Genomic DNA, 121,916 nt, shown 5'->3' with positions numbered 1-121,916 from the left:
ATAAAACAATTAAAAAGTTTTTAAATAGTTTTCAAAAAGTTTTGAAAAAGTTTTTTAAAAAGTTTTTTTAAAGTTTAAAAGAAAGTTTAAAAAAGTTTTACTGCTTTCATTTCTTTATTTGGTGACACGTAGGCACCTTAGACCATGTTAAAAGTCAAAGAAAAGATTAAAAAGAGTTTTAAAAGAGTTTAAAAAAAGTTTAAAAAGTTTTTAAAAGTTTAAAAAAAGTTTAAGAAAGGTTTTTTTAAAAAAGCTTTTAAAAAAGCTTAAAAAAAAAGCTTTTTTTAAAAAAAAAAAAAAAAGGAAGAAAGCGTGGTGACTGCTCAGGACTGCGCCGACGGCCGGTTAAAGTCACACCCGCGGTTCCCGGGACCGGGTCGGCGGGGCGGGGCGGGGCGGGGCGGGGCGGGAGCGGGAGGGCGGGGGGGGGGCCCGTCCCGTCCCGTCCCGTCCCGTCCCGTCCCGTCCCGCCGCCGCCCCCGCCCGCAGCGCGGCCGCCCCCGCCGCCTCCCTCCCCCCGCGGCGACTCCGATCCCGGCTCCGCCGCTCCCGCTCCGCCTCCGCTCCGCACTTTGCGTCTCTCCCGCCGCCGCCGCCGCCGCTCTCAGTCAGCGCCGGGGCCGCGGCGCGCAGTGTCCCCGGAGCCGGGCGCGGGGCGCAGCGGCCGCCCTCCCGCCCAGCCGCTGCCGCCGCCGTCCCCCCCCCCGCCCCGTCCCCCCCCCCTGCATGGCGGCCGCCGCGCAGCCCTAACCGGGCCCCCGGGGGCGCCGGGACCGGGTCGGTGCGGGGGGGGTGGCGGAGGGCCGTTGGCCGGAGGCGGTGCCCGCGGCTCTCCCGCCGCGGCAGCATGGCGCGGGGCGGCGGGAGGCTGGAGGCCGCCGCCGCCGCCTCCACCACCGCCCGGGGCCGCCGCCCGCCGCGGGGCCGGGGACCGCTCGGCCTCCTCTGCCTGGCGCTGCTCTGCGGGCTGGGCAACGCCGAGGCGGAGTTCTCCATCCTGGACGAGGCGCAGGTCCTGGCCACCCAGATGAGGAAACTGGCGACCGAGGAGCTGGGGGTCGTCACCATGCAGGTACGGCCCGGCCCGCCGCGCGCCTCGCCTGGTTTTCCCTCCCTCTTCCCCTCCCTCCTTCCCTCCTCCACACGCTCTTCCCGATTCCTGTTTTGCCCTTTCTTTCTCCATTCCTTCCTTTCTTCCCTCACGCCCCGGGGGGGTCTTTTCTTCTTTGCAAACTTTCCCTCCGCCTTTGAGCGGCCCCGCTCCCCTCAGCCCCGGCCCCGCTCCCCTCAGCCCCGGCCCCGGCGCGGGCTCTGCTAAGAGCGAGGGGGGGACGGCGGCACGGAGAAACTCCGTTTTATTTATAATTTCTGCTCGTTTCTATTGTGTTAAATTCCCTCCCCCCCCCCCCCCCCCCCCGCCTAAACCCGGTTTTCGCAGAGGGGTCCGAGCCCGGCCCCGCCGGGGCGGCTGTGGGGCTGGCGGCCGGGTGCTGACCTCCCCCCCCCCACCTCCCCGCCCGAGCATCCCGCTGCCAGCTGGCGGGCGGCTGCCAGGAGAAAAACGCTCGGATCGGGGGGAAAAAAGCAATTCTTCCCGGGCCGAGCGTGCGTTTGGGCGAGTTTATTCAGGTGCTGTAATTCCTGTGGGGGGTCTGGGTGAAGGTGGTGGTGGTGGTGGAGGAGGTGGTGGCATCTCAGCCTTCGAGGCGGCGGTTTAGCGGGGTGATCCGTGTAGGGACTGGTCGGACTGGTGGGGTGTGCTGGTACCTGCGTTCCAGCTATCGGCCACGGACCCTCCCTCGGGGGGGGAGAAAAAAAGTGAAATCGGATCCCAAGCGGCTTTCAGGGGAAGGTATGGTCAGTAGCAAATGCAGTTTTAAAAGGCTCCCAAATTGAAAAGGAGACACTTTCATGGGATCAGCAGGGGTCTCTACCCAAATGGCCTTTTATCTTCTCTAAACTGGCCTCATTCTCTCACCTCTGAAACATCATTGTGTTGGCCGCCCTCCTAGGGCTGCGTTTTGTCCGGGAAAACACTGAGCTGTCTCTTGTCCCTGATGCTAAGAAGACGTGGATTTAAATGACTTCACTTAACAAGGTAGATTATTGATGTACTGAATTCAAGGAAGCCGCTTTTTTTTTTTTTTTTTTTTTCCCCCCTGTGCTGTACATACACATGTATGTGTGTATTTCCCCTCAAAAGCTACGAGCATAATCCTGGAAATGGTGGAGTCCCTGGTTAATGCAAATTAAGTCAGTGGAATTGTGCTGCTAAATCTATTTCTGGTGTTTAAAAAAAAAAAAAACAAACTAATGCGATCATTTCAACACATACTGTTGTTAAAAAGGCAACTCGTGAAAATATACGTGGTTACCTTCCTGTGATACACCAGCTAACTGTAGGATGAGCCGGGTTTTCTTTCCAAGAATTGCACTGATGATATGAACTGGGGACCAGTCTGCATGCAAATAACATTAAAGCTGCGTTTGCTATTGGATATTTAAGGCCCCAAAGTAATTTAATGCGGTGAAACTGGTAGTTAAACCCTTTTCATACTGAGCTCTATTTTTATATGCTTAATATTTTGGCTGTCTTAACTCCCATCAAGCTAATGTGCAGCCTGTCCTTTGCTCTCCCCTGTAACATTATTACAGCTGTTTAAGATTAAAAACCGGTGGGAACAAACCTCCCCTGATTTTCGAAGCTTCTTTGCTGACCTTCTCCAGTAGAACAAAAAATGTTATGACATGTGTCACTGCAAGCCCGTGCTTCTCACTCGATTTTAGGGCAGAAATTTCCTAAGCCCGCTCAGGCGGGGCTGGGCGTAGCTGGCACAGAATCACCCTTTTTCTCCACTTGTGCGGGGTTGTTGGCGAGCGGCGGGCTGCCGGCACAGCAGGGATGCTCGGGGTGATGCAAACAGGTGCTGTGGCGGGGCCGTGCCCAGGCAGAAAGGAGGAGTGGGGGCTTTTGGAAGAAGAGTGAGAGTGCTTTTGGGCTTTAACTGGGTAGAAATCCAGGGGTGTTGTCCTGGGTTTAGAGGGCGACGCGGAGGCAGGCCCCAAATCAGGACCTGGGGAGAGGAAGTTGCGGTAGCGAGAAGAAGGATTAATGTCCAACCATTTGGGAGCTGCGGTTTTATTTTAGTTTCATAAATTGTAGGGGAGGAAGCGGCGGGATTTAATGCTTCCTTTCACGCTCTCTTCATGCTTTGGTCCTTGCCAGTTGTGGGTCCCACGTCTGCACATCCTGGTGATAGGCAGGAGGTGGTGTCACCAGCCGCCGGAGCGGGACGTAACTGTGGGAGAGGGCTTTGGAGGAAGGGTAGGTCTGAGCTGGAGGTGGGCAGGAAGCATCCAATGAGTGAAGGAGCAGGTGGAAATGCTTAAATAGAGTGAGGGTGAGAGGTTGGTTTGGGTGTGTTTTGAGTCTGGAAAAAGAGGAAATTGTAGACAGAGCCTCCATAAATGCAGGAAGGGAGGATGAGGTGGAGCCTCCAGAGCGGTCACTAGAGGAGCAAGTGGAAGAGGTAAGAGGAGAACCACGAAATTTCTGAGCCTTAAATGCTTGCGTAATGAATACAGAAGTTGTGAGAGAGAAAATAAATCAGATGTCTGCTGGAGCAGCCATCGGTGCTATAAACAAGATCCGTCTCCTCCGTACAGTACCTACTTCCTGCGATACATTCTTCTTCTACCAGCATTTCATGTAATTAGTCCAACAGCAATAACGACTTAGTGTGTTTATTGAAATTACATTATTTTGCATTGTTGAGAGGAGTGAGGTGCATGTACGACTGCATTGTGATACAGGCTGAAGCTACAGGAAGAATGAGGATGAGGGAGATTTGTGATGCCAGCATCAGTCTGACGGTTGTTTTTGGCACTCACACCACTGCTTTCTATTTATAGACACTTGCATGAGTGCAGGATCTGACTATTACCTTTAAGTAACGCTTTGTTTTCTCGCCCATGTAAGCGCTCTGATTTTTGTATATAAATTTATTCCTTGGATGGTGCTGCATAGAGCAGCTGAGGATAACGTAATGTAGGTGACAACTCGTGAGATGCATCAGTCGCTGAATGTATTGGACAGCAGTTTAACAGTTTCTTATTTAAGTTCCAAATTAAAATATACACATTTATATCCTGCAAAGTATTTGCTTAGTGAGAACACATGTTGGGCACTGCAGTGCAGAAGGAGGCGCGGGTTCCTGGGTGTCTGTGTGTTACTGTCCTGGGTGTTAATTCTCCAGGAGTGGTTAAATGTGGGAAGTTCAATTGCTTGACTTCTGTGTTGCACTGATTAATTGTTGTTCTGTTCTACCAAAACCATAGTTCATGATGCTGTATCTTAATAGTGCATCTATTTCCTTTTATGCATCAGGAGATGGGGTGGTGCGTACGTGCGCGTGCTGGCGCATCTTTTTTCCCTGAGCAATAGAGGTGATCTGTTCATGGTTCTCCCCAAAGTTCGTTAGTGCTTCTTCCTGATTAACCAGAAACAGCCACACCATGATCTCTTACTCTTCCCTCTCCTTCCTGTTGGATGGAGGCCGCTGTACTGTGACAGCAGTGGGAAGAAAAGCCGCTGGTTTGGGGGGGATGCTGTGCCCACAGCAGGACACAGATACTGTACCTACACTCACCTGAAACCATTATCTTCTTTTTTTGTTAGCTGGAGTGCATGTTGACAGTGGCCGTGTCGTTACAGGGAGCAGTTTTTGGCAGCAGGCTGCATCCTTGGAAGACAGCGTGCAATCACATCTCTGCTTGCCAGCCTGAGCAGCCCTATTACTTGTCATTACTCAGTAGACTACGTCTTAAATAGCCCAACGTCATAATTTGCAGAGGGCTGGAGCTTGGTGAACGAGCAGCTCGCGTGAGAGTCCTGTAACATATTCTCCTGGACAGAGCTGGCACTCAGCAGTAATTAAAAGCTAAGTGCTCCTTTATACTAATACTATAACGAAATTGGGGGTTGTGGCATGACCTGGTCTGCTGCTGGAGTTTCACCATCCCTGTTACCTGGCTTGTCTGACCCTGGCTTCTCAGACCTGGTTGAAATTACGGAGTAGGTTGTTGGTTGAAACAACTGGAATTCTTTATTTGGGAGGTGAAGGCAGGAATAGAATAGATCAGAACTTTTCTGAGCGTTTTGTTTGGTTTTGGCAAGCTTTATCCCTCTAAATCTGCACGGGGCATCCAAGGTGAGGACTATTTTTTGATAGTGTGGGGCAAGGTAACATCTCCACCTCCAAAACAGGGATATAATACTTGCAGTGAGAGTTGAAAGGATTAAGCAATGCTTTGAAGATAAAAAGCGTTGTTAAGTGCTTCTATAACTTTCAAAATGCATGTTGATGTTTCTAGCCAGATAGTAAGAAAAGTTATAGGCCCAGAGGGCCTTGAGTATTTTTGAAGGCAGCTCTGCTATCTTAATCCTTTACACTTACTCTGTGAAGGAAGCACAGCCTTTTCTCATTGTCTGTTACTGATCTTGGTGGTTGGAAGAAAAAACAAATACATTTTTAATCTGAAAACAGCAGTTTGCTGGTCATTTTTTTCCTGGTGTGTTTTTTTTTTTTTTCTTTTGATATTAATACTTGCTCAGGTGATTTAGTGATGTGTAAAATAACAAACAGCATAGTACAAGCTTTTTCAGGTTGATTGGCAAGCCTGTTATTTATTTTACTAATAAGTTGTCTGGCCATATGTTTTTCAAGAAGAACAGATTGTGTGCAGACCAGAATGACATGGAGATGCGGAGATGTCAGGGGGTTTATATGGGGAGGATGCCCTGACACCATTGTTCTGAAAAATCCACATCCTTTGAGCTTTCTGGGTGATGGCAAAGAGTTACAGTCACCAAAACTGTCCATTTATTTAATCTCTTTGAAAATGAACACTGACAGAATACAATATTTTTTTTTTCTAATGGGATGGTCTTCTGGCTGATGACAGTGGATTTACGACTTAGAAGAGATAAATTCCATTTTGAGCTGCGCTGCAGACCAGTGGAAATGCCAGATCCGTGGTTCTCCATCTCTGAAATCAGGGGTTTCACACATTTGCCCACTTCTTTCTATGGGTATTTACAAATAAGTCTGTCGGTGACTGCGAGCTACTTGTGCAGCTTTACAGCACCACAAGTCTTCCAGCACTGGGTCTGAAACTTGGACTTCTGTGGACCCCCAACTAAATGACAGCACGGAAAACTGCTTTGCTTTTTTTTTTTCTTTTTATTTTCAGGTTGTTTCCAGCTTATAAAGTGGAAATACAATAGAATAATGTAAGGAAGGCTGATAAATATTTGACTATATATATAGTTTTTAATTATTATTTGGCAGTAGTGCTCACTTTAGTAATAATTACAGAGTAGAAACCAGTGGAGTAAAACCTCATCTGTTTTACATGATTATGCCTTGGTTTGAATCCAGCTACAGCAGCCTTTTTCAAGGCACTCTGAAAGCCCAAGACTGCAGCAGTTTTTCATCCTGTTCCACACAGATTCTTTTTTTTTTTTTTCCAGCATGAAACATTTCAAAAAGATAGAGAGAGGTCCTGGTGGAAGGGCAGTGAAAATGGCTGCATGTGGGAGACCGAATCTGAATTTTTAATTAGGCTTTGAGTTGTGTCTTCAAAGTGTCGGGACATCGTTAGTGATGTAAGTCTTGTTGCATTAGCGAAGACTGACATTTCACTTCAAACGGGGAGAATGCAGCTGTCCTGTGCAGATAAAAGTTGCCGAGTGTGGTGCAGCAAGGTGGGTTGGTAGATAATTAGCTGTCCCCTGCACTGCTGTGACGAAGGACCCTGCCAGTCGTGGTGGGGACCGGAGGGGTTATTAGCAGCAAGAGATCCAAGTACGCTGTGAAGTGATTGGGAATCTCTCAGCTGTGGCAGGGCTGATAACACGTATGGTAAGAAGGCGCAGAAGTAAATACAGCGTGTGTTAGCCCACTTTTTTCTTGGCTTAATGCAGCGAAGGAGGAATAGTTAGTGCCTGACGATCTGAACGTAGCAGAGAAGCTGCTCTGCTGCTGGTAGCTTGGCCAGGCACTGGTGAGAAAAAATCCAATGCTTATTGTCAAATAACACGGAGTGCTTCACCTCCTCTCAGACAGAAAGGCAAGATATGTTTGAGAATGGAAGGAAATGTGAAGTAGTAAAAGATTTTGGTGTGTGTTTGCTGGTTATTCTTTTATGACTGTGGATTAAAGGAAATATTAAGTATTAACAGATTTTTTTTTTTGTTCAACAATTACTGTTTTCTGTTCTTCAATTATTGGTGAAAAATTGGTAAAGAAATGATTGGAGCCTTGGAGCCTTGTCAATTCAGTACCCCATGTGTGGAAGTGCCCAGCTATAAGGAAGAACCCCAAATTTCTCCATTTCCTTTGTCAGGGCACCCCATAGATGGAAGTGCCCAGGGCTGGGGTATAGGGCTACCTCAGTGCGAGCCCCGCTCTCTGGAGCCTGGTCATGGCAATGCTTCGTGGAGCAGAGCTTATGGGGGCTTTGTGGGGGACTTCAGTAAGGGTTGGATAATGTCCCAGGAATGATTTATTTGTATGAAAAGGAAAATATTAACTGTTGTGGTTTTTTTCTTTTTTCCCGTACATGGATAATATACCTTAAAAAATGAAATTTAAGTAACTTACTTGATGTATCAGCCTTTGTTTTGTATGTCAAAACTTCTGCTGAGGTTTTGACTAATAGCTGTACTACCTCTTCTTGTATAGTAGTAGGCTTAATGCAGAATAAAGTGTGTAAAGTACGGAGGCACTACATTCTGCAGTCATCGTTTTCCTGTAGTTTATTGTTGTTCAGTAACATGTAGTGGTAATGAAATCTGAAAGGATATCCTTCTGCTCGCTTTCCCATGGAAAACAGAGTTTAATAACACTGATACTTACCCAGGGTCTGTTGTGAAGACATGCCTTTTCTAATATAAAATAGAGTGCATGCTAAGTCATTGCCTGAATCTTGTGATATGTATGTTCTTCCCTGGTACAGATTTCTGTGTGATACTAATTTAGCAGAGAAAGTCTTGAGTTGACTTTTGAAATAATCATGGTGCCACAAGTCACTAATACTCATTTCCAATCCCATGAAAAGTTTTAATGGAGTCACTTTTATCAGTTGCCTGTAAGGTTTCCATAGAGTCTCCCAAGTGATTTTGCAAAAGTATATTTGCACAATTCCAATCATTAGTAAAAACAAACTATTATGTCTCCCTTTACCAGCTTCTCAGCCAGACGCGGCTGATAAAACCAGCTTTTCACCAGTGCTGTTTCCCTTGGAGCGCAGGGTTTTGCTCAACTTTGACTATGTGATTTGAAGCTGTGACCACTCTACCAGTAGAGCAGAAAAGCCCTAACACCTTTCTGAGAAAAGCTGTAATTTTACTTCCAGCATTTCTGTGGAGCTGTCTAGCCAGTGCTTTCTGCCCGGTTTTGGCCATTTTTTGCACATGCTCCTGCAATGCAGTAGGAATTTTTGGCTATACTTATGATCGTCACAGGTGGGAATGAGGCCAGGGAAAAAGGCTTTAAAATAGACACATCTGGAAGTTGCCATAAAGGTTTCTAGAAGCTGGAATTCCTTAAGCAGAATTTCCTGTGCATTCACCCTGGTAGGGTTATGAAAGTATTTTCGTGCCATTTTTTGTGGATTTCAGACCAGATTGCGTGTGAAGGTAAGTTCAGCTTCATGGTGATGATATGATGATACCACACCAAAGGGCTGAGGTGCTCCCGCGACCTCCCTGTCTCTGGTTCAGTCCCTGCTTCTCGCTTTCAGCAAAGGAAGCATTAGAAATATTTCCTCTTGGGCTGTACTTCTACCTCAGAAGTAATACCGAACAAAACCTGGGGAGGTGTTTGTGGTGATGGGGTGGAGAGGAGAAGGGACAGACTCCCCAAAATAGCTATAGTGGGAGCCTGTTTGCCTGAAGCAAGTCCAGGCTCTGAGCCAAGGCTGGAAAGGGCTCACCAGCCCTTGGGAAGATCACACAGAGAGCCAGGAAGGCTCTTTGCCTTTTATTTGTTGGAAATTAAAGGAACTCCAAATTGTGTGTGTCAGGAGCGTAAGATTTTATCATAGTAGACTTTCCTTCTGTGTGAGGGTAGCATGTGATACTAAAGTGAATGGCAAGTTAGCAAAATACCTTGGTGTTAACCAAATAAGCAGCAATCTTCACCAGTTCTTTCCCAGAAGCCATGTTAGCACAAGGAAGATCACCTGGGTCATCCCTGCATGCCTGTGATCGTTTCTTCTCCTTCCCCCTTACCGCATGATGGTGGATGGGTGTGAAAACCAGTCGAATAGTGCTATAGCCACAGGGAGAGGTGTTCAGTAGCGTTCGGGTGACAGCGTGGCCAGTGGTGACGGCAGAGCTGTTCCTGGCCAGGGACCTTTCCAGGTCTGCTGCATATCATGCCATGGTGTGGGATGGTTCAGCTCGCTGAGGCATCATCCCAAACCCAGCTGCTGCTTTGGGAGCAGGAGAAAGCCCAACTCTTCGCCAGAGACCGGTTGTGTTTGCCTCGCACTAGTACTATTTTGCTGTGAAACAGCAAGGAAGAGAAAAACCAGTCGTGTGGTGCTTTTCAGGGTGAAGTAGATGCTGAGGTGTTGTATGTGTTGGCAGACCTCAGGTGAGGCGCGCTTTTTGGGAATCCTCTACAACAGCAGCCTTGGTATGGCCCCAGAGGTGTGCGCTTTGTGGGGGCAAAATTAAGTTTGCCTGATGTGTTTTCTTTCAGTGGTAGCCTATCCTTTGCAAATCAACACATGGCCAAATGCTGATGGAAGATTGTGGAAGAAAGAAGAAAGTAATTTTCATGGTATTTTTATTGTTTTGTTCATGGTCAGTGAACTAGCGCGGTATTTTCCCTTTTTTTTTCTGATACAGAAGTGATACGGGATTTCTGACTTTTGATTTTGGAGATGTAAACGCCATTTGGAAGAAAAGAAAGAAGCAGGATCTCTCACTGTTGAAAGGATTGTGAAATGGAGGAGGAAAGGCCACTTCAACTCAGTGGATCCTAAATTGCAGTTCAGTATTTTGTTAGCGGTGGAGGCTGAAGCGGGTGAGTGATCGGCAGGTTCAGCTTCCAGCTGACAATGGCCGGCACGGACAAGCCCTCATGGACTGGTGTATTTGAGAGAGGCCAAACCAACATTTTAGAGACAGAATTTTTGTGTTGTATGGAAAGCATACGAAGGATAAAAGGATTTTTAACTTGAGGATAATGCATTTAGCTATTTTAACAATGAAAGGCTATTTAATTTAAATATGCTACAACTGCTGTCTAGGTAGTTAGACTTCCTCAGGCATATTGTTTGCTCAAAGAAACGTGTTTAATGTGAATTTCTTAGTTGTCTTTCATTTCTTTTGCCAGTGGCTATCCAGGACTGCCAGATGTGATGTGGGATTTATTCCCTTGGTCTGGCTTGGTGGAGTTCAGCTACAGAAAACATTTACAGGGAAAACTGCTCTTTCTGGTGCAGGCAGGAAGACAGGAATAAGTACTGAGGATGGCTCATTTGTCATATTATCCAGCAGTGGTCAGGCGTCTGCTTTTAAACTGTAAATTTCAAAGTCTTTGATCTGTTAGATTAAAATTAGAAAATGTTATTCCTGGATACACAGTCTCTTGAGTCTTGTAGGAGGTCATGATTTTTTTAAAAAGAAAAAAAAGGAAAAAATTTAATATTCAAATACATTGCAGGAGGAGGATGAAAATTATAAACTTTTCAAACTTTTTAAGCTTTAGATTAGTTTCACCAATGTCAAGGTCACAAATACAAAGCTGGCGTCGCTTAAGTAGCCTACCTTCTGTTGTGAGTTACTGCTCAGTAGTGTAGTTTGGGGAAAAATGAAGTCTATTTTTCATTTTTTATTTTTGACTGAAATGAAACGATCAGTTTAAATTATAGCATTCTCGCTCTTCCTTTTGAATTCTGTGGCTGTTGGATTTTATGTAGCCCTGGATGATTTTGGTAGCTGCTCTGAGGGGTATCTTGATGGTCTTGAAGTTGTTAAAATCAGTTAGCTGAAGATCCAGCTGTTCTTGGCGGAGGTGGCCGTGCTGTGCTGAGCTTGCTGCTGGGACTGCGGGATTTTACTCCAAAAGTTGTGTTCAGTTTTTAATATTTTAGATACTGATGTACTGATGATACTGTATTTCCATTAAAACTACTGGATGCAAAGCCAAAATTAAAATAGTACCAACATTGCCATAATAGTAGATAACCAGCTTAATGGAAATGACTAGTCATTTATTTCTGTTTGGTAAGAAATTGAATCTAATGAATTTTAAAATACTGATTCACTGTGATGTCATACAAATGTAGTTTTGCCTCCCCTTCATATTTATATATCTATTCAGTTGTTGACTGTAAGTCTAGAAATACATTTAAAAAAATAACGTTCTGGTAATTGCAACCTCAGGCTTTCAAACGCTGCTTTTTCATACGTATCCAAGAATAGAAAGTCAGCCTCCAAAAATAAATTAAACCCAACATACATTGCCATGGTTTTCAGTGCTTGAAATGGAGGATTTCTCTTTGAGGAGCAGAGGTGGAGCAGCTATTTTGAGAAGGGAAGAAGACTTGGAGTCAGGACAAAATGAATGCAGAGCTGCTATGTGAAGGCTCGTTTGAAAAGTAAGACCTGCTGAGTGTGCTCTCGGCTTAGAGTGTGTCGCCTGGATGATTTATTAGAGCCTGAAAATTCATGCTAAGGGGGAAGAGAAAAAAGCTTCTAGAAAGGGATAATACGTCATTAAAAATTTTTAGTAGAGAAATGCATTGTTTTGGGATTCTTTGGACATATAATGAAAGCTGTTGCCCCCTCTGAGCCAAGTTAGATGAGAGCTGCTTTGCTAGATGTGCATATAGTGTAGGTCAGGCTTATTCCATCCAGATTCTTACCTGTTTTTTGTTAAACCACATCTTGGTGCAGCTTTGATTAAAAAAAAATGTTACTGTGCGTTCAAGGCCTTTGACCCCAGACCTTGACTCCTTGGGAAGCACAGGGGATTCACACGAAGTTCATGGTCTTCAGGCTGTCTTGTGCAGAGTGAATCTGCAGGTGAGCTGGGTTTCTGCTGCCTTCCAGCATCTCGCCACCATTTCCTGAGCTCTGATTTGCTTGTTTTCTGTCTCTTTTGCTGTTCCCTGTCTCCTTGCTTTCCAGTACCACCAGCATGCTGGAAGCAATTTCCCTGCCAGTCAGCACCAGACAAGCACTTAGCTCTCCTCCGCACGAGGTTGCGTGGGGCTGAGGTGGTTGGTTTGCAGCTCTGGGATGGCAGATGGACACACCTCTCCGATCAGCACAAGAAGTAACACGATTGTAACAGATCCCCTGAAATTTTGCGCTTGGTGGAAGGTAGCCCTGAGGCAGGGAGCTGGATGAATGTCTAGGGCTGCCAATGTGTAGACCTGAAGATCTGCAGAACACTGTCTGCATGACAAAACCCAGCGGTTTTGCAACCATCCGCTTTTCCTCTGTGTCCACAACCAGGAGCTGGACTGGGTTTTTGCCACTGCTGCTAGGAGATGCCATTTCATTTTAATACTGAAAACAGATTCACACCCTTTTTGAGATTCTTGCTCTGAAATAAGGTTAGAGCCAGTATTAGGTTCAGGCCCTAAGTCTGATTGCCTGCATGTCCAAAAATATATTTAAAATATTAAAACCTTACTATAGCAAGTCCATGGGCCAGCAGTGTGGCTAGCTGCAAATCCTGCAAAGGCCGGTATGTGAAGCTGGCGTACAGTCATAGCCACGCTGGTGAAGATTGTCAACTTGTGGCCTTGCTTTGATGCAGAAAGAAAAATGACAGATTCTTTCTTTTTGTCTTTTGGTGGACAGAAAATAACTTGCTTTATCACAGGGCTGGCAGGAATTTATATCTGCCTGACTTGGTTGTTCAAAAACTCGGGAGGTGCTGGGCCCCTGTGGGCAAAGGAAAGGGAGAAAAAAGATGTAGAAAGGGGTGTAATGGAGAAATTGGATGAAGTGGCTGTTTACTGCTTTGGTTTTGAGAGCAGAAGCAAACACTCAGGAATGGCAGCTCACTGGTTTATCCTGACACCACGATGGAAGAGCAGGAACTGATTGAACTCTTTTGTTTCCAGGGAGGAGATGCTGCTGTCCTCTGAGCATCATGTTTGGTGCAGGTACACTGTCAGGGCTGGAACTGTCCTTCCTGTTTTATCCCTGACCGATGCTGAATGCAGAGCGGTCATGGTCTGAGGTGCCTACGTGTTGCCAAATAAAGCAATGAAAGCATTAAAACATACAAAGTACACCTTGGGCTGTCATTGCAGGTACCAGACCTATTTGAGTATTACTGCAGAGGAGTTGTGAAGCATTCCCAGCTACTCATTTTAAACCCTGGTTTTCTAGTAATAGACTTAAAAATCTTATTGTGCAGTTGAGTTAGTGACTGAGTCTTCACTTTATAATCTCTTTATAAAAATGTATGCACATTAACAGGACTTATTTAATAGACACACTGCCTAGATGAAAGGGCGCTTTGTGGAAGGAGGCTTTTGTGCGTTTCTGGATCTCTCAGCAATTCCTGCGGAGCTTCCCAAGTCTGGCTGACACCGAGCGGCAGAGGAAAAGACCTTCTCGCTTTCAGCTTGAATGGAGAATAATGGGGAGCGAGATGGGAGTGGGGGAGGGAACCCCGCTCCCCGGCGCGGGGGCGATTGGTATGGGCACTCACCAGCCGAGCATTTAACACGTTTAGTTCTTCCTACCCCCAGCTGGGGCTTTGCATTTGCAATGAGCTCTGTGCTACCCTGGCAGCACAAGTGGGTCTGAGTCAACAATAGCAGCCTCCCAGCCCGGTGAAATTGAGACAACTTTTCTCAGCCCAGGTAGTCCCTTTATTTCTGGTTCAGTCCACAGGTCAGGTTTGTCTGTAATGGCCACTGACCAGAACAGCATTTTATTTATTTATTTATTTTTAAATTGAGATCTGATGTTATCTTTCATCCTCTGTTTAATCTCTCAGCTGGATTTTTTTTTTTTTTTTTTTTTGGTCTGTGGTTCACCACAGATTCTTGGCGAGAAAAAGGTTTTCTTCCTCAAAAAATAAGGCTGCAGGGTCATGGATATGTTCAGTTTGACCTGGCAAGCATCTTCATGAGAACAAGAATCTAGCAGACAACTGATTAAGTTTCCACTAGCAAAAAGAACTAAACTCCAACCAAAAAAAATCCTGATGTTCTCTGATAAAGACATCTCCTTGGGCAGCTGCTGCTAATTCCCATGCTGTGTGGTGTTACAAGCAGAGAGTGCTTCACCTTAGTCCCATTGCAAGGACCCCAGGAAATGCATTTCAGTTTGGAAACATCTGAGTGAAGATTCACAAAGGATGTAATTAAAAAAAAAAAGGGATGTGGGGTGGAAGTGCTGCACACTTTTAATTAGGGTGGTAAAGCTGGACAGATGTGCTTGGGGTCCTTTGGAGCGGGGTTTCTAATCTGGTCAGGTGGTCTGTCCCTGGTGGAGAAGGTGGGTGTACTCTGTGTATTGAGTTATCTCTGGCTAGTTGCTGTGCAAGTGTTGCTCCTGTATTTCTGTGAAACCAGCCAGATGAGGAAAAGCTGGGGGCTGCTGGTGATTGGGTACCTCCAGACAGATGTGTATTGATAGCGGTAACTCCTGCTTCTTGTCTTGGACCCTAGCTGCCTGTCCTCATCCGATTCCTTGTATTTGCTGATGGTTTTTCAGGCGCAGTCACAGCTGGAGACTCCATCATGTCAAGAAAGAGCAAAAATAGGTCAGTCTCTGGCTTGAGATGAGTGTCTGCAGGTTCCCCCAAAGGGTAAAGCAGAGGTTGTGCGGTAGCTGAGAGTGAAAGCTGAGGACTGGGTTACACCTTCAAAGAGATTTGAAGGTGTTAAATTGGAAAATGTTGCAAGAGGAGCAAGTGTGGCCAAAGTTACAGTGAATCAGGGGTGAAAGGCCATGGGCTGGGCTCTCTCCGTGTTCCTGTATGACTTGAAAGCACTTCTTGTCTCAGGATAAACCAAGATATTATCCATTGATGTCATTGCTGTGATTGAGAATTGCGTCTTAAGAATTGAAAAAAGCTTTTTGTAACAAATCACTCAACACCTTTTTGCCAGCAGCCCCAGCAAAAGCATGTAGCATTTCTGTGTATAAAACCAAAATTAACAACCAGCCTGTTAGTTTTTGGATGAAGACATGATCCCTTTCTAGGTGTACTTCTAAACTGATGCATTTCAGGTGCCACTCACTTTCCTTGATCTCTTCTTGCCAAAGAAAAGATCTCACAGAAGTGATAGCAAGCTCCAAAACCCTTGATTTTAATTCCTCCTCTAAGATGAGGCGATCTGTCTTTCCATGTTAGTCCCCCATTTATGAAGTGTTTAACAAAGTGCACTATGTGGGTATGTGTGGAACCTTATGGTATCTGTTTATCTCTCCCTCTTTTTTCATAAAAACAGAAGAAAATCTGGTAAAGGACTAAGGCATCCCTAAGTCATTCAGTGATTTTTTTTTTTTTTTTAAATTACCTTTATTTGCCACCCATCTTAAGGATAAAAGCTTTCTAGTTCATGAGCTTTCCCATATTTTTTAGTGTTGAGTGCCGGCCTTGCTTCATTAGATGGAATGAACCAGGAATTTCTAAGAGTGTGTGGTTGTATTGGGTGAATTTAAAAAAGAAACAAGGAGTTGTGTCCTGCAGGGTTCAGAAACTGGAGATGGCAGCACTGGTTGCTGGAATCAGAAATTAGCCATTTCTCCAATAATGTGGAAATACATAAATTGATAATTTTCTACCATAGAGTGTCCCCGCTCCAAATTTCTCCTAATTACAGGTCTTCAAAACCATGCCATTGTTAAAATGATCGGTCAGATTGTGATTCATTTAATAAATAACTGTTTGTTGTAAAGTGGTGCAAAAGCTTTATATTCAGAACTTGTGGGAATTAAGTAATTTCTGATTTAATATTGTCGGGACCTTCATCATGAGCACAGAGCAGGGAGTTTCGAGCAATCGCCCGAAATTGTTATTGTTAGCGTGTTGCATGTGGGCTCATGATAAATGTTCATGTTGTTAACATCTTGCTAGGTTCAGATGAATGAACAAAAATACATGCTGCATCACTGCAAATCTCACCTTGCACTGGCCCTTCCATGTGTGTGGGCTTGTTGCACAAATGTGCTGTTACCTGTAACCTCAAGCAGCTGGTTGAAATTTGTCATGTTTGTGAATTTGGTGTCTTTTCATAAGGTTTTTTTGTGGCTTTACCAGTCAAGTGCAGCTCTCTTGTAATAATGAAATTCAGCAAGCTTTGAACGGTTTTTGCAAAAGCAGGAGGTAATTGAGATTGTTAATTTTTAAAAGGAGGTATTTGGAATAGATAAAGCACTTGAAACTTCTGTGGTTTGACAGCAGTCCCCTATATAATTACCTAATGCTTTTTTTCTCTCCTCTAGGGAGACCTTAGAGCGGTCTCCCAGTACTTAAAGGGGCTACAGGAAAGCTGGGGAGGGACTCTTGATCAGGGGGGTAGGGATAGGATGAGGGGTAACGGGTTTAAACTAACAGAGGCAGATTTAAATTAGGTCTAAGGAAGAAATTGTTCCCTGTGAGGGTGGTGAGGCCCTGGCACAGGTTGCCCAGAGAAGCTGTGGCTGCCCCCTCCCTGGAAAGGTTCAAGGCCAGGTTGGACGGGGCTTTGGGCAACCTGGGCTAGTGGAAGGTGTCCTTGCCTGGGACAGGGAGGTGGGAACTGGATGGGCTTTAAGGTCCTTTTCAACCCAAACCATGCTGTGAGTCTGTCCTGCTTGCTTAGTGAAATACTTAGAGAAACACACACAGTGCATGTTGTACTGTGAACTATAAAAAGCATACACATTCTGAAAGCCAGAGATTTTTTTTTTTTCCAAATATTTCATTAATTTCATTGCATATTTGCTGCAGGTTTTGTGTTCTTCACATTTGATCTTCAGTTTCTTTAGGGAAGAGTTAGTTGAACATTGAATTGAAAATCAGGTTCCTAGTTTGTCAGATGAAGATTTCTCATGAAGAATAATATTTTTTTATAGCTGCTACATATGTTGCAGACTGGCATAACATGTGGGGTTTTTTATTAGAAAAAACCCCACTATTATTGTTATTACTATTTTATTTTTGGTGACTAAAAACTGAAACAGGAAATGACCTGAGACACAGTTTCCATGACACCCTCTCACTTGAATCCAGTTTTCAAGAAGATGAAAAGCCAAAGCAGTCTTTTGATAGTGAGCGGCTAATTGGGTGGCTGATAGAGGCAGGTTTTTCTGTGTGAAAAAAATAAAGGAGAAAAGGAGTGGAACAGCTGTGTTTCAGTACATATGTGTAATTCCAGATAAAACTCTCCCAGGACAAGGAAATACAGTAATGCCTTGGTGAAAGGACAATTAAGAATCTTTGAAAGGAGAAATGTGGCTTTTTGGGGGAAAGCTCGTATTTAAAATAAAAATCTACGGGAACAAATGCATTAAGAAACAATGGATTTGTAAAATCAGAACAGAACCCCTTGCTCTGTGCAAAATGTGGTTTGGTTTTTGTTTCTGTCTAGGCAAATCCCAAGAAAATGGCAACGTGCTCAGGTTTTTTTTGCAGTTTCCTTTGCTCAGTATGTTCCTACCCAGAAAGATGTGTGGTTAGAGCAGCGTGCAGCCAGGTCTGCTTTCTGCTGTTCATCTGAGCTCATCTGAGGGCAGTTCATGGACTGCCTCACTTTTGATCATTGCTTGTGCTCCTCCTCTAATAGTGTGTGTTTAAAAATGTCACCGTGCAAAAGTAAAATGTAGAATTTTGTCATTTTGGAATATAAGTTTAAATCTGAGAAGTCTCTTCTGCTGATAATGGGGATGCTGCTCAGGGTGTTACTGTACATGTAATCCCTCAGTGAACAATAACCTTCCAAGACATGGCAAAGGTGATAAATATTTGAAATAGAGTGAAATACTTAGCACAAGGACTTTTTTTGATAAATGGTTCAAATCGCAGGTAATAAAGCAGATTAAATGCTAGATATTCAGACAATTTTTTAAATCAAGTTTATTTTACTTTCTGTGACTTGACACAATATGAAGTGAGTGCAGGTTCCCTGTATCCGTATAACTGGATAGAAAAAGAGAGTACAGATCATACAGTCCTGCCGTGTTCATTTTTCCCTCTGCCATCCCACTTAGTTTGGGAACTCCAGATGTCTGAACAAATTATTTCTCCTCCAAAAATGGGTATTTTAAATTGATAGACTTTATGAACCTGTTACTAATTGGTGTCTGGCATCTATTTTTGATTTGAGGGACAAGTCCTGAAGGAATCCTGATGAGTTGTAGAGCGAGATGTGACTGATGAAGGTGCAGTTTCTGAGTGAAGTGGTAGCATTTGCTTCTGCTACAGTATCTGTAGGTGTTACAGTGCTGTTGTATTTTGTATCTCTTAAAACATAGGCAGTGCTCTATAGTTGATGACTTCTTGTTTATAAACTGTTCATAAAATTGTCTTATTGAGAAACTAGGTTTTAAAAATTATTGTTTTAATTACATGAAAATAGAAGGTGCGAAGGACATCTTAACTTTCAATCATATTGAATACAGTTTCAGATTCGCTCCAAGGAAGTAGGGAGCAAGTAGCTTTGAGTTGTGGATTCAGACCCAGGCTGTGGTTAGATGCGTTGGCAGATGACAACGGCACGTCCAACCTCGTGGCTGGCTGCTGCGCAAGGAGGACGTCCTCTGGATACACACTCCTGCCATATCAGGCCTAGGGTTGCAGAGCAAGCTCATGAGAACCTGCTTTATTTTCAGTGAGGATCTGTCAAACTGACTCATCCTACAGCCTAGTGGCTTAATTCTAATAGCAAACCATGTATTCAGGAGGGTTACAAAAGCGGTTGAGCTGGTCCTGCCCACTGAGAGGAGGGGATCTTGCTTGCTCCTCCACTGCTGCCAGGCCCGTGGTCCATCCCTTGGACTCTCTGAGCTGCCTGCACCCACCCGTGCAGTAAAACATCACTCCTTTCCCCCACCATGAGGTTAGCCTGGGCTTTCATGAGCAGATGAATGGATTTTCATGGCTTGCTTCTTCTTTAGTAATGTTTTTCTGTCCAGATGGAGAAGATAATTGCCTCAGATAACATGTTTCTTGCCGCTGTGCGTGGGTTACCATTGTTTTCCCGTGAAGTTCTGAATACCTGGAAGGGAAAGTTGTTGTAGGAAAAGTTTGAGGTCACTGCTGTCTTGGGACCTTGTGTGCTCTCCATGGCCATCCAGTACCATGGTGATCCTGGAAGTGTTTCCAGCCGGTTAGTGCTATTTCCATGCATTGTTTTCTCCTTCTGGACCTTTTATGCAGAATATGCCATCTAGGTTGGCACAGCTCAAACTAAGTGAAATAGCCTGGATTTTATCTCTTGAATATCAAAGCAAGCCTTTTTTTGAGTGCAGGAGATTAGGATCTCCCCAATGAAAGATATGTAAGCCAACAGTTGCTAGTCTTTCACAAAGACTTCGGTGGTTTGTGAACCTAAAAATCTGCTACATCGTCGGTAAACAACCAACGGGAGATGGTCTGGAGGAATTTGGCACAGCTCTAGCTGATTGATGCAAGACCTTTTCACTACCCCATCATGCGCTCGTAATTTCTGCAATGGTAAGGAAAGGGCTGCTTCAACATAAATAAATAAACCCCTCTAAAACCAGCTTGACTGCTAATGTTGGGCAGCTCCTCTGCCTTCTCATACGAAGATCTTATTAGGCAAGAGCTGCAGTCCTGCTGCCAGTTTTCCTCTGCAGACTAAGCCTGGGGGACTGCTCGTTAGCTCCCTGCCTGCCTGCCAGAGAGGAGCATGTAAAATTAATACACGAAGAAAGGGCCGTGGTCTGACACTGCGGGAATGCAGGTGGGCTGGAGCGATGTGCCGGAATTAAACTAACGTGCTAATCGGGCTCCTTGCAGGAGGCTGGCTGCTCTGTGCAATTTCAGTATTTTCTGGTATTATAATCCCAGTGGGTTTTCACCAACCCTTTCCAGCTCTCTCCACTGATAGAGCCTTTAATATTGTGGTTTATGTGAGAATTTTGGTGAGAATTTTGAGAAATAGGTGTTCCCGGCCTTCAGAAATTGGAAAATATTTCTTTATTTATGAACAGTGTGGGATTTGCTGCTACTCGTTGGTGACGGTGCAGTGTCAAAGAGTGTCCTTTCCCAAGAACAGTGTCTGCAGCTGGCAAAAATTTCTGTGCACTTTGAAATTTTGAAATCCAGTCTCGTGCTTGTGCTGTCAGTGTGGAGCTTTCTTACGGCACTCCTTTGTTTTTCTCTAAAGGCTGAAATTTTAGTATTGATCCCAGAGTATATATTCAACTATTTTTCTCAGAAAACAGTCGTTACATGTGCACTGGGAGAGGCTGAAAGAAAATAAAGTCGATCTGCTGGTGCACGTGAGAGGCAGAGGGTAGCGTGTTCCCATGCTGCTGTGACAGTCCTATGGGTCCTGCCACCCCAGGGATCATCCCTCTTTCCCTGTCCCTTTTTTGTAACAAATCTGTTTTATCTGAGATTACATGAAATCAACCTGAAAATGAAAAATAGTAACGTTCCAGAAGCAGCAATTTAATTAGCATTTTGAAATTCAGTGCTAAAGAAAACAAGTATTTCATATAGATACAGTTGCCAGAGCCCTGCTAAAATGTATTTATTCTCATGAGTAGTTTATGGAAAATGTTTAGCAGGCAGGAAATAGCGAATCTTTTTTGCACCTTTTTTAATGTTTATCTTCAGAACAGGTGGAACAATAGCTGCTTAATAAGGGTGTTTGTCTTAAATGCAGGTATTCAGTAGGCTATAGAACAAATACAGTGGAGACTAAGCAAAACGAAGTTTAGCTACAGGGAAGAGAAAGTTGAGAGACAAAATGGGAACCCAGGTCTCATTTTCACTAGTACTGGTCTACATCACTGTAATGGTGTAAGTGTCTCGAGGTGGTTGATAATGCTCTTTATTTACATTGGGTCTTGTATGCTTCTGGTGAAGCACAATGCAATGAGTAAATGAGCATTAGGCTTAAAAACCGCCTGACGGACTTGATCAGCTGTACCACTTGGTAAGTATTGTTTTTAGCAGTCATCTTCCTTGCAATGTGCTGTCTGTATTTCTGCATGTCCAGCTGCATTATGCTGGTTTCTGGAAGTCAGATTCCACCATGCCACTCCTCTTGCATGCCAGCTCCTCTTCATGTAGCAAATTTGGGGTGGAACCTAGCACTTTCCACAACACTGGCAGCTCAGTGATAGTTACTGAGTGATTGCTACTGAACACAGAGTGGTCCGTTCTGTGTGGAACACTTGACATCCCTCAGGCACTAACAATGTCGGTACACGCCATGTGCATTTGGTGGTGCAGCTGTAGAACTTGGGAGGTTTCTTCCTTGGCTGTTTGCCCCATCTCTCTGCTGAGGTTTGCCTCGTGTTAGTGCAACTATTTGTGGGGCTGTAGTATAAACTGGATCCTTGAAATGAATCCCCGGGGTTGCAGGGGTTCAGCATGGCCCCAGCCAACAGTGGTGCCGGCATAGCAGAAGGGCTGAGGTGGATATTCCTTAAGGCAGATTTGCTGCTTATGCCCGCATATGTATAACTACACCCTTTGAGGTAAAGAATAATTGTGTTTTAAAACTTGCCAGTTTTAAAGACAGGTGATCATTGTATGCCAGTCTCAAGGAATTTGTCCTTCAGAGCCCCATTCTCATTTGTTTTGGTATGGAAAGTGCGTTGCCAAGAGGTGCCTCCTTGCCTTGCCGCTGCTGGAGCAGCTACCTGAGCTGCTGGGATTGAACTTTAGCAATCGTCATTGAGTGGGACTCATTCGATGAGAGTGAAACGTGTGTGCTGACAACCCAGATGTAAAATTGTTGTTTAATTATCTGCGTTCCCCAAACACGAATTGGAAGGTTTGCTTATTAGCATGTAATACACAGAGATGTAAAAAGACCCTTAAGCCTGATAGCGGAGATTCTTTGTGCCCAATCCTTGGGTTTCTAAAAAGTGGTTCTTAGATCTGATGGTGTTTCGATTGACTCTGGTCTGCAGAGGTAAAGGAGAACCTTTTGATACTTCAAGGGGGCTTATAAGAAAGATAGGGACAAACTATTTAGTAGGGGCTGTTGCGATAGGACAAGGGGTAATGGTTTAAATTAAAAGAGGATAGATTTAGACTAGATAAAAGAAAGAAATTGTTCCCTGTGAGGGTGGTGGGGCCCTGGCACAGGTTGCCCAGAGAAGCTGTGGCTGCCCCCTCCCTGGAAGGGTTCAAGGCCAGGTTGGATGGGGCTTTGGGCAACCTGGGCTAGTGGAAGGTGTCCCTGCCTGGGGCAGGGGGGTGGGACTGGATGGGCTTTAAGGTCTCTTCCAACCCAAATCTTTCTACGATTCTATGATAACATTGTGGAAACCCAACCAGGGCTTGGGGTCAGTTCTGGTTAGTGCTGACCTTAAAAGAGGCAGGTTCTTTCAAAAGAGAGAGCTTCCACCCATCAAATATTTCTGTAGCTGAAAGCTATGTTACAAGCAGCTGGGAGATTTTCTTCAAACTTGTGTGTATTGCAAAAGCCTACCATGCCCGAGGTTAGTGCATGCCTTCTCTCCTCAGAGAGATGGAGTAAATCCTCAGAACACTTACTTTGTTTTTTAAACCAATATATATGTTTACATTAGGGCTTTGTCTGCAGTTGAATCTTGCAGGGTTGGGGTTTTTTTGTTGTTGTTTTGTTTGGTTTGGGGTTTTGTTTGTTTTCCTCCATACATCTTTCGGGTCTGTTTTGGTGCTTGAACAGGACATGCCAAACTTGTGAAGTAAAACCAACTTTGCAAGTTGTAAACTTAAAATGGCATGGACACTGCAGAAACTACTCGTCTTATTTTGTCCACTTTTTCAACAAGGATCACATTGAAAACTAATTCAGGAACCTTCTTTTCCCCCAGTTTCTTCTACACTTTATGCATTTGATAGCTTTATTGTATGAGTCTCCTACTCTTTTTTGGTTATTTGGTTTAAGTGAGAGGAGCACTGATATTTCCCCTATAAAATAACAGGTTAGAGTAGGGGGCAGGCGTTACAGCTGAAATTACCTTTTTCGTTATCCAGATTAAAGATGACTGCATCTCTTTGCAAATAAAAAAAACCCCTAAAGATACAATAGGTCATTCACATTATGGCTTCTTTTTTCATTGCTTTGCAGGGGCTGCATTTTGTACAAGCAAAACTAAACCAGAAACTTCCCTGGTAACTTTTGGGGGGCTGAACAAGGAGGGGTGTGTAGAGTGATGTGGTAAAAGGTTAGAGAGCCTAGGGGAAAGGCACATGTTTAATTTTGGTTTGGAAAAAAGAGTCTCTGAATTGTTAGCACTCCAGAATCAAGTAACTGAACCTTCCAAAACCCTGTAGAGCTGACAAACCAAACCAAGACACCATCTGGAACTGATTCTCTGCTTCGTTCTCTGTATTGCTAGGGTAATGAAATAAAAGAATTCCAACTCCCTGTAATTGTTAAATTTTATCATGCAAATGCGTTCTAGACTTCGAAAAGGAGTAAAGGTTTTGCTCTGATTTTCATTCTTTGAAGAAAACCGCTGTGTCCTTGCTGCTTTGGTTGAATAGAGGAGCAGCTTGCAGCAAGACATCAGCTTTTCAAATCACTTTTATATGAATAATAGCTCGGGGTTGTGAATAGGTGGAAATTGGATGCAAATATATGAAAAAATATTGAATTAACATAAGGAACTAGCGATTGCTCTTTATCAACTAGAATACCTCCCTAACCTGTTTTAAAGTTCAGTAATTATCATTCATCTTCAGATGATAGGCTGGGATATGTCTTGGCTGTCTGCTGCACGTTTGGGGAGGATTTGGTTAGCATTCCACTTTTCTGTAGTTTGATGCGAAGGTCACCACCTCGTAATGCTTAACATGTGGGACAGAGCGCATACTGCAGCACGTTTTCTGTCCGGATAATGTATGTTTTCATTAGATAGTGCTCATACTGGAAACTTCAGTTTGTGGATGCGGGTGGAAGCACAGCGGAGGAGGGACAGGCGGGAGCCAAGTCTGGCACGTGGGGGCGAGGGAAGCTGGAAAGCCAGGGACATCACCTGGAAATGTGGAAGACACAGATGTGAATTGGTGGCATTTGCTTTGTACTTAGTGATATTGTTATAATTGCCACATCATAATTTTTACTTTAAAAAAAATATATAGTGTGAAAGTCTGTAAATCCTCCATCGTAAGATACAACTGCTTCATATTGCCACCTATTATTCATTCATTTGCAAGTGTAGGGAGAAACAGGAGCACACCATACTGTTTAAATCCCTGATTTAATGTGTTATGAGACACTAGAGAAAGGACTTTGCCTTGCGTGGAAATAGGGTTTTCAGAATTTTCAGATTTTTCTTCTTAAGAAATTCAATATTCTTTGACTTCTTCCTAACCCTGAAATTCATGCCATTACTTTGTCTTACTGTGCTTTATGATGGACATAATTTTTTGGAATCTTTTGAACTTCTGTATTCCCTGATGCTTTTGATTTTGTAACCTTAGCCTTGTGTTTGTATCCTTGTTATATCTAAGAGTGAAAAGACGTAGAAAGATTTAAAGTCAGGCTGGGGAGGTGAGACAGAAGTGTTAAGCTGTTTTCAGTGTAGGTCTGTCAGTTCCCAGTGTCTCTGTGTAGCAAAAACTGTATTGTGAAAACACATGTTTAAATTGAGCCACGGAAAGCTTTTGGAAATTCAAATGCAGATTTCATGTTAAAACACGAAGGTAAAGTTAATTTGCGAGTATCAGCAATTTATGGATTTATTACAGTTAAAATTTATTCATTAATTTTAAGATAAATTATCAGTATCAGCATAATGAAAAATTTCCTGTCCAATAGATCTTTTTTTTTCCCCCACTTTCTGACTGTCAAATACTGATACCAGTGTAGTAGTAACAGTGTTTAACAACAGGAATATTTATTCCCTGAGTAGCATTAATCTACTTCAATTCTGCCTACATTCAAAGTAGCATTAATGCCTTTATTTCTCTGTGGTGTCTGAACTCGCTAATCCTGATACCAAAGTGGATTATGGTGTCATTTCTGCGTGTTCAGACGGACGTGCAACACATAGATAATTGCACAGAAAAGCAAAAGAAAGGGAATTTATTTAGGTTGCCGAGCTGGAGGTGGTCTCTATATAGCTTTAAATCCTTAATTCAATTTCAGGTTTGCCAGTCAGTCCTGTTGGGCTCGTGCGCCGAATGAGGCTCAGCACGCTTGTGGCCTCTCTTTGTGCACAGTTTTAACATCGGGAGCTGTGCTTCCACCAGAGTAATGTTTTGATGCCTGTTCAGCACAATTCATCATGTATTCATAAAGAGCCGAATTATTATATAATCCTTTAAAAAAAATACAGGTTTTAATAAAATGCTGTTTGTTCTAATGCGGCAGCATGTAGCAAGTGTAGGCTTTTCATTGACATCTTATATTTATGAATTTGATAGAATTTAACAAATGAAAGCTTGGGTGATTTACTGAAAATGAAATAAAAACTACTTTGAGGAAGAAGCTGATATTAAACATTCTAATTTGAAAATCCCTCTGACTGATAAATATTTTATGTGCACTGAAGCATCCTCAAAAATTAAATATGAATGAGTGGTAGGAAACCTTGCAGTACTATGAAACATTGAGATTTTATAATTTCAAGTGCAAATGTCTGCCTAGGGATTCTTGATTATTTTTAATGATGACACTGTACACATGATCAGCATGAGTGCCTCTTAAATAAGAGAGTTCATATAAATAGTATCTTCTGAAGGAAATCACAGCAGAGATTTATTTTGAGTAAATGAGCAGCCTTTTCTCCAGAGGTTCAAAAATATTTTATTTAGACAAAGTTAAACATGAATTGAGATTAAAAAAAGGTCAAATAATTCTCTTCTATTATGAAACAGAAATTGCTTTAATTGTGTTCATTTACCAGGAGCAGTGGAGCTTGCTTCATAGTTTGTAAATGTTTTGTGAAAAAGCAGCTTGTAATAATATTTACAGAAGCAATGAAAAATAGTAATTGCCTCTGTCATTGTTTTAATTTTAACAATGTGCGCATGAGTCCTTTTTGATCTTTTTAATAGGTACAACTCAACTGGCAATGACATCACGCCATAAAAGGAATTAATACTACCATTATAAATTTCCTGTGCTTTTTTTTTTTTTTAAAGGTTGTTTCCCTGCAGTTTAAATTCCTTCTTTACGGTGGGAATCTGCTCCCAAATTGACTTGTCTGCTCTGTTCCTCCTGTCCTCGCAGTATTGTGCTGTGTTGACCATAAATAACAAGATTGTGTGGATGTGCAGGATCCCAGGGCTGTGCTTGTAGGTTTGTAGCAATTATCTTGTGTGTCTTCTGCCTGCTTTTTAGGTTGTAAAACATAAATTGGATGCCAGTCAATTTCGGATTTTCATTCTGTCCTCTACAGCCAGGATTGTGCAGGTCTCAGTCCAGTCTGCTCCCACCTCCTCTGGGCTTAGAAGGTTGAATCAGGGTAAAACAACTCAAAATAGAGGAAAACCTAATGCTATCTTCAAAAAAGATCTAGGCTGTTTTTAAACATCTTGAAAACTGTTTTCTTTTTCCATTATTTTTGTATCTTTAGTGATGGGCGTGTGAAGGTTCCTTCCAGTTTAGGCCCTTTAACTGTGCTTTTTCATCTCGATTGCCAAAACCAGTGAGCTCTAAGTGCAGCAGGTTATTGAGCAGAATCCCTTTGGATGGTGGATGGTTATTTCCATGTTTTGTCAACTGATTAAGTGTAATATTAAGCATACTTGCCTGCAGAGCGTTGGCATGGGGCAGCGTGGTGGTGGTGGGAAGGGATGCGAGAGGCCCCTGTGCAGCATCTTCTGGAGCCTCTTCGGCTCTTCTGTCCCCCAGAGTTGTGTCACACCACTGTGCTGACACCTGGGTGGGTCCACAGTAAGCTGATTAAATCCTCTGTTGTCACGTTTGTTTTTTAATAAACTGCGGAAGTGGATACATATTCAGTTAAAGGATTCCAAGTTTTCTTAGAAAAAGAACATGCTTGCTTCTCTTTTGGTAACCTCTTAAAAAAAGAACCAGCCAAAAAAACCCTGCAAACCCTTTGCAACCTGCAGTATTCTTGCTCCTTTTCTCAGCGTGTTCACAAAGGAGTTGAACTTTAGAAATTCATAAGAGTATTTTCAAAGGGCCGAAAGGGCACAGTTATTGTATATTGTCATACCTTTAAGGTTAGAGGATGAACTCAGGAAATGGAGAACGGGTGATGCTACTCTATCTACAGCATGTATGTCTGCAAACTCAAGTATAAATTAGAAGAATTAGTCTTTACACATCTTCTTTTAAAATAATTATATCTCTTTTCAGTGAGTGGAAAGGAATCACACTGAGAAATAAGTGGTTTATTTACCTTCAATACCTATATAATATTTTTGTTCAGTGTTGTGTGCATGTATTTGGTGCTCTGATCATATGATCAACCTTCATTATTATATAGTGAATGTATTTTGCAAAGGATTTTTAAAAACCACAACTTACAGAAACTCATAGTGGAGCAGGTCTGCTGTAGCTATAGCTGGAGCTGGAAGTAATGCGTTTTTCTCTTGAAAACTCCAGGATAAACAGTGGGAGATCTGGGACAGCCCCAGCAGAAAACTCCTCCTGCAGTGACTCTGAGGATATATGGCTTTAATGTGAAACCACAGGCATCTGACCACATGGCAAAGAGTATTCCATACGTTGGAATAGCTGCAAAAAGATACTCCACTGACTAAGGAAGAGGTGCTTATGTGGAAACTAAACAAATCCTGCATTGTAATCTGAAGTGTCATCTTCAGACAGGTGACATGCCTTTAGAGACTTGGAGGGGAGGATTCTTACCAATTTCAACTGTTGATTTGTAGCATCCATTTTCAAACACAGAAATCATTCAGATGTTGTTCATCTCAGTATTGTTAATCAGCAGCTCATCAGAAGAGTACATACTCTGATTTTTAAATAGAGGTTCAGTCTAATTTCTTGCTACTTAGTGTTTGAAAGAAAAATATATGATAATTTCAGCAAAACTAATTTTTTAGAAGGCTGAAATAATTTTTCGTTAGGAAATACTGTAGGCTCTTCTACATTATGAATTACTATTTTCACGGTGTGTATTTATTATATTTAAGATGATAAATACTGGTTTGCCAATATTCAAATATTTAGAGCAAAAGATTAGAAATTGTTTTGTGTTTCGATTTTTTTCATAAGCCTTTTATGCTACTTAGTTGTCTTATGTTGAAGTACAAATAATGCTGAAGTTGCTGTTGTGGCAAGAGAAACAAGCAGAGCTGATGTTGCTTTTATATTTTGAAACCCTAGTTAAATAATGGCTCCCTGAATGGCAGCATTTGTCAGGGAGTCTTGGAGACCAATATAGTATCTACAAAAATTTGTACTTAAATGTCAAATCATGGACTCTGTTTAACTGAAATAATTGCGTATACCTGAATAGCCCCCGCCTGAACACTGTTAATGTTAAATGAACTTGAACTGTCTAGTGTTCATTGGGTGATATGTGGGATGTCTATCTGGGGGAGACCCAGTATAGACATGGAAAAGGGAGGTATGCCAGAGAGCCATCTTTTTTTATTAGGAAGATTTTCTTTGTAAAATCAAAGTAAGACTGCTAAAAAGTGAAGTATGAAAAAGCTTTTTTGCTTGGTGCAAAGCACACCTCAGTCTGCGGCAGGTCCCTCTGGCCCGAGCCCTCTCTGTCTCAGCAGCTGCCTTGGTTGAACCATCCCATCTTCTGGGACCTGCAGTCAAGGACCCTGGAGCCCCACCCTTGGCTTCCAGCCTCTCCAGTTTGTAAATGAATGAGGGTGCAAGATAAAGAACTCTTCTTTGCAAAACATCTGATAATTTTTTGCTCCCAAAGGCTGGATGTAGAAATTCTCCTGGGATGGCTTGGCAGGAGTGCTACAGAAAACACTGAGGCAAGTTTTGCTCTTCTTCAGCGCTCATTAAATCTGGAGCTTTCTCTCCATTTTCTGGGTTGGAATCTACTCTGCTCTTGATTAACACTGGAGGTTTTGTTTGAGTTCTGGTTGTTGGGTTTTTTTTCTCCTCCCCTCTCTTTCGTGTAAATGATGTCTTGCTATTTTGCTTGCTTTTTTTTCTTTTTTAATTAGAAGAATAAATGCTTGCATTCATGCACAAATTGCTTTGAAGTGCTGTAGGAATTCAATTCATGAGCTTCCCCTTAATCTCAATCTTTACTTTTTTTTTTTTACAAACCGATAACATCTAATGGCTCTGCTCTTTCCAGAAGATTACATTTGTTTTCTGTGGGTTGCTTTACCTCCTTCTGTGTCCCGACATAAGTTAAACACGAGGAAGAACAGTTAATCGGCCAGCTCCCATTGAACGTTCCTGTGAGGTTTTGTTTCACGGAGATGTGACTCATGCTGGACCACAGCGCTATGAAGGCATGAGGGAAAATTAGTCCTAGGGGCTAATTGACCTCTGTTTGGCAGGATCCAGCTGCAGGTGGGTTGGTGGATGCCATGGACCAGCTCTGCTCCTGTGGCTGGTAGGTAGGACAACCTACTACAGAGTGTAAGGGTTATCATTGACCTTGGATGAGCACCAGCAATTCACTTGGCAAAGTGGTTTAGCCTTTTCTTCTAGACATTATCTTCTTTGCTTTACTGACCTAGCAATTATTTACTACGTTGCATCTGTATGTTATGTTTTGGGGTCCAGGATACAGTGTTTACTTCTGTTGTAGGTGTGTTTAATCTTGTTGGTAGCATCAGGTGGTTTTCTGGCTCACGAAACATAATGGGGAGAAGTTGTCAGATAATTAGTCCCTTAGTGTGCTTGTTCCCTGAGCTCATTCCACCCCTGTTTTGGAAGTAAGAGGAGAAACACCCTATTGCCATGCTGGTTGATGGGTAATTCTCTTTTCATTAGCACCAAAGTATAGTGAAATATTGTTTCCTAAAGCTCAGGGAGCCTACCAGGGGATTTCAATTTCAAGGTCAGAAAGAGTGCAAATTAGACCAACTCTTCTCTGCTTTTGTAAACATCTGGTGATTGACTCACGGTTTTAGTGTGGGGGTCAGAGCTCTGGGACTGGCACTGTGTCCTCAGAGAATCGGAGAGTGGCTGAGGTGGGACAGGACCTCCTGAGGTCCTCTTGCCCTGCTTGGCTGGGACAACTGTCGTGTTGGGTTTGGATACCCCTGAGGATGGGTCTCCACAAACTCCTGAGCAGCTCTTCCAGGAGCACGCGGCGTTCCCTGACACACCAGCATGCAAGCGTAGGGAGAGCTTTGCATGTGTAACGCGTGCCGCTACGAGAGCCTGTTCCTGCCTGAGCGCCCCGGCTGCCACTGCCTGGGATTCCATTTCCACTTACCACTCGTAGGCAAATGCAGATCCTTTCCCCGTCCGTACTCCTTTGACTCCCACAGCCTCTGCATAAACCAGGTTTCGTTTGAGAAGTGGTTTGGGAGGCTGCAGGTGGGATATAGCCCCAGTACATGCAGCAATTATTTCTTTCTAACCCATAAAATATGCTGAGGTTAAACTGGAAGATTTTTTTTTTTAAAATATGTATGCCATCCTGTAAATCTCTGTCAAGAGCTCAATCTTTCTAGCCATAGCACCTATCCAGGCCAGCGCGTCAACACCAGCTGTGTGAAAACGGGGAAATGAGATAACCCGTGCGACTCGACAGCAGGAGGTATCACCCTCTGCGGGCTGCGCTGCTCCAGGCCCCGCGCCTCCGTCGGGTGTGCAGGTCTCAAAGCGCTTGGGTGGGTTTGGTGAGGTCTTTCACCCAAGAGTTGGTGTGGCTGAACCCACCTCTGCACAGGCAGCATGAGAGGGTCAAGTTTAAGTCAATTTTAAGTCCTGGGTCAATTTGAAATGTAACAGTTAGTTATTTTCAAATAACTTTACATTCAGGTTGGAGAGAATTATTAAGGTAATAATTGATGCAAAGTGTTTGTCATCTTGAGTTAATTTAACTTCTTTTAAAATTTGAGAAATTAAACGTCCTAAGAATTTAGGAGTGTAAAGAATTGGTCCTGCTTCCTTCCGCTCAAAAAAGGAAGGGTGTGGGTTATATCAAAGAACAACAAAGCAAATGAGGTATGTAAACAGGTGATCTTAAAACTCCTACTTATTAATACAAATAATATTATCATATAAGAGTACTCTTGTACTTTTTTATTACAGACACTGACTCATACAGGGAGGTGCTTAGGTATAGTCAGTCTCTTTCACGTTGATACTCATCTGTTATTTTTCTCATGAAAAAAGCGTTTGTGCCTTGTGTGGAAACACCTGAGAACTGACTGCAGTGTGTGTTAAAGTTTAAAACTTTTGTGTCTTCCTGAGAGCAGGCGATATTAGACAGTTATTGTTAAGCGCTGCAGCAGCAGTTGCAGGGGAAGGTTGTTATCATGATATTTATCGTGTGTATGTTGATGGTTCCTGCTGAGAGATCCTGAAAAATGATACTCTTGGACATTTAAAGAAAACAGTTCTGTAATGACGTTAGGATCAGCCCATTCATTTTATGCACAGAAGTTTAGTGTTGTGATTTATGATCTATAAATTCCTATGTTTAAGCTTGTCGTGCTTGGATTTTTTTTCTGATGTGAGTAGATCTCTTTAATACTTCCCTCCAGCCTTATTGTTCCTGTTCTGCAGTGTTTCTCCACACAAAACTCCACAGCTTCTGCCTTGATTGTGTTAAACAGATCAGGAAACAAAATCACGTGCTCTCAGTGTGTGTCTGTATGTCACTTTGTTTTTTGGGTTTTTTTTGACTTTGCTGTAAAATTACACAGTCGTAGCTGGAATGTTACATAAGTTGAACTGTGTTTCTTCTGCATGCTTGCTGTATATTGAATTCATGACCAAATTGGACAAGCACAGTAATTATACTAAAATAATATCAAGCTCTTTTGGCCAAAGAATTGCATCTGTGTATTGGTCTGCTGCTTAAATGTTTCCCCATTTTTAGTTAGTCATTTTGACATGAGCTTGAAAACAAACCAGAAAAATGAAACCCAGGGTTCTCCCAATAGAATCAAGTTTCAGGTCGATTTTGCTCCTGATAAATGCTCAAATTTATGTTCTCTTTAAAGGGAAGAGGACCAACAAAATGCAGGAAGTTGAAAAATGTCCAGTAATCAAAAAGTTTTCAACCTGAAAAAAAACATATAAATATTTTAAGTTTTACATCCCAGAGGGTGGAATGAGGAATAAGTGTAGGGAGGAAAAATCCAATCCTATTGAGAAGACCATCTGCTTTATATTTTAAGGTTGGGTAGCATAACTTCCCTTTTTCTGAAATACTGCCATATACACTGCCATGAGTATAACCTTAGTCAAGTTACATTGGCTAAATGAATAATCTTTTTAACATGTGGAACTAATTTTCTTAGGGTATTTTCCCCTCTCACTCCTTTTTCCTCCCTCTTCTCTGGTCCCTTGAAAAAGAAGACAAAAAAATCTGCCGGTTCTTGATTGCGTTTTTGGCAGTTACTCAGTTTTCCATAGTTTTCTATCCTTGCAAATGCCTGAAGTTTCCCAAGGAAACACGTTTATAAGAGCTGTGCTCTAGTTTGACTGTTTTCAAGCAATGTCGTACCTACTTCCCATCTCCCCTTCTGAATACGAGTCCTGAAACGATCCCAAAGGCTTTTACCTCCCACAGGCTAATAATAGTAGATGAACTATAAATGCTAACTGTGATGCTTTCTACCATCAAAATGAAGATCAAACCTGAATACCAGTTCTTCTTTTGTCCTCTGTGTTGCACAAAATGTTTTGCTCCAGTGCTGGCTGCAGACTGGGGAGCAGAGATGCGATGGGCCAGCTCAGCACGTGGCAGAAGATAACAGTAGCTTGTTGTGTAAATAGTGAATTGATAAGCAGTCTTAACTGAGATAAAAATTGGGAAGAGAGATGATGTCTTCCTGCTTAAAACCTTCTCAAATATTGGGGAATGTGAAGGTGTGTGTATGAGCACGCAGAGATACATGTCTGCAAACTCACACGCACTTGCATCTTGAGCGTCAGCAGGTTCTGTGTTCACTTTGCTTATGGAAAAGCTGTCTGGTAGTCTCGGCTTTTTCTCACAATTGATTTTTTTTTTTTTTTTCCCCACTAATTCCTCCTCATTTCAGGTAATCTTGTGTAAATTTTATAGCAAAACAAGCAAAATCATTTAAATGAACCTGCCAAAGGAGTCTTTCAAGTAATGATGTGGTTTAAAAACACTCCAGCAACGTAGATAACTGAGCACAGACCAGCTTTGCCCATTAGTGGCATAGAGAACTTCTCTGAGCAAAATGTAGATGGTAGGGGATGAACTGGGCCAGGACAGCAGAATCACAAGCTGTATGAGTCTGTATTTCCTCATTTTTTAATTGAAGGTGCTGCTGGTAGTGCCTGGTCTTCGAGGGGAGGCTGCCTACGCTCTGACCCCCACGGAAGCGCCGACCTGAGCTCAGGTTGAGAGCTCTGCATCACGTTTCTCTTTGTCTACCTGTCTGATAAAGATGTCTGTTGCTGCTTGATGAATAATGTAATGAAAAAAGCATTAATTAGTTAAATCCTTCCTGAAAACCTGTTATTTTCTGAAACTCCCTGAAAGAGAAAGGTATTTGCAGTGTGATGTTGGGATATTCCTTTTAGACGTGTAGCCGCCACGTGCGTCCCTGGGCTGAGCCGGGTCTGCAGTACTGGGCTGATGCCATCATTGCTCTCATCCGACTGGGCTCGCCTTTCGCTGTGTTTTCCTCCAATTTACTTTAGCTTCTTATATGTATATTGTAAATTCTTAGAGAAAAACACAAAGCATGTCCTTGATCTCTTGGGAACCCACTATTTAATGTTTCTCGGTTTTAGAAAATGGTAACAAAACATAACGTGATACGGCTTCAGACGTTGCAAAAATAAACTCCAGACAGAAGCCACAGGTTTCCCTCAAAACAATCTCACTTGGTGAGTTTCATCAGAAAGAGGATTTGTTATATATTTGTTTGCTCACCACTTTTTAAAACATTAACCTTTAAAATAAGAAACAGACCCTGGTTAGTAGCTGGTTGAAGTTTAAAAAGTATTGCAGCCCTGCTGAGCTAATACTGCATATATTTGACACATGTCCATTTTGCTACTGCTATTTTGTATACTTTTTTAATATTGTTGGGTTTTTTCATCCTGTCATTATCCAAATACGACAGGCAACAGCAGTCCTAAATCTGCTGAAAGATTTTTTTTTTTATCTTTTTTTAAAATGGCTTGTAGAATAGATGGTAAACCAGCTTCAGTGTATTTACAGCTCAGTGGATATTTTAGTAATCCTGTATTTGTTTTTCCTGATTCACTTTGTCTCTAAAATTGTTATTTTTGTCGGTAGGGAGATGGATTCGTATCTTGTCTGGCAAATAAAGTGATGTGCAAATGGTTGACTGCTCTGCAGAACAGTTGACGCTTGTACTTGGTTGGGGACCTTGGAGGTTTGGGGGTGGTGGCTTTTGTTTATTTTGATGCAGTGCTGGCAGTCAAACTGGGGGCTTTTGAAGTATTTTCTCACTGCAGTGCATTGCTGCTGAGTTCATTTTAATCTCAAGGAACTGAGGGAACAAGCCAGTTAATATTTTACTTTTTATGCTAAGCTTGGTTTAGAGTCATCTCCCAGATTTAAAACTGAGTTGCCTTTGGCTTCAAATTATGAATAAAAGTCTCCTAAGCCTTGTTTTGGCACAACACAAAGCTAAACCCGAGCTACCCCTTATCTCTGGCTTGGTGGGAAACCTGACTCCATCCTACCCGGAGTCGCAGGTTTGGGTGCTGTGCCCATTCATCACTGTCAGACCCACCTGTAGGAGGCATTGGATGGTGGTAGCCCAAATCTTCCCTGTCCTGGCCCCAAGGACCCCTGCCCTTGGATCCTCTCATCACTTCAGATTTATCTCGTTTATCAAATATTTATCCTGTTGTTCAAAGCTAAAAATGAGGCAGGCTGGTGGCACTGAGAAGCACTTGGTTGTGGTTAAAGTCATTAAAGGATATACCTAGATAGCACAGAAAAATATTTTCTAGGAAGTTGCAAGTGCTTTGTCCCAGACGGGTAATTAAAGAACTTAGGAAACCAAGAGTCTCTGAAGTGTTGAAAAATGTGTGTTTGTAAAACAAACCCCAGATTTCTCGGGACTCCATCCCGGCTGTGGCCATCCTCAGCAGGCTCGTAGGGATACATCACTTGGCTCTCCTGAAGCCTGCGTGTCCTGGAGCTGTCCTGGATCACCAGAAATCCCGCAGTGGTCCCTGCAGATACCGTGATTTTTCTCTTTCTAGGCTTCTGTTTGTGTAGCTAAATGCAAGCACTGCGTTCAGTAAGGGAAGGAGAGGATTAAGAGCATGAGTGATGTGCCGAGCGTCGTGCTGCAGGATTCAGGTGTTGCCAGAGGTGTGGGGGCCCCGGGGATGGCATAGGGCTTTGTGCTCAGCCCCTGCCTGCCCCATGGAGTTTAAATGTGAGTATAAAGCAGCAGGTGATAGATACAACCAGCCAGGCAAGTGTCATTTCTCTCTGAGCATCTCCAATGTTTGAGTCATTTGAAAAGAGAATTACAGCTTCACTGACTTTCCAATTTAGACATAGCTAAATCTGGAATTAATGTCATTTCTGCCGTTTGCTTTTGGAACAAAGTATGGAAAATGCAGACACTTCAAAACTTCTAACTTTGAAGAAGTTTTTGAGTTTTGTTTACTTCTTAGTGTTGTGTTTAAAACTGATGCTTTGGGGCAGAAATAGCTGAAGTGAATGAAGCCAGGTTTGCTGGGTGAGCTGTGGCAGCACAAAGGAAAAGTTGTAACAAAATGCTGGTTTCTAAACCGAATCTTGAAATTTAATTCAGGGTTTCGATTGGAAAAAAAAGTTGCTTTTGTTTCCTTATTTATTTATTTAAAGTCAAAAAGCTTTGTGGAAATCTGCTTGATGAAACCAAGCTGTTGGAGTAGTTGAAGCGCGCTGTGTGTGTGCAGGTGTGCGTGAGCATGACTGTGAAGCAACTGTTCTCAGCCCAGTATTGAAGAGAAGTGGTGGACAGCATAGAACATGTTTTGCCCTCTGCCGTGTGCAGCAAGAATAAAGCTGTTGTCTTTTTAAAAGATTTTTAAAGATTTGAGAATTCCTGAGAAAATTAATCTTTTTCACACAGTTGACCAATGTTCAGCAAGAACCTGAATATTTATAAAGATTATGACAAACTGCCAATAGCAAAAAGAGAAAAATGAAATAAAACGTTGTTTCAGGGCTTGAGGCGGGGTGTGATGAGGAGGTGTTGGGAGCGGTGGCGGGGATGCAGGTAGCCCCGTGTCTGGCCGAGAGGCTGGATGCTGAACCAGCGCAGCGGTTGCAGCCTTTGTGCGTCGTGAGAGTGAGTGGTGATGGGTTATGGCAAATAATCCTGGGTGAGCATCTCATTAAACATGTGTGTAATTGTTCCTCTTGGAGTGAACTTAGCCTGCTTCCATCTGCTAAACAGATTCAATTAAACAGTGAGGGGTGAGAAGAATAAGGTACAGATGCTAACGCGCTGGGTAAACTACGATGGGCAAGTTCTCCTCAATATTTAGACTATTTTTGTAAGTTTGTGGAGCTGACTTACTCTTGGGTCTGTGAAGTTCCCTTAACTTTGTTTGGAGGTTGCCACTTAGCTCTGTTTTTCTACTTCAGGTTAGATCACTTCTTAAGTTAGTGAAAGTAGCTTAAGTACAACAGGGAGATTTTTTTGGCTTTGGGTGAAATTCTGCCTAGGTTATTCTTGGAATAGGGAGCAGATATCCCAAGTAGTGGGACTGAACCCTGGTAGGGGCTGAGCAGGTAACTTGTAGCCCTGGGGAGCTCAGTGTGTAACGGCGCGTGTTTTCCTGGGTGGCTTCTCAATCCTTATTTAGTTTTTCTTGTTGGTTTAGGCTCATTGTCTGTGATGGCAGTTTGACTAACAGGCTCCTGCTACCCTCTCTCTGACAGGCACAGTGCTTTTAATTAAAAAAATAGAAGATACCATAATGTTATAGAGAACTTGGTTAAATTATAAATCTACCAAAAATAGGTTAAAAACCTAGACCAGTGGCCAAATAAATTCCTGCTGGCACTGTGACTCTCATATAACCATGTATAATGTTCTCTGGCATAATTTTGAAAGTTCATAAACATGGGTACGTGTTGAAGGGGTGGAGGAAGGGGTCAGCTTTGTGTTAAGGACAGAAAGCTCCATTCTCGGTAGCTGACAGTCTGTTTCCTCCTTGCTCCTTTTGATGTCTGGAGACTAAATGCTGCATGGAGAGAAAAATTCAATTCATTTAAAACATTTTGCATCAAAATGACATGCTTTAATGTATTTTCTTCTGATGTTTAAATTATCTTTTCATCTCATGAGGGGAAAAAAAAAAAAAAGCCAACATGTTTGTAGTTAAAGTACCCAAGCAGAACTTTAAACAAAGGTCTGGAAAAAGAGGAAGTCTCAATGTACGGGCAGTTTTTAAGAGTAGATGCCTTTTTTTTTTTTTTTTTTCTAACTCCCCACCCCCCCCTTCTTGGATCTCTCAGACTTGTAAGCCAAGGCAATTTATTGCTGCCCTTCCAAATGCTTCTTTAGAATTAAGAGTTCAAATTTTTGAAATTCCTGAAGCACTCAGGAGGGAGTGGGATAAGGGAAAGTGATGATCATAAGTGGAGCAGAGCACACCAAAGGGTTTTCCAGGCTAGATTTGCCAGTTATAGCTGCATATAGCCTTACTGGGAGGAAGTCAGTGAAACCTGCATCAAGAAAATTCTTGGCGTCATGGACCAATGATTACACTGGACTCAGATGAAATTTAAACTTCTTTAGTAGTTGCAGTTGTTATTGCTAATAATATGGAGAGCTGACTCTGGCTTATTGTGTTGCTGTAAACATGAGTCAGTAATTTCACAACTATCACGTCAAGGGAGGGACTCAACAGGGTCTTTACGAACCACTGTCTTTTGCCAGATGTGGCCATACCTACAGATTTATTGTCGTTTGACTTGACGCTGGTAGATGTAGAATCCACTCTGTCAGTGAAATCCCAGCTCCCTTGGAGGCTGGTAGAGGAAAAAACCCGTTGACTTATTTTTTAATTTTTTTTTATGTCTCCTCCACAATCTGGGAAGGAGTTCACCCTCTGCATTCTTTCTGCTTCTATCACTGATTTTTGGTATATTTGAAGTCGTAAAATGGATTTCCCGGTAGTTCACACTTTCCTACATGATGTGCAGAAGCTCCAGTAAACGTCACACTGGGTGCAATGTTAAAATTCCCTCTTGGACCTCCTGTTCCCCTGGAGCAGCCAGTGCAGCTCCTTTACGACTCAGATGGGCTCCTCATGCAGTTCTTTCTGTCGCAGGCGCTAACAGCATCTCCCAGGTTTGGACTGTGTTTTTGTAAAAAGCGCAGTGTGTTGCAAATACCCATGCCTGCAAGGAAGTTTCAGCATTTGAATAAGGATCTGCTTGGAAAATTACTTCAGCTTCTGTATTGGATGTCTTGCTTTTGTAGAGGATATTTGATAGATAGTGGGAAACTGGCCACTTATTTTTTTTATGAAACCTGCAAACCCTTGCTGCCCTTTGGTTACCCCCAAGCTTGCATGGGTTGGCACACACCTGAGCAGGAGGACAGGAGAAAGTCAGAAGATCCTTCATAAAGTAATGGACATTTTTTTTTTTCTGTTTTCCAATGTATAATGACCTAAGTAACCTTCACATATTACTATTGTGTTTATTGATAATGAATAAGCAACACTATTCCTGTTTTGTTCTCTCAAATCTGCATTACGCAGCCACTGCATATTGCTATTAAGGCAGATAACAAAGGAATATTTTAGGGACATTTGTAGGTTTTCCAGTGAGGATGGCCTCACTCTCCCGAAGGGGAAAACTGCCTTGGAAATGAGAAATCTTGGAAGGGAAACATGGGTATACCAGGCAGACTTTTCGGGAGTGCCATCAGTGTAACCCCAAATCCTTCCAATCTTATTTTTCAGTCTGGAAGCAGAATATTAACAAGATGTTGAGTGTTTTTTCCTCCATGTAGCCACTGTAAATAAACAGGGATGACAGTGTGGCTGTCACCTGTGGAGCCACTCACGTCCCTCTGGGAACAGATGGGAAGCTTTCCCAGAGGAGGACACAGCTCTCACTTCTATCTATTGATCCATCCTTTTTTTTTTTTTTTTGCCATTAGGGAGCTCAGTCTGGTTGTGTTCAAAAGTGGGCCTCATTTTTCTCTTTTGCAGATACCAAGTATGTCTAAATTGGGCTCACAGCCTCTCATGTGTTAGCTGGAAACGACATGTACTTTTAAAAATAGTTATGTCAGGTTAAATGTTTAGCACTAGAGAACGGTCGTTGTTTGCACCGCAGTAGCTTTCTAATGTGAAACACCTTTTTTAGCACCTTATGTCAGTTTAATAAATTAACAGCTGTTTTGAAAAAAACCTGTTGTGTCTTTGCCTTCAAAAACAAATGCAGCTTCTTCATGCGGATCCACAAGCAGGTATAGGGAGACATTATTTCCCTTGAGTAAGACCCCCTGGCATTAGAGACTCCCCAGGTGAAACAGGCCTTTTCTGACACCCGTTTCCTCCCCCATGCACCTTTTGGAGCTGCTTTAATGTGATGTTTATGATGAAACCTCTCTCACGCATCCTTTCTGATTTTTCTTGCAGAGGATATTCAACTCCTTCGTGTACACAGAGAAAATATCGAATGGAGAAAGTGAAGTTCAACAGGTGAGTCCAAAAGCCCCTTCCCACCCCCTGCTGCCGGCTGGCAGCGTTACAGAGGTGGAGTCAGCTAGAAATTACACTTCTGCCTGGATTTATTGTGGCCACTTCCCTAGCATCCAGCACATCAGATAACAATGAATGGAATATAAATGGAGATGGGGGTATATGGGCTGATTATGTATTTGAGAGTTTTGCATTGCCATGAAAAGGCTTTCCATCTGCTTTGTGTGCGTCCCTCCCTTCGAAACAAAAGAGCAGAGGCAGAGCTGGGGCCCTCGTGTAGTATCTCACATTAATTGACTGGTTTTCATGTTGGAAGTGTCTCTTTTAAAATTGTTTTAATTCAAAGCAAAACCACTAACTGTTTATGAATGCGGAAATGGTATTGATTGCTTTGTGTAAATATGGGACAGCTACAGCCTCATGCATAACAGTTGTGGCTGAGAGGTTTCTGTGATTTTTGTGGGGGCTTTTTTTACAGAAACACATTTGAACATTTAACTCTTCAATTTAACGTTGAGGTGATACATCTCAACACATGGGCTGTTTGCATTTTAATACAGTCCTACATTTGGAAGATTAATTTTGGATCAATTTTAAAACAGATCAAATAGATCGTGTTTTCTTCTTTAAGAAATGAGGGTACCAATTCTGTATGCTCACAACTGCACCTTCGTGCTAAACTGATGAGTTTTGGTAGAAGAGGCAGCCACTGCCCTGCATGGCTTGCCTGGGCATCCGAACAAAGAACTGCCTTTTCCTTCCAGTTTAAGCATGGACTCACTTGCGCAACCTTCAGCGAGTAACCTGACCTTCCTAGACCCCTATCAAACCAGTTTTAATGTTCAGTAAACACAAAAGTGCCTTAGAGTGGGGCTTTCCCTGGGGAAAAGGGAATAGCTCTTCAGCCCTGCAGCTAGCCTGGTTTGTGCATGAGCTGCTGTCGCTGGTTTCCAAGAGTGTATCAGTACACTGCATGCTCGTGTGCATTAAAACTGGTCATGTAATATAAACAAATTAACACTCTTAAATTATGTTTAGTGTAAATAGTAAAACTCCCAGACTTTTCTTTCCCAAGGAAAAAGTCAAAGCAGTGCTGGATCAAATGGGATTGTGAATCCCTGCAGACTGTATTTAAACTTTTGGAGAGTTTTCATTGGAGAGCAGGGCTCAGCTCCTTTTCTATTTCTGAAGAAATATGGTGGCTTTTGATGGGATTATAGTTAACGTAGGAATTAAATTAATTTGCAGAAAGTGGAATAGTTCAGGAAAAGTTCCACTGACAGTGGATTTCTCTTAAACCAAAACCAAGTCTTCGGCGTAGAAGCTTTGTCCCATACTGCCATTAAATTGAAGTGTGTAACAACGTTAACAGAAAAATTTGATAAATATAAGAGCATGTGAATAATGATCTAGGATTTAAATGAGACTTTTAGATTGACATCATACAAATTTTAAGATGTATCTCTTGTGCGTGTTATCGTAAGGATGACAAGGTTTGTGTTTAGAAAAAAACCATCAAAGTTCACCTTTGATACTGCTTGTGTCTGTGTTAGATGTTTGTTTGATGGGATACAGATATGTGTGGGAAACAACAGAAGAAAACAGAGCAATGCATTAATCCTAGTAAACTACCCTAATTCTGGTATTAACAATTTCTTGACCCTGCAGATAATAGTGTCTCAACTGTAGTAATAGATGTTAGGCTTTACAGGAGGTTTTTCCTAGTTCTGGTTAGGTAGAAGACATTTGATGCAAGTTTTTCTTGAAGCTTGATCATTTTATGGTCTGTACTGCATGTTCTATTTGGTTGTAGAACATTTCTGATTCTCAAGCATCACAGCTGAGATCATCACCTATAATACAAAAAATACGGGGAGGGGTAAATAAGCCAGGAGGATGTTCCCTCTTCTGGTTTCAATCCCACTGCCTGACTTTGTTATGCCACCTTTCCCACTTCGCTTCTCAAGTGAATTGTGCAGAAAACCTTCCATGCCTTTAATAATTATTCTTATTCTCTCCTGGGTTTGTTTGGTTTCTGCTCCCCCCCCCCCCCCCGCCCCCATTTTTTTCTTCTTTTTTTATTAAGCGGTCACCAGCGTGAATGTCATGACATGGGGGCAGCAGATGTGCCGCTAATGTTGTATTAGAACCCTTCAGTTATTTTTTAATCTCCTCTCTTCCAAGTAAGCCCCCAAATTATTTTTCTTTTTTGACAACCTCTAACTGGAGAACACATAATTAAGAAGAGGTTATATGGAACCAAGTATAACGACATCCTATTCTCTTCATATAAGTGGTACCTTTTTTCCCCTGGAGGTCCAGATACATGTGGCTGTGTGTTTGAGTAGTTCATTTTGTATTGCTGTTATGAATTTATACGATTTTGATGTGTGTTCCTATTACTAATTTGGCCATACATTTATTTTTTTGGTTGATGTATCAGTGAAATATTGTAAATTAAAAAAAAAAAAAAGATGCCCGAATTATGATCCCATAGAAGAAATTTGCTGCTTGAAAGATGTTATGCAGTTGGTGATGCTGGATCATTGGTTTACGTGGTGCTAAAGGTCAGATGTGCACGAACGGGGATGGTTCAGGGGTGTGGGCAGGAGATGCGTGCCATGCTCGGCGTGATGCTGGAGCCCACTGTCCACTCCCGGGAGGCTTCAGCTTCCCTGTGAACGTGCACAGGTGGGTGCTTGCCTGCAAAGGGACCATGAAAGGGTAATTGTCGCCCGACTTTAAAAGCTTAAATCTGAAACCATCCCAACATCTTAAAAGAAGGGTTTGCTGGCTTTCACGTCGCCAGCATGACTTTTTTTCTTGAGGATTTCTGGGTGGTCTGCACACTGCAAAAGGGCCATGTGGGCTAGATTATACGTATCAGATGGCTTTTGAAAGCCAAAAGTGTTTTTGGGAAACCAAGAAACTGGATTAAAACTTCTTTGAAGTCTCCACTATCGATTCTCCACTTAGGAAAAGACGCTGCTTGTTTCCCAGCCACAGATGTACGTATTCACCCTAAGTAGATATAAATAACTGTCTAAACACTGTAGGTAGTGTGATGAATTCGGAGCTGTCAGAGGAGAAAAACGAGGCCCCGGTGAAGCGTAATTACTGTGGTTAAAAGCTCAACAGTGAAGTGGATAGAAGAATAATTGAGCACTTCTGTTTCATTAATAACCAGGTCTTTTAGCCCTAATGAATCACAAGCAATATAACTGGAGTTTTATGAGTAAGAGTAGTACATCGAATGGGATCGTCTTGAGCAAATGCAAACAAATGTAAGCAAATTAAATCCCCTGTCGCTCATTCCTGGTTTTGTCATTCATTAACATTTTCTTAACAACTGATACCCAAAGGCAATTAATTACTGTTCTATGTCAGCTGGGATTTTTTTCTGACAGACCACTGAATTGTTGTGGGGGGTGTCCTTTTCTTTTTTATACCAAACTGTGTAAATAATGACTTTCAGTTTGTTGAGAAAGTGAAAAACTACAGCTGTTGGCCTTCAGGCCTAACTATTTAATACGCTTGGCTTTCTTCATGCCACACAAGGAGTGGTTTACCTTTTGACGTTAAACTGCTTACTCTTTTAAGGTCTACAGTTAGAGAATTACTATTGTATGTAACAGATAAAACCTTTTTTTGCTTTGAATAGATTATTAAAAATTGGATGGCTGTTGCCAAAAGTAACTTGGATTCCTTTCCTGTAAGTTACTTCAATATCAGAGAACTTGCATACAATATGAAAATTTAGTGGTGTGAACTAGTGATCTAAATAAAGTGGAAGATGATTAGTTTTATTAGGGGGAAATCTAATTTAGCTGTTTCAAGGAAGTCAGCGTGTGTTCAGCGACCTGCCAGACATCTGGTTTCTGCGGTACAGGGAATATAAAACTGGGCTCCAAGGAGGAGAGAGGACGGTGACACAGACTTGAGCAGGAGCATATTTACCAGCTTCATTCAGAAAAGTCTTGATACCCTGAACTCTGGCAGAGAAGTTGGAGCAGAGCAGCAACAGCATCTCTGTGGACAGAAATTCATAATAATTTCTTCTATTTCTGTCTGTCCATGCATCCTGGGGAAAGAAGCAGTAGCAAATAAAGTAATTAAATTAGTTGGGATCAACTGTAAATATGCATATGTCAGCTGAAAATCACCTTGCTGGAATATCCCTGGGAATATTAATTTCTGTTTAAAGGCTGGGAAGGACAGGGACAGAGGGAGGTTTTAATTTAGAATAAGCAGATGCACAAGCGATAAGATATGTCTGTTGTCGTTAGATTTTTACTTGTTGAACGTATCCTTCTCTCCATGTAACTCCTGTGTTTAGAGCTAGAAGACTGTCATTCCTTTTCCTTCTAGCTCCTTCAGAGCGTAATTATCAGCCATAAAAATAGCAATAATAGCCTAGAGAATCACTTTTGTATAAATCTGCTAGGAGCTGGTAAGAAACCGAAGGAAGTTTAGTTGGGAGGTTCAGGAACAGAATTGTGAGACAAACCACTGTTTTTTACAGGTATGCAATTTTATTTCTAGTAGAACCAGATTACCAGTCATATTTTTTTTGAGAAATGGTATATAGAAAAATAAATCCCCCAAAGCTGAAATCTTTAATGATTTGGGATTGAGTAAATTGTGTCTGCCACAAAAATGTCTTTTGCAGTAATACAAAGCATTCTTCTTGCAATACAATATGTTTTTAATTCAGAAATGCTTATATTTCAGAGTTATAAAAGCTGAGACTTGAAGATTTTAAGGGTCTTTTCCAGCCTAAATGATTCTGTGACTCTAAATCAAATGGTTAAAGGAAAATTAGAAATCAAATGATAATCTGAAGTGAAACTTCTGTGGTTGTTTTATTTAAACTTTGCTACATGAATATCTACACGTATTTGTTGTCAATCTGATAGAGAACTTTTTGTGTGAATTTGGGGACTACAAACTGAAAGATCCACTGATCAGAGTTTTGCTTTGCATTGCTCTTCTATTCCTGGTGGACAAAAATGATTTCATATATTGATTTTGCTGTCACACTTGGGTAAGTTCAGTGAAGTGTGTGTTATTCGTTGGAGATAGAACAATTAGAAATCTTGCGTGAGTGGGATACAGCTGCTGAGGAATTTTCACCCTGGCAGGACACTCATTTTTTGAGATACTTTTAAATATATAGCACCATTTACAGACAACATCAGCTTTAGTTCTGAAAATATGGTGAAGGATGGAAGTTGTGCCTTCTAAATTGAATCGGACACAGGCACTCACTGAATTTGGGACAGCTCTCTTTAAAGAGCAAGTAGCCGTTTCGCAAACTCGGGTGACTTTGTAGCACATGTAGAGGAATAGACTAAGGCAAATAAAAGTCCCAGGTGGTATTAATATTATGGATTTCTTTCACTGCATCCTTGTGTGTTGGGCTGCTGTCATCTTCTGGTTTCTGGAGGACTTCCACACAGCCCATGTGAAACTTGTTAGATAATGCACCACTTTTTCTAAGCCTACTTCAGAGCCAGACCTCTCTTGGTTTGGTTTTTGGCTTTTTGCTTCTTCTGTTACCAACTGCCAGGTGGTAGGATTACATTCAGAGCCATAGCTATTCCTTGTTTCTCCTTGTTTCTCTTTGCCATCTGAGTTGTATTCTATTAGTTGTGGGGTTTTTAATAAGCTGTGGGAAGGGACACAGCTATCTCTACCATGTTTTGCTCTCTACATGTTCCTTGCCAAGGACAGCATCACATCAGACACCAGCCACGCACAAGATGTTCTCTGTTCTTTCAGGAAATGTATTTGTAATAAAAATAATTAATATGTGAGTTTAAGGAGCTTCTTTGCAGTCTCACTAATGAAAGGACTCCTCATCATCTGATTTAGTTTACTTATTTTTTACCAAGATGGCATGTCTTTCTAAAATTAAGCTATGCCTCAGCCTGGAAGGACAGGCTTGCTGCAGGGACAGTGCTGGTGAAGGACGTGGGCCATCAACAGCCTGCCTGGCTTTACAGCACCGGTACTGGTGAGACAGATGAACGCATTTGCTGCCTCTGTCACCGAAGTAGAAAAATGCATCTCCCTCACTGTTCTCCGTCGTGGCAGGAGGAAGGATGCTTTTGGCCACTGTCGCGTGTCAGCGGTCGGTGCCCATGGCTGACAGCTTTGACAGTCGCACCGATCCAGCGCCAGACTCCTGCAAAACCAGCACAGCAGCCTCAGAGAAACCAAACATTGTTCTCCTGGGCAACGTAGTCAAAACAGGGTCCTGATGTGCCTGCCTCAGGTGTTTTGTAGAAGTGGTAAGAGCAAGCTCTGCACTTGCCATAAGCGCTTTCCTCTTGGCCGGCGAGGTGCAGCGTGGTAAGACCTGGCATGTCAGTGTGCTGCGCTTTAGGTGAGGCTGGGTTTTTTTTGTTTGTTTGTTTTTGGACTGGGCAATGAGCTTTTGAACTCTTGAGAAAAGAGGGAGCAGGTTTTGTAAACAGTAACTGATGAGACTGTTTGGGGCTCCTCATTTAGAACTGCTGTTCATCCCTTCCAAGGTGGAGGAGACATCGCAGCACTACCTGGTAGCGATGTAAGCGTGGATTAAAGGACAGCCACTGCAACCCCTGATCTTTCAGTTTGTGACTTGTCCCATGTCACTCAAAGCATGGCAGCTGGCAACAGGCATGGTTTGAATTTCCAGAGGAAATATATCAGTGTGCTGAAAAACCCTAGATTGTGCTGTTGAGCATGACATCTTCCTGGCTATGAAAAGTGATATGCTCACAAGATGTTGAATTTTATGATGATTAATTGTAGCTTTGTGATTAAAGGCGATGCATACTGTGTTGAATGTATTTTCAGAATAACTTTCAGGCACTGTGGCCCTTTCTCTAGTTTTTGTTGTGCACCATGTTTGACATCTCCTTCCTTTGACTGAACCTTGGGAAGCTTTGCTGAAATTACTAGCTGGTGGAAAGCCTCAGATAAGTCCCGATTCTTTAAAGAAGTGCACATTGGAAAGTAGTTTCCTGCATCCTGATTGCATGCTCAAGAGTGTATTTTCAGTGTCATCCAGAGGAGTAGGAATGGTTTGAATCTGTTAAAGCAGAGGTGTGGGAAGAAGCTGGTGGCAATTCTATGATCCTTTCTCGGGCCATGTCCCTGCTGACCTCTGTGTTCTTCTGGGTTTGTACAGAAGCAGTGGTTTCTTCAAGAGCCAAGCAGGTTAGGAATAAATATGTTTAAAATTTTCTAGAATAAGAATCTGTGGATGCACAGTAGTATTAAGCTGTGATACAGGGGAAGGAGTGCCTGGTGGATGTTGAAGAAAGGTACTTTTGTTCCAGGTTCTTCTGGTTCACAGAGGGGATTTAACAATAAAAATACTAACTAAACTCTTGAATGTGTAAGCAATAATTTTTGAGGAGCCCGGCAGTGTTAAATCCCCATGGGTGAGTCCATTATGGCATCCGTGCCTGTCAACCTCATTGATACATATTTTATACACAGTCTTGAAAACATTAAAAATACCTTGGCTTTTAAGATACAGCCAGAAATAAAACCTAACCTTGGAGCTCTGCTTTCCCTCAGTGCTCCCTGAAAAGGGAAGACTTCAGAGCTGTGGAGCTTTGAGGGGAACGAAGCTTTTAAAAAAAAAAAAAAAAAGCTCGAGGGAGCTATGCAAATGAGGAAAATGTCTCTGGGAAAATTAGAGAACCTCACTGATGTTGTGATGAAAGGTTGTCAGTGGAGATGGTGACAATTGAAGTGCATTACCCATGGGTGCTGCGGTAATAGAAACAGGTGTTACCGTCCAACCTGTCTGCAAACTGAAATGCTTTGGCTGCATGCCAGCTGTCAAAAAAAATACATTAAAAAAATCGAGCTAATGGCTGCATTGTTTGGAGCGAGCACTCATTTCTTATTATTCAGTTCCTTAAAATTAAGGAGGAAATACAGAAATCTGAAAAAAAGATGAGGAATTCTGAGCAAGGCTTCCCCCAGCCTTTCTTTTTAAAATGAGGTGAAGAGCACTTTGAGAATTGACCCAAGAATAATAGCATTTTATGTCAATCTCAGGGTATCCAGATCTATTTTAGTCTCCATTAAAATAGGGGATTTTGAGCATTTCTGTGGGAGCAGGAAATGCCTGTCATACTTGGTACCTACCCAAGGGTATACCTGAGCATGGGATGTCAGCTACTGCCCCTTTTATGTGCCTGATTCAGGACACAGTTTTCCATTTTGCCTTAAAAATGTTTTAAACAATTATGTTAGGATGGTTTCATAGTTCGGTGCTCTGTCCTTTTGTTATTTGTTATCTCTTTCTTTCAGTACCTTTGAGGTTTCGTAACCAGTGTGGTGTGGGTCTTGCATCCATCAGTATGCAACGGCTATTCAGCTCTAGGCAGGTGAAAAAAAGCAGGGTGTGTGTTGGAAAAATAGTGATCTTTTGGTTAAAGATTTGGGGTTTTTTTTATTTAGAAAAATGAGAAGCTGATTTAAGCCTGCAGCTTTTATTCTGACAGGCTCTAGCAACGGAGTGCATCACTTTGCAAACTGAATGATGTTTCTGAGCTAATGATGTGAGTGTGCATGCATGCATGGGCACGCAAGGCATAGATGAGGAGCTAGGAAGTATGTATTATTTTTTGCTGTTGTTTTAATCACTGAGAGCTGGAATGCCTGTTCACTGTCATGGATTTTTGTGCTCCAGTGAAGTCCAACTATGGAATTAAAATTAAGTTAGTTTTGTTAGGCTTTATCTGGGTTATACTTCTCAATTTGATGAATTAGAACCATTTGGTTCTAGTAATTTTTCAGCTGATTGGAGTGTTACCCATAGTTTCTTAACATGGTTTATTCATTGTAATCAATTTTCAATGGAAAATTGCTTTTGGATCATCTTGCCATTGGTGACTGTTTTGAGTTAGCTGTTTTTAAAGTGGTTTTGATTGTTGGGAGTATTCTCTTGCTATCAGAGGGCAGTATTTTTAGGGTTCTTCAGATTAGACAAACCCAGTTCTCCCAACTGTGCTTATGTCTGTGGGCAGGGCCGGGTCTGGGAGGTGTAGCTCTGCAAGGCTTCAGGTCCCTTGTTGCTGACATGCACTTGACTCTCTGCCCTGTGTTGGATCCCATTTAATAAAAGTAATGTAATGACTTTGAGCCTTTCAGAGGTTTTTTCAATGCGACATTCGGTTTAGGTACTAAGCATTTGCTTTTTATCAGATTCGGAGGTATAGGCTCTTCTGAAAAAAAGATTTGTCAGATATCCAGACCCTGCGCTGCAGGGTAGAATTCAAAGGTTGTAGGGTGCTTTTCTTATTCAACCTGGAAGGTGAAAACTCATCAACACCGAAACCTCATCTTGTACAGCATTCGTTTATCAGAGAAAAGCAGTGATTCCAAACAAGAGTCCTTTGTTCTGATGCTCAGTGTTAGTTTTGTTACTGCTAATGATGGTCGTGTGGTGCTTTTTTCAGCAAACTTAAGCTCTCTTCCCTTTTTGTGATTTCAGGTAGGGGAAACCAAGAAGGAAGCGTATAGATTCAACTATCTGATTTACATAGTGCTTAAGCACAGGTATTTCATTTGCCCAGACTGAAAGAGGAACTTTGTAACCATAAAACTTAAATGCTTTGATTTAGGAAATTTGGCTTTTGTATGTTTGAGACTGTTCAGGAGAATACACTTCTCAAGGAAACATTTGAAGAGTACAGTTGGACAAAAAGAAAGTTTACTGGAAAATAAAAAAGGAACTACTCAGCAGGTTATGATCTAACAACTGGGAGCAATTTAATAGTGTTGGATGCCTAACATGGAGGAGACCGTTAGTGGTCCTCTGGTGCCTTGGCAATAAATCATTCTACAAAACTAATTAGGTATAATTCTGCAAGTCATTTGAGCAAGGTCCTATTAAAACCTGTGCTCCTAGGAGACCTGTCGTTGAGCTGCAGCATTTGCTGGGAACAATGCAGGCAAAGGCAATGCTGTTATCAGTGTGGGCCTTGTTATTCGCATAATGAAGTAAATCATGATGAAATGTCCTGTTAATAATAGTTAGGAAAGACATTTGTCAGTCCAGGGGATCTGGAACAACCCACTGTGTTTCTCGGCGCACAAATGTAGTGGCACCATTAAATCATCCCCATAGAGTTTGGAGTGTACAGGCAGCAGGAGAGATGAGTGTTACAAACTAATGAGCTAACTTTAGCTCTGAAGAAAGTTTGCAGAAATGCAGTATTTCTGAGTATTCAACACTGCAGTATATTGCTTAGAGATTATTCTCTTTCATTTAGGATGCATTTGGCTGATGATTATGTGTAATAGATATGTTGGCATGAAAAGGATACTGGATGTGCTGGAGCGAATTTTGTACGTGCCTACTCTGTTTCATTAATTTCTGCCTTTGAATGAAAGGCCAGAAGCAAAAGCCTCCGTAAATTTCTTGTAAAACCTGATGCTTCCTAGTAACTGTGTTTACCGTCATGTTTGCTCAAATAACAGCCGCAAATTTTTCCCTTCCAATTTTCCCCTGCAAAGTCATTAGTCATGCTCGTTGTGAAGTGCCTAATGAACGAGACACAAGCGAGCTCCTATCCGACAGCACAGGAGCTTCCATAGGCCTGTGATGTGTCCCAGCAGGCTCTACCCTTGCTAACACCGTGTGCCTTGGGACTGCTTTGAATCTGCCTGGCACGGCGAGGGCACGGGGCTCTGCCTGCTCAAGGCACGGGCACGACCATGCCCTCGAATCGCTCACCAGCAAGCCCTGATGCAGAGCTCAGATGTATTTGTTTGCAAAAATTTGTTGACTTGATTTTTTTTTTTTTTTAAAGAAACATTTAAAGAGAAGGGCTGAAGTACCCAAATTGCTATTTCTAAAATTAGGCACTTTAATTTTTTTTAAAGGCCTGAGAATTGCTGGGGGGGGGGGGTGTGACAGTCTGTTTTCACTTTCTGAAAGGAGAGAAATACGATCATCTGCTCTTACAAGCAATAGTCTAACCTCTAAACCTTGTCCTGATTTATAGGTGGCTGCCTTCTAACAACAAAAGGCTTGTGGAAGAATTTCACCTGTGCAAGACAGTTGTCATTATTTTCATTCTGTTATAATATAATGTCAATTACAGATTTTTTCATTTTGTTATTTGAAGTCTGTAGTTAAGCTGTTGTAGCTTATGACTAGCCACAGCGATCTGCTGGATCGATAAAGAAAATCATTTGGAAGATGCTCAGCTAAGAGCCTGTGGTGTGTCCCTCCCCGCCCCACCCCCCACCCCCGGAAAGCAGTGGGTGATACAAAGAAAAAAGCAAGAACTGAGATGGCTTATTTTGCCCAAATCACACTGAGAACTACATGAAAGGAGCTGTGAAATACTTCTGTGCAGACCCACCTGACTGAGGAGGCTGCTGCTGAACAGAGAAATAGGCATGGCAGTATTTGGGGTTGCCTGGATCCTGAGCTTGTTTTTTTGCCTAGACTGCTTTCTGTGGCCAATATTATTAATTACTTGGCTTCACAGTGCTTAAGCCAACAAAATAGAAGTACAGTGAGCAAAGCAGACAACTGTTATCTTTAACACATGCAGTTTTTACTGTCCGTTCAAGTTTGTTAATAAGAAACATGGTAATACAGAGACACTGGCTTAATTTTCATCTTTCTTCTTACTCTTCCAGTTGGCAAAAAAAATTCGAGAGAAGTTTAACCGTTACTTGGATGTTGTGAATCGTAACAAGCAAGTAGTGGAAGCATCGTATACTGCTCATCTCACATCGCCCTTGACTGCGATCCAAGACTGCTGTACAATTCCACCGTCTATGATGGAGTAAGTATTAAATACTGAATTACTCACGCTGTCATTTAATATGTGAAGAAAAAAGTGAAATGTGAAAGTTTTTAATTGCAAAATAACCTGTATTTTCTGCCACTCTTGATAACTCTGAGAAATGGGGGAAAACAGTACTCCAAGGGTGCTCTTTATCTTGTCCTCTTATTCTATGTTTCTACTACGTACATATTTAATGAGGAGCTCTAAACAAGGACTGGGACTCAGCTCCAATGGACTGTAAAATGAAACAAAATGGAAAAAAGTTTGTTCAACTCTTAATTGCATAGAATGGTCTTTTATACAGAATGAGTCTGTCCATATCCAAGATACCGTTTTTGCAGCAAGGCACTGCTTACCCTGAATAACTCTTCTGAAGCTAGTCATGGGACTTCTGGTTTGCCTTTTTTTTTCCTTTGAAGTGCAGTAACCAAAATCACGAGTTGGTCAGTACATCACATGCTAAAATTACTGCTTTACAGTTTAATCAAGTTGACGTGCTGCTGTTCGATACACAGAGAGATTTACAGAAATTGAGTATATTGCTTGGAAACCGAATTTGTTCATTTTCCATTTCTTTTGGAGAGTTTTGAATAGTCTAAAGGCAGTTGGTTGTCTTTAATCTTGTACTATGCTGCATATTTGCAGAAACTTCTTTGGGTTTCCTAATTGTAGGAAGGTGTGATAGAAAATCTGATTTTTTCAATAACAGTGTAATAATTTATTTTAAACAATGAACATTTAAAGCTTTTACTTCCATATGCACTAGATAAGACAAGATTAACTTTCTCTGCTTGTTATAAATTACAAACCTTGATTACAGAGTATATTTTCATTGTTTATAACTCAGTCTGATTTAAAAACATTTTAGAGAGGAAGGTAATTTGGATAATCAATATTAAAAGCATTTTCTGCAATCTAACTTCATAAGACAGCTCTTCGCTTAATGACAACATGCTTTCATGTTTTCTTAAGCGTGATATTAACCTTTGCTTCTCATAGAATCACAGCAAGGTTTGGGGAGGAAAGCACCTTAAAGATCATCTAGTCCACCCCCCCTGCCCCGGGCAGGGACGCCTTCCACTAGCCCAGGTTACCCAAAGCCCCGTCCAACCTGGCCTTGAACCCTTCCAGGGAGGGGGCAGCCACAGCTTCTCTGGGCAACCTGTGCCAGGGCCTCACCACCCTCACAGGGAACAATTTCTTCCTTAGACCTAATTTAAATCTGCCTCTGTTAGTTTAAACCCGTTACCCCTCGTCCTATCCCTACCCCCCTGATCAAGAGTCCTCCCCCCTTTCCTGTAGCCCCTTTAAGTCCTGGGAGGCCGCTCTAAGGTCTCCCTGGAGCCTTCTCTTCTCCAGCTGAACCCCCCAACTCTCTCAGCCTGTCCTCACAGGGGGGTGCTCCAGCCCCCCGAGCATCTTCGTGGCCTCCTCTGGCCCCGCTCGAGCAGGTCCGTGTCCTTCTGCTGTTGGTGCCCCCAGAGCTGGACCCAGCACTGCAGGGGGGTCTCCTGAGAGTGGAGCAGAGGGGGAGAATCCCCCCCCTCGCCCTGCTGCCCACGCTGCTCTGGGTGCAGCCCAGCACATGGGTGGCTTTCTGGGCTGCCAGCGCACGTTGCTGGTTCACAGTCAGTTTTCCACCCCCCAACCCAGGTCCTTCTCCTTGGGGCTGCTCTCCATCCCCTCCTCGCCCAGCCTGGATTTGTGCTTGGGATTGCCCCGACCCATGGGCAGGACCTTGCCCTTGGCCTTGTTGAACTCCATGAGGTTTTCCCGTCCCACCTCTCCAGCCTGCCCAGGTCCCCTGGATGGATCCTTCCCTCCCTCCCCTCCATCACACCACACAGCTCGGTGTCATTAGCAGAGTTGCTTATGTAAGGACAAACAAACTTACATGAGGATTTAAAATATTCACTACATTCAAATATGTGGTATGAATCTGTGGCTGGAGAGAAACGCCACTTGCTGGTTTTGTGTTTGTTTTGATTGGCATGGAAGTAAGAAAGCCTCAAGTGACTCCAAGAAAGCCTCAGGTGACTCCAAAGAAACGGGTACCCTGTTGTTGGGTTGTGTGTAAATTTGGTGGTCACAGTGCAGTTCCTGCTGGACAAAGTGTCTGTGTAAAATGCTGGCATATCTGGTGCCAAATAGCTAGGCTGTCGGCAGCGGTAGTAGAAAGGTCAAGAATTAGTTGAGAATGAAAACCTTTCTGCCCTCTGATCTCTCCGTGCAGGAACTGCCAGCCAGCAGTAACACCTTCCAAGCAAGGGGTGACAAGAAGGACGAATGAGGAGGTTTATTGTCAGTAATGCATAATTTTTCATTAAAACATAAAAAGAGAGAGGTCTGCTTTTAATCTAGAAACTTTCATGAATTTTTTTTCACTTTGTCCTCCAAATTACTTAGCTTGGAAGTCCTTTAGAAATTTCTTTATCCTTGGTGGACTTGCATAAGGATCCTTCACAGTAAGTGTTTCAAAAAATGAACTGGAGGTCACAGCTGGCAAAGCAGCGAGGTGAATATTCTATTTGCAGAGCTCCTCATTCAGGCTCTACAATAGGATTCTTGTTATTTAGTTACTTGGATTGATAATACTAAATCTGCTTAAGTAGTTACCAGACCAGTCTGTTGGTCTGCAGGATCTTCCAGACAACACTTCAGCAAGACCTGGTCGAGTGTGTATGATTGAGAATGGTGGCTTATCAGGAATACCCCTACTGCCATCTTTAGGAAATTGTCTGTGAGACTTACAAAGAAAGAATGTAAAAACATGTTTTCCTTCTGAAACTTAACTTCCCAGTTGTTAGCGCTGTGCTTTCATCACCTGATTTGTCTAAACACTTCTGCCATCGTTTCAGTTGTCGTTTCTTGTCCTGCCTTTCCTACATGCTGCTCTTCCTTTCATTTTCCTTCTTTGTGGCATCTTCCTTCAGGGAGATTCCCCATTTCGGTGAAAATGTCAAGGGGAAAAAAGCTAATGTTGATATCCAAGGTGATGTTATTAGGTCTTGTGTTTGACACAAGCCTGCTAAAAGGGAAAGTAAAATGGTTCACATGGGCACAAGGTGGTTGTTCCTGAAAAGCCAGGCTGGTACCAAACACTGTTCCCCTGTTGAGCATCAGCTACCTCAAATCTGTCATCATCTCCCTGCCGCTCCAGAAAAGAGATGAATTTTTAATATAAGTCTCAAAATGAGATAACCTTCTTTTTAAGCAGAAACTTTCAATTGAAATTAAAGGATTACGTGCTCATCAGGATCCCCCTTGGGCACTTCTAGGCCTGGTTAAAAGTGGGGAAACAGCCAGTGGGGTGAGTTCTTTGCAGGCAGATTTATCTGAAATCACCAATAGCTTTTTTTTTTTTTGGTCCAAAGAGATACATAAACTGAGATTTTTGACAGACAATACTAAAAACTAAGATACCAACCTTAGCGGTTAGATTTTGGAGAACTGGAACACATGTATAAGTGTTTGAATGTGGATTTAGGAATTATTTTTAAAACACAGACACAGTATCTCCCACCTGGATATTGTCATCATATTTTGAAGGCTATTGATTTACTTGAGTTCTTCTACCTTTAATTTTTGGACTAACTTGTTCCTGCTATGAGGAGGCCTGCGCTTGTAAGAAGTTGTTAGATGTGCCATTGCTGTTGACAGCTTATCCTTGATGTTTAAAAGATGTGTGTTTAGTGTTGGGCAGAGGAGTACTGGTGTTAGAGCAACAATAATTATAATAGTTTGGTTTAGAGAATTTATTAGCTGCTGTTATAGAAGAGGTCACACTGAAAAAGACACAGATTTGTCGGTGCTGTTTGCTGTTTTCAGGAGAAACTTGGCTTTAGATTGTACCTTGAAGATGTGTGTGTCCTTAGGGCTATGGTTTTTCCTTCAGGAGGGTTGTGAAATATTTGTGTTACAACTGCTAAACTGTGTATTCTTTTTCTTGGTGTAGGGAGGTGTTCTGTTGCGTGGCCTCTTTACTTGAGTAAACAGTTGGTGCAGGAACAGTGTCAGAAGCATGTTATCTTCAGGGTGTATTTTTAAGGTAGATTTGAAGGCCTGTCCCACAATATTTAAGGCTGTTTATTACATGGTGTTCAGTCTCTAAACACATGGTGACATTTGAAAATCTGGGGACACTTCATGCTGTCAGGTGATTCTTCCATCAGCCTTTCACACTGTGGTCTAGCTTATTGACATTGTGTTGGGAATGCAGCAAGTTTGGATTGGTTTTGGGAAAATTAGTTGGCAAGGTGATGAACTATTGTGTAGAAAAGCTGGTTGTTTTTTTTTTTCCCCCGAGTTTTTTTGATGGCTTTGTATCTTTAGTTTATATTTGTTGTTACCATTAACAAAATTAGCCATGTGTGGTCTTGTGTTTGCTTGTATTTGTCTGGGCATTGGCTTCAGACAGTTTGCCCTGTTGTTTGAGATATATAGTGAGAATGCCACACCTGGTGACTACAAATAAATGATACAAAATAGGACTAACAAAGCGCAAACTGGGATATAAAATGAACTTGGCATTTAAATTGTTCATTTAGTCAAGTAGTAAGATATGACAGGGAAAGCAATATTTATTTTATTGCCATTACGTGGTGTTGGCTTTTACAGTGAAGAGCCCAAATGAGTAAGTTTCCATGACTGTGATTCCAGTCCATAGTGACTAGTTTTGAACTAAAATTAACAGCCTGACTGTGCTTTTGGTTACTATACTGTACCCAACATATACCGGCCTAACTAGTGTAAGTACTAGCAGTCACATATTTGTTCTTCCCACCAAGGTAGCTTTGTGCAATGGAACCACCTTGTTTTGGAAAGTGGTAAAAATAAATAAGTAAATTAGAATATGCAAAACCAACTTGATGAAGCAGTGCAGTTGGTGGCTATTGAGTGGTTTTGGCAAGAGACTTTTCCATAGGCCTTAATTCAATAAACATTTAATCATATGCTTATGCTCATCTGGTTTACCAAAGTGTTTAAACATGTGCTTGTGTAAATGGAAATTAATCATACGCTTAAGTATATATGCAAGTACAGCTAAGCAGAGTTGGACTGCTAAATCGGAGCAGGGGCTGTGTGTTTTTCTTCAGTTGTTGCTGTTCCTTTCTTCAAATATACCAGTTGGTATTTTCAGTTCTACTGAATCAAGGTTTGGGAATGAAAAAACCATGATGGCAATGCAGGGAGAGCGCAACCAGAGAGCATAGCTTTCAGACAAGCTCAGAGGTACAAAGATCTGGTATCTGGGCTATATTTGTGTCCGTGGGGTTGGAGCCTGGAGACTTGCTCCTTTTCCCAGGGCTGTGTGATGCGTTGGGGAAATGCCCATAGCAGTTGAGAAAAGGCATTGCTCCAACCAGAGTTAATGTGGATAAAGTGCTCCGGGCTCTTAGCAAAATGGATGGATAAGCTGATGGGAGATAAGGAAAATGGATGTCAAGTGACATGCATCTTCTAATCCTTGAAGAAATCCCTGCTGGAAAAACAAGGCTTTGTGTTTCCTGACTAATAAAGGCTGCTGAAGAAGCCATGAGAAACAGGTTTCATGCTGTCTCCAGACATTCCCTATCATGATTGAATTGGGTGGTTATTTACAAGACAATGTTTTAATTCAAGTATCTTCCTTCTTAAGAGAGGATAGATACCTTTGTGTACAAGGTGGTGTCTCCTGTTTGTCGTGCCTGAGATGCTTTGTTCCCGAGAAAGCCCTCGGTAGATCTTTAGGGAGTCTTGGAACTTTAACAGCCTGATGTGTGGGGGGTGTAGATGGGGCTGTAGCAGAGTATCAGCAAGAGGGTAGGTGAAAGAATTAACAGTGTTTATTTATCAGAAGTACTGAGCACCTGCAGCTTCCCTGCACCTTCAGTGGGAACTTATAGGATATGTGTCAGTTGTGAAAAGTGTCTAAATAGTGACTTAAACTAGTTTTGGGAAGCAGGTTTGGAAGCGTTAGCTTTGTGTGGAGTTGTAACTTTGCAGGTCTGCATGGTCTGACTTGTGAGTGACAACTGAAATAGCTTTCTTCATAAAGATGGTGTCGGACTGGATGGCAATGTAGATCAAATAGGTGTTTTGTATTGAATATTTGCAGATGAAAGAAAATCAAACTCTTTCTGCACAAAAGAGTAAGTCTGATGTGTGTAATGTTTTCATCACCCACCTGGTGTACAAAATGCCTTTTTCAGGAGAAGCTGTGATTGATGCTAGCTGGCTCTTGTATGAGACTTTCAGAAGTAGTTTTATACAGTTCCCGTTTTGCCAGGTAAGTTAAAGTTATGTTCACACGATAAGTACACATGAAGACGCAGTTGCAAGTATGTGCTTTACAAAACTGATGCACTCCAGAGGTTTTCTTGACATAACAAAGCCCTGCACATCTGCAGCAAGATTACCTTCCAAAAAATAGAGGCTATAACTTCTTATTTGTGAGGAAACACGCAGCTACCCGTGCAGCTTTTCCAACAAAAAAACAGAGACGGTGCTTTTAAAGGGAGACAAAAAATCTTCCCTAACCCAGTCTAGATCCTTCTCCTCTCCTGCCCACTTTTAAGACCCATCATGCTCTGATATGCAACAGCATTTCATGTCCTTGGGTGTCTGTGAGAGAGGGCGGGAAACAGCTTCCTTGAGTTGCCTGTGACTGGGACCTGAGCGGAGAGAGAGCGCAGAGTTGCAGTGCCGGGAAGCTGCCTCTCATGCTGCCTTGCTGCCGAGAGGGGTGGCATGGCCAACCATGGTCCCCCAATAGCCCTGCACCTGCAAACGGACATGAACATACACGTGTGCTGGTGGAAACATCTCCCTTTCTCTTTGGTCCTACCCTGGGGGACAGAAATGAATGTCACCGGTGGTTTTTATGCGAAGTTGTCACGCATCTCCAAAAAACATGTTTAGAGACAGATTGCCATTCATTAATGCTCTTGCTTCTGCTGCTAACATACATGTTTCAAGATGGCTGGAAATCTATTTTTGTTGTTTAACTATGCTGATAAGAGCTTAGGGAATGCATTTATCTAAATTTGTGAAAGGAAACGGAATGGAGAAATATTTGTTGGTAAAACATACTACTTGGCAGTGTTGCGTTACAAACATTAATAGAGCTGTTTGAATAAGTGAGTTTACAAACCTATTTTTGAAAATCATTTACTCCCTGACTGTGATATCGCCTTCAGTAGTGGCCTGTTTTTTTCTTTTTTAAACAGATGGTTAAATATTTGCTAATGCAGTTCAATTTTATCACAGCTCTTTCTGTGTTTATCTTTCCTCTCTGGAGCAGTTAAGTGGAAGATAACGGGAATCCCATTCAGTTCCTTCAGTTGCTGCAATATCTGAAGAGCTGCACTTCCAAAGGAGAAGTGGGTGGGCCACACTAAATGAAATTTAAGATCTATTTGCTGTTCTTGCAAAGTCTCAGACTACAGTAATGCCTGAGGGTTTCTAGAAAATATAGGGAGTGTGCATAGTGCTAGTCTTGGCATGAACTTGTTTTGTCCATAAACTGTAGCAGGTATTTAGGAAATTGCTCTCTTGGACTGTTGCTTTTACTTTGTAAATGTGGCTGAGCTCCTTGTGAAAAAGTGGTTTTTGGAATAGTTTGTGTTACTGAGTTGCAGTCCTCCTTCCAATAATACGCTTTCTTTACATCTGAGAGCAAGTATACTTTTTTCCAAGCAGTAATTGAAATAATGGGAACAATTTCTATGCCTTGCCAGAAGAAACTGGTTAACTGAATCATCAGTAGCTTCTTTTTGTTTAATTTATTCATAAAAACACTGTTTTTCAACATTCTGTTTAGATGCAATGGGAACCATATATTTAAGTCTTTATTTAAGTATGTAAAATATAAGTTAAAATCTTGCCTTACAATCTAGAAAGCAGGTCTAGTTGTGAATTTCAAAGGAAATGCTGAATTTTCAATGAACTTATATAATTTCATTTGCATACTAAAATCAGTTTTAAATTTGTGTGAATGGAAAGGGAGGGAAAGAAATGAGTCTTAAAACAATGAGAACCCCTCAGTAGCTGCTCAAGTGTCATTTTTATATGCAGCTCCCTCATTTTTCCCTAAAATGAAACTGTACAAAAGAGGTTGATTTACACTGTAAATTCAGGCCGAACAAAATCCAATTGGAACTCACTTGAGCACTGTTTTGATGTAAGATTCAAAGCTTCTGCAAATTTATTTTATCTTCTACACTTGCTGATCTCCTGCTTGTAAATCCTGTTGAAGGAGAATAAAAATGAGTGCAGCCTGATGGGAATTTAACGTCTGAAGTTCAAAGCAGTTTGCACATCAGAGCAAATGTCAATCAAATGAACATCTTGCAAGCCAGGCAGGGAGCGCGTTTTTCCATGGGGAAGAGATCAAAGTGGGAGTCGCAGCTCTGTTTGCTCCCTCGGGATGCAGTTTCGATCAGTTGTTCATTAAAGTGAATCCAGAAGGACGGGCTTTTTAGAGGGAGGCAGGGAAAGGGGGATGGGGTGAGGGGGCCTGTCTTCAAACTGAATTTCAGCCAATGCCTTTTGCTCTCGTTTAAGTAAGTACAAAACCTAATTACAGCTAAATACAGGTTTTGTTGTGTTTTTCTGGTAAGGATTTTGGAGGACTTCCTAAGTGTTGGCTGATGTGTTACCACCTAGAACATTCTGGGCCAAATCTCAGAGGAGACCTCGGTCAGCCATCGCTGTTATCGTCCTCACAGTCTTGCTGCTGGCAAAAGTGGGAGACACTGGTAAAACTTACATCTCCTTTGTGCAGAGAAAGGGTGGTGATCAATGCTTGTCTGCAAATCTTAGAATATTAAAGTTTTTGGTTTAACTTCTTCCAATGCAAGTGATGAGAAGATTTGTATGGTTTGAAACTTGTGTGGAAAACATGCAAAGTACAAATACATTGTAGGAAAGGTAAAACCAGTAGCTACAGCCAAGAATATAAGAATTTACTGTAAATGCCATATGGCAGTGTTGAGGCTTTAGTTTTAATTGATGCTTTAATGGTGAAGATTGCCAAATAGATTAATAGCATATTCTTAGTTGAAACAACTTAGAGGCACCCAAAAGAAGCACATGGAAAATTCTCCAGTGTAATTAAAATGATCTCAAATACTGCAGTATAAATTTGCCACAGTACTGCCTTTGCCCACTTTCTGGTCTTGGTTTTCTGAGGACATACATTTGCGACAGGAGCTGGTCTCTTCTCAAGGTCCTTGTATCACGGAACCAGTCACACTTTAAAAATACACTCCATTGCAAAGTGCAAAAAGCCAGTTTTAAGGCAAACTGCACCTGAAAAGAGATTTGAAGTAGATAACCCACATAGCTCAGTCTGGAGCAGTCCTTGCTCTAGGATGACAAATCTGTCTGAGGGCTGGGCTTTAATTTACGGGGTTTAAAACAACTCTTCTTCTGCATATTTTATTCATATCAGTTTCCCATTAACTGTATCCTCTTTTTGCTACTTGTGTGCTGTAGCAAGAGAAAAGAGGGGTGAGCTGGGCTGCAGTAATTTTTTGCTTTCCTTTTACAGCTCTGCTGCAGATTATTTAGGCATCTATGTCTTCCTTTTCCTGATGGGTAACGTAATACTTGCTTGCTGAGAAAAGCTGAGGGACTTTGTTGATTTTTTGCATTGAAGTTCTTCGACATGCTCCAGTAAAGATTGCGAAGTAAACAGGGTGTTTATAGCTGAAGCACTGATCCCCTTGGCTGGTACGATCAGTTTGGGGCTGCAGAAGTGCCTGTGGCAGGGCAGTTGAGGATGATAACTTTATTTTTGCCTTCCTAGAAGGCACGCTAGAATTGGACCTGGTGTTCATCTGCTTGAAACCCCATGTTAATATCTGTCATGACTGAGACACCTGAAACTCAGTTTGGCAGCTTTGTGTGTACAAAGAAGTGATGTAGCAATACACTCAACATTTTGAATCAAGATACAACTTCTCTGCTGGGTAATTTAAAGCAAGTAGTTTGGGTGGCGTCAGAACTGCATGTCAGGATGCACATGTCACTTTGAGTGAGTGTGAGCAGTGACTTGGCATAAAATAAAACCAAAGCAGAGGAAGATTCCAGATAATTTTGAATGAAACCCCAGCATTTACTGCCCATGTTCTGAGACATGAATAATGTTAGTTGCTAACAAGGTATCCTGTTGCAATCACTAATAGATTTTGATGGGAGCGCTGGGACAATTAGCTAACATCCTGAAAAGTCATTATTTTTCCCTAAGAGTTTGTTCTTTAGTATTCCTCGGAAATATTTCTTTAGCATGGAGATGTTTAATTTGCAGTCTCTAGCTCTTCTCCATCTGGTTTTGCCCAAAGATAAACATGCTTTTTTTGAAACTGGTCCTTTATCAATCAGTCCTAGTCTTGAGATTCTTTAGCCGACAAAACCCAACATTTTTGCTTGCTTGGTAGGAGCTGTAATTTTTTGAAGTTTTTACATTTTAATGGAGATCGGAAAAGCCTTGATCTGACAACTACATCCCTGTGAAATGACAAGTCTTTTTCTCAATGGAGAGGACTTCGGGGAGTTTTCAGAGACCAGGTTACCAATAATTTCAATAAGCAGCTCCTGGCTGAGTGGATGAGCCCATGCAGAGCTCCATGCCATCACGGTCCGGCTACTTTCGGTGTCTGACATAGCTTACAACCTCATGGTAGCAGTGTCCAATCAAGAGGACAGGAGACCTTTCTATCTGTCTGCCCATTCATTCGTTTTTCTCTTTCTGTTCCTCACTGTGAAGAACAAGGATAATGCAGAAGATCACCAAAAGCTCTTTGCCCCTATCGGAGTCTTGAATCAAAACACCATCACTGATGGAGTGCTGTTGATTATGCTGTTTTGGATAAAATACCAAAAGCACCGAACATCTGCGTCCAATAAGGAACCCACAGTACTTTTTGTAGAGCAAGGAATTTAGCTGCCTGTTCTTGTTCCCGCTGTATGTAGCATTATTCACTTTGCTCATCACTGAGTGGTTTCGATGTGTTGAGCAGCTGCTGCAATTAAAAATGTTTCACTAGTGATGAGCAAGTTCTTAATTGCATGTGTTAGGTGGGGACAGAGGAGGGCAAGTGAAGTTAAACGTTTGTGTTTATGTAGGGCAACCTGATTATGTCAAAAGACTGAGGTATGTAAAGTATTTGTAAAGAGATGAGAGAGACAATTTGTGCACAGGCTGCTCTGGGACTCCCTGACACACAAACTTGCACTCTCCACATACATTTGTACCTATATGGTAGAAGGTTTACAACTTAAAAATATGGTTTTTCCCCCAGTGTTCATATATGCATATAAAAGTATTGACCAAAATGGACAGAGCTGTGTTTAAACTGCATTTATTCCACATATTTTTTAAAGTGTGTGGAGGGCAGTTAATTATTTCCAATATATATTTCCTAGACCCCAAGTCTAGGTTTGAGAAGGGATCAGAAAATGGTGGTGTCTCAGTTACTCTTAACTGTTCACTGGTAGTCTCATTCATCTCCTTTAAGAATAACGCAGTTTAAGATGTGTGTAGGGTTTATGGATATACATTAAACTAATTTTAAAGCATGCCAGTTTAAGGAGACCTTGTTTTTATTGATATTTGTATGTGGCAGTGAAGATATTAAAATTAAGTGGCTAGTAATCAATAATGCTGACTTTTTGCATATTCAAAAATTCAGTTTGATTAGAGCTTCTTCAAATAGAGCCTCTGGTCTGATGAGCTCTAGCTATGTAAAATGAGACTTCTTGTGACTCTACAAGAATCAAAATTTAATCTGATGTTAAGACCAAAGAAGTCAGTGTCTGAGGTTTTGTTATGCATTTGCATAAAAGACTATTTTACTTATTTGCAATTCAGAAAATCATTAAGGAGTTTAATAGTAAGGTCTCTGGAAATTACTTCTATACTTGAAGGACAAATTTCTAAGCTTGTGAGAAGCCTATGCTGTACTCTTCACTCATAACAGAAGTTAAACCTCTGCTTTAAACAAACAAAAAAAAAAAAATCAGCCCAACCTTAAATATGGTTATACTGACATGAATCATGAAGAAAAGGCAAACGCATGGCCTGGGTATGGAACAGCAGTGCTGCTCGCAGTGAACTCCAGAGCTCCTCTCTGGAGCATTTGTCTGCTTTTCTAATGCTAAAATTTTCTGAAAGTGGATCCAGTCACCTACAGAGGTGATGATCTTAAGCCTACTAACAAAAATTTTTCTTTTTCTTAGTTAGTTTTCACTTCTAAGTCATAAAAGGTTTTCCTGCGTCCGGTGTGTGTGGACCCCATAAACTGAGAGATGGGGCTCTCAGAAAATCCTGTATCTGACTGACTTGGGGCTGCTGCGGCTGTGTCCCTGTAGAATGAAATTATTTTGAATTGGGCTGAAAGAAAATACACTGGATTAGGAGAGTTTTAGTTTGCTTAAAAATACTTGCTTCCTGTGGTCAGAACTTGAAATTTCCTTGCAGTAACCAATTCCATCTGTCTGTGGTTTTTGTTTCTGCTAATTGTTGTTTTAAGGAGATGATTTAGAAGTTCATTGTTTTATTGTCTGTTTGTGTCTACAAACCCCAGCCCTTACAGCAAGCATTCTGTAAGGACAGAACCAGAAAATCAGTGTCTTTCCATTCTTACTGGGCACCATATTTGTTGAAGGAGATGGAACTTTCTGGATTTCAATTTCTTAATTAAAATCTTCAACAATGCTTGTTTTTCATACCACTTCTTGCAATATTTTGGGTCTCCTCTATGTGATAGCATATATGTGTGGGTGTGTTGGTATGTGTACATACACATGTGTGTATGAAAAAATGTAACCTCAGTTTAAGCAATTAAGTGCAGTTGACAATACACAACTAAATAAAGAACCTTAAGCACAAATATAATGTGCATGGAGCTAAATGGAAAGCATTAGCATGGCACTGAGTGAGTGGTCTATAGATGTAAGGCAGTGCTTGATGTGCCATTAATACTAAGTAAGTTGCTCAGTATCTTTTGATGTAGCTGTTTTTTGTGTAAGTTGCTGGTTTAGTCTTGACAGTATTGAACACACGCCTACTCTGCCTGGTTTCTCTCCAAGACTCATTTCCTATCAGCCTTCATGTCAGACAGGCTAGTTAAGGCTCTTCGTCCAGAACAGGGCGTTATGCAGACCTCGCTTGCAGTCTGTTGTAATTTCTTAGGAATAGGGTGATGGTAGAAAAATTCTTTGATAGGAAATAGATAGGTTTTTGAAGTACTAGGATAATCACACTATCATAAGTCAAATGTAATCAAAATGTTCAAGGTGACAAAAATGTTAGCAAATAAAATTGGCCTATGTAAATGAAACAAAACTGCATTTAAGTCCTTGAAAGCTTCAGAAGTGTTTCTAGTTATTTATAATCCTTTAAAACCCTTTTTATTTAAATTTTAAGACATTGGTTTAATTATATGTTTTCATCATTCAAACTGTGCATTAGAATACTTTTTGCATTAGAATTGTGAATGTATTTGAATTATTCCTAACCAAAATGTAACAGTACTTCACACTGTCAAGTTCCTTCCACTATTTGGAATGTAAATCCTCAAGTTTTGGTACAGAAAACAGGTTTACAATTGCTCTATTAGATCTTTCTCATAAAGACATAAAGAGGAAATCCTCTTCATGCAAGGCACTTGGAATAAATTTTTTAAAAGTGAAAGATGAAATAATAGTACTGGTGAAAGAGTCTGTAGCAAGAAAAAGGTTGATTCAACAGCAGGAGGAAACACTTCCTGATGGCATTCCTGGATGCTACACACATTTCCCAAGCTGGAACCTCTACTGTTTAAAACACTCTCTTATGATCCTCTCTTTCAAGGAATGCTGTGGAGGAAAATGGAATATATCATTGTAGAAAGCAGATGCAATCCAGCTGTGATGAGCTTATCCCCCTTAGTTTTCAGTTTCGTAGTTTTTCCTGGACGCTTAAAATATGTATAATGTTGGAGTTTCCAAAATGATTACTCTTCACTGAAATTTCAAAAATATGCGTTTCCATTGTAAATGCTCTGTAGGTTTAATACATAATGTTAGGTTGCTCATCCTGTGTTGTCATTTCAGATTTGATGGAAATTTTAACACCAATGTTTCTAGAACTATTAGCTGTGATAGACTGTCTACCACTGTCAACAGCAGAGCCTTCAATCCTGGACGTGACTTAAATTCTGGTAAGTAGTATAGTTTTGGGCTTTTTTTTCTTCCTGTTGTAGGTTGTTTTTTTTTTCCCATTAGACTTGAACATTTCCTTGGCTTAGAGAATTAGCATTGATTGCCATAGCAACAAGCTTTTATTTCTCCTTGAAACTGTCACACTGCTCTTAATTTGAGATTTCATGATTGAAAGATGATACCTAAAGTAATGCCCTTAGTCTAAGTACTTTATAAAAATGTCATGAAGATTTTATTCCAGCCTACCATGGATAATTTTGTTGTGGTTTATGCACTTTTTATTTCTTCTTTTTTTTTTTCTCAAGACACTTTCCTTCCTAGGCCTGTCTGCTTTGGCATCAGTAGTGTCAGCTGCTGAAGGGGCCATGCAAAGAAGTTTCTCTGATCTTCTTAGCTGAGTTCAGCTAATGTGAGGCTGTGTTTGCAGCGATATGCAAAAACTACAAAATATAAGGACATCCTAAAATATTTCCTTTCTTTGTCTTGTCAGGGCATTTCCATCTTGACAGTCAGTGCATTTGCTTGACACACTTAAAGAGCTAGAAATATGCTTAGAACCAAAATACATATGACTTATCCCTGAAAAAGTCAGCTTTTGGTCCTCCAGTGCAGCAATGCTTTTCTTTTTTTGCATCCTAGTCAACTTGAATTAATACATGGATTTCAGGGTTTTTTTAGTCATAGTTTTGTCCAGCTGTTCCATCTTACGTTTCAACTTTTTATGATGCCTTAGTGTTGTCAACTAGAGGCATTAGGATTTCATTTAGCATAAGTTTTGGGGTTTTTTGTTTGTTGAATTTTTTAAATTTTTTTTGACACGTGAAGCAAACTTGAGAGAATATTTTTGTAATTTTAATTTTCATGTGTCTTTTGGAATAAAATTAACTTGACTGATGAAGTGGCAGACCTGCCCATTCCACCCTCACCATGCGCAGAGCATTTGCATATCTTAAAACAAATAGTTGAAAGTATCCCACATTTCTCTCTAGCCTCTCTTACTGTGTCCGTTCTTACAGCTTTGCTTTCTGGATTTCTAATGAAATCTAAAAAAAAGAAGTAAAAACCAAAAGCAAGACGAACAGTCCCTGTAGGTTCCTTTTCATCCCATCCACAGTATACCACATCTTGAATGCAGGTGCTGGCCAGACAAGCTAATTTCCTGACATACATCTCATCACCATAATTTGTATAGTGTTTTCCATCCTAAGGATAGGCAGTCTTTGTTCACTTACTATGATTTGCTGGGCTTTGTTTTACTCATAAGCTATCTCTTTATTAAAAAAAACCAACCAAGCAAACAACTTACTCTTTTTAAAATAATGTTTAAAACCATATGCTGCTCTTGATTAATCGAAATAATTTTTGCAAGCGAGTTTTCAGGCACTGTTATAAAAGCAAAGCATTGAATGAATCACTTGACGTTTTTTATTTAAGTAAAAAACCCATTCTTTTTCTACTGCAGAAGATGGATGTAAAAAAAAGCATTAAAGAAATATTCCTTCTTCTTGAGTGGTGGAAAACAAACAAGCTATAGTTTCCCCTAAACATTTTTTAAATTTCTGGTTTAAATTCTCACAGAAACAAAGTGAGTGCATGTTCCAAGCTTCTTGCTGTCCTGACTTGACAGTAAGACTTGAATGCCGCCTCTTCCCTTGCCTCCAGCTTGAAAGCTTCCTGATGAAAGGAGTATCTTCAAAAAATGGCATTGGCAGCAAAGGGCAGCAGAAGAGAAGAGGGAATTGGAGTGATAGAAAGAACAGGGAAGTGCTTCAGGGTTTATTGACAGCAGACTCTCCTCTGGCTTTCCTGTTAGCAGCTCTCAGAAACACAGCCTTTTGGGGGGAGGTTTTTTTATTAGTGAGAAAATGCCTGTAAGAGAGAAATGGAATGGAAAGACTGGGTTGATGCAGAAAAATGAGATGGAAACAGGTTTATTTGAGAAACAAAAGTTGATAGTGGATACACACCTAGTGAAATAAGTTAAGTTTTCTGTAGGCAAGCTACAAGGAATACCCTTAGTCCTCGCCTCCTTGTGCGAAGGTGTTTGAAAGAAATTCTGTGAGATGATGGTTCCCATCTTCCCTTCCCTGGTCCTCAGCTGAGAACATCTAAACCACGTAAGCTCCACCACCCCGGCTGCAGAACAGGAGATTGCTGTGGCTTCAGGGCAGGGTTGCTGCCAGGAGGGTCAAGCAGAGTAGTGCTGGTGCGGAGCTGGACATTGCCCATGTCCAAAGCGGTGTCCCTGTATCACTGCACAAGTATTTGGGTTTTGGAATAAGCTGGCTGTGGGAAGGCTTAGGGACAGGAGGCTGGCTGTTTGTTTTGCGGGTGCAGGGTATTGTGTTGGTGGTATCTGTAACACTTGCTTATGTAGACGTGGGCCATGACCTGTTGTGCCAAAAAAGCAGTTTCTGCCCAAAGGAATTCATGGTCTAAGACAATAGTTGTCTTGAGACAGACTGGGGATATAAACAGACCAGGAAGCAGTTTTGGCCAGAAGGACAGAGCATCCTTACAGCTGTGAAGATGACTGTCAGGTTAGAAATGGTTTTTAGAAGTACTTAGTGTCATTTGTCTCTTGAAACTTATTTTTTTATTTCTGCAGTGACCTATTTCTGTGAAACCACATACCTTAAAGGATACACTTAGGACAGAGCGCTTTGCACAGAAGCTGTTTCTCAATAAATCTACGTGTGTGTATTCATTACTCTAAAACTGCCTTTGAAAGAGGATAAAGATCAAACAAGAAAAAAGTTCCTCTGATCTCATATTTCTCTTACTTCTCTTCTAAGTGTCCTCGTGTAGACCTAGTGAGGAATATCTGTTGTGCTTTCAATTCAGACTCTACCTTAGCCTGAATTTTTTTTCTGCACTAAAATGCCTGAGAGTTGTTGGTACACCTGGGTATTTTGATCATGTTTTTTGTCTCCTGCCTTGCTTTGCTTGTTTACACTTAATGGGAAGCCACGGCTTCCCAAAAATCGTGTCATATTGTCTTTCCTACTGGAAGAAGTGTGTTGGAGTGGACCCCAAGCACATCAGCCTCCTAGATAAAGGGTTTGAAAGCCCTCTGCTCCTCCAGCCCAGAAGCAGGAGCTCCCATACTCTTGTCTAATTTGCCCACAGTTTCCAAAACCAGCCTGGCCTGTCCCTCAACCAGGTTGTCTTCCCGAGTGGGTTGATCATTTAATTCTTAATGTAAAAAAAAAAAAAAAAAAAAATCTCATGAGTATCTCTCTTTTCCCGCATGAGTTTTGCAGTTTAAATAATCCAGCCTTTAAAAAGCTCTCAGCAAAACATAAATTTAAACTTTGCTCTGTTCAGCCTTGATCTCAATTCTTTAAATGTTAATCTTGGCCCGCTCTGCGCACCGCATAAGAAAGTGGGATCAGAGTGGCGAAGTTGTAGGTGTTGGAAGGGAATGGAATTTGCACCGCAGACTCCGGGCAAGCCACAGGAGCTGAGCCTGGAAGAGCCCTTGGTGCAGACAACAACCTCAGCTTCTAGTCTGAACATTGTGTTAAGAAGGGTAAGTGTAGCTCATGAAACTTTCAAAAATAAAGAATTTTTTTTGCAGTGTTCTATTGAATTTTCATAATATGAAGAGAAAATAAACATTAATCTTGGGGAAGGAAGGAAGAAGAAAGAAACAGATGTACTTCTCTTTTCTCAACCCTTTTGCCACTAATACTGCGCAATAATACTTTTGCCACTTTTTTCCTTGATACTAGGTGACTTTTTTAATGTCTTGAAAAGGTTTTATCTTGGCTTCAGTTTTCCATTTGGATTACTTTTAGCCATTACTACAAAACAGATAAGGAGAGACTCTACTCTTCAGATGGAATCACGGGCTTTGGTTAGTTAGATTAAGAGATCTGTCCTCACTGGTATGAGTGGTCTGTCTCTATTAGACGACAAAATCTTACCCAGAGCCAGTGCATTATGTTATCAGATTCCTTCGGGTTTTTTCTTTTCGAATAAACAAGGAACCAGTAAATCTTTCTCCTTCTCATCCTTTAAAGTGCTGAAATGTCTGTTTCAAGTCAGGCAGCTTTAGCAGAGTGCTCTTCCCCGCAGTATGCAGAAATGGTACCAAGGTGCTCGATAAATTTTGTCTGTGCCTTATTCGAGGTGTTGATCGTTTAAAATGTGGAGTGCCTTTGGTCATGTTCCACATATTGCTGTACTTCAAGCTGATAGTTCGGGTGAGTTAAAACAGTTGGGAGGTATTTGAGCAGAGAGTTAATTACCTCCCTTCCAAATCCTTTTAATCAAGGAAGCTGGGCTCATTCCTTAAAATGAAAGGTTTTTTTACTTCTTTCCCCTTCAGAGTCAAAAGAGCTCCCAAGGAGTGAGCTGGGCTCTGTCCTGGCTCATGCCATCAGCAGAATTTTAATTGGGTTCGAGCTGCAGAGCCTTTTATTTCTGGTGAAAATGCGTGAGCCAGAATACAGTTTGACTCAGAAAATCCTGGATCAGATTTGTAGGTCTGGAGAGTTAGAGTATGTCTTTACTTTTAACTAAAAACTTTTCAGTTTTTGCAGGGTGAGAACCATGAGGTCTGCAGCTCAATAAATGTAATGCTAAAGAGGAGGACTGTAAGAAACTCTTTTATAATGAGCAATTATGTTCAGTAGTGCCTTTTTTTTTTTTTCACTGACTGTTTGTGCTGTTCTTTGAAGATTAATTAGTTAATGATTTGACTATGCTTTGAAGATGTAAAGTGGTATCTAGAAGTGCTAAGTGTTATCATATCTCATTCCCTTTGAAGTTTTATAAACTCTATCACATAGGGCTTTCTTTCTAAAAGTCCTTTTTGCCTTCTGAGATAATTAGAGAGAATGATCATTTCAAATACTCCCGTGTTAATACTTCCAAACTTCTTCTGTCTGCAGCAGAATTTGGGGTCAGATAGTACAGCATTGGAAGTGGAGGGGACAGAGGTTTCAGAGTGACTTGGCAATGCCAGCTCATGGGCAGCTCCCAGTTGGCCGTTTATATCCCCAGTCTGTGTCTGGAATTAAGAGATTCTACTAAGATTTCTGTGTTTGTAAGAGTTGGACTCTTGGCTTCCTCCAAGTAGTGTGATATCAAGGCTGGGTCTTTATTTAGTGGTGATGCTCACTTTAGAAGAGCAAGATCGTTACGTGTACTCAGTAATACAAAATACTTCGTCATTTGTATTAGAACAGGTAGATGGGTGCCTTCTTATACTTGCAAAAGTCCCTTGAACCTGACCAGAAAATGAAATAATAAATTACTTTTGAGTTAAAATGGGAAGCACAGGACAAGAATATGGAGCCTACAAAGTGAGTACCAGTGAGATGCTCTGAATACATTTCTGCTGGTGCTGCCAAGGGTGTAATTTTGATAGATTTAGCCTTTAGCTATAGGCAGGCAACTCATTTTACAGTATGTTTTTTGTGGGGGTCTTTTGATTGTGTAACCCGTCCAGAGACTGGCTTTGTTGGAAGGAGGAGGTGAGACTAAAGTACAGGCAAGCAACTGAGGCGATGGCAAGTTTGGGGTAAGTGAGGTTAGGCTAAAAAAGAGCATCTGCTGAGTGTCCTGACAGGGACTAAGAAACGAGGAAATATCTGCAGGGTGTTCTTACAGCTTTAGTGGATGGAAAATAAGAGTGCGCTTGAAGAGAAAAAGTATGCATTTTTCAGCCATGTCTTATCTGCTGGGAGATTGTCTACTGTGGTCATAGGAAAAAGAAAGAAGAAAAAAAAAAAAAAGCAAAGAGTCACGATAACATTGTCAGTCTCTGGAGAAGGCATTATTGAACTAACAGGCTAGCTGAAGGAAAACATGAGCAGAACTTTGTGAAAAGGAGGAACAGCAGAGAGGCACTGAGCCTGTGAAGAGTTTGTTTGAGGTTCAAAAACAATTGTTTTATGGGGAAAATGAACACTTTTAGATCCAGATACTCTCATGGGGAAATAAATACAAATGATGGCCTTGTGGGAATGATAAGTTTATCATTAATATAGCAATGATTAAACCCCCCCCCTTTTAATTATAAACTCCTTTATTTTAATGCTGTAGGTGAAATTAAACTGGACAAGTTATTTCATTCAGGCTTAAACTGAGTGTTCATATGTCTGATTTGAAAATACATTTTTCAAGTTCTGTAACTGATAACAAAAACTTAAATACCGGATATTCAGCCTCTTTATACTAAACAAAACAACTGCGAGACTTCATGCCCAGAACTATGAAATCCTGCTGGCTAGACATAAAAAGGAGGATTTAAATGTTCGATAGTCCAGTGTCCCTCCCTGCCTGTGAGGCAGTGCAGTCATGGGAACCAGCAGTTCAGCCATAGTGGTCTCACTGGAAACTGTGGTGGCGAAAAGAAACACTCAGTGCTCCTGATGGACTCTTCTGTAGGTACTCCATGCCTGCGCTTAAATAAATACCCCAAAAATTTAAGAGTGATTTGCTAACTTGCTGTGTTACACCCACCAGATGATAGAGCTGTGAGGTTCTCCTCTGGCACCTGGGCCTGGGTATCAGGGAAACCAGGAATAACCTGCATGGCCCAAGCGCTCTGCTGCACGGTGGTGGTGTGTCTGGACTTAGGTGACCTTTTTTATGTCAAAGTGTAATTGTATTAGCTTTTTTAAAGTTTTTTTGTATTGCAATAGAATGGATAATGTTGATTGTCATACACTGCTGAAAGACAGTGTTGTTTAAAAAAAATTTTTTTAAATAGCTATGGTTTACTTTCCTCTTTTCTTCCAAGGTTTTGATACTTTTTAAAGGATTTTTTTTTTCCCAGGTTTCTGTTTGCAGCTTAATAAAGGATTATCAAATTCTTATGTGGATTCCCACAGCTGTGGCCGAGCAATGTGCTCCCATACAGGAGAGTGTGTGGGCTGTGAGCAGCAGTGCTGCACATTCTCTGAAGGGTCAGGCTGCCAAACCCTCGATGAGTTCAGAAATTAATCTGGATTTTCCCAGACAAGATTTCAGAGAGGAAAAGAGGATAGGTGCTTTGAAGGGGGACGAGGTGAGGAATTTCTCATAGTCCTAGCTATAAATCTAGAAATTCCGTGTGGGTTAGGTTTATTTTGTTTTTAATTAAAACTTATTTTTTCCTACAGTTTTCCATGGTACCTAAATTTGGCAATATTAAAATTTCAGATTGCTTTGTGTCCCTACTGCACAGAAACTATTGTCCCTGACCAAAGAAATTTGCTCTTTGTATAAATAAGAAATGGCGCTGCTAAACTAGTATCATACCAGATGTAAAACCAAAAGGACTTAAGAGAAATGTAGGGGGAATTTGAGTGAAACGAACAGTATTCACAAATTTGTTTGACATTTTGTTGCAAGATCATGGATGCTTCCTTTGAAAGTGTGAACATTTATGAGACACAAGATTCCTGCTCTGAAGAGCATCACTAGGCTGATTTTACCTTTGCACAGGGGAGAGAGAGAAACTTTGTTGGAGTTGAGTTGGTATTTTTTGGAGAAGGATAAGAAAGTGAGAGGTGTGAGCAGAGTGTAGTTCTGGTTCCTGACTCAGTTATTAACGCACTAGGAAAAACCTCATCAACCACTTCATGTCCTGTTTTTGTTTCTTTCTCGGTCCACTGAGGCAACAAATTCTTCAAACCACAATCATGCAAAGCTGCATCTTTGTACAGAGTGCAGCAGGGTGCAACCAGGACTTCCACTGGGATTTACAGGCACTCTGGAAATATAAAAACCTGTGGCAAAAAGTGGGGGGGGAAAAACCCCAAAATAGTGGTTTTTACAGAGTAATTATGCTGAGCTGAATGTGGAGAGAACATCGTGGCCGAAGCCAGTCTGGGAAACTTGAGTAAGTGCTAAACTGTTGAGGATGTTGAGCTTAAACTATACTCTATGTGGATATTTTGTTGTAGAATGTCTGGCTAAGGTTTGAAATGTGCCCTGCAGTGATTTCCAACCCAAATATTGGCGTATTTGATAATGAATGAGATCCAGGAGATGAAACTCTCTGGCCTATTTTCAGTGTCAATCCTAAGGGAAATGCTGAAAGTAAATTCTCAGCAAAAGGTGAAGTGCTGTAAATCAGAGCTCCCCTCTGCCAGTTCTGGCTAGTGCTGTAATCAAAGAACATGAAAGGAGAAATGGCAAGGAAATACTTTTTTTTTTTTTAAATGCATTTTAAGCTGATATGATCCATTTTAAGTGTTAGGTGAAAACTAAAGAATTCAAACATTCCAAGTTTTATTTTCAGTTTGCTGCAAGCAGAGATGATGATTTGCCCCAAGTGGAATATAATCATGTTACTGCCATGGTGGTGAGAGGGTTTGTGCCTCCCATGTTAATGACATTCCATTCCCTCGTTCCTGGAAGCATTTTTCCTCTTGCTTTAAAGGACCTGGCAAACCTACAAGCTACCAAATGTCACCGGCGTGGCAAAGCTGGCGATTGCACAGGATGAGCGCCGATCCCTTCATCTCTCCAGGCTTGCAGAGGCTCCGGCTGGCAGCTGGGATATTTCCATCACACTACAAGGCAGAAATCCCAATGCCGCCTCTGCCTCGGGTGATTCAGACATGATGGTCCCCACCTGGGCTCTGAGTGCTCAGGATTTCTGCAATATCTGTACACTCTGTTGGTTTAGCTCGGTGTATTAAATATCTTTATAAGTTATTAGTGCAGATGGTCTTGGCCCTGGGGTAGCTGCTTTATTTGGTGGTTGGTTTTGGTGGTGTTTTGTGCTTTTACTAATGTAGTCAGTTTTGTTAATATTGCTAAGCTGTAGCTTTTGAATTGCTTTTATTGTCAGTGTTAAGTTGTGCTTCCTTAGAGATTATTTTAATAAGAAAGCAAGCACATTTTAAAGAGAAAGAATGTGGCCTATAAACTACAGGAGCGTTTGAGATCTGTACCCTACGGTTATATTCTCAGCTCAGTTCCTGCTTGACTGCATGACTTGGGAACATGTCATTTACCTTCTTTGTTCTTCACTTTTTGTCCATGCAGTGAGTAACTAATAATCACCTGCCACAGAGGAGTTTCTGAGAGACTTGGAGGAAAGTTGCGATATAGCTGCTAAGAACTGTTATTATCATTCTTTCTGAATTGTATGATCTTGAAAATGGGAACGTGGTGGAGATGCTCGTGGTGAGGATGGGTGGAACCAGCATGGAGCCACCACCCACCAGCTGGCACTTGGAGATTGTGGCCACTGTGGAACCCTTTGAGGGAAGATGCTGTGTTTTCCTTGAAAAGTAGCTGTTTCTCCTAACAAGCTCTACTTGAGGGGCCCACAGCCTTGTTAATTATGGCACAGGGATAATGAGAAACGGAGAAATTCTTGAATCCCAAAAGTAGAAGCTGTACCTGTCTTCCCTTGCACAAACAGGAGAGCACAATGAACAAAGCGGGAAGATTCTCCCCTCCCCTTTTTTTTTTTAACCTTTTCAACTATTTCTGTATGGTGAGTTTTTCCTTGACCCACATTTTCATGTAAAACAATTCTTGCTAAACGTTCACGTGGACATTTTTAAACAGATGTCAGAATAGATAATGCTAACGATGTCAGAATAGATAATGCTAACAGATTGGGTTACGGAGCTGTAAGCAGCAAACCTATTTAATGTTTTTGGAGTTATTTCGGTGTAAAGAACATGATTTTTTTAATATTAGTGGTTTTTTTCTTTATGAAAACTATGTGGACATTGTATTTATCGTTACACATAAATGTATGTACGTATGTATACATACTATATATAATTGCCTTAATCTCTTCCTTCCTTGCTCCTGCCTTGGCTTCTTGGGACCCAGTTATACTTCAGAGATTCAGGAATTATCATCACGTATTAAATAAAATCTGTCAAATCCAGCTTTAAGTTTCCAAAAGACTTTAACTGTTTGCAAATCAGACATGAAGCTCTATCAATTCTGAAATAGAGCTACTTGTATTTCGTGTTGGGACCCTGGTTATTCTTTTCCACGCACATACGAGAGAGGTCTTGAATAAACATACCTCCAAGTTTGACCTCCCTTTGTAACACTACTTCATTTTTCATTTTTACTCTCCGACCTTCAGTTCTTGCTGATAATCTGAAGTCTAACCCAGGAATTAAATGGCAGTATTTCAGCTCAGAAGAAGGCATTTTCACCGTTTTCCCAGCACACAAGTTCCGGTGCAAAGGCAGCTATGAACACCGCAGCAGGTATGATTTGTCTCCTTACAATTTACTGGGCAAAGCACTAAAACTGGATTCCTCAAGCACTGATTTCATTTCAGCATTATGCTTTGCCAAGACGACAATGTTCATGAGTAACTTTTAATGGGTTCTCCTAGGTTTGGTTTTTAAAGTGCCAGTTTTCACTTTTAAGAAACTTTAAGTAAAATAAAATTGCATATAGGTTCCTCATCTCTCCCAAATCAGATAAGCTGTAAGTAGCAGTAACTTGTAAATAGTAGGTCAGCCCTTAGGCAAAATTTGACTTATATTTGATCCATACTTGACCCCTGTTAATAAAGTAGTGAACACGTATTCTACTGATTTGGCAGGTGCATTATCACTTTGGGGACAGGGTGGAAGGATGAGAGACTGGAAAGGGCATAGGTAGGAGCATTTTTCCAGTCTCCACCCAAGGTTTAAGTGGCACATCATGGATAGTAGGGAAGCAGCAGTAGTGGAAACTCTTTTTCTACAAAAAAAAAACAAACCTGGAAAAAAGAATCAAATGATGACAAGGTTTTCCTGCATGGGAGGATATTTCTGTTCTGTAGGCATGATGCAAAGCAGTTGCAGCGCAATATTTTTTCCCTAGCTTTTGCTGTCAGTAGTGTGGAACTGATAAAGACTCAAGGGTGGAATCTTCTAAGAAAGTGCAGCGGCTTTAGTATCTCTGGTCACACGTTAGCTAATTGTATGAGTTAATCTATGCGGAGGAAGGATCAGCGGATCCAGGTATGTTTCCGTGTAGCTGAGTGTGCAGAGACTAAGAAGTGTTTTGGTTACCTGTCAGTGTTGAGCAATCAAATGTTTACAGATGTTATCTTCTGTGTGTCATCAAAGCATGAAGCGTCTGGGCTTGATTAAGATTTCTGTGGTCTCGGAAAGGTGTGGTCTTAAGATGTGAGAGCTGGGGGTACCCCAGTCTTAATCAGAATTTTGACACTAAAACTATTGGTGATTTCATCCAGATCACTTCATCTGGGTTGCAGTTTCTCCATGGCTAATAAGGGATATCTTTTTGCTAATAGTTACTTCAGAGGGTCGTTTGGATGGATTAATTAGTTAATACTTAAGTGCTTTGAAGATCAAAGGCCCCATTTAAGTTCTAGGTATTAATACCATTATAGCGCTGCAGGCTGTTTTACAATTAAGAACTGATTTGTGCCAGTTGTTTATTGCAGTGCCTTGACTAAACTCTTCTGCGTTTCCTTTACTCTTAATAAGATTTTTGTGGCTGCCTTTGATATAATAAAACTTAGTTCCCAAAACTCACACTTGATTTTTAACTAGTTTTGGGTCTGGACTAAAGACAGAAGTGAGTCCTGTGGTTTTTGTTTTTTTTTTTTTTTTTTTTTTAATCCTTCCTCCTTGCTGAAGATCTTCCTGATTTGTTCTGGGTTGAAACCTTGGCCTGAGAGCTTGTGAAATCTTTCACACATCTCTCACAATATTGTGCTGGATCTGAGCACCGCTTCACTGAAAATATGGTTTTTGATGTTAGCACAAACAGACACATGGTAGCACCAAGAGCCCTCACCAGTGTTAACTCGGATTGGCCATGGGGTTTAAAACTGCACGGACCCAAGGGGCTGTGGAGCACGAGCCGTGTGAAATGAATTCCAGGGCACCAAGAGAAAACCCTTTCTTGGCCAGAAGCCTTCCCTTATTACAAGAAACCAAACACCCTATGCTAATGCAACTCTGCACAGTTGCACAGGTTTTTACTTGTCACGTAACCAGCAAATACCCACTATTGGACTTACTTTTACATGTGAGTAAGGTTCCGGGCACACATTTATTATGAGGCATTTCTTGCCTGTCAACGCTTAATCCAAAACCTGGTGTGAGCTGCTGCAAACAGTAGTCCCAAACACTGCTGCTGCCTCAGCAAAACTGTTTATTCCTGGCTGAAAGTGGTTTGTGTGGCAGAGGGAGAAGGATCCGACACCTAACTTGGGTTAAAAAATCAGAAAGAGAGTGAAAGCGAGGGCCTTTTCTGGATGTTCAGATTCTCAGCTGGTCATTCCTAGTAGCAGTTTTCATAAAGGCAAAAATTCCTGTTATAATTCATTGTTTCTTTGTGGGGTGTTTTTTTTCTTTTAATTCTTTACTGTTTTCAGTTATAAATGCTTTAGTGGAAATTATAAGGTGACTCATGACAGTGGTTTGGGTTTTGTTCTTCTTCAGGCCTGTCTATGTTTCTACTGTTCGACCTCAGTCCAAACATATCGTTGTCATTGTGGACCATGGGGCTTCGGTCACAGAGACGCAGCTTCAGATTGCCAAAGATGCTGCTCAAGTTATTCTGAGCTCTATAGATGAACACGATAAGGTAAGCTTTCTCCAGGCAATGAGCATATTTTCCTTGGTTTCAACCATGCTTGGTGTTTTCAGATTTCATCCAAAATGGTGTTTCTAACTTGTGGTCCCTGGACTCCTGGGGATCTGTGTTCTACCTCTAAGGACTGATGAAGACTTGAATTCACTTTTGGAAGTTTGTATTACTGCAGGAGAAACATTTGGGGATCCTCAGGCTGGAAAAAAAAAAAAAAAAAAGGAAAACCACTGATCTAAGGCAAAATCCTGTTTCTGAGTAATCTTTAAAGGCTGCTTCATCTTGGTAGAGACTTTAGATGGTGGTCAGCAGCGTGATACAGTGTGTAATTAGGAGAACTGTGCTCCGAGCCTGACAACTTCTGAAGTGCTAGATTGCTTTGAGCAGCTCATTTTACCTCTGAGGCTGTCTTTCTTTGCTTGTGAAAATGGAAATTATTTATTCTGCTGCTACACTGTGGTGAGCTGAAACATAATTAGTGTTTGGAAGATTCCCAGACAACTGTGATACCAGCAAGGAAAGGATAAAGCAAAGGGCCAAGAAATCCATATTTTATTTCTTGCTCTGCCACAAATACTTTACTTGACAATGAGAAAGTCACTTAACCTGTAATTTTTTTAAGTACAGATTGCAACCAGGGGCTCATAAACTGCTTCTGTAGGACCACAAGCAGTTCTCAGTTTGGTCTTTACTTTTAGTAATTCTGTGCTAGTGGGACCTTGATCATTCTTTCTGCTTGGTTATTGGTTTTTTAGTAGGAAGGGAGTTTGTCAAATCAAGTTGAAGAATAAGTAATTGTAATCTTTGCCTTAAGTCTTCTCATTAATAGTATGGGAAAAACACTTTTAACTTCTGTGCTTTTAGAGAGTTTTAGTACTGTAAAATAATGCTTATAGTTGAGCAGAATTAATAGTACTTAAATTTAAGTGTCAAAAGTGTTTGTCTTAATATGGACCTATAATGAAGAAAATACATTTAAGACATATTACTTGATCAGTAGCTCGGTGGTTATGAAACCTGTTATATGGGTAGATAATTACTACTTAATTCTGTGACTATCTTGCATCAGTCATAATTTATAATAAAGTATGCCACTCATTTAATAAGACTGGTATGTTATGTGTATATTAATGCAAGTGTTACCACTGCATGCCTTACAGGATAAAAACTGGTGGTGGATTTGGCATGCTTTGACAGAAGTGTTAAAACAACATAATGCTTTGCCTATGAAAAGTTCTTAGAGGTTTTTTTTTTTTCCGTTTTCTGTATGCACTCCACTTTTCTATAGACACTCAAGGCTTTCCTGAAAATGCTCTCTGATTTTTTTTTTTCCCAGTTATCTCTAGTTCACTGAGGCTTCTGCCCAGAACAGTGTATTAAATATTATGTATGAGCAGAGTGAAGCTGACTTTGTCTGAGAAACAAAGACTGAAGTCTCTTTTTCTTGAAATCACCCTAAGTCTAATCCTTTTCAAATTTGATGGATTTATGCCTGAAGCATTTATTTTTTAACAATTGAATTTTAAATCCACGGAATCTCTTCAGTTGGCTTATCATTGTGTTTTCTATATCGGTGCGTAAAGAATTATAAATGGTAAGGTAATCCAATATAGTTTCTTCTCTTTTAAGATCTCGGTGTTAACCGTGGCAGACACAGTAAGAACCTGCTCGCTGGATCAGTGCTATAAGACATTTCTGTCTCCTGCCACTAGTGAGACAAAAAGGAAGATGTCCACCTTCGTTAGCAGTATAAAGTCATCTGACAGCCCTACGCAGCACGCAGTGGGATTTCAAAAGGCGTTCCAGTTGATACGAAATACAAACAATGGCACAAAACTCCAAGGAAGTAAGTCCCTTGTTGTGCAATCCTGATTATTTCTGAGGCTTGCAAAGGTTTTCTTATTTGAGATTCTCACTTTGACAGATGCCAGAAGAGTGTAGTGTCTTGAATATTTTTTTTTTAAAAAAAAAGCACATTTTTTATTAAGTAGCACTTACTTGATCTGGAATCTGCATGAGTGACTGTTGAATGTGGCCATTCCCTTTTAATTATTTCACTTGCTGACTTCCCTTTCTTTTGAACGAGAATATGAAATTGAATTGTCTGAGAGCTGAATTATTTCCCAAATGTGTGTGGGGGCCAGGGTCCTTCCAATGAAAATTGCTGTTGCTGCAGGTTCATTTAATTATTGCTAAAAGACATGTACATGAGTAATGTGCCTGACTAGAACCCTACGGAAGTGGCCCTTGCTTCTCGGGGAAAAGGGTTTTTTGAGAATACCCATTATGGGTGATATTTTATGGAATGTGAGGTTGGCCTGGCTAAATTTTCCTTCATCTAAGAATATCTTCCTGAATTTTAGTGTATGCATTACAGGCTTTCTCCTTCCCATTCCCAAGATTGGGGTTTTTGGTGTGTTTTTTGTAATGAGGATGTGGTAAAAGATGTGGAAAAGATGGATTTGAAATTGAGTGGCACATTTGCTTGCCAGGAAGCTGTGGAAGGCAAATTCTTGAAGCTGTGCTCTGAGTGCTCGCTGGAGTTGAGTAACATTGCCAATGCCGCAGCAGGGTGGAGAAAGCAGACCGATCTCTATCGGTTTAATCAATTTGTGTAACGTGGATCCCACAGCTTGGTCCTGTGCCTGCTCCAATGAGTGCAAATTCTTCAGTGTCCTGAGGGGCACCAGCTCAGATGCTGTACAGAACAGAGGAAAGTGAAAAAGAAAAGTCCAGGAATTAAAGTGCTTTGGAAAGACTGAGGAAATGCACTCCTATTTCATGTGAATTTCCTTTGGTTTATAAAATGGGCTTTTGCTAGTAAAGGTTCGGCCAACTTCTGACCTTTAGTCCACAGGTGCAGTGAAACACTTATCTAACTGTACACTGCTTAGCTGAAAGATAGGGCTGTCAAGGGCAGCTTTTTACCTTCTTCTGGCAAAATGATGAAAGGGGTGCAGCTTTCTAGAAAATAAAAAAGACGTTAATAAAAACCAGCATTGCTGAAGCTGCCTAGGATAAGATGCGTTAATCATCAGTAGTTATTCCAAGAACATGAGCTGTAGAGCCTTGCAGCATCGTCCTACATAACTTTTATGTTTGGCACTATTTGTATATTAGGATTAGAAGTTTTTGGTGTATTCTTCATTAATGTGAAAGCTCATACTTTTACTAGGTTTCATACCAAACAATTATTTTGAGCTGCAAGTACGGAAAGTTAAAAGGCAAATGCTTTGGCATTAGGTTTTCTGTAAGTGTGAAAGATTCTAAAGACCTAATGTGTAAATAGCAAATTTCAGAATTCATAGGGTGAGACACAATAGGTTTGAGAAGAGGATGTTTATAAAACACGTCTTATTTTCTTATAAATAATCTTTTCATCTTTTTAAAAATAAAAATAAACCTCGAAAAAAATATCATTCATTTCACTGTTAATTTTCTAACATCCTGTTCCCGGAGAACAATGTGTGGGTGTGCCGGGGAAGCTGTTGAGATACAGCCTCGCTCCCTCCCGAATTCGTGAACTGGAGGGAACTACTGGTATGAGATGGAAGAATTGTGCAGTTGAACACGTCTGAATTTCCTGCCTTATGCCAGTTCCTTTTGCAGTCCTGCTCAGCAAACCCTCATCCCAAAGTATAAGAAAATGCTCAGCCACTGAGTATCAACATTCCCTGAAAACTTTAGGTAAATAGGTAGGGGCGTGTGCGTCTGTGTGTGTATATATATCTATAAAATTGCAGTGCAGATACATATATTATATAAACACACACTCTGTGGGCAGGTAAGTGCAGGAATGGTACTCTGAACATAAGGGCCTTTTCCAGCTGTCGGAAGCGTAGCGTATCAGATAGCATGGGATGATCAGCTGTTGAATGGTAAGATGCCCTGTTTAGCACCAGTCCCTCACGCAGACTTGGGACTATCTTGTGTTACTCCTACTAGCAAAGCTGTTAGACTGCAGCATCGTGCCTGGCTGCATGATACAATAGCTGTGCTATAGCCTAGGAAACACATCAACAATTTTCCTTAAACTACTGCCAAAGCTGTATTAATACCTGGCTTTGCTTTCCCTACTTTTAACTTAAAAAAAAAAAAAGGACAGAAATTCCCCCCAAATTAATAGCTCCTCTCACTTGTTTGTATCAAAAGCCAATTCTGGCTGAAATTCAAGTCATGATGACAAAATGTACAAGTCAAAGCATTCATACCTATTTCAAAAGATCACATCAAACCAACAAAAAACCCCAGATGGGACAACAAAGTTGGTATATAACCAACTAACCTCATGTGCTTCAGATTATATGGTGGTGTATGATCCCTACAAGTGTCTTAATTATATGCATAAGATGCTTTTAATACTGAGATATGGTATGATGAAACAGGATGGTGTGTGAGCAATTATTTGAATTTACATGTTCAAAGGCTTTGAGGCAGGCGGTTTGCAGAGAACGTACTCAGCTTGAAAAACGCGTTCAACGTCCTGCGAAGCGAGCCCGTGATGAATGGCGGTGTGCCGGGCCGCATTTCTCAAGCGTTACGCTCTAACCTACGCCGAGGGAAAGTATCAGGGGCCTTTCATCCTGTGGCATCCCCCAGCTATCGCACTGCGCGTCAGGGGCTCGTTTGCAGCAGGGCTGATGCAGGTGCAAAGGAGAAAGTACAATCAGATGCTTCCCTGGGATGCAGCACAGCTCCGCTCTGTGGAATTGCAGGATGGGAGAAGAACAGTGGGTCAGGAGAGGAAACTTGCAAGTTTTTTGCTTTTGTTAATCCCTCTCCGTGGAGTTAGAGCAGCTTTTGCAGCATGCTGCATGCTGGTCTCTCATGCTCCTGCCTGGTTGCAGCCAGGCCAGAAGGTGCCTGTGAGGTCTGCTCAGGAGAAACGAGCCACGGAGCACTGAATCAAACAGGTGTTTGTTAAATGCTGTGAATGGAACTTTAATAATGAATGATATCATTCATAAGACTGCAGTGTGTTTATCCGCCATAGATACCTGTGAATCTCACAAATGAAGCTGTTGCTCTTACATCTGCTTACAGCCATCTATTGCCACATGACTTTCCTGTATTAAAAATCTAATGCGCTTTCTGATACATATATATATAAAATTCTTTTTAGATACCGATATGGTCATAATTTATCTCTCGGCTGGGATTACATCAAAAGATTCCTCGGAAGATGATAAAAAAGCTACTCTACGTGTCATCAATGAAGAAAATAGTTTCCTCAATAACTCAGTAATGATTCTTACTTACGCGCTTATGAATGGTAAGAAATGTTCTTGCATTTCCAGTGGATGAATATTCCCTTTCATTGTACAGCTAGTGTATTAAGCTCATCCAGATGTAATTCCACGCCTTATTGGGAGCAGTTTGTTAATGGATTTCGGCCTCTGTAATCCAGAGGCTGCATCCAGATGTTACTTCTTTGGTGTATATAAAACTGTGTGCCATTTTATGTTTATATATCACAGTGCAGCTGCTCAGGAGATAAAGTATTGTTGCCTGAATTGTCTAGTGGCAACCAGACTGAATTAAATTTGCAACTATTGCAACTGTAAAACTTCCTGACCGTGTTTTCTGGTGCAGCAAAATGAGAGTATACGTGACTTTTATTTCAGTCATTAGCCAAGGAGCATCAATGTAACATCAAACATAATCTGAAATGAGTTGATAACTTAAGACCCAACTTAAGAGTGAAGTTAAATATGAAGATCATGCACACAGTAGTTTGGTATCCTGTACTTTTTCCAACAAAGCATTTTCAGTAAGAAGTCTATATGTTCTATTACTAAACATTACACACAGACTCTAGCCAAGGAAACTAATGCTTAAGCTAATGTATCACTTGACTGTAAATTTAAATACTCATTTGAGACCTTATGTGTACAGAAGTCTTTCATTTGTCTGCAGGAATTGAGCCCGGGACTTGTGTAAAATGTGAAACTTTAAGGTTTAAGCTAAAGAACAAAGCCTGCTATCTCCAAGGGTGTATAATATGCTCCTGGTCCTTTATGTGGACCAGCCACCGGTGGAGAACAAAGAGCTGTCCTGTGGATTTATGGGTCACATAAGTCTTTGTTAAAAGATCTTTGTTTAAAGTGGTGATGTGAACAGCATGTTGAATTTTTGCACCGTGCAGCAGTATGTGAGAGGCAGTCTTACTAAATTTTGTACTAGCTGATTACTTTTCCTAAAACCATACTAGTCTTTCAGCACTTTACCTTATCGCTTAAGTAAGCCTATAGTATATTCAGTCCTACGCTATAGCATATGTATCGCTTTGCTTTTATTTACAGTACTTTGGAGTAAGATACAGATGGAAATTAAGCTTCCTTTATCTCCTTCCTTCTATTTCTTGTGTCTCTGTTTCAGAGGGAGTGACAGGTTTGAAGGAACTGGCCTTTCTGCGAGACCTGGCAGAGCAGAACTCGGTGAAGTACGGGGTGCCGGACCGAACAGCCCTGCCTGTGATCAAGGGAAGCATGATGGTCCTCAACCAGCTGAGTAACCTGGAAACTACCGTCGGCCGATTCTATACAAACCTCCCCAACCGCATGATCGATGAGGCAGTCTTCAGTCTGCCTTTCTCAGATGAAATGGGAGACGGTAGGTGCTCACATTGAATTTAGGTATAAAAACATAAGAGATTAGGTTCCCTTTGCTTACATATTCTCATTTATACTGTACTCTTATAAGATGATGCTTTTAGGTGTGTTCCCAAGGCAAATATAAAATTAGCCTTCCATGCCAGTAGGTTTTTTATCTGTAGAAGGTCTAGTTATGAAAAAAGTGGTACTAAGACATGAGGTAGATAGATTCTCGGGGGTGAAATTTGTTCTTATGTATGTGTACATATACAGCATCCGTAATTGAGTTTGCAGAGAGAAATTCTTTGTATTTGAGGGAAGCAATCTTGTCACATTGAAATGACAGCTATCACCACATTGCGCTGTTGCAGGGTTCATTATTTCAGTACTTCTGTATGTCTTGAGGTCTTACAGGTAGATTCGGGGCATTGCATAGGTCCCCACAGTGGAAGAGAGAAAAAGTTATTACTGCTTGAGCCTCCCTTTCCTGTGGAGCCATGGACATGACTTTTGAGTCATCCTGCCTGGTGGAGTTCCCTTTATTCTGTCTTTGCACCCCAAGCTGTGGTTCTTCACAACTAGTTTGGCATCCATTCCCCACTGCCGGGCTGTAAAGATGCTGGACGCTGGCACTCAGACCCCTGTAAGAGGGGGAAGACAACCAGCTTAGCAAGTGGCACAAAGAGTGATTATTAATTATTGTCCAAAATTTGCTATCCTTAGCTCTTCCTTTAGCTTCAGCACACTTGGTCTGCCCCCAGCACTGGGCAGAAGAGGAAGCCTGAGCTGGCTGGTGATCACCTGGCCAGTCTGGAGCGAGTGATACACTTAATTTAGTGGAAGCCTGGTGACAGTTTTTCCAAAGACTGTGAATGCATCCTGAGGAATATCTTAACGCAGCAGATGTCTGCAGTCTGGTTCTCCCATCAGTTTCTAATTTACGCTGACATGGTGGGAAGGTGCATGGATCTTCCCTTATACCTTAAAATTAGACACCATGTTAATAAAAACTGTGCGTTCAGCTTGATCTGATCTCACCACTACATGCAGTAATGGAGAGACTGATGGTGTAGATATTGATGGAGACTTCTGGGAGCGTACCAGCATGTGCATGAGATGACATGTCTAAGAAATGCAGAAATTAGACAGTTTCATCTGTGCTCAGGGTAAGCAGGGTGATGCTTTTTGGGTTCTTGCCAGGAGCAGGTTCAGGAGGTGGGGATGAGCTTAGGCTGCTCCCATGGTGCTGGTAGAGCTCCCCCGGCTGGACACTGACCCAGCTGTGGGTCCCACTGCCTCAGCTCATACTTGCTTAGGCGTGGTCAGTTATAAGCTGCAGTGCTGCTGCTCCTTTTGCCTTTGGGATCTGGTGCCCTTCCTAAAGCTCAGCGTACACGCTGGAAGGCCGAAGTCATAGGATTTACCCCTGCTAGTTTTTGGGCCGCTCGCCTGACATTTCTCTGGCACTGCTCCAGTGCTCTCTGAAGAGATGTAACCATCCCAGCAATGTTAGGAAATACAGGGGTGATTTTATATTGCTTTGACAATTGAGCAAATTCTGTATTTCTTCATTCAGGACTTTGCACATTCTTAATCTCATCTAGTATGTAGGAGTAGTTGAGGGTTATGCTGAACAGTTTTCAAGGGCTGCTGAGTTTAGGTTCTGCATTTGCCTTGCGTGTTGAGTCCCAAAACAAATTTAAGACTATTCCTGAGCAAATCTCTTCTGAGTCAGAGTGCTTGCTGCTTTTTGCGTTTCCTAACCTCAGTAATTAACTGTGTTACTATTCTCTCACAAAGCCATATCCAAAATTTGAGCAACAGAAGGATTAGGAATGGTGCAATAGAGAAGGTTTGTCTTACATAAATTTCAAAGTGTACTTAAAAGCTCATACATGCAAATGTATTTTATATTGGTTTGAAGGAATAGAGTCATAAGTTTCCAAACAGCAGTGGTGTAGGAAGTAAGAGAAGTAAGGTATTACCGAGAGTTCTTAGTTCAGGCACAAGATGTGTCCCAAACCATTGTGTAATTATGGGTATGACTCCCAGTACAGTGGCCATATTGGGATTTAGTTAAGCAGAGGAGGTTTAATATTCTGAATATGCAATTAGATAAGCAATAATTCATCCCTATTGTTGCTTTACAAGTACAAATTCTCCTCCTATTTTTTAAATCGCCTTAAATGATGTTAAAGGAACAAAATACTATCTTGGCTTTTCATGCAAATGATTTTCTTATCTGCAAGACATCCACCTGTAGACTGACAAAAACCCCAAAACATTAATTGTGGTGTGTATTTTAATAAATTGATTAAATGTACCCTAGGTCAGTGTCAGAAACATAAAAATTAACTAATTAGGGAGAGTGGCTAACAGCAGCTGGAGATGACAGGTAACCTGCTCAGCTTCCCTGTAGGCATGCCAATTTTTGTCCATGTTCCGTCAAGGAATACTATATAAAATTTAACTGTATAACATTTTGAAAGATAAAGCGCATGCTCTGTTTCCTCTAAAAATAATTAACTAGATATTATCGATGATGGTTGTATGTTATTTCTCTCATTCTAAGGCCTGATAATGACTGTAAGTAAACCGTGTTACTTTGGAAACCTGCTGCTAGGGATTGTTGGAGTAGATGTTAATCTCGCATATATCTTGGAAGATGTCACCTATTATCAAGATTCGTTGGGTTCCTACACTTTCCTCATTGATAATAAAGGTAACTTTCTGGCTCAATCTCTTCTAGTCCCACTGAGACATTAACCACCAAAAGGAAACTCTTAATCCTCATGTCTCTAAATAGTAACAAGTGATAATATTTATTAAAAGATTCATTGCATGTTGTTTGGTTAGTTTTGCCTGAGAGTGGCTGGAGACTGTATGTGTATTCCTGACTTGAAATGTCTGTACTGGAGTTTTGATGTGGAAATGTTTACCTGCTGTTGAGAATTTCTACATGTGTAACATCTGAGGCTTTCTATATGTGTAGGGCAGAAGGCAAAACTGGTGTATATGTGTGTGCAGCTTTTTTCCTCTGATCCCAGCCTGTCTTTATTGCTTGGTTCTTCAAGCTGTCTTTCATTTGCAACTTAGCAAGTTCTTAGTTTGCAACTTCTTTGATGACAGCATTGCTTGTTCCCTTTTGTTAAGCCTTTGTCAGAACTGTATGTAGTCACTGTATTTTTTTTTTTTTCTGTAAATATTGGTCCTGGACTCAGTTCTTACAGTGTCTGGTTTTGTGTCTGTCATTTTTTAGGATACACTCTTATGCACCCATCCCTTACCAGGCCCTACCTGCTGTCTGAACCACCTCTCCACACAGATATTATCCATTATGAGAACATTCCTAAATTTGAGCTGGTGCGTCAGAACATCCTTAGGTAAGGAGCTGGGATGCGAGTCCAAACATTAGCAGTCCTTAGGACACTAGAAGTATTTCCAGAGGAGTTTTAAGAGACTGTAAGGTAAAGTTCCTTCTCCTACAGTATCTGGATACTCGGATGGATTTTTTTTTTTTTTCCTCCACCCTCCCAGTGCAGAGCAGTTCTGGTTTGTTTTTTCCTCCAACTTCCTTTATTTTATCATTTTTATCATTTGCTGTGCTAAGCAGTGGTTTCCACAGCTGATCTCTTCCTAATGTCTCTCTTCCATGTCAGGAGGATTTTCCACTGGGTTTTTCTTTAGCCTTTGTCTTATCTGAATATGTGTTTTAACTCAAAATGTGGCGGTACACAAGCACATTTTCAGCATACATACAATTTTTTTTCACCCAAGACAGATAACAGTTAATCTCTTCATATCTCAAGATATTTTTATAAGTGTACAGTAGATAGGTTTTGCTTAAGAGCTTTCTCAGTGTTTAATAAAATGCTGTATGTTACATCTGCCAATATAGCATTCCCCTGGGCAGCCAGATCATTACGGTTCCTGTGAACTCCTCACTGTCTTGGCATGTAAACAAACTGAGAGAAGTTGGAAAAGAAGCCTACAATGTCAGCTATGCCTGGAAAATGGTAAGGACACTGCTGCAGGATGGCATGGAGTATGTTCATATATCGAAGAGTACATTAATGTATTGAATATAGTGAAGCATGAAGTATTGCTCCATACTGAAGTATTGCTATATATTGAATTACTCAGAAGCTGCACGAACGTGGAGTTTTTTTTGTTACAGTGAAGAACCAATGGCATTACCATGTGAGGTTTGTCACCACGTCATTTTCAGAGGTGTGGCTGTATGCTCACCATCAAATGAGCACCATTTCTGTGTGCTCTTTCTTCATGAAGGCACTCGTTTCATAAGACGTGTAATGTATAGTTGCACAGAGATTATACTTGTGCTTTTCCAATGGAAGTAAATGTGTACTGGTCTGGATGTCATACTGCAATCCAGGTGACACGGAAATACCTACCAGAGACCACATTTGAATACACTGCTGAGTCAGTGTTTAGTATTAAATCATTATTTTGCTTAATACTGTTATGTTTGGGGCAGACTGGGACAATCCGGTAATTAATACAGCTGGGTAAATGTCAGCCTCTCATTCTGATACTATCTTGTCGCATAACTGTATCAGTAGCCAGTGATGATGTTTGCTGTAATTTAACACTTCTCTTACAAACATTAGTTATATCGAAGCTTTCATTGAAACTGAGTACAATGTGTATGCAACAGGCTATATTACCAGTTGTGTTTTAAGAGACCTTCTAGCAGCTGTCCTCCTTTCTTCAGTTTTGAGCGTATCTGAACACTTATCTTGACCTAGGGATTAAAATAGAATCTTAAGGCTAAATAAAGTCCAGGTGAATTTTGCAGATGCTAGAAATAATTGGCTGCTACTTTGTGCCAACAAACTCAGGAGCGTACTTGAAGATCATTTCACAGTATTAAGTTAAATCCAACCTAAAAGATTAAGAGGAGCAGTTTTAAGAGATTAAATCTGTCATTGTGTAACAGAAATTCATATAGGAGGGTGTCTGGAGCTAATTTTCTAATGTTGTAATGCTACGTTAAATATCAAACACCCTTGCAGAGCAGCTGGGTGACTCCCGAGTTTTGCTAGTCTGATCTACTGTAGGATACTTAAAATATACAAACCAGTAAAGCATGTGACACATGCAGCCCACAATTAAGAGTGGTAATGATAAAATTTTATTTTCCAGAGTTAATTTGTCTGCATTTTTCATAAAGGGAATGCCAGTGTGTTTTTATCAGCATACATACACTTTTTCTTCACCCAAGACAGATAACAGTTAATCTCTTCATATCTTAAGATATTTTTGTAAATGTACAGTAGATGGGTTTTACTTAAGAGCTTTCTCAGTGTTTAATAAAATGCTGTATGTTATATCTGCCAATATAGCATTGCCCTGGGCAGCCAGATCATTATGGTTCCTATGAACTCCTCACTGAAGCCTGTCCTCTGTTAATGACACTTCAAAAAGTGTCCATGAAACAGTATTAGAAATTATTGCTAATTGAGTGACAAAATGAATGTCTTAATGTAATCTTTTTTCCTGAAAACTCAGTATTTTTATTTTTTGCATAGCCTATGGAAAAGTATTTTTTGTACAACTTAGTGGCTCTGATATATACAAGATGTTTACAGGCTGGCATGTGGCTGGATGGGACTGAGTTGCAGTAATCAAGTAATCTCTTCACTGAAGAGAAGTGTCTCTGTCCTGCCTGGAGAGCAGTATGGCTTGAGCACAATCCCCCTCTCTGTTTTCTGTAGGATCAAGTCCATATTAGCTTCTTTGAAAAGGAGTTGTCTGTTTTCAGAGAGAGTGGGAGCTGTGATCCTTGAAAGTATGGCAAAGTGTGGTGCTACTTTCCAGAACTGGACGAGATGAGCAATTAAAGAAAAGAGGATGAATGCTCAATAGAAAATAAGTTCTCTAACTCCTCCACCTTTTTGTTTCTGCTTGATGACTTGCCCTTGTTTTTCAGGTCCAGGACACGTCCTTTATTCTGTGTGTTGTGGTAATACAGCCAGAAATACCTGTTAAACAGCTGAAGAATCTCAACACTGTCCCCAGCAGCAAGCTCCTGTATCATCGGCTGGATCTGCTGGGCCAGCCGGACGCCTGCCTGCACTTCAAGCAGCTGGCTACCTTAGGTAAAGCTTTCTTGCGGTTAGTCGTGACCACCTCGTGCGTGTTTCTGTAGAGTGTGGCAGCAGAAAGTAAAACTCTTCTCATGAAACACTGGGAATACTCTCCTCTTAGAATCATTCAGGTTGGAAAAGACCCTTGGGATCATCGAGTCCAACCACCAGCCCTGCTCTACGAAGTTCTCCCCTACACCACATCCCCCAACAGCTCATCCAAACGACCCTTAAACACACCCAGGGATGGTGACTCCACCCCCTCCTTGGGCAGCCTATTCCACTGTCTGACCACTCTTTCTGTGAAAATTTTTTTTTTTCTTGAGAGGCTTTTATTTCCAAGGCTGATTTTTTTTTTTTAATCAGCTGTTACCTTCTTCTAGCTCTTCATTGATCATAGCTACCCTGCTCAATGGCGAGCGCTTGCGTGGGTGAACGCAGTGGGACTGCATGTCAACAAGATGACTGTGCCATGAGGCTTGCTCGGTCAAGTTCCCAGAGAGTGGAGTGGGGAGAATGAGAGATATCTCACCAAGCTTAGAACTGAGTTCTCTTCTCTTGACTGTAAAGCACCTTATTGACAAGTAACATAAGTAGGATGAAGCCCCGGCCAGTTGTGCAGGACTGCTGCTCTTTTGACGTTGGATTTAGGCAAGTTTTTTGCTGCTGTAAGCATTTAATGCCATTGATCCATGTGAAGTCAGAAGTTAAGTCTGTTGGGGGAAACTGAGAACTTCAGTGGTGTGATGGTTTCCAGACCCTCCTTACCTGCTCAAAAATTCTCAGGTTATTGACTCATTCCTGCTTTTGATAAGCTAAACTGATTCTACTCTACCTGACTAATTTCAGTAGTTGCTTAAACATTACTGGAAAGAGGGAGAGTCTATGACACTGTAAGGTCTAGTGTCTGGAAAGCATAGAGAACTTAAAAAATCTAATATATCCTATGAACACAGAGGTTTTTTATATAAGTATCGCAAGTTGCAAACTTTCATATTTAAGTATTAATCCTAGGGGTTTTGCTAAAATCTGTGCTATATTATAAGAAGTTCTGAATTAAGTGCTTTTGTTTGTAGTGAGGTTTGAAGGTCTTCTGGTGGATTAGTGGCACAGTTGTGATATTTTCTTAGCTATATTGCAGTTCCACAAATAGCTAAGTGAGCTTCAACTGGAGGAGTTATGGAGGAACTTGACAAACCTATGGAAATTGATTTAAAATACAGGGTTTTTTCTTTCTTTAATGTGGTGCCTAGTCTTGATTATCTTATATCCAGAAAGACAAGATATAAATGGAAAAAATCCAAAAAATGCAGTACTAAGCTGACAAGTGGAAGAACTTCATGCAAATCGAAATGCAATCACATCAGAATATTTGGTCTGGGAAGCAGATGAAGGACTATAATACAAGTTCATACGTGATGATTGCAGTACATATGGTTGCTGGATGTGTGGTGATGTGTTTTAGAGGAATGTGAATAAAAGCAGAACACATACTCCAGTGAAATTTTTCCTCTGGAGACCATTACACATGGGGAAATTGGGTTCCATGGGTCAAATATTCAGAAAAGGCATTCTTTTCAACCTTCAGCCCTGCATCATCATAATCGTTTTTCTTTCTAAAAAGAAAAAGCTGTCTGGTGTTGCAGTTTCTGCACAATGAAAATTTACTTTCTAGTCTGTTCAGAAAATCACCCCAGACAGCTACGCTTTGATTGGTAAGCTCCCTCTTCTGCTCTTGTAATTCTCCATTTGTTCATTATCTGTAAAGAAAGCGCCGTTTTTCTCTGCTGTATCTAACCTAAACATGGATGATTTCTTCTTCTTTAGCACGAAATCTTTTCTTAAGGGAAAAGAGCTTCTGTAACCTTTCACAAAGTAGTAATTCAGAAACTGTTTAGACTTTGAGAACAAGGGCACTCAAGTCTACCAAATAGCACACAGAGATCAGAGTAAGTGGCGTAAATTTGCAACTTCTGTGCTTTGAAGCAAGAAAGTTTTGCAACCTAAGTTTTGTCAGTGCCTGGGGAGGCGAGCTGTGCTGGTAAGTGCTCTGGTTTGGGTGGAAAGCTTCCCGTTTCCTGCCCTTGCTCACAGTCCACCCGTGACCTGAAGGAGCTGTGCGTTTGCGTACTGAAGTGCGGGAGAGTGGAGGAACAGGCAGAGGATTCCCTTTTGTAGTACGAATGTGTTCCCTATGCAATATGTGCTATTCATTGGCCTTAACTTTCTCATACTTTCCTATTTTTAGAAAGCCCTACAGTAATGCTTTCTGCGGGCAGCTTCTCTTCTCCATATGAACATCTCAGCCAGCCCGAGACGAAGCGGATGGTGGAGCATTACACGGCGTACCTCAGCGACAACACACGCCTGATCGCCAATCCTGGCCTTAAGGTATGCCCTGGAGACCCTGGTTTCTTCACATCCCACGCCTTCATCCAGGGCAGTACCTGAAACAGGCATCTCCTGCTGCTCCTAGAGTATGGAGTGGTGGTTTGGAGTGATATTCCCATGCCTGCAGAGGTGGCCGTGAGCTTCAAGGCCCAGAAGAGTGGAGGGAGAGGGTTTCCTCCCCAAGAGGCAGGAAAAAAGTTGATAAACAGCTATTGAAATAAACACTAGAAGAATTAAAGCTACTTAGCAGAAATATCTTTGTGTCCTTAGGCATATAAATGAGAAATTTCTATTTTGTGTGCAACTGGAGCTGTATTTATATTTACATGAAGTAAAAAAGCAAACTCTAAAAGCCACAGAGATAACGACAACAATATTTCATTATAATAAGCTTTTCCTTTGCTTGGAATGTGCCAGATCCGTCTGGTGTGAGAAGACTTTAAATAAGTAATTGAGTTTAGATGATCTCCGATCGCTCTTTAGGAAACCCCGCGAGCAGCTTATTATCTTTTCATGCAAGTCTTAGAGGAACCCTGCTAGGTCTGCCTTTGTTTTGCAGTTCTCTGTCAGAAATGAAGTAATGGCTACCAGTCACGTCACAGATGAATGGATGACACAAATGGAAAGGAGTAGCCTGAACAGTTATATTGTGCGCCGTTACATAGCAACCCCCAATGGGGTGCTCCGAATTTACCCCGGTTCCCTCATGGACAAAGCATTTGATCCCACCAGGAGACAATGGTGAGTTTTTAGGGTCCCGGTATCAAAGCTTTGGATAATCTGGCAGGGCAATAAGGAAAATATTTGGTATTGATTTCATAGCCTGTTTTTTTTTTTTTTTTTTTTTTTTTTGTGGCCAGCCTTAAACTGTTCAATTAGAAATGTTTTCATTGTGGGTAAAAGGCTTGGTGCTTAAATACAGCTAGATAAAACCTTTATTGGTTCTAATTTCAACCCTTTTTATTTTACGTGATAATTTTTGTTTCATACCTCTGCGATGGCAGATGGAAATATAAATATTCAGAAAATGAGCATCCCCTTTAGGGATTAGCTAATTCGGTAGTGTTTTCAACTCCTTGTGCCGTTTTTGGTTGTTAATATTTTAGTCCTTTTGTTTGTTTGTTTGTTTACAGCAGATTTCCTCACTAATTTAAAGTAGGAATTTGCTGGCTTGACTGTGCGGTTAATTATGCAGTAGCATCTGATTTGGGAAAATAACTTGTATACGTTACAAACAAGAGCCTGCGACGCGAGAGCGCTCTGGAGTGTGTCTTGACGTGTGTGCTTTGTTGAAAGGAGCCGGCCAGGTGCTGCTGGGAAAGGCACGAGCCGGCGCCAGGTCCAGCTCTGCGGGGAAGGCTCTGAATTGCTCTTGGCATTGGCCATGCTGTAGCTCTCCTGACCCATGTTTTCCCTGGCAAAGTCATTACCATAGCTACTGATTAGCTTCTTCAGGTTTTCTTCCTTTTTGCTGTTATTTATGGTTTTGCGTAAGAAGATGGAATTTTGCTTTTTTTTTTTTTGGTAATGAGATAACTGGGGTGCATTCATATTGTACATGAACTGAATGTACCTTTACAATCCCCTGTCTCCATTTTAAAAGCTCCCATATTTTTTTTTTCGTTTGGGGTGGGGTTTTTTTTTGTTTTTACATTCCACTGATTTTCTCAATCCATGGTTTTGAAAATGCCTCCATATGCAGCATGAGATAGTGTCTTGTTTTTTATATAAAGCCAAATGGTAGTGTTTTGGAAAGAAGATGCAAGTAAAACACTAGAAGTAAAGTAGAAGTCAGCTAAGCTGCTTGCATAGTGCAGTCCAGACTCACAGGTTAGTGCACTGGGTCAGGGAAAAGCAAAGTAATGGATTTTTCATTCACAAAGGTGTTTCCAACAGCTGGAATGTTTTATAAACTTTCTTACAACGGTAGGAAGATATTTGACATGATTGTGGCCCATTTTGTGTTGACGGTAGGTTTTAAGAGATTGTAATTTGTAGTCACTTTCTGACATCTTTCCATGTGTGGAAATTTCTGACATCCATTCATGTGTGAATTCTGCCCGTAGGATGTCCCTTCTGCATTTGCAACACAATAAATTTGCCAGTGTTTGCTTTGAGTTTGAGACTCCTCTGGCTCTAAGTCATATGTTGTTCTGCAGAAAAATATCTAAAATTACATTAAACATATTGTATGCAGAAGTAAAGCGAGGGGTTTTTAATGCAGTTGTAGGTACTGAGGAGCCATTTATTGAGCTAGTCTGTTTTAGGTCTGGGTCCTAATCATGCTTAGGTACTTGTTTAATATTAAGAAATGTTAATTTGGTAGCATGTCGTTCACAGTGTGCAGAATTCAGTGTTGTCTTAAAGTTTACAGCAATCCTTTTTCACTAATCTCAAGTGTTTCTTTTGGCTTCCCTTAGGTACTTGCATGCAGTGGCTAATCCAGGACTAATTACCTTTACCGGTCCCTACTTAGATGTTGGAGGGGCTGGCTACGTCGTTACAATCAGTCACACAGTCCATTCTTCCAGGTAAATTGTGTTTGAGGTTTGTGTCAAGCAAGAATACTCTGAATTATCAAGATGTGCTTTGGGTAGGAGAGAAATATGCTGGGCAACTCCTGCGTGTTCAAGAACTGGAAACCAAACCTGGTTTTAAAGCGCTTTAGATTAAATGTAATATAACCTCGTGCTGAGTCAGTGGTAATAGTATATTGAAACACTGTGAAAATTCCATGTTATATGAATTCTGTAGCTTTATTGATATACGAATAATAACAGCATATAGAAAAAAAGATGGATTGGTGAGAATGTGCTCCTGGATGAACACAAGATGAGATGTTATGTATGCGAGACAAGGATCTAAGAGGAGGAGAGGGATCGCTTTCATTAGGCAGTTTGGGATATGTTCCCTCTCTGCTGGTAGTCAAATACTTTTTCATCAAGACAGCTAATCTCTAAATTTCCTGAAGTTACAACTTGAGAAGTGTGAGTATGTACCAGGGTGATGTTTGGAAGGCAGTAAGAGGTGAAAGCAGATCTACCTAACTGCGAATGGAGGTCAGTCCACAAGATGGTTTTAATTAAAGATCCATCCATGCTCCCGGAATTGGGGGAGCTCCTCACCTGGGCTGTTTAAATTCAGCACTTCTTGACAGGGGCTTTCAAGAGTTAGAAGAGCTGGAGGAGAAGCCTGTAAACCTTCAACTGCCCTTACAGGATTGCAGAAAACAGATCAGAGTGGAAACAGTGGCCCGTGCCTTTGGGATCAAAACCCCACATAGAGCTAAAGGAACATCATAGCTGTACAGGAAGAAGCATTTTCTTTATTAATGAGTTCTCCTATCATTTAAAAAAAGGGAAGAGGGGAAATTATAATGTATCTTCATTCAAAGTTGATCAAAAGAATCTCAGCGTTTCTTGCATTCTCAGTACAGTTAATATTACCACCAGGAGAAGCGGAGTCAGTCTCTCTATGAACATCTTGTCCATACTGGAATGACCCTTTCCTTGAGGACCAGACTGCTTTTGTTTCAGCTCCCTCCTGGCCAGACCCCCACCCTAAGGCTGAGGTCTGGTTTGAGATATAGGATGTTTAAAGGAGGTCAGTTTATTGAACATGAACTAAACCTTTCTATCATAAGCTCTCCCACGTTTCAGAAATGGTAGTTACTCATTTTGGTTTTTAAACAGAGTCTCTTCCAAGACTTTCACTGAGCGTGTGGCTCCTGCGCACGCTCCATCTAAGACCCCACCAGTACAGAGGTAACTTCTAACGCTGCGCTGCTAAATGCAGATCACAAAGCCAGCAGAGCTCGGGATGCTGCTTTTCTGCTCTGCTCAGAGACATCTCTGCTTTGTTTGGGATTTCCCACCACAGGACATCTGCCTGTCTTTTTTGGTGGGAGTATTATCAGGCCTAATGCCTGCGTGGTGCTTCTCACAGAGGAATTTACTTAAGGGAAATAAGCACTTCTGTGAGAAGAGAAGTGCAATTAGTCAAAACTCTGATTTTTATCTAGCAAGCGATGGCTTTAAGAACTTAAAGCTCACGTGGGTTATTAGAACATGATTAAAGAACAGTTAAACGAAGTTTGGCAGATGTGAGTGTGATTCCTGGGTAAATATGACCTCTAAAGCTTATAGTCACATGCGGTTATAATCCCCAAAGAGGTCTTAGTTTAAAAAAAAAAAAAAACAACGGAGAGGTGGGGGAGGAATAAGTAGAGTTAAAAGGCATACTCGCATCAGAAACTGCTGTGTGGTTTAACTAACAACATTAGTTTGTCTGGAACTGACGCTTATCTCTCATTCCCATTTTATGTATATCTGATTTCTGTTTGGGAAGCTGGGAATAGAAGATTCATGCAAGAAGTTATTCCGTACAGCTGCATCAGCAAATCAGAAGGATTTAATGCTTTAAAATGAAGCTAAAATATTTACAGCATTCTAAAGGCTTTTTGTCTGTTAGCACAGAGCAGTAACTTCATAGCTTGATGCTTGTCGCATAGTTAAATGTATCTGTGCTGCTTCACTGTCATCCTTTTTCCCGTTCCTTCCCCATGAAATGGGTAATGTTATAAATTAAACGCAGGTTTTTAGAATCTGTATTTATAAATCTACAAATTAGATTTGACTATGTCTTCACTGTACCTCTTTAAAAGCAAACAAACTTTGGTCCAGTAAACAGAGTTGGGTTTATATGAATAGGGGGTTCCAGCAGCCTCTACTTTGTACAGGCCAGTTGTGCTGTTCAGTTATCTTCTTTTTTCTCAACATTTTTATTCTTGTCTTCAGAGATAAAATTATCTAGAAAAGTAAATTTTAAAAAGTAGCAAGTCAAAGGTGTCTCCTTTGTCATCAGCATAAGGCCCACATGGGCGCAGAACAGCCTGCCCTGCGATTTGAGGACAAGCTGGTGATTTTGCATCCTTCAGGTCTGGCCGTGCTGTCTCAGTGCTGCAGGAAGCAAACTTTGAGAATCTGAGTGTTAAAAATAGAGGAGTGACAGAGATTCCCTTGTCATTCATTCCATTCCAGCCTCAGGCTGCTGTACGCCACTGCATCATATCATCATTTTCATAACCCACCCTAATAAATATTATTTTCCTCTATTATTATATTAGAAGGCTTTTGTTCTAGAACCTCACTGCTCAGATGCCCAGTGGGGATTTGCACCTTAGTTTTAAGTGCGTTAATTCAGGAAGTTTTGAGTATCTGGATGTTTCTCCTGAGGGGAAGGTGGGAATTTGCCAGGACAGGAAATTTGGGGAAAATAACAACATAAACAGACTATAATTTCTGTTTGGAGCTTTCAGCATCCAAATGGTCTCAGTCAAATGTCAAGACTGTCCTTCTGCCAGGAGAGCTCTTGCAATTGTTTCACTGACAGTGAGGAAAGTTAAAATCATATGACTAAGCAAAAGTAGCGCTTTTTAACCTTTATAGAGCTGTAAGAAAATGCACTTCCATGCATCAGTCTGAGACTCTTTTGTCAGTCTTTGGTGTATCGGTTGCTAAGGCAACTGTGTATATTCTCGAACTAGTGGGTAAAAATAGGAACAGAGGCACATTTTCAGTCTGGGTAAAATATTGCGATTCACAGCAGCTCTTGCTGCCAGCGCTGGTGAGCATCCACAGAGACTCTGGGTTCTGCCCTTTCCCTAAACATTTATTTTATGGTGGCCCTGCACTGGGGAAAGATACTGAATGAGAACATTTGTTAAGTGATACAGTTTTAAATGTCACTTGGCACCGCATGGGCAGTGGGAGGCAGTGTCAGGTTCACACAAACTACCCCCGTTTAATTCCAGCTAGCACGGATAACTGGCCTGTTAGCAGGATGTGACTTGAGGCATTTAACACGGTGCTCGTTAACCAGCACCTAAATACCACCGAGTTGCCTGGTGCAAGGTAACCTCACTCATGGCTGTACCGTGGCCAGCTTTTTTTTTTTCTGGCTGAAATTCATAATCACTCCTACACTTTGGAGTTTTAGGGATTTAGCAAAGTGTCTATGGCAGCTTCATACTCGGATCCTAACGCTGGGGGCTGAGCAGCGGTGCAGAACGTAACCCCCCCACCCCGAGGTGGTATGCGGGTGCTAGAAATGCAGGAGCAGCATGCTGTGTTCATTTGTGAGAGCAGGGAACTTTTAATCCTAATTTGTGTTGCTAAATATTAAATGTCTATAGGTGGTAGGGGTATATGTAAGAACCGAGGGAGAACAGCCATGGGGAGAAAGGTCAATTCCTGGGTGTGATCTGGTCCTGGGCTGTGTCCTGTGTCCTCCACACACTGCTTGTGTGAGGTGCAATTTATGTGGGGAGACTTCGGGGTTTGCAGCAAACAACTAACACTAAGACACAGTTCTCTCCATTTACAGCTGCTATAACTGTTCATTTAAACACAGGCAGGGTGAACCGAGCTTCATCATGGAGGTGTGAATTTGAGCTGGTCATTTACATGCCAGGGAAGCCAGCCCCCTTTTCAAGTAGGGAACTGAGCAATTAAAATATTAATTATTAATACAGCCATGAAAGCCTTGTTCCTTTTTTTTTTTTTCCTCCCCTCTTTGCAGTGCACAGATGTCTTCAGGACATTCAGTGGCAGTAATGGGCATTGACTTCACCCTGCGATACTTCTACAAAGTTCTCATGGACCTGCTGCCAGTTTGTAACCAAGACGGAGGAAACAAAATAAGGTAGGCTGTTCCTTCCAGGCAATAAATATTTAAAGCCTTTTTTTTTTTTTTTACTTTAACCAGATGACCCAGAGGTACTTTCAAACAGAACTTATTCTAGAATTCTATTACTTTCAGTGTGTGTGTTCTCTGATTTCCACTAAAACTCTTCTCAGAAAGATTATGTGGGCTCTTTTGTTACTCAAGATCAAATGGTCATCAGCTAAATCAACAGCCTTCAGGAATACAAAAATAGAAGATAACTGATTTTTTTTTTTGTTGTTATATTTAGACTTCACTGAAATCCTGGGCAAAAAACCATTCTTTATTAAATGAAGATGCTTCCCGTTCTCTTCTGTTTGTTTTCATTTTACCTATCTAGTTACCATGAGCATGTAATAATGATGTATTATCTCTAGTTATTTTAACTGTGGTTATTAAAATATACTTTTGTTTTTCTCAGAAATACATAGCACAGCTGTCAGAAGTAGTCTGATTTCATCCAGAGTATCTAATTTAATTTAGATCTATGTGTATCTTAATTATTCCTCTTTCCTTTACCCTTTTTTTGAAAAATCACAGTGCGGGGCGGGGAGCGGGGGTAGACTCTGGTTTGGATCTGGAGTAACTTGATAATGTGGTTTGGACATTTTTGTTGTTTGTTTGTTTTTAAAGCTTAAATTTGGGAAGGGAAGTGGTTTTCTGTCATCTCCCCAGTTCTCTTCTGGTTTGATTTTGGTATGTTTTTACATATTTTATGGTGTATAAAAAAAAAAAATAATCAGGATTTGTGGCTGGCATTCCTTCCCCCCCCCCAGTTAAAAACTTAATAATCAACAGGGTCAGATGCTTTATTCTGTTTCTACATTCCCTAAGTGAGGCATTTCAAGTGTATTGTTAAATGCTTTGTCAGACCATTCTAACATAGAAGCCGGATCTAATGCTTACAGCCTCAAGTGCACACAGGTACTAAGAGACAACTATCTGGCAGGCATTTGGGGGTTTTTAATGTATCTCCACTAAGTTTTTTCTCTCTGCAGTCATTCTGGGGTAATCACAAGCCTACTTGTTCTCCTGTTTCCGATAGCATCTCTCAGAAAAAAGAGAAAATGCAACATCATGGCATGAATTTCTAATGCAAAACCCAAACAGTTTGGGGCAGTAAAAAAAAAATCCAACTAAAAGTTTTCGTGACTCCTTTGTATACTTAAAGTGTACAGTCCCATCTCTTCTGTGCTGAGGCCTTTAAATTATCTCTGCTTTCTCCCTCTGCGAGCTCACGTAGGTAGAGCTTTACAGAGCAGCCTGCCATGGGAATCGCAGATTTTAAAGCCACCCGAGGTGTCCGCCAGCTCCAGGCAGGAGGCCGGGGCAGCTGTGGGGCCCAGCCAAAGCCCCACCGTGCCGCTGCTGCCCCGCTGAGCTCTTCGGGAGCGTTGAGCGGCCACATTAACCTCCTCCCGTCTCCCTTCTGCAGCCTCCGGTGCCGCTCGCTCCTCCGCCTGCCCCAGCGCGGCTGTCTGCGGCTATGGAAACGGGAGATGGCGAGAACATTACGGATTAAAATCTCACAGCACACTGGTTTCTAGATAGGGGCACAGATCTGACATCGTTTCCCTGGGATCACACGGGAAACTAAGGGGAAGAGCTGAACAGGGAGAGGAAAGGTTGGGAAGGCTGAGATGAAACAGGAATGATTTATCTCCCCATTAAAATTGAATTCTAAATCGGGAGGTCATGAAAGGAGAGTGTGAAACGTCTGGTTAATTAGTAACATAGTAGATTAATAAACTATTAAAGCTTTCTCAGTTCATTATGCTTCATTTATTTCTGGATCTCCCCCGATCAGACAAGACAAATGCACTGATCAGTTTTCCTTTCTGTTTTTAATCGGTTCCGTTTTCAAGTCCTTGACGATCCAGGCTCGCCGTAACAGTAACAGATTTAAAAGCTTCAGGGAAATACCCAATATATTCATTAAAGACCTTTTACAGTGAATTTGTTTAACGGCCCTGTTATTTTAATAAATGGAAGCCTTTCAAGATTCTTCCTCTAGCTGTAAATTTAAGTTCATGTTTTATTTCACTGCGTTTCTTGAAGCCCGAGGAGGTCTAATGCTTTGTTTGTTGTGGGCAGGTGCTTTATCATGGAGGACAGAGGGTACCTTGTGGCCCACCCAACCCTCATCGATCCCAAAGGACACGCGCCCGTGGAGCAGCAGCACATTACACACAAGGTCTGGCTCCTTTTTTCTTGTTTCATTCCTACCTTTTCTGTAGAGAAGCTGCTGTTTGTGTCTGATTTCAAAGGCATAAAATCCGATGTTTTTCACTTAGGAGCCTCTGGTAGCAAATGACATTCTGAACCACCCAAACTTCGTCAAGAAAAACCTCTGCAACAGCTTCAGTGACAGAACAGTTCAGCGGTTTTATAAATTTAATACCAGCTTAGTGGTAAGTGTGTTTTTCTATTTTATTTTGCTTTTGAATGTACTTTGGTTGGGTTGGCTTTCTTTTGGTGGAAACGCAAATCCTTGCCAGGATCAGCAGAGGAGGCTGGAAGCCAGCCTTCCGTGTGGATTGGCCTCCGCTCACCCTCTCCAAACACAAAACCAGTGATCTGCGCTGCACAAACGGCACTCGCACGCTGAGTTGGTTGACATACAAGGGATTATGGATGTGATCGCTGGCCAGCTGTGGTTGATGGCTGCAAAGTCTCATCCAACATCTTGAAAATAAGAGCAGGTCTCTTGTCAGGTGAGGACATGCCAGCAGTAGTTGGGATTTTTTTGCTTTGGATCCTCTGACCTGACCTCTGGCTTCCAACTCTGTCATGTCCTCCTGTGACATGGGTAGAAAAGATCTCTAATAACTCATCCTTTAGTTAGGTGTCCAAAGAAATGCATTTTCTGGTGCAATGTCCATGAGCCTTCACAGACTATCGTTTGTCAGACTGCTGTCTTTGGAGACCAGAATGCCCTGTGGTCCCCGTGGCTCCTGTGTGAGCTTCCTCTTGTGCTCAGCTGTGCCGAGAGGTCTAAGCCAGGGGCTGTCGTCTCTTGCTGCGCCGTGAATGCCGATCGCACCACCACAGATCCACCCTTGTAAGACCACTGCAGAAGTATTCACAGGAGGTTAAGCTCTGTGGGAGAAGCTGCTCTTTAAAGAATACTTTTCAATTATTACTGGGAGGAGAAGGTGGGAAATAAGTGTCAAAAATATTTGAAAGTTATGTCAGAATACGTTGATTTATGTCAGGTAGGCTTAAACATTTTCTCCACACTCAAAATGCAAAATAGAAAGTGTATTAGTGTAAAGGAAATTGTATAGGACAGAGCAAAAACTTAAGATTGTGGCATGCAAATAGGAATCAGGAATGAGTCTGCCTACCAAATAGATCACAGCTGTATGGTGCTGTGGTGTATTTTTTTTATAGTACATGTGCCAGGAAGTTTTCACCAAGTCGTGATGGTGCCTCCCTGTCAGAGTGGAGCCTCTTTGTCAGGTCAGCGATGGCGGGCGCAGCGGGGACGGGTCGGCGCGCTGTGCGAGGGAGCGAATGTAACCTGCTGTCGGCGGGATATCAGACTCCACGCTGCTGTCACAGCTCGGAATGTTTAAGCGTATTTTTTTTCTATCTTCAGGAAAGTCTTTCCACCTGGCAGTAGCTTGGAAGTGAAACTCAACAGGTCGATGAACAATTTTATAAGGCTCTTGTTTGTCAAGGCGGCACTCCTGTGCTTTTGTGTTCCCTCAGCTCTGTAGGTTTCCTTGGAAGGGGGAAAGTCTTCAGCTCCCTAAACCAGCAGGTTTCTTGCTGCACCGGTGACACTATTTATTTTTATTTTTTTTCTAGGGTGATCTGACAAACCTTGTGCATGGCAGTCACTGCTCCAAGTACAGGCTGACCCGAATCCCAGGCACCAACACCTTCGTGGGAATCGTCAATGAGACCTGTGACTCCCTGGCTTTCTGTGCCTGCAGCATGGTGGACAGGCTCTGCCTCAACTGCCACAGGTGAGCAGGGGCTGTGAAATGAACCGGCTGCTCCATGCGTTTACTTCTTCCCTCCTTCTGGATTCAAGAAAGCCACATTTATTTTTTAAGCTAAACGAGAACATGCAGGGCAAAGCTGAAGTTAAAACAAAATGGTTACTTTACCGGTGCTATTTGTGGTGACTTAGCTACCTCTAATCCTTCGCCATATCACTGGTGTATTAAAACCCAGGGTAGTTCTTGACATGTTTGGGTAGATAACGTTAAAAGACCATGGCAGACTCAGTTTCTCAGGGGCAGTTATCTGTGGGTCAGGCCCTTTGTTCTGGAATATTAATACCCACAATTTTACGCGGGTTGACGTAGTTTTTCACTGAGGGGATCCTGGTGCTTGCAGATTTTGCCTACACCAGCATCATGACGTGCTTGTTGCACTGGCAAGAAGGATCCTTGCATCTGAGGCATGCCCAGGGGTTGTCTGCTTTTTAAATTTCAGGGGGTGGGTAACCAATGAGAGAGGCTCCATTATTACCTTGTCCTCAGTCCTGGTGCAGAACAGCCCAAGCCCTGTGTTCCTGGGGGAAGGAGGGAGGTTACTGACCACCCTTCTCGAGGGTGAGCTGCTGCCACGGAGCTGCACAGGGGCGTGAAAGTCAGGGTGCAACGTCTGATGCATTTTCTGTGTGTTTTCTGCCCCTGAAGAATGGAACAGAACGAATGTGAGTGCCCTTGCGAGTGCCCTCTCGAGGTAAATGAATGTACCGGCAACCTCACGAACGCCGAAAGCAGGTGAGAGTGAACCTCCTCTAATGGACCAGCACAGGACAGAAGTTAATTAACAAGAATCACCTGTTTGTTCATGCTAACTTACAGGTGACACAGGATAGAACAGACAGGATTTTTAGTATAATTAAAGAGATGATATTTAATAGGTAAAAATGATGTTTCTTACTGATTGTGCTTTGACTGCTTTTATAACTCAAGGTTAACTTTTTGCCCCAACACAGGAATCCAAGCTGTGAAGTTCATCAGGAGCCGATGACTTTCACAGCAATCGATCCGAGCCTGCAGGACGCTCTCCCGCAGTGCATCAACACCCAGTGCAACCAGAGGACAGAGAGCGGGTAAAGTGGCATTCTCCAGCCCTCCAAATATACTGTGTTCTTGAAATAATTAAGCAAAAATAGCTCTTCCATACACACTTAAAGAAAAAAGAGAAGGAAAAAGAAGTATGATGCCAAAATGAGATATTATAGCACACAGCACTGATGGCATTACGCTGCAGCACAGAAACAGATCTCAGTATTCCTGTTTGGGTCACATAAACACCCTTAATAGCAAACAAACACTTTCCTGTCACACTTTGTGACTCTGAGACCCGAGGGCTGTGCAAGTGGAAGATTCGCTGTTGAAAGGACAACGAACTTTTCCTCTTAGCGAAGAGGATAGCGCTGCTGTTTGTCTGCCTTCTGGAGAAACGTGTGGACTAGGGCATTCACAGAAAGCAGACGATACTTTCGCAGTGGTGACTTTGGAGCACATCGGAGATGGTTCCTGCCTGTCAGCTTCTAGTTTTCTGTTTCCTTTTTCTGCTCCTGGCATTTTGTAGAGAAGCTTGAGGGCTTATTTTTTGCTAGTTATGAGCAGTCTCCAGGAAACTAAGATTGCTAGAACATATCATGCTCTGACCAGACTTTCCAAGCCCTTTCTTCCATCTTCCAAAGGACTGCAGAAAAAGGGTGGAACCGTAGTCAGATGGTCTGACATGCTGAGAAATGTCTTACTGGAGGAGTTACAAGTAGGAAGTTCTCCCTTTGCTCAGGCTGAGTGATGAAGGAAAAACCAAAGCAAACAGATTTGGAAGATGCAGCTTCCCTGTGTAACTTCCCGTGTGGTGCTTAAGCATTTTAATGAGAAGGTTTTTGTGGCCAGACGTTACGTATGTGATGGTTTAGGGATGATTTTGGCCTCCTTCTGTCTCAGGATTCTAAACCAGACTGAGCTACGCCAAACAAGAAGTGTTGAACTTGAAAGTAAATACGGTCTTCTTTTGTTTTTCATTTTCAGGGATTGCTTTGGTGTGTTGGACTGTGAGTGGTGTATGGTAGACAGTGATGGGAAGACCCATCTGGACAAGTCCTACTGTGCCCCTCAGAAGGAATGTTTCGGCGGCATTGTGGGAGCCAAGAGCCCATATGTGGATGACTTGGGAGCGATAGGTAACTTGGCCTTTCTGAACTGATGCTGCATTTAGCTGTCTGCGTTCAATCGTGTGCACTGCCGGTGTCAGAGCACGCTTCACGTGACGTTTATCTCCTGTGCTAGTGGTAAATCAGCATAAACAGTGCACCAAGCAGTAAAGAAGTCGCATCAGGCCTGTTGTGGGTATTACGTTTCTCAAAATATTGATGTGTAGCTACACATTTCTGTCTTTAAGATGTACCCTCTCTGAATTTCTTCTCTTCATTAGTGTGCTGTCCTGTGTGGGCGCAGTTAAGCACCTAGAAAGCCTTCAAGATCTCTAATCTTCAGAGATGTTGATTTAAACCTTTCTGCAGAGCATTTACAGGGTTTTTTTTTTTTCCTCTGTTTCGTCCCTTTTGATTCAGGAGATGAGGTAATCACTCTGAACATGATCAAAAGCGCACCAGTCGGCCCAGTGGCTGGAGGCATTATGGGCTGCATTATGGTGCTTGTCCTAGCAGTGTACGCGTATCGCCACCAGATCCATCGGAGGAGTCACCAGCACATGTCACCTTTGGCTGCCCAGGGTGAGCTGATAACTCTGGAGAGAGAAATAGTAGGGTGGGAATTAAAAAAGCAAACAAAAAAAACCTTCACAAAACAAAAATCCCAAACCTCTTTCCTTGTTTTTTGTTTCAATGCTTCCCCCATTTTATTTCCCTTTCGCCAGCCCTTCTAAGAGTCAGGTCTCGTCCAGGGTGCTTGTGCATTGCTGCCCTCTCCTGGGTGCAGCCAGAGCTGCTGCCGCCCGAGGAGAGTCTGCCCAAAAGCCCTAACACACCGTTCTTGCTGCTTTCTCTAGAGTTCAAACGGTAAGCCCAGCCCCACAGCGTGCTGGACCTTGGCACAGCGCACCGATCACCTGTGTTTATTTCTGCACAAGAGTGGTGCTTTTGGGAGTATTACAGTTTTCACACCCTTTCTGCTTGGGCTGTTTGGGACATGTCTTGTCTTACTTGTGTTTCCTGCTTCTGGTCCGTGCGATGCTTGTGGGGTTTTTGTCCGTAGATAAAGCCACTGACTTCTGATCCGTAGATAAAGCCAGTGAAGTCGTGAGAGACAAAACTGTGTTTGGGAGAAAGGACACAGGTAGAGAGATACAGAGGTGAGAAGTGTGACCAGGGCTAATTACCTCCGTATTTGATTATACCTCAGCTCTGGTTTGAGTCCATTCACTTTCTTCAGAACTTTAAAGCCTGATCCTTTCAGGGGGAGGTGGGGTGTATCCTTTTCCTAGGATCCCAAGCCCCATCCATCTTGGGAAAAGAGCACGCCAAGCTCAGACTGCATCTCTTCACACAGTAACACAAAGTGCTTCCATTGTATTACCAGGGTGACAGCCATTAGTAAGATGATCCAAAATTTTTCTCTTAACAGTTGCATTTTTCTGTTTGTAATGGTGTGTAGAAATGTCAGTGCGTATGTCGAACCTGGAAAATGATAGGGACGAGAGAGACGATGACAGCCATGAAGACAGAGGAATCAGTAAGTACCAAATCACTTTGCTGTAAAAAAAAAAAAGTTAAATGAGCCATTTGTTTTCTTAATACGCTAGAATTAAAAATATGTGAGGAAGCCCTGTGCTGATTAGCAGTAGAAGATGACAGAACAATGTTCTAATTTAAACTGCAACTTCCAGTGCACCTTTAGTCTCATGCTGAAAAATTACTTTTTTTCCTTTTAAAAGACTAATCTCAATTATGTGTGGAGGAGGTTTGCCCCTTACACCACCACCCCCCACCCCCCATCATGACACTTCCAAAAGTAGCTCTGATCAGCTTAAAAATTGCAATTGTGACAGTACAGGGTGTGGAAAACTCCTACTTTTATTCAGCCTTGGAAAGCAGAGGCCAAGTCTGGCATGTACGTTCAACAAACGTGGTAGTAAATCTTATTTGCAGTGATTTGGGACACTTAAATGTCTTTACCATTCAGTAAAAATGGCACTTTGCATACAATCCTGGTGTACTATAAGACAAGCTGGTGCACCTAAACTCTGGGAGAGCTCCAGACTGAGACCAGAGCCCTGTCTCTGGGCCCTTACTAAAACAGAACTAGAATAATACCCAAGATTTAAAACTATGTCAACACTCAAAGATTGAAAAATAAGCATATCTGAGTTTCATGGCTTACATCTACTGCTTCTCCAAGTCCTTTTTAGTTTCAGTTTGAGTTGGCTTTCAGTGCTGCCATGGGTTCTTTAGCATTGGCACGGTAATTCTCTAACTTCCATTAATCCAAGCAGATGAGGTGAATGAGTTCAACTGGATCTTGATCTATTCCACATTTAAACCCCATCTCTTTACTCCTGCTCCTCTGTCGCTTGACAACCTTCTTCAAAGCAGTAGTATTTGAGAAGAATTAGTTTGCAGAAACCCTGTTCCCCTGTGCCTGATTGGTCCCACTGATATAATTCAGTGAAAGCACTTTCTTTAAAACCAGTTCTGTTTCTTTCTCTCTCCCAGTTAGCAACACTCGATTTATAGCAGCGGTGATAGAGCGGCACGCCCACAGCCCCGAACGCCGACGCCGGTACTGGGGGCGATCGGGAACGGAGAGTGACCACGGTAAGGCCTTGAATCGCTGCCCTGGCCCCAGGTTAACGATTGTGGTTACTTGATTTCCTTCAGATGTCTGGCATGTTGAAGATAAGGCTGCCAAAACCAAACCAAACCAAAAACCTTTGCTCCCAGTTTTGACACCCTTCGGGAGCTGATTCTGTCCAGGGAGGGAGCTGGTTTTGTCAGAGTGGTTGTATAGCAGCAGCTAAAAGCCACACACCCCCTCTCTGATTTTGGGTTCTGCCAGCTTCTCTGGGTGACCAGAATTCAGACCGACAGACATAATACTACATTTACCATGTGCTTTTTCCATCGCCAGCCCTAACAATCCAGGTGTTCAGTTGAGATAATGGACCTCTCCTACTTAATGAGAAAAAGCAAATTCCTTGCAATCAAGTCAGTTTCCCTACTGCTCTGCTCTTTGATGTGGCTGCACATCTTTCATAAAATTCTAGTAACGCATGCGGGATGCCTGCATTTGCTGGGGTAAAGTATGGATTGAGAGAGCAATGTGCCAGGTGCCTCCTTAGCCTTGGTGTTACATGCTCGGTCCCTACCGTCACCGCGGAGGACATCTTACGTCATCTTTAAGCAAATAATGATTAACGTTAACTGGGCACGTGTGTTCAGGGAAGGGTGTTCAGCCCTCAGCTTGCCATGCACACACTTCAACCCTGTTTAGGTTCAGGGAGTTTTGCTACGTCTCATGCCCTGAGACTGAGTCAGTATTTGATTGTATTTGTATCAGCAATAGCGTGGCTGGCAGGGACAGGGAAGGGATCTTACCCCTGGACTCGGCACTGGTGAGGCCGCCCCTCGATGAGTGGGTTCAGTTTTGGGCCCCTCACTCCAAAAAGGCCATTGAATGACTCGAGCGTGTCCAGAGAAGGGCAACGGAGCTGGTGCAGGGTCTGGAGCACAGGTCTGATGGGGAGGGGCTGAGGGAACTGGGGGGGTTTAGTCTGGAGAAGAGGAGGCTGAGGGGAGACCTCATCGCCCTCTACAACTCCCTGAAAGGAGGGTGCAGAGAGGGGGGATGAGTCTCTTGAGCCAAGGAACCAGCGCCAGGACAAGAGGGAATGGCCTCAAGCTGCGCCAGGGCAGGGTCAGACTGGCTCTTAGGAAGTATTTCTTTGCAGAAGGGGTTGTTGGGCGTTGGAATGGGCTGCCCAGGGCAGGGGGGGAGTCCCCATCCCTGGAGGGGTTGAAGAGTCGGGTTGACCCAGCACTGAGGGATCTGGTGGAGTTGGGAACGGTCAGTGTGAGGTTCATGGTTGGACTGGAGGATCTTCAAGCTCTCTTCCAACTGAGATGATTCTGAGAGGATGGGTTGGTTTGTTTTTTTTCTTTTTCTATTCATTGAAGAAACTTAATTATTTTACTCTCTATAAAGCACTGACTATGTCTGATTCCATGAAGGGTGCAGCAGTCAGCACTGTGGAATAATGACCTTTTAGTCTGGCTTTGAATTCTTAGTCCTGCTGATCTATTTTCTAGGCTACAGCACTATGAGCCCTCAGGAGGACAGCGAAAACCCTCCGTGCAATAATGACCCGTTGTCGGCCGGCGTCGACGTCGGAAACCACGACGAAGACTTAGACCTGGACACACCGCCTCAGACAGCTGCCCTCCTGAGTCACAAGTTTCACCACTACCGGTTGCACCACCCAACCCTTCACCACAGCCACCATTTACAGGCTGCCGTCACGGTACACACTGTGGATGCAGAATGCTAATGAACAACAACAAAAAGGAACGTTAACTGGTGAACAATGATCCGTGCAGCAACGGGCAGCTTTGTTTTCTCTGCTTTTCACCGGGAATGATTTAACTAACCTCCTGAGTAAACGGTGAGGCATAAAAGCTTTACGTTTTTATAAATGGAAGGTTGGCTCTGAAATGGAAGGGAAATGCGCTTGATGAATGGACCTGCCATAACATTTAATAAAGTGGAGCAGGAGGCACGTTAGACCTCCAGAAACAGGGACGCAAGTTTATACAGCAGCTCAAGCTTTGGAAGCCCTGTTAGGCTGAGCCAAGAGGAGAGAGCGAGCTTAAAAGAGCCAGCGATGATTTGGTTTCCTTAACTGGAAGAGCAGAAATCTGTGCAGCTGAAGACTAAAAAAGCGCCAGATAGAGGCGGGGCGGGGGGGGAAAGGATATTGGTTTCTCTGCAGTTTGTTTCGTGCATAGGAAATTCACTGCTCCAACAATTGCTGTATGGAACCGGGGACAATGCATCTCAAGATTTTTAAGTAAAGGATTATTTTTCTACTATTTATTGAACTTGAAACTCTGGGGGGAGGGGGGGAAGAAAACATGTTAGCAATTCTCAACAACTACCACATATATTCTGTGATGGTGAAGTGGTTCTTCTGAGGAAGACATCTGTTTCTTATTAGCTGATATTCATCCACTGCCCGGCTCTGCAAAAGGGAAAATGAAGAAGTCGTTTCTGACGTGTTTACATTATGAATGCTTTCTTTTCCACAATTGTTTTCTGTAAATATTACAACCTGATTTATATTACAGTATTTTCTTCCTATTTGCAGAGGAGAAGTCCTGTACTCCGTTACTAAAATTCTGAGAATTCTGCCCATAAACCTCTCCATCTTTATCTCTTTGATCATCCTTAAAGGTTTCCTGTGTGGAAGTAATAAAGAATTTATTTAGCATTAGTTACCAGATAATTCCAAATGAAATCTGTGCCATTCTTCTGTTTCCTTAGGACACTGTCGAGATCAGAAGTAGGGATAAACCAGTGTTTTGTAAAACTTGGGTTACTGTGGAAGATGCCTTTTTGAAATCATAATTATAAGCTGCTGCTGCTGTTTGTCTGGAATTTAACACTGCTTGGTAATTCAAAGATTAATCGATCTGTCTACAACACAGGGCATCATAAATTAGTTTTAAATCACAGTGTTGTGTTTTAGATTCACATTTTGTGATTACAATGATATAAAAACATTCTTGCACTGTGCGTATGATAAACATCCATTTATATGTAGTTTTTTTTAAAAATCACTTATTTTAATTAATATGGTACTTAATACTGTGTTATGTAAAAAAATTGGTTCTTAAACAGTACGGTAAAAAAACTATATGTGTGATACCAGGATACCCCTTTATACTATGTATAAAATTAAAATCTCTAGTGAAATAAACTGTATATAAAGTATAGTTCTGTGGATAACTGGCTAGATTGAAATTGTTCTGTCTTGGTTTCCTTTAATTTTCTGGCTGAGTGCTATAACAGGAATGAACCATTTGGTCGGGTTCCTATCATTTTTATCAACAATCTTGAAAGATCTAAACTTTACATATAAATGACACTATTGACATATGTTTTAAAGCTTTGTTTTTTTAACCTGTCAGTCATTATTTGGGAAACGAACATTTCTGGAAGTGGTCAGCCACTGCATAGACTCACCAAAGCCAGTAATTTGTGGGGTTTTTTTCCTTACGTGCTACTGAAAACTCGGCTGGATTTGCCATTCTGCTGTGTTTGTGTAGGATTGGGTTGTGGTTTTTTGCTGACCAAACAGCTGCAGAAATCTATTAAGCACTGCTTTATGCTCTCAAAGGCTGAATCTGATGCCCTGTATCAGTTTGTGTGTCAATCTGTAGACCCATCTTGCTAGAATTTCTGCTTTTGAATCCAAAATAATGCTGCTTGTTAGATAATGGACAAACTGGCTGTTTTGTCAGGTTTGCCTTTAGAAGAAAATGCATTATTTTAATATTACTGCTAGACCAAAGAACAACATACACAGCCAAGAAACAGAATTTTTAAGCAAGAAGGGAAAACAGCTTTCAGTGTGGAAACTGTTCAGCTATTTGTAAGTTTTAACACCAGTTTGTGTGAAACATCGAACAAGATGCTTTGTTGATTTCCTATAGAATTCATAAAGGTCTTCTCGCTAAAATTCAGAGGTAAATCAGATTTGAAGTTCTCGCTAGGACTTTATTTGTTCAACTCTGTGAATGTAACATAGAGGCTGGAATTCAGCCAAAACCTGTTACCACATGACAAAAGCGTCTCTGGAAGTTACTGACTTGTAAAGTGGAATTTGAATTGTATTTTGCCTGTCTACATACACATAACGGAATCTCACTGTGCAGCAGCAGTTCTTGAACTTGAGTATTTGCTCCCCAGTCAAGCAACATTTGAATAGTTTCCTTGTATATAAAATAATACAAAGAGAAATCAAGAAAATCGCACCTTTGGCTTGATCTGCACGTGGCTGCCTCTCTGGTGCTGATGATAATTTAAACCAGGTAAGGCTATGGAGCACATCTGTAGTGAGAAGCAAGTCATTAAGTCCAGCACTAATTAAACTGCAGTGTTAAACACAGCTTGTATGTATACATTTATTAACCCACACAGGCATGTTCTGTACTACATTTTTATAGTGGTAGAAATCATTTTTGTTCAAAATGTATCAGAAAATAATATGAATAAGCACAGGTATTGTAAAATGCAATAGTATTAATTACTTCCTTAACTACACTACTGTTTCAGTGGAGAGATTTTTTTGTTGTTCTTACATTACGTGCTAGGCAGAAACTGGTTGCAGTGTTGTGTCGCGGCCCTGCCAGCAGCACAGCCGAGTGCTGCAGAACACCTCTCAACAGCTTTCAAAAGCCACAGCAATCAAACCCCCTTGCTCTTACCTTTAAAAGCTTTTGTAGAGCTGCACCTCACTGCTGCTTCATCGCTTCTGTTCTAGGACACACAGACTGTTCTGGATTCCTGGGGTCTGGACAACCTTGCTTACACTTGAAGGAATGAGAAGAGCCAAAGTTAAAGAATAATGACGGGAAAAACACGGATCTAGGGGTGTGCCAAATCACAACCTCCCATGCTGACAGCTAACCTTGTCCCAGCAGGAGTAAATGTGAGGCTGGTAAAGATACTATTGTTCATTTAAAACAAAACCTGATAAGGGATGTAATGGAGGTTTCTAAGAAGCTGCGTGATCGCTCTTCCATTTTGATTGCCCGTGTTGCTGCCGTGGCCTTCCCTCCCCGTTATTATTTTACTGTGTTGACTGAGGAGCAAGATCATAAAATAGCAGTTAGCTGCCTGACTTGAGCTCACACCCTGTATCCTCCTCTCCTGTAGCTGGTAAGACTCCAGAGCCATTAATTTTCCACTTGTTTCATTTTTGAAACTCAGTTGTATTAATTTCCTGTAGGTTTTTCTTTCATTCTTCCAGAAAAAAAAATTCTTTTGAAATGAAAATGAGTGTGGCCTTCAGTTTGTGTTCACTAATGTCAAATTGACTCGGTGCTGGCAGTACTTGAGCACTGTGGAGTGTATTGATTTTTTTTTTTCCCCCATGTAACAAGCAGCTGTCCTGCCCGGAGATAGAAGCCGTTTACATGTTCAGAATCATTGCTTGAAAATGAATTGAGCTGATTTTTTTATTTGTTTATATATTGCCTTGATAAAAAATGTGATTTGGAAAGCAGAGTATGTTACAGTTTGCCCATGAACATTTTATAAGGCCACTTAAGCCATGAAATATTATCTTTACCCTTGCCCTTGGCAATGAGAGAGAAGACAGATGAGAATTCATGGGCTGTTCACGTGCAGCAGCAGTTGTGACTATAACTGGTCAAAATGAGATCTCTAGCTTTCAAAGGCTTTATTCTGCAAAGTGACCCAGAAACGGTGGTGAGGCTGGAAAGTGTATTTGTCAGAGTACAAATTACAGTAGTAAGCTGGCAGCAAATATGGAAAAGGGGGGAAAAAGTAGGATGCAGAAGTCCTGGATCAAGTTAGGAGAGTGCAGGTAATCCAGAAGGCTGTATGCAAGGGCAAAGATTAATTTGCAGTGTTCATAGCTCTTGGCTACCCATTTCATTTGCTTTTAAAAGAGAATCGCAGCTCTGGCTGGGATTTTCAAAGGAGCCTGCGCCAGGCTTTCAGCGATGTTTGGAATATTAATTCCTACAGCAGTTAATTCGGTTAACTGTTGGGTGGTTTTGCTGTACAATCCCTCCCTTTGCCATGGACCCTAACTATGAAAAATTAATGTAAGTGCCATCGAGTATTTCATATTACTTGTTTGCAACACTTCTGCGTGATGAGAGGTAATTATTTTCTCCGCTTTATGTGCTCTGAACTGAGTCACGGAAGGACCTTGGCCCAGAAGGGCTTGTGTTTCTGAAGCCAAGGCTACAGTGGAATTTAGACACTCGAGTCCAAGAGTGAAGTCCTCCAACCCGGCCTTGTTAGTGCAGTGCCAAACATAACCAGTATGTTTGCCAGCGCAGGCGCAGAAACGCTGCCAGTTTTATCTCCCTAGAAAAGCCTGAGGCTTCCCTGCCTCTGCAGCATTTGTATCGCTTGCCCTGGGGTGTGCTCTCTGAGGTCGGGGTATGCAAATCCTCTGCCCGGGAACCCAGAGGAGCCGGGACTGACAGGAATTCAGAGCACCTCTAACACCCTGTGTGAACAGGAGTTTCCAAAGTGAGGCTTTGCACGACAGCCAGCACTAAAACGTGCTTACTGGGTGCTTGCTGCATTCCAGGCAAAGGCTGAGTGACGTCTCCTTCTCCTCTGCAAACTTCCAGTGAGATTGTCAGTAAACACTTGATCTAATAATATATTCAGGGAAGATAAAAAGTCCAAAGTAAAAAAAGAGTTTCCTTCAAATAATCAGATCTACTTGGCTTAACCAAGGCTTTTGCAGTAACACAACGCAATCCTCAGCCCCCCAGCAAGCGGCGATCAACGTCAGTTACTAACAGCGCTGGCCTGAGGAGAAAAGAAGCACAAATTTGGTGGCAGAGGCAGAAGACCTATTAGATCTGGAACTTTCACCTTCTGCTCACCGATGAATCATAGTAGCCTCGTCTAATGCCACGGAAAACATTTATCGTCGTCATCCCCGGGCTGGTTTCATTAGTGGTGGCAGGAGATGTTACTGCTCGCAGGAGCTGGGAGCCAGCAGTAACCATTATATTTTGTTCTACTTTATGGTATATTTTTATAGCTGACACTGGCAAAACCACCAGCTTCTTGGAGCGCTGCCTGAACAAGTGCTCTCCGCTGTTAATGCCACTAATGGAATAAAATTAGTGATAGCAAGGAAGGGAAACTGTTGGCCAAAAAGCAGAGTGCAGGAACCTTTCCACCCCACCCTCCACCTGGCAACGAAACGTGAGGACAGCAGCTGCTCCCCAAAGAAAGGGAACGACTGCAGCCTCCGAGACTGTCAAAGCTCTTTTTATAAGCCGTATGTCGTGTACAAAAATGCGCAGAAAGAAGTGGTGCCGTGCCACACCAAAGTTCTTACAAAACGGGCAGTTTCTCCTCTTGAAACCCAGGTACTATCCCCCCAGTTGAACAACGGGCCAGTCCTGGATTAGACTGCCAAATATTTCCAGTTTGGTCAGCATGGATGGATTTTTCTAATTTTAAAACTCTTCTACTGCACCTAGAGATAATGAAATCAGACAGACGCTCTGAGAGAGGCTGGCACTGGGAACTGCAGGAAACTGGGAACTTGGTCAAATAGTTTTAGTATACTTATTTTCAGTTTTCCAACTTCCTGACACTTCAACAATTAATTTGCTCCCAGTATCAATTCTCTTACCGTAATGTATGCAAATCACATGCAGTTGGGAGAGATTAAAAGTTGAGTAATTAAACTACGTGGTCTAATTCCTGCAAAATAATAATAACGTCTTTAAGTGTGTTTATTTCCATTGCAGCTTAACCAAAGAAATCTCTCTAAACAAGTCAAAATGTGTTACTGCTGCCACCTCAGCCAGAGAACCTGGAAAACAGGAAGGCGATGGGGTTTCTTTGCTCCCCCTGAAAACACAATAAACATGTAGAAGTTCGACGCTTCTGTAAGTGTGTTTATAGCAAAAAGTCATGTTGCATAAAAGTTGCTATGGAAACCTTTTTATAACTGAATGGCAGAACATTTTTAAAGTCTCATAAACTTTTTAAGAAAGCATTGGGAAAGTTTAACTTGCATTACATCCTTTATGCCAGTTTTCCATATTTAACAAGTTACAGCAGTTTTAAGGACAGAATTGTGGGGGTGTTTCAAATTCCAACCTCTGCTGGCAGGGATAAATTACTGACTGGTTTATCGTATCAAAACAAATCGCTGGTAAGGTGCCTGTTCACTCCCAGTATGTACTAGCTATTCAGCTTTTCTTTAAGTTTATGATTAGCCAGATCTGTAGGGGCTGTAAATGAGATAGTAATGGAGATGTACCCATTTACCCAAGGGAATGCTTCAATTCAGTATTATGGTTTCACTATTTTTTGATGTGAAATTATTTTACAATTTCCTGTGAACTATAAATATCAGTTTCCAGTGCCTAAAAAATAGGCCTTTACAGAGAATCTGAGACAGAATGATTGGAAACTACAATTTGCAGCACGTTAACAGGTTAGCCAATAAAATGCTCTGTGGAGGAATGTGGGGTTGTACCTGTTTTTGCTAGAAATGCAAGGAACTTTTTTTTTAATGTTAAAATTGCCAAAATGTACTTTCTGCCAGTAAGTTATTACTAAATTTGAAGTTGACTCTCAATGAGGAAAAATAAAGCCTCTGCAGGGAAGAATGGTGATTTAAAGCAGGGAAGGCATTGTTTTAGGAGAAAGTATTGCTGAGGTTGCTGTGTGAATATATTGGCCTTTAGGGCCCTTTATTGAAGAGGACTGTACTTTAATATTTGTTTGATCTTCTTTTCTTTTGTTCTCAGTTATTATTCAAGAAGCTGGATTGTTTTGTGGTGGTTTGGTTTGAGATTTACTCTTTTTTTCCTGTCTTTAAATATAACCTTCACACGGATTTGCTAACGACATGCGTTAGGCAACAAAGGTTATAAATTCTACTGCAAAGACCACGATTTCCAAAATAGACCATTACATTATGTTTCAGTGTAATGATTTCCTCAGAATAGTTACTCACTTTATAAGTTATAGCTCTTGCCTCTTTCATCTTTTTACTGTTTATTTGCAGACCACTGTGTTACAGAATAGAAACTGAGGAGAAGTTGCTAACCAGTCTGTTGCTGAGATAATCCATCATTCCTAACACATTTAGGAGCAGTGTTACACCGAGTTTAATAGCTATTAGGTTCCACTTAAAAAGAAAATGTTCAGCTGTGGCCAAAGTCACTTGAAGTGTTTTTGTGTCTGTATGGAAGAACGTTTCAGGAGCAAAGAAACAGCCCATTTTTGGTCACACAGCAGTACCTGACATATTCCAGTGAACAGGAGTTGCGTACATTTAAGGGTCCCGCAAAGGTCTGCGAGCAAAGGAAAAATAACTGACTATTGGCAGCGCAGCTCTGAATGAAGCGTGGGGCTGTGGTGGTCTCTGAAGCAATCTGTCACCCATCTGGCATCTCTTCAACAAGATGGGCGCTGCTGGGATGTGATTTGATGGACCTGAAGTCTGATCCTGTATTACTGCAATTCCTAAGTGCTTGCAAAATGAAACATTAATCAAAATACCTCTGGTATTAAAATGAGCTTAGCAGTTCATTGGGAGGACTTACCATGTCACAATACCTGTCTCAACAAAATTGCAGTCTAGACATGCTGAGTTATTCTGGTGGTTAATTAGTGAATGGAAACCCTGCAGAACAAGTGAAGCCTGCGACTCTGCAGTAGCTGCGGAGAGGCGTTACGCAGTTTTTGCCTCACCAGAATACTGATGGTATCAGTTACTCCCTGTGTTGTTCTAGGTTGGTAATTCGATATGAAATTCCATTTGTTTCTTAATGATCCGCACCGTTACTGCGCTACGGAATGCTACACTGAGAATGCTGAATGTATTTAAATTTGTTAGAAAAATGGGGAAAGGAACTTCTTTTGGCACCTCTGGCACATTTTGGAGGCCATACACATTTGAGAGACAGACGATTAAGCATCTAGATGATCATCACTGAACTAATTACTGGTGTTGACAACTGAATCTACAGCTTTTGGTTTCAAAATTCCAGTTTCCTAATGAAACAAAATGAGCAGCTAGAGCTTGAAACAGTGGGTGTGGTATAGACTAAAGAGAATGGTATCATTCACATGAAGTGGTGCTAGCAATCAAGGATTTTTACAGAAGCTTCGAATTTGCAGCAACTGATGGATTCCACACCCCCATTGCAGGAAACATACCCATCACGTGGTTTCAGGTTTTAGAAAATTGTATAGATTTCTCTTTCACATAAGAAATCACTTATGTAAAGAGCTCACAGATACATTCCTCGTATCTCGTGTACCTGGGAACATCAGATGGGTCTTTGAGATCCAGCAGATGTTCTAAATCTTGGCTTTAATTTTATCTGCACAGATCTGAACTTGTTTGTACTTTTGAACATGGACAATTATGCCTGAGTGCATCTTTAATTCAGAAAGAATGTTTGTGACACAATTCTGTTTTAACACTCTCATTCCATAAAAATGAAAAAGTAGATATGGCTTGTATTACTTCAAAGCTGCAGAAGCACGGGTAAATTAATCTTCAGCTTAGAAGAGCTACAAAAGCGACTGCTGCGGATGGGTACATTACTCTTAATTAACAAGGAATTTAGTGCACTAAATTAAATTACCACAAAGTGGCTTATCTGTATAATAGCATCAAGGCAGCAGTGCAACCAACATTTTGCAGATGACTATACTTTTCTGCTGTTTTTTAAATAGTGTTTTTTGCTTTTGCAGCAATTTTGAAACGTAATGAAAGTGCATTGGAAAACTGAGGACTGTTTAGAGCACAAAGCATAAGTGTGTAGGGCTTTGTTTTGAAAGCAACTAAAGTGAGTAACTACACTCATACAAACATGGGCACACAATGTCTGCACATAGAAGGATGGTCTGTAATCAATAGATGAAATTCTTTAAGGAAATTACATACGTGCATTGGCTCACTGTCCTCTCCCGGGTACTGCTGCGTGGGGACTGTTACCACTGGCATTTCAGCCTGACTTGCACCATCTCAGCATCTTCCTGAAGACATTTCCCACTCCTGCAGCTATGACAGCACAAAGGAGAGGGTTCCCTAACCTCTCACTTCTCACCCCACAGGTGCAAGGACTGTTTCAGGTTACACCATTTATTATCACTGTTACAACCTAGTCAGCAGTTACAAAGACACAGCTGAGAGCAATGATGACTGACCTGAGGGAGCAGCGCTGGCCAGAACCACCACAGAGGACAGGAGCCTGAGCTATCAGCCTGGGGCTTTGGTACTGCTGGCAGAAACTGTTCGGGGGGAATTCCTGAAGGCAGATTAACTTGTCAAATGAGAGAACTGCATCCCTAAGGCACTGATATGTCTGTGGAGGTTCAAAGGAGGCTGGATTATTGTCTTGCACAACCTCTATACCGTATTAATGTGCCCACTGATGCTCGGCGGGGCCTCCAAAGGACTCTGGGGTTTTACTTTATCGGTGCCTAATTGTGACTGTTCTTTTATTTAAAATTATATTTTAATTCTCCAGGTACCTGCTTGAGGGTGTACTGTAGTTCAAAACAGGGATGACATTTGGGTTCAGGTGGGAATATTTCCTCAGATCAGATCGGTTGTTGGTGCCGATGCCTGTCTGGCTGATTTGGTTGTCATATGAGGTAACACGTGGCCCACCTCCTTGTTCATTTTCATGGACCACCTCCACAGACAGTGGCAATATCCTTGACCTTCCCTGCTCTCTTCCCGCAGCACTTTGTCATTGCCTTTTAGTGCAGGTAATTCCTTCATCTGCCTGTGCAGTGTCAACTACCCGTATACAGAATGAAATCTGAACACTGGGGGGAAAAAGATGAATACTTTTACCTACAAAATACAATCTTTTAAATATGTATCTCTAAGGAAGAAAAATGCATACATTTCTCCAGAACACTTTACAACTAATACTGCAGTATTATTTTTGCCATTAATATAAAACTATTCATTTCTGAACTATTCCTTTTAGCAATGCTTTTAATGAACTTTTAGTAACTTTCATTCAGATACACCTGCAGCCTATCAAAAAAAAAAACAAAACCACAGGCACCTTTTGAGAAGGTAGTTGCTATAGGTAGGATTAATTATCAGTAGCATACAGGTGAACCAGTGTCCACCTTCAAACTGGAAAAATTAATGGCATAACTAACTACTCTGCTTTCACTAGTTCATTAGCTTCACTAAACTGTAAGATGTTTGAGCAGATCCATAATTTCTCCTGTAATAGTTTAATCTGGTAATTATTTCTGAGGAGATAGTTACGTGTTTCAGAGCAATCTTTTCTATGGTCCCAGAATAATTTACATTGCATCATCTATTATATGCTTCGGATAAGTTTTGAGGGGACAGTATTTAGTCTCCCAACTTCAATTTCATAGCTTGACCTGAAAATCGGTTTGTAAATAGTCACTAGCAGGCCTTTCACTTGCAAATTTATCTTTTCCAATGATAATTTTATAGGTAGCATGATTAATCCTTTGTAAATCCTTAGGATTTAAGAAACCTACACCTCACAGCTTGTGTGGGAAAAGATATTTTGTAGTTTTAAAACGCAAATCTTCATCTGAAATCTGAAACAAGAGCAGGTATATACTTATTTTTCAGTTACATTTCTCAAAGAATGGTGACCTATGAAAATCGTGTTTTTCTAAGAACATGAAATTGTCTTTAGACCAGATCTCACACTAATCATTTGTTATAATGGTTTTTCCTGTCTCTTGGTTTAAGTATGAAGGCTAAGCTAATATTGTTCAGGACAGGCTGAATTTGGCAGTTTTCAAATTCTCCTGTAACAAATACACAAACTATTTACAAATGTCCTTCAGACCTCCCATTTCCAAAAATTCATTAAACATAAT

General features: G+C 41.6%; 1 protein-coding gene and 1 long non-coding RNA gene across 3 annotated transcripts; one reads left to right on the top strand and one right to left on the bottom strand.

Moving 5' to 3' along the window:
• The first annotated feature begins 808 nt into the window (after window positions 1-808).
• On the top strand, window positions 809-112,287 carry CACHD1 (cache domain containing 1). Of its 2 annotated transcripts, none has more exons than XM_074875836.1 (27): window positions 809-1,072; window positions 39,904-39,966; window positions 51,631-51,779; window positions 65,862-65,968; window positions 76,030-76,156; window positions 78,359-78,503; window positions 80,136-80,352; window positions 83,629-83,778; window positions 84,885-85,118; window positions 87,672-87,821; window positions 88,359-88,482; window positions 88,998-89,115; window positions 91,053-91,221; window positions 93,458-93,600; window positions 94,160-94,341; window positions 96,021-96,131; window positions 100,180-100,302; window positions 102,418-102,517; window positions 102,618-102,734; window positions 104,137-104,297; window positions 104,979-105,065; window positions 105,284-105,400; window positions 106,344-106,495; window positions 106,886-107,047; window positions 107,928-108,005; window positions 108,986-109,087; window positions 110,579-112,287. In XM_074875836.1, exons 1-27 carry the CDS (start codon window positions 848-850, stop codon window positions 110,815-110,817), a joined length of 3,852 nt encoding a protein of 1,283 aa, XP_074731937.1. In that variant the 5' UTR covers window positions 809-847; the 3' UTR covers window positions 110,818-112,287. The 2 variants fall into 2 exon arrangements, with proteins under 2 accessions (XP_074731937.1, XP_074731938.1); XM_074875837.1 differs by lacking the exon at window positions 110,579-112,287 and adding an exon at window positions 107,191-107,332 and having other exon boundaries at window positions 108,986-109,084.
• LOC141946305 (uncharacterized) lies at window positions 111,389-113,857 on the bottom strand. The gene is made up of 3 exons (XR_012629804.1): window positions 113,756-113,857; window positions 113,304-113,378; window positions 111,389-111,507 (listed from the first exon to the last, which is right to left on the bottom strand). It is a non-coding gene; the product is annotated as an uncharacterized LOC141946305 (long non-coding RNA).
• Between the last annotated feature and the right edge of the window lie 8,059 nt (window positions 113,858-121,916).

Source organism: Strix uralensis, chromosome 8 (genome assembly GCF_047716275.1).
Source record: "Strix uralensis isolate ZFMK-TIS-50842 chromosome 8, bStrUra1, whole genome shotgun sequence".
Lineage (NCBI taxonomy): Eukaryota > Metazoa > Chordata > Aves > Strigiformes > Strigidae > Strix > Strix uralensis.
The sequence above is the reverse complement of the archived record's forward strand: the minus strand, read 5'-3'. Positions and strand labels throughout refer to the sequence as shown.

Coding starts and splice junctions, on each gene's coding strand:
- CACHD1 (XM_074875836.1), top strand. CDS start 848: ATGGCGCGGGGCGGCGGGAGGCTGGAGGCCGCCGCCGCCGCCTCCACC. Junction 87,822..88,358: donor TTTCCTCATTGATAATAAAG/GTAACTTTCTGG, acceptor GTCATTTTTTAG/GATACACTCTTATGCACCCA. Junction 94,342..96,020: donor GATCCCACCAGGAGACAATG/GTGAGTTTTTAG, acceptor GGCTTCCCTTAG/GTACTTGCATGCAGTGGCTA.